This window comes from Nannobrachium achirus (assembly GCF_963921795.1).
Source record: "Nannobrachium achirus genome assembly, chromosome: 10".
Classification (NCBI taxonomy): domain Eukaryota; kingdom Metazoa; phylum Chordata; class Actinopteri; order Myctophiformes; family Myctophidae; genus Nannobrachium; species Nannobrachium achirus.
Window position 1 is genome coordinate 33,275,225 of NC_137819.1, and position 125,000 is coordinate 33,400,224.

A 125,000-nucleotide genomic window follows, 5' to 3' on the forward strand; every position below is an offset into this window, starting at 1 on the left:
GCTTGAACGCTTTGGTAAGTGTAATAATTAAATACATACAACGGTGTCGTGACAACCTGAGACTGCATTGCTAGCAGGCTAATGTCAGTAGTGATATCCTATGGTAGTGGGGTCTAATGCTGTAATGTCAGAGAAACATGTATTTATTTAACATACTCACAATGAGTTATTGGTTCTGAAGTGTTTTTGAGCACACAGTTCACATGATATCCAATCACTTGACTAGATTGATCTGATTCTGACCTCTAGTGATACAAATTCTCGGGCACTTCTAAAGTGTTCACATGAATGTGAATAACTCGTCAGTCGTCACTCGTGACTGTTGATTGGAACACAATCTGGATTTAGACCAAAAAGAGGAAGGTTTTCTTTCCTTTATTTTGCAACATGACACTGATTATTCCAGGGGTGTAATGCTACTTTCCTCTATGTCTAATAGTTTGCTTTAGTTTTATGATAATGTTTGTGTTGGGCAAGTTTACAAATGGTTAAGTTTAGGTTAATGGATATATTGGATAATGGTTGTTGTGTTTGGACATTATTAGGTTATAGACGCGTATGTTTAGGTATAGCCTAATGTTATAAATGGTTGTGTTTTTACATTAGGTTAGATTTGGTTAAGTTTAGTTACAAGTAGGCCTGTAATTTCATCATTATTTTTAGGGGCAAGGCCACTTGGCCTTTGGGGTTGTGCATTTTCTGAGGGCTCAAAGGCCAAATGCCAGGGCAGGAAGGCCATCAAATAAAACAATATTTTAGTCCATTGAAATCATTAATTGAATTTAAGGGTTTCATTTAATATGTAGAATATCTGCTGTGAAATAAATGGGTATTTACAATCTGATTGCTCAGCCCTGCACAAATTAAAGATACTGAATTGGTTTATAAATGGGGACTCAACAAAAAAGAAAGACACTGGTGTCTACATATTGACAAGACAGAGACAGAGGAGAAAGTAGCACAGTCAGCTGCTGCATGGGGCATTAAGGCCACTGTGGCCTCAGGGCATGCCATTTTTGGAGGGGCACAAGGCCAAACTGAGGGGCAACAACGGCCATGGCCTTCTTGGCCTCCCTAAAATTCCTGCCCTGGTTGCAAGGTTATATTTTACAATCACGGAGGGCAGTTACACAATGTTAGTACAGTATAGAGAGGCAGTGTAAAGCTGTAAGATAGCGGACACCGGTTTTACCTGCTGATTTTGCTACTCACTGCTCCCCAGACTGTTGGTGCCAAGGTTTCCAACATATCCCAGCAGCAACTGGGGGCGCAGACCTGATCATCTTCTATATCTATAAGAATGCATTATTCCTGTGATTGATTCAAAGGAGTAAGAGATTACACTGTCCTTGCACTGAAGGAAATTAACGAATGAATGAATTCTTTCAAGTATTTTTGTGTGGTTTTCTGTCTTTCCCAATTGACCTCGTCACCTAGAATAGATTAGAATGTACAGATGATCTATATTCTGATAGGACTCATTGCTATTGTGTTTGTTCAGTAACAGGAGAAGCCCGGCCTCTCCAGCTCTTTAGTAAACAGAAAATGCATCTTCAGGTTGGGATACCAATTTTATCCATTCAGGGGAGAAAACTCACAGGATAAACAAGTGAAATTGGAAGTGACCCCACCTGAAAATGAGAACAGGACCCGTTACTGAACAAACACACTTACTATATAGCAAAGATTACTATCAGAATATAGAGCTTTGACCTTTTATCAAAACACTTTTTGTTTTGTTAAAATATCATTTACACTACCTTTTTTAAAAGTGGTACATTGGTTGAGCTACCAGGGTGCCCCAGTAGCATCCTATCGAATAAATGATCCCTTTCTCTCTTTGCCTAAGTGAATTCTCTGTATCCGTGAGCCGGTGGACTACTGTACCTCTCTGGTAGCAACCATGGCTGAATTCTGGTTGATCTCGGCGCCGGGGGAGAAGACGTGCCAGCAGACCTGGGACAAGATGATGGTGGCCACCACGCGTACCAACAACCTCTCCACCAACAGCAAGTTCAACATCCCGGATCTCAAGGTCACCATGCTGCACTGCATGTGTTTGTGTCTGTCTATATGTCTGTATCGCAATAAATCGCAATATCGAATCGCAACAATCGTGGTATTTAACCTAGATGATAAAGTACGTACAAAATCATACCTAGCATTCAATGTTATTCTGAGGGGCAGGGTTTGAGTTGTGCTTACAAGAGCTCCGATTAGGGCTGTCGACTGAGATCAAAATGTTGCATTTCGGTCTTAGAAATTGGCTGATCATATTCCATTCAACCCTCAAGGCTGGTTGAAAAGGCTAGAAAGAATAAATACAATACAAAGTCAAACAAGAGTACTTATCAAACAAGTTTTCAGTTTGGGATGGGCTTTGGCAAACACTGCAGGTGTTGTGGTGTCAATACTTATGAGCGCTGTTTTAATTGAATTGTTCTATGTTCTGTCTGACAACAGGTTGGAACGCTAGATGTCTTGGTGGGCCTGTCTGACGAGCTGGCGAAATTGGACGGTTTTGTGGAGGGGTAAAGTGTATTTCTACAACTAGGACCAATCCCTTATTAGTATCTGATATTTGATGATTTAAATAAAAAAATATATTTATTAGGAAGTTAAATGACACTAACCTTTGTGTCCCCTGCATTTTGGCAACCACAGCAGTATGGTTTAGTCAAGTGGTGACAGCAAAGAGGCTCCCTAGTTCAGTTATGTGAGGAATGCATATCACATTCTAGCACTAGTATCATGAAGGCTGCTGCTGTCACCATGTGCCTCTTTTCCTCATCACTTGGCCATTAACCACTTCCAAGGGCGTCACAAGGGGGGGAAAGTGGGACTGAGTTACTAGGGCCCAAGGTGGAGGGGCCTGGAATTATTTTATACTTTAGCTATTGAAAAATAGCAGATCTACAAGCTAACAGCCTGGCACAGAGTGCCGTGCTGCGAGCTTTTAGATCTGCAATTTTTTTAAAGTCGTGAAAATGTGTGAAAATCTTTGAATATATGTATTTTTTTAAGCGAACATTTGTAACTCAAATTTTGCTTCTGGGGGGTCCCTGGAACTACATATTTAGAGACGGGGATCCGTGGCCAAATACATATAATTTTGGGGGTCCTTCACATGAAAACGTTTGAGCACCACTGACATAGAAACATAGGTTTTTCAAAAAACCTTAGAAGGATTTGAAATATTCAAAGACTTTCACACATTTTCATGATTTTTCAAAAACAGCAGATCTACAAGCTCACAGCGTGGCACCGAGTGCATATAGCAGGTCCACAACCTCACAATGTGTTGCATCATGACATGATGTGAGCTTGTAGATCTGACGTTATTGCTATTTCTTTTTTAAATGCGACATTCCGATAATGACGCTCAAAATAAGGAGGCCTGGTTGAAAGCGGTTAAGTCATGCCTCTTAACTATAATTATTTGGGGGCTTTCTAGTGTTGTGAAGAAGGTGGCCCAGTACATGGCTGATGTTCTGGAAGACAGCAGAGACAAAGTCCAGGAGAACCTACTGGCCAACGGAGGTAATTATATTATGAATAATAATTATATTTATTTGTGTTGGACTTTTGAGTGTGTGTGCAAAAAACAATGTTGTTAATAGAAGCCATAAAAAAACTAACACAACCAAAATAAACTAGTGACTCATAACTATAATAAAAATTCAAATAAACATTGACATTCACTCCAGTCTGCCAACGTATTCCAGCAACTGAGGGCACAGACCTGATCTTGCATCAGAATGCATGAGATCATACTGTCCTCGTTGTACTGAAGGAGATGATTGAATGTATCCTAGAATCTAGATTTGAAAGGCTACAATACATACTTTACAAGGGTCACAAGAAATATCATATGGGGTGGCAACTGAAACTGTATTTAGTTGTAATAAATTGGTTGAGCTGTGAGAAATGCTTAAAGTATTTTTGTGTGGTTTCTGTCTTTCCCAGTTGACCTGGTCACCTATGTCACCAGATTCCAGTGGGACATGGCCAAGTATCCCATCAAACAGTCCCTGAAAAACATCTCTGAGATCATTTCCAAGGTAGACTATAGTGGAATGTTAACTGGTTGAATAATCTATATGGATTTACGTACAGCCCAGGGACGTGCTGGGCCCCTGATTCAGCCCGGGAAAAAAGAGTTGTAGAGGCCCTCATTGCGCGCTACAGAGAGAGATCTCTCTCTATAGCGCTGCTGCTACTCAAAGATTTGCCATTTCAGATCATGACAAGTGACAAGCCAGTGGGCCAATTACATGAGTTATATTTCGTCGTTGTCGGGTGGAAACCTTGTATGTCCGAAACCGTTTGTTTTGTATTTATCATTTAAAAAAAATTGAACGAAGGCCGACATTTATTTATTTTTTTTCCCTAATGGCCGGCCTGGACCGGCCGGGAATGAACCAGCCGTTCGGGAGTTGTCTCGCTTTTCCCAATGGCCAGCACGTCCCTGGTATAGCCCCTCCAAAGCACGCCACTTAACAATGTGCATTACATTCACTCACTGCGGCACTGACTCACAAGGTAGAGTTGCCGTCTTGGAATCAGAAGGTTCACGGTTTGATCCCCGGCCACTCCTGTCGAAATGTCCTTGAGCAAGACAATGAAAACCTCACTGCTTCCGATGAGCAGGTCGGTGCCTTGAATGCAATTACAAAATTACAAAAAGCACTTTGGATGAATGCACCATTTACCATTGACATACTGAGGGAGGTGTGTGAAAGATATCCGATAATGACTCTGTACACACCAGCCTGCTCGTTGGGGTGCAGTCTGGAGTTCAATGTCTACTATCTTGCTCAAGGATACTTTGACATTGTGATGCCAGGGGGAACAGAGATCGAACAGGGAACCTTTTGATTCCCAGTCAACCGCATTGCCACATTATATGACATTTTAAGCTTTGAGCTAAATAGAGGTTAGTATTCTATTTCTTAGAGGTGCTTAAGTGTCCTTGCATCTCTATTTAATTCAGTATAGTGAATTCATTTGTAAAAATGTGAGAGCCGTGGGGACACATTTTAATTTAGATAACAATGGAACATTATTTCAAGTAATGATAACTTTGATATTTTATTTTAGATTTCCGGAGTTGCTCCAGAAAGTGCATTTGGCCCAGACTTTTAAAATGTTACATTATCTCAGCAGAAGATATACAACTGTATATTTCATACACTGGGAGTCTTTTGCCTGTGGAAGTGCTCTGTGGTTAGCCAACCATATTAGCCAACCCTGAGCTCTTATTGCTTGTGTTGTAGCAAGTGACTCAGATAGACAACGACCTGAAGGCAAGAGCGTCCGCCTACAACAACCTGAAGGGCAACCTGCAAAACCTGGAGAGGAAGAATGCGTGAGTAAAGATGAATTTGTTGTCCGTAGTATGAGAGTTGCTGTGGTGTTGCTTGCCTAAAGATTTTCTAGCTGACAAAGCATCGGGACACAATGTTTCATATCAACTAAGGGGGTCTTTATACCAGGACGATTGGAAACGCTGCCGGTCTCGTTTTGGGTTTATTACCCAAAAAACGTCGCGTTTACACCTGGTTGTTGGTTCGTTTTTCTGTGTTTATACGACAAGTTGACAACGCATGAATTCAAGCAAAATGTGTCATGTTCCCAGCCTACATAGGCCTATACTGTGTATTTACCCTTCAACTATAAAATATATATTGTTTTTAATGAGACATGCTTTGTAATTAGGCTATGCTCCCAAATCCATATTATTATCTTCTGTTCGCATATTCAATGAGTCCCGCAAAAGGAGGTTTTTAGCGAGGTGAAGTGAAACACCAACAAAAGTCACCTGGAAGATGAAGTTCGGAACATTTATAGCCTATGGAGCATATTTCTGGACATTATCTACGGGGATGGGCTATATAAAGTGAGTTCTGTCTTCTATCTGCAACACAGAAGTAGACCTATAACGCAACATGCTGCGAGGCAGCGAACGCAGTAGCCTACAGAGGCACATATGGGTATGGTAGTCTACCATACCTTGATTACAAGGGGAAATAATAAAATGTACTTCTTAAAATAAATTCATCATGCCTGTTGCTAAGTATTGGCAACATGACTGGTGTATTGCATGCATGCGCCTTCACACGTGCAAGACAACAGCCATGTTGCCATACCTTTGCATTTGCAGAACTGACGCTGCTGGCGGCCAGCAGCGCCGGAGGAGGAGGAGGAGGAATTTCTTTCTTTTTTTTTGTGACATTATGAGCGAGTGGCCTATTCGTGGACTCTGACTGGACAGTAAAAGTTAGGAGCGATAGGAGGACGTTTTTTTTTGTGATATGAGCAGTTTCTTTTATCTGTCTGTCTGTCTGTCAGCATATTCATTACTCGTGTGAGTAGCCTAATTGCAAAGCATCTGGATAAGTCACAATAATTACCTTGAGTGCGCTGCATCTGTGACGTGATGTAGTCCACATTTTGAAGAATTAATCCAGTTTTTAGGTAAAAACAAGGGGAATGCATTATTGCCTGGAATACCATAAATGTTACATGATAAAGTGTACAGTTTACAGCTCCTCGCTGTCAATCAGAACAGCGCACGGCTGCACTGCAAGTGGATGGATCGGCACATGAAGGCAGAGAGGGACGCACAACTATGGGCTTTAATAATCATTAAATGGTCGGTCTCTTGGAAACTCGGAAATAAATGGATTTAATAATTAGTTGGCTGAGAATGGAATACTGGTTTAAAGTAACTTTGATGAGAGGAGAGCTGTTGGTAGCCTAGTGGGCTTGCGACTCCTGTCAAACGAGCTGTATAGTAGCCAGCTGCGCTAAATACTAAATTGATCGGACCTACATAATCTTTACGTCTTTTGCTGGCAGTTGTAATTGATTGGTTTGGAGAAGGATTCCAATTGTAGGCTATAAACATTTTTAAAAGGCTTTCATATAGGCTAGCCTACTCCTGATATTTTCCAAATGAGGTTTGGGCTAATAGATCACTATGTGTTCAGTTTTGGCTATTTTCTGGGTTTTAATTAGGCCTACAACAACACAAATAATAATAATACATTTTCGGTTAGTATGACAGACTGACACTGTATGCAGCAGGGGAGGGGGAGCAGGGGGCTATGACATCATCGCACTCTCCCTCGCCGCCGATTTCCTATATTACACCGGTGCGAAACCAATGCGAAACCGCAGAAATGCACTTTCAGAGCCGTAATTCCGAAAAGTATCGGTTAGGGTCATGAAACCGCGTCTCCGTGTGTCAAAATGGCCGAATCAATAGTAAAAACTATCGTCTACAAAAAAATCGACCTCATGTAATGACCCCCTAACATACACTTGGTCATTAATCGGCCATTAAGGTTCATTCCTCCATTAACATTATGTAGTTCTTGAAAGGCCACTCAATGGCTAACCTGTAGCGCATTGGAGCCACCTTCTGTAGGTTTTGACATACTGTAACTGTCAGAAGTTTTGTCTGAAGGTGAGAATTGTGCTCTTGATTTTTTGTTTAAACCCAACTGAAAGACTGCATTGCTACCTATCGTCTTATTACGCTGTTCCTGTTTTTTCGTGAATCCGGATGCTGTATGTACTATGTATTGTTAAAAAGAAGGAAAGAAATGCAACAAATAACATTTTAGTGCTTATAATTATGTGTTTTTCTTTGGTTATTTTATTCATCATCCAAGAGGTATATTTTGTATGTCCCTGAAGTTCTGAATGTGTGTGGTATTATCATATGCACTGTAGGGGGAGCCTGCTGACCAGGAGTCTGGCTGACATAGTGAAGAAAGACGATTTTGTTCTTGACTCGGAGTACCTGATTACTATGATTGTGGTCGTCCCAAAGTAAGTGCTCCACATTGGACTCTGCAGGTCACCTTCAATCATACCTTTATTATGTTTGGCACGTTTCATATAGGAAGAAACCCCCCAATACAGTACAAAAATAACATTTAAGACATGGGTCTTCAACGTTTTCAGGCCAAGGACCCCTTAGTTGAGAGAGACAGAGATGAAGCAAGGACCCCCACAACCTTCTCATAGATTCCATATAGTTTTGTTTGACAGCCCAATCATCAGTGGATTTTGGATTGATGTCAATTTGTGTTTTCAGATATTTGACCACTTGAGCCGTCATTACCTAATAAACTTGACCTTTTAATCTGTACTTAATCTGCTCTTTTTCCTCTCTACACCAAACCTCTTTGCCGACTGTGAGGCATTGTGAGATTGTAGATCGGCTATTTTTGGCTACAGTTCTCAGAATATGGACACTAGGGTTCAAGTTGTCAATATAAAAAGGATTGAAAGATTTGGAGGACCCCCTGTAGTAACTGAGGACCCTAGGGGTCCCCGACCCCCTGTTGAAGACCCCTGATTTAAGAAATAACACACTTTTGCTGTGTAAATGATACATACACAAGAATTACAATATGAGTTGATTAAGATTCTCCAAATGTATTATTTTCTCTATAATAACAACTGACTGAAAATGTAACTACTAGACAAAGCATGAATTAGGGTAGATTGAAAACGTTATAAGGGCTGACCTGAACCTTCACACATGTCATGTCTACCTGTTGGAATAGCTTTATTTAGTGGTCAGTTATTGTGATATCAATGTAATTTCTTCCAATGTTTCTCTGTATCTAGTTCACATATTTTTCTCCATTGTGAACAGGATAGGCTACACTGACTGGCAGAAGACGTATGAAACCCTGTCTGAGATGGTGGTACCACGCTCCACAAAGTACGTTTTAGCACTTACATTCAATAGACGAGATTAGATTTCTAGGCTTGTGCCGATACACGATGATATTGTGTTTTGAGTCAATACACTATCATTGTCTATCGATCGTCTCTGCCTGGCTTATAAGCCTTATATGCCGGCTTAATACATTATAATTGCCCTCTATAACTAACATTTAACATTGAAAACACCTTAAATATTGAATTTAGCCTAGAAATAGTTAATCTTTGTGATTCGTCCATGGTGCAGCCCTATGGGAATGTATAGAATGCATGTGCTAATACCACCGTTTTAAATGTTGTTTGCACCATTTCACAATAAAGTATAAAATATATATATATATATATATATACTAATTGAAAAAGAAATCAATACAATAATCACTAAGAAAATAGTCGATAGTTGCTTCCTTAAAATGAATATTTTACTAGCTTCATGGACCAAATCTAATCTAACACTAGAATACCTTGTTTAGAGGTCCATTTCGGACCAGCTCCCTCTCTTTTTATTAATTGCAGCATCTCACTGGCAGGCACGGTGTGATGCGGTAACCTAGCAACCTTTGTTGACAGAAAATATAAGATGCCCTTCACTGAAGTGACCTGGAGAGGTGAAAATGCACATCCGCTGTACCAAAACAGAGATTGTTGCCAACGAGGATTTGTTTTGTATTATGAGACTATATATTATGTATTAAGTGCTTCCGAGCAGTTATTTTTGTTATTCAAAGATCTGCTTTTATGATAATTGGCAGACATCTTGTTTATTGAGGAGATATGGGAATCTAGACTCCTTCATGAATTGTAGTCCTATAAGTGCTATTTTCTTGCCATTTTTGGTTGATCAAAAAGGAGTGAAATTTTTATGTTTCACAATTATTTAATCATGAAATCAAGCACACACAATCGTACACAAGGGCAACGCATCTTTGCAATCATCATTAGAGGCACAATAAATACCACTTGTCCTTGCCCGTTAGAACATAATGTGCAACAAATTGTGTGCAGCAGGTTATGGGGTGTGCACAGTATAAGAGGGATTGAATGTAGGAGTTTCAGAAGTAATGTTGGAGAACCTAGATGTATCAGTGATGTCAGTCATCTCCAAATTTGGGCACTGTTTCAGCATGGGGTTGTTACCATGGCAACAGTATCAGTGACGTCAGTTATCTCCAAATTTGGGCACTGTTTGTATCGTGATTTCGTTTTATTAGTAGGACTAGACAGCGTCTAGTCGGCGCCCTGGCCAACTCGGAAACAATGTAAATAGGGGATGAATGCCCCGCCTTTTAATGCAAACCCCATTATACCTGTTGTCATAGGATCTGTTTTGACCATCTGTTTGCATGTGTCCATTTATGCCCATATATGGGGATATCTGTCTGTCTACGTCCATTTTATGTCCATATACAGTATGGAGATCTCTGTAGGACCTGTTTTGACCATCTGTTTTCCTGTGTCCATTTATGCCCATATATGGAGTTATCTGTCTGTCTGCGTACATTTTATGCCCATATATGGAGATCTCTGTAGGACCTGTATTGACCATCTGTTTGCCTGTGTCCATTTATGCTCATATATGGAGATCTCTGTACCTTTCTGTCTGCATCCATTTCATGCCCATATATGGAGATCTCTGTATCTGTTTGTCTGTGTCCCTTTATGCCCATTATGGAGATCTCTGTATCTGTCTGTGCATCCGACTGTGTTGCAGACACAGTGCTGGTTCCCCCTTTAATGCAAACCCCATTATACCTGTTGTCATAGGACCCGTTTTGACCATCTGTTTGCCTGTGTCCATTTATGCCCATATATGGAGATATCTGTATCTGTCTTTTTGCGTCCATTTTATGCCCATATATGGAGATCTTTGACCATCTGTTTTCCTGTGTCCATTTATGCTCATATATGGAGATATCCGTATCTGTCTGTCTGCATCCATTTTATGCCCATAAATGGAGATCTATGCAGACACAGTGCCGGTTCCGGAAAACCCTGATGTCAGACATCAGAATCCGAACCTGTCGTGCTGGTTCCAGAAAATCGTGTATCGGATCGGGTCGAGGCCAGGCACTGCACTACCTGCAGCGGCGTGGAACGTGCGTGCCGAATTTGAAATAGGGAATGAATGCCCCACCCTTTAATGCAAACCCCATTATACCTGTTGTCATAAGAGCCGTTTTGACCATATGTTTGCCTGTGTCCTTTTATGCCCATATAGGAACATCAGAATACGTAACCATGGCATTTTTTGTTGACTCGTGGTGTACGTGATCTCAGAGCCTTTTATGAAGTGATGTCACAATGAGTCAGCGCTTGCGCCGATTTCCTCCGGAACAGCCTGATGTCAACAATCAGCTCCGCATAAGGAGATTCCGAACGCGCCGGTTTCGGAAAACCGCGAGTCGGGTCGGGTCGAGGCCCGGCACTGCACTCCGCGCGGCGTCGGGGAACGCACGTGCCGAATCTGAAGCCGGTGGGACGAACGGTTCTCGAGATACGCGGATTACAAACAGACAGACACGCAGACAGACAGAGATTTGTCGCATTTATAGATAGATGATATACAATTTGACCAAAAGATGCGCCACCAATAAGCACGCAAAAAAACAGCCTTTTCCACTGGATGCCAAATTCACCCATAATAATTGTAATCATGCACGCCCATGCACAGATCAGCAGCCATTATGTTTTCTTCAAGTGTAAACAAATATGGCTGCCATGTTTGATCGCGATCAAGCCTAGTAGATAGAAGGAAGTTAAAACATTTTTTTTCTTTCTTTTTTTAATGCAAAAACAGCCTGAAACTCGGGCATGGCAGCGGCAAACAACGGGAATAACTCAGAAACTCAGACAATTTTTAAAGCGTGTATTACCTAGAAAAGTGCTACTGTATTTAAAGGGGCACTCCACCACTTTTCAACCTATCTTCATATAATAGGTCCTCACTAATGTTCATGATAAAATATCTAAATCTTTTTCTACCCAGTTTGGGTCTCATAGGAGAGCTGTGGGTGGGTCAAATCCTTCCTACCGGTGACATCATCAATGGGAAATGCAAGCTAATAGAAACTGCAGGCTTTCTATTCCTGAAAAAGTTGCAATGTTAAAGTGGAAGCCATTGTTCTCGTGATAATAAAAAAATATATATATTTTTTCAAAAATATATATATCTTTTTTTTTTGTCAAACGATGATGTCACCGGTAGGAAGGATTTGACAGCTCTCCTATGAGACCCAGACTGAATAGAAAAAATGTGTGCTATTTTATTATGAACATTAGTGAGGACCTATTATATGAAGACAGGTTGAAAAGTGGTGAACTACTCCTTTAAGTCAGATTTCTATTATTATCTCCAACTCTCCAACTGATGTCCTGGTGTGTCCTCCTCCATAGCCTGCTGTTTGAGGACCACGACAGTGGCCTGTTCAGTGTCACCCTCTTCAGGAAGGCCATCGACGACTTCAAACACAAAGCCAGGGAAAACAAGTAAACCAGCACGCTTTCCCTTGAGCATTCATGTGTTGATGATGTGTAGATTCCACCTCTAAAGGGATTTGTTTATGTGTTGTTTATTCATTTATTTTTTGGCTCTCTATCCCCATTCAATTACAGGCATGTTTTGGCCTAACAATTGAACCAGCCAATCATAATCATGCTTACAGCCGCTCCAGTCAGCATGATGTAGGGATCCATCTGCTTGTGCATCTCTTTACAGTGTGTGGGTGTGCGTTAGGGCATTCACGAATAGTGATTTTTAGTATTCGAATTATTCGACCTTAAAGTATTCGAATAGTCGACTATTCGACCGGACTGGACAAACTTTCAAATATTAAGTAAGCGAGAGGCGAACATTGTGAAAATAGCCGATCTACATGCTCACAACGCCTCGCGTTGAGAAGCGTTGTGAGCATGTAGATCTGCTATTTTCACAATATGTATCTGTGGAACCGACTCACATTAAATGTAATAGACTACAATTTCAAGTGCTTTTCAGGGTGCTTTTCAGGGACTTCCTATCTAGCCAAGCTTTATAAACCATGAAGAAATATATATATTTTTTAAAGACAAAACAATAATAGAAAAAATAAGCGAATATTCGACTTCGGTGAACAACGTGACTTTGATATTCGAATATTTGATGAATGCCCTAGTGTGCGTGTGTGCATGCGTGCGTGCGTGCGTGCGTGCGTGCGTGCGTGCGTGCGTGCGTCGCTTTTGAATGATGGGTGGCCTCTCTCCTGTTTGTGCCGTGTTTGCCAGGTTTACAGTGCGTGACTTTCAATACAATGAGGAGGAGATGAAGGCAGACAAAGAGGAGATGACGCGTCTGTCCACGGACAAGAAGAAACAGTTTGTATGTCTTTTCAAACCACAATGTTGGGGGGGGGGGGGGGGGTTTCACCACAAAGGAAATGTGTAATTCAGCAGACTCTATACACGGCTTTCAGTTAATGGCCCCAGATGCTGGCTGCATGAGCTCTGCATTTCAGGGGCATTTGCGCTGCGAACAGGGTTTGGGTTTGCATATTTAATTGCAACAAGTGGCTCCTCTTTCAAAAGGACTTGTATTTTATTTCCAGGGCTGGGACTTTAACAGATTAATTTCGATTAATTAAGTGGCCTTAAACACTAGGCCATCTTCGCCCTTAACTATTGAATTGTTTAGAATTTTTCTGTAATCTCACCAATAATGACATGCCCAATATAAGGACGCCAGGTTGAAAGTGGTTAACTCTTTGGCGTCATGCTCATTCAAAACGTGTCCCCTTAAAATCCAAATTTCTTTCACATAGGGGCCCTTGGTACGATGGCTGAAAGTGAACTTCAGCGAGGCCTTCATCGCATGGATCCACATCAAAGCCCTGCGAGTATTTGTGGAGTCAGTCTTAAGGTGAGGAAGACTACCTCCTACACTTGTTTGTGCAAGCTGCCAGTAGGCTACATATTATCTCCACTAATTTGTTTCCACATTCACAATATATTATATTTTGACTTACATTTTATAATGGAAGTCAATCAGGCTGGAGTCATAAGTCATAGAAAACTGATGTCACAGGCTGGTCACGTGAAGTCCCAGATCCACATTGTGGCTCCCATGTTGACCCTGAGATCCACATGATGTTGATCCACTTTCATATTCCTCGATTGTAGATATGGTCTTCCAGTCAACTTCCAGGCCATGTTGTGTCAGCCCAACAAGAAGAACATGAAGAAGTTGCGGGAGGTTCTGTATGACCTCTACAAACACCTGGACAGCAGCGCTGCCATCATCGACGTGAGTCTCCTCCTTGCACTTCTCACTTCCTCATGATGCCACTTCGTGGCTCCGTGGGCTCCCTGGCGGGTTACGGTCATCATTGGTAAAACAACGGTTGAAAATGACCAATCTATAAGCACACAATGTGATGCCACGCGTTAAAGGGGTCATGACATCAACATTTTTTTAAATGTGTGGCTTTTTTCATGTTTTCTGACCTCGATTACACCCAAAATTCTTTACATTCAACATTCAGTGTTTTTTCTGTAATCTGTAGTTTTTGGAATAATTAGGCTCAGAAAAGTGGGTTAATTTGCCTCTGGACGTACGCATCATCATCCAGGGGAGGATGTGGTTGTAGGTGAGGGTGAACGCAACAACTGAACTGGTAAATGGTAATGGTGCATTGGAACGATACAAACACAGTGGAAAGTAACATCAATGGCGATTTTCCAGAGGAAAATGAACTCACTTTTCTGAGCCTAATTATTCAAAAAACTACAGATTACAGAAAAACCACTGAATGTTGAATGTTCCGTTTTTGGGGTGTGATTGAGGTCAGGAAACATGAAAAAAGCCACAAAAATATCTCTATATATTTTTTTGATGTCACAAGACCTTTAAAGCTCATTTATCAGCTGTTTTGAAAATAGCTCAAGAAAAGGTTTGTGGTTAATTTGGTTAACCCATTCAGGCCGGGAACACATTTTGCTGTTTGGGAGGGGCTTACAGTACATGTACAGTATGTAGCAACATATTTGTTTTGTAGGCTAATTTCTGATTTAGCCCTATTTAAAATAGATCAATAGTTAATATTTTTTTGTCGTTAAATGGTTTATTGCTGTTTGGTCCGCAGGCGGCTATGGACATCCCAGGTCTGAATCTGAGCCAGCAGGAGTATTACCCCTACGTTTACTACAAGATTGACTGCAACCTGCTGGACTTCAAGCTCTAAGACACCCCTCCCCACCCCCAAACATCTGTCCTACCCACGGAAACTCACCCCCAGGCATCCATTCTACCCATGGAAACCCACTCTGTCCACCAGAGGCAGCATTCTGACACGACACAAACAAGCTACCAGCTTTCATTGTTTACATTTATTCTTTTCCTGCTTTCCGTCTCCCAATCTCTCTCTCTCTCTATCGCAGAGGTCTTCAACAGGGGGTCCGGGACCCCTAGGGGGTCCTCACAGTTACTAGAGGGGGTCCTCCAAATCTTCCAATCCTTTTTATATTTACAACTTGAACCCTATTGTCCATATTCTGAGAACTGTAGCCAAAAATAGCAGATCTACAAGCTCACAACGCTTCGCGCTGTGAGGCGTTGTGAGCTTGTAGATCTGCTATTTTCGGCAAAGAGGTTTGGTGTAGAGGGGAAAAAAGAGCAGACTAAGTACAGAGTGAAAGGTCAAGTTTATTAGATAATGACTGCTCGAGTGGTTAAATATCTGAAAACACAAATTATCACAAATCCAAAATACACTGATGATGCTGTCAAACGATGAAACTATATGGAATCTATGAAAAGGCGTTGTGGGGGTCCCTGCTTCATCTCTCTCTCAACTAAGGGGTCCTCGGCCCGAAAACGTTGAAGACCCCTGCTCTATTGCTCTCTCTCTCTCTTTCTACCTCTCTGTTCTTTGTAACATTCCTTTATACATAGTTATGGCCCATATTCATGAAGATATGGCATATGGGGAACAGAATCGCTGTTTACCGGTAGACTGAGTTCATCTTTTTCTCCCCAATTTAGTTGTTAGGCCAATTCTCCCCCCATGTGTATAGTCCCTTTCATGTCAATCCCTATAACGTTTGATCTTCTTACAACCCTGTATCTTCTCTGATGGAGTCGCCAACCACTTCTTTTCACCCGACGGCGAAGAGTTTAACTGGCAGGGCATACCATGTACACAGGAATAAACTATCCCTCGCTAGTGCAGGGACAGAGATCACCTTCCTGCTACCCATGGCTTTCCCCTTCGCCATCTGTGTTCGGCCGTAACGACCAAGCTGTGATGCACCACAGAGGATTCGGACCCCCAGTCTCCACGGTATACATTAGCTGATGTTCTACCATACTTGATACATAAGGGACCCCTGAACTGTCTCTTTTGTCTTAAAGTTCTGTGACAATGTCTCCATTTCCCGCTCACAGCATGTGGTGTAAAGGTTGTTGCGCGAGGTTGTCCCAGGTTTAAATAATTGGACAGTTTCCATAATGTTGATGTCCCAAGGGTTGTACTATGGCAACAATGGTGAATATTGGACTTCATATACACAGTAAAATCCTTAGCATTATTTTTAACCCCAGAGACGGTGAAATAACACTGAGGATTTGACTGTTTAGTTGGCTTTTACCCTTTATCTGTTCGGTTCATGTTCAGGGGAAAATGGTACAAGTATATAATATGTATGTTAATAAAGACAGTATTTATTTTAAGATTAGAAAAGCAATGGGTGGAAACGATCATTTGTTTGTTGTTTTGAAGGTGTGGTGTCCGTCTAGCTTTGTGTGGAATGTCTGTGTAGAAGTAGTAGATGTGACGAGATGCAACTGAGCTTTACTGTCATGTGAAATACAGCTCATTTTATCAAGAAGCAATATATGTTTAACTGTATGCTACCACAATTTCTGTATATTATATTTAAGAAAATAATATATCTACATGTGCAAATGCTGTATTGTCGATACAATGTCATTGAAAAATTAAAACTGTCAAAGTGAAAAACATCAAAATAAATGTGTATGTACGATCGGCCTACTGTAAATGCCCTTTCTTTGGAAGTCAAGTGTCCATGCATTTGTACTGCAGAATAAAAGTGGCTGTTGGAAACAACGTAAAGGTTGGCATTGTTTTTCATGGGCTTCTGTGAATATCATTGATGTTGTTATTGATGAGGTGGTGATCAATGTTTGATGACGCAGGTACTGGGAGCCAAGCCACTGTTTTTGACTGATTGGGTATATCCGCTAGACCAGGGTTCGGAAACCTCTTTGAAATTTGAAATTAAGTGCCATGTTTTTATTTTCTTGATGGTCAATGTGCCATGTGGGTCACTCCTAGCCTTGCTGGAGCTAGACTTCATCCCCACACATGTTAAAACCTATGGTTAAAACATGGAGGGGGGACACGCAGTTACTAGTTAGCTGCATAGTATATAGGCTGGCCCCAGGCTAGGTCACTCCAGCATGTGTTATGTGTATCATCTACCTTGAACCTTGAAGCTCTGCTTGAACACTCAGGTTTCCCCTTGGAGGTGTTGAGGCAGAGAACTAGCATTGGTCTTTGGCCATCATTCATTCTTTTGTGGCTGCTAGGTTGCCACCCTTGCAAGTGTTTATTATTATTAAATCTGTGTAACAGATTTCTTTCATCAGCTCATTTTCTTAGACGAGATTCTAGCGACCGTTGGGTACCTCTTCTGGACTGGCTATCCATGTCACATGGTACTGAGTTAAGGGCCAATCGCAGGACAGTACCCCCAGGCTATGGGGGAAATTAGCAGTGTTGGCAAAAGTACTCAAATGTTTGTTGTCCCTGCTTAGCATTGACTTAGCATTGACAACATTGTCATGATCGTAAAACTATCTAGTTTTAACGTTCAGAACGTTTTCTTTTTGGACAATAAAAACATTGACAGCCAGGGGGAAAAAAATCCATGAAGGACACGGAATGCAATCGTTCACTCGCCGTTGGAAAATTGACTTATTGGACTATTCTGGATGTGTGGCTAACGGCTAACGCTAACGCTAGCTAGCGCTAGCTGCAGGCTAACGCTAGCTAGCGCTAGCTGCAGGCTAACGCAGGCATGTTATACACAATTACTCATGGAATAAAACGGCGACCCAACTCTGTTTTTGCTCTTCTACAAGCTCACAACGCGAGGAGGTTAAGTCTGTCAGAACCGTCAGATAATCTTTCTAACTGAAGTTACACAAACACTGATTATGCTACATTTAGCACTGTTAGCCCGACCAATTTAGATAGGGCACGTAATAAATTCACTTCAACCTCGTGTTGAGCAGTTAAACCTATTTGCTACGTACGTCTACAAAAACGTTCATATTTCAAAGATAAAGTGCTTACTGAAGTCTCACAGATGTCACAGTATGGTACGCTCAAGCAGAATTACCCGTATCTTTCGTATTGCTTAATAAACAGCATTTTAATCCGATCAGACGTCATTTTCTGTTGTTTTTCAGCCATGCGACCCCATCGGTTGCGAGGTGTACTGCACTTAGATACATTAATACCTTTTTAAGGAAACAACGACCGATCGGATTAAAATGCTCCTCTTTAAATAATACGATCATTACGGGACATTCTGCTGGAGCGTACCCTATGGTGACATCCGTGAGCCTTCACTAAGCAATTTATCTTTGTAATCTGACCGTTTGTGTAGACGTACGGAGCAAATTGGTTAAACTGCTCAACAGCAGATTGTGTTGAATTCACGGTTGGCGCAGCGTAGCGTCTTTACATTTAGCCCAATAATGCTATCTACAAAGCAATAACTACAGTTTAAAACACATAAACCACTTTAGCCCTATGTTATACCAAGGCTATTTGAAAATAGCCGATCTACAAGCTCACAACGCATTGCGGTGCGACGCGTTGTGAGCTTGTAGATCTGCTATTTTCAAACATTTTGTACTTTTACTTTTGGTACTTTAAGTACATTTGGATACCAATACTTTTGTACTTTTACTCAAGTACATTTGTAATTCTGGACTTTTACTTGTAACAGAGTGATTCTACATTGCAGAATTGATACTTTTACTTAATTATAAAAATGTAGGTACTTTTTCCACCACTGTGTAAACGTTTGTGTTCTCATGCCAATAAAGCTTCTTTGAATTGAAGATTGAATTGAAGATTGCTCCCCATGTGGCGGAGTACACAATAATGGTAAATAAAGTAGCTTACTCTAAAATAATCCATCCATCCATCCATCCATCTTCAACCTCTTATCCAGCATCGGGTCACTGGGGTAACAGTTCCAACTGAGATTTCTAGAGTTCCTTAATAATAATAATTAAAATAAACAATACTAATGATTATAATTGCGACCGTCAGGTCGCCGTTACTATGAAAACCTCCACCGCCTGTCTGTCCGTCAGTCTGTCTGTCTGTCACGTCACATCACACTTTTTTGCCCCTATCCATGTGAAATTTTCCACACACAATCCTTGTCTGCCAATCCACAACCTCCACCCTTCCAGGGACCCCCGCAGCTCCAGGGACCCCCGCCAAATTTTTTAAAACACATTTTTGAATACTGCTCCTACAGTTTTTGCCCTAAAATCACACAAATTGCTACACAGTATGTCTACACTTATCTCATCGACATGGATCTGTCCCATATAGCGCCACCATCAGGTCGATTTTTAACACATTTTTGGACCTAAACCTTTTTTTTCTAATTTTTTTTTTCAAAACTTTTTTTTTACAAACTTTTTTTTACACTAAAACGAGCACACAGATTTTATATTGACTGTGTCAATTCTTGTTATTGAAAGTCCTGTTCTATTTATTTATGTATTTGTTTGTTCTTGTCCTCAGCCTATTGGCACATTGTTTTGTGCACAGTTTTATTTTTCTCTAAAGAGTTTGGTAGTCCTACATCTGTTTCACTGGTAACAGGTAATCTCGCCGAAATGAAGGTCGCCGGAAAACGTGGAAGAGTCGCCGAGGAAGGCTCACCAATTTCGGTGGAATTCTCGCCTGCCTGATTTGGAATTGTCGCCGACAGCTTTTACATGTCGCCGACAGTGTCGCCGACGTTTTTGGAATAGTCGCCTATATTTATACCATAGACAACAAGGTATAAAGGGAGTGAGTGAGTGAGTGAGTGGCAGGGGTATTCAAGTGAGTGTAGGCTACCCTACCCATATATTTATAAACCATTATAGCCTACTTAGCATTTAAAACTCTGATGCCCAAAATAGACAACAAAGGGAGGGGGTGCGGAGTGAGTGGGGTATTCAAGTGAGTGTTCATATGTCACCCATTCACACGTTACATAAGCTTATAACTGTAGCTGTACCTGTCTTCTGTTAAACATCCTGGCCCCTCAACGTGTTGCTTTAAACACATGAGCTAAATTGCGGTTATGTTGGGATAGAGGAAATCAGAGACGCAGCAGCAGCCAGCCAGCTTTGTACTGCCGGACAGTCCGGTTTTTGACCGTGCTGTCCTCCGCCCAGCGCAGCCTCTGGCCGGAGCGCCGGACACCTAATTGTCCGGCTTTCAGAGTGATTAGGCTACAGTGCGGCAAATCTCCCATTTCACTGGTATAGAAAAATAGCAGATATACAAGCTCACAGCGCAACACCGCACCGCAGCTTGTCGCGTGCTGTGTGTGTGCATTTCGTTTAGTGCTCGTTCTCAACTGCTTCACACCGAACGCTCCAGTCGCTCCTCCAACGCTTGTGGATGAAACCCGCGGCGAGTAGTTGTATGAACTGCAGGCTGCAGGCAGCTCAGATTTAGCCAATAGACGCCGAAACGAAACGTAATTTAGCCAACAATGGAGCAAGGTAGGCCTAAATTAGTTAATAAATTGATTTGAAGGAGTAGGCTATCATGCACTTGCAGCAGTGCAGCACTGTGTGTAACGGCCGGGTTGGTGTCAGCAAAGGAAGAACGCAATGCATGTTTTGACTGACAGGCAATAACCAATAACTTTACTCAATGTGCTGTTTCTATCAAGTACCCATAGCCTATATCTCCCTCTGCTATGCCAGTCATGTGGATTAGATTTCAAATGGGACAATTTAACTCAATAATAATTGCAAAAAAGATACAGTGTAGCTAGGCTCATCATAAAATAAAATAATTCATGAAGGGTCTTTGGGTGCATAAATAGAGTCTTTTAGTTTAAACCACTTTAAACCTATTTTACACTATAGGCAATAGCCAATCTACAAGCTATGAGCTTGATCTATTATTTATTTTTATTTTTCAAAGTGTACAAATTTGGAATAATATGTGGGTTCCTGGCTGGGACAAAACATTTTGAGAAGGGGGTCCGCGACTAAATAGGCCTACATATCAATTTGGGGGTCCCATACAGCGCGCCCCGGAAAAGTGTCCTCCTTTCTGAGGTCCTGCTGGTGGCCACCCTATCTCAGCATCCCATCACAGCTGCGGAAAGCGAGCCAGCCAGTGGTGTTGCCAGATTGTCATTTGCGAGAGAAACAAACAATCTGCAGATTTAATAGCAGCACGTCTGACTGCACAGATCGCTTCGTTGGGATTAAAACCGCTCGTAATCCTTCCACAGTGGTGCGGTGGTAGGCCTATACGTGGCTTTGGAAATAAACGTCATGACACTTTACCCTTTTCTATGCAAACTATAAAGTCTTCAATCAATCCATTTCATCCTCCATGACACAAACTACTCCGAGCCTATGCTCGGGCCTCCGGCTCCGACCAAGACGACACGATGAAAACAGTGTGCGTGCAGCTGTGTCAGTGTGTGCCAGGGACGTGCAGAGAATGTTAGAGAGGCAGGGGGCCAGGGGCTGACACTTCTAAAAGAGGTCAATTCTTTCAACATAAGATGTTGCATTCAAGTTCAGGACCTGCATTCAGGTATGGCACGGAAAAGGGCGTTTGCATTTCTTTCACCATAGTAAAAAACTGCATTCATGGTCTAGACTGGAGAGGGCACTTTTTACAGGTGGATAAAAGGGCAGGGGCTCAAACCCCCTTTGATGTCTAATGTGTGCACGTGTCACTATGTGCTGAGTCGCGGCTCGCAACATGATGCTGTCAGACAGTAAAATAAAACTGTGTAGATATAGGTCTAGTTTGATATAGGCCTACATTTCTGTTGATGCTTCAACCAAGGGACGAGTTTGTGATTCCCCCATATCCATGCATATAAAACACTCATGATAGCTAAGAAGTAAATTACATTTCACAGAAGATCTTTTTAATTGGCAAAAGATTTTAAGACAAGGGGTGTGTCCACATAACCTTATATAACGAAGTTGCTTTCATACTAGCTTTTTATTAGTGAACTAAAACAATATTTGACAGATATGACTAGCTTATACATTTTACTTATGAATTGGAATGTTATATTATAGCAATTGATGCAACAATGATGTGTGGAACACTAATGGAGAGACATGGCACGCATTACACGTCGTGCGTAATGCCAGCCCATTTAATTGCGTTTTGCCATTGCCATATGGACAGAGAGATTTCTCTATACGGGGCCAAGTAGAAGTAATCAAAGCCATCAGCTGTAGCCTGTAAATGATCAGTCAATCAATTAAAAGGGTACCCACGTCCGTTTAGTTTGGCAGGTCCTGTGCAGGGCTGCAGGCTGAGTTTCAATTGTTTTTTACCGTCATATCAGACAGCGATTTATCTCCGACACAAATTGCCTATAGGCCTATTGTAATATCCTACAATAATTGGCTGGGATGTAGGCCTAATATTACAATTAGTGTGATGATGTGAACTCTAAACGTTCCCCTAATGTCAGGTCTAAGTTGTGGCATTTTAGTAAATTATTTCTATTTGATACCAGTGACATGCATTTGATTTAATCGAATCTTAAAAAAAAGAAAGAAAATAATCTGCGCCTATTCTCATTTAATGTTCATACAGGCCTATGATTGTTGAATGTCCATACAAAATGCACTTTGTATGTCTATTTTGGGCATCAGAGTTTTAAATGCTAAGTAGGCTATAATGGTTTATAAATATATACCCCACTCACTCACTCACTCATTCATTCACTCACTCACTCACTCACTCACTCACTCACTCACTCCCTTTATACCTTTGTTGTCTATAATGGTTTATAAATATAGGCGACTATTCCAAACACGTCGGCGACCATTCTCGATGAGATTTCTCACTGCCTGGATGAGTTTTCTATAACGCCAGGCGACTATTCCAAACACGTCGGCGACACTTGTCGGCGACCATTCCGGGCGACCTTCATTTCGGCGACTCTACTGGTATTCGTTTCACTCATTGAATGTGTACTGGTGGGAGTGGTACAGTTGAGTGGCAGAAGCCAGAATGTAAAGAGGCTAAGTTAAGTTAGTTAGTATAGTGTCACACTGTCTCCAGCTGTAGGTTTAATGATGTTTAGGTGTTCAATATAATCCCGTAAAGGATTGGGTCTTTTTGACAAGACACAAGTATGAATTAGTTAGTTGGTTAATTAATCAATTCAGAGTATTTCTACATTGCAGTATTGATACTTTTACTCAAGTAAAGAATGTGAGTAGCCTACGTTTCCCACCATCACTGTATCAACGCGCATCACCAATCACATCCGTCACTCCGCGCTCAGTGCTGGCGTTGGATGCAAACGGCAAGCACACTGACACTGGCGTATAATGTCGGAGGAGGAGGATGCTGCCGCGGCCATGCTGCTGTCACTGTAAACGAAAACAATGTAGAAATACTGTAGAATTAATTGTGCAGGTCGGCTGACAGTGACAGTCAGTCAACACCCCATCGCGGGTCATCTATCCGATGGGTTGCGGAGGGAGCCGGGCTGACGCGATCATTGAGCCTCGGTACCACGAGAGCTGGACCAGAGAGACCGAGTCGACGTGGCTCACCAACACCGATGTAGAGACCACTCTGCCCGGGATAAACAGTAAGAGAGGAGGACGAGACTCACGTATACGGCGTCTGGTTGTCGTGGTTGAATGAAACACGATATAATCTAATAATAACGCATGCAATCATCTGCCGGATAAAGGATAGCCATGTGTTTATATTGAGGCATTATATAGACTATATCAAAATGCTATATAGGCCTATTTTTATAGTCAGGCTCAGGTGAGCCTGACTATAAAGGCGTCCCTATTTTATTTAGTCATAGCCTACTGTATTTTTTCTTTATTAAATAATTACAATTTTAAATTACACAGATGTCCATGATGCACCTACTGCATGCAGTAGGCTACAAAAAGCAACATTAAATAGCAGATCTACACAACATCGTTACTTGTTGTGAGCTTGTAGATCGTCTGTTTTTACTTGTAGACCTATTCTTATTTTATTTTTATTTTTCAAATAGAGCAATGGTCACTCACAGGCACAGCTGTGCAGTACAAGAGATAGATTTAATCTGTTAGTCTCACAGCATCCGTCTGTCTTTCAGTGAGATACATGTAGTTCCTGTGCAAATAAGCCGTAAAGCTTTCTGGGATCTCTTTTTAGTTGACCTGATTTGTGCTGTCATCAGTGTCATGAAACTGTACTTTTTCTATTGCAAACTGTTAATAAACTCTTCAACCAATCAAAAGACCATGTTGGTTTTGACTTGATGTTTCACAAACCAGGCTGTTGTAACTTGTAACAGGTCTATTGTATGTAACACCAACAGGTAAAGGTTTGGAGGGCTGTCTGAAAGAGAAGAGGATGGTGAACACAGCGACCCAGTGTGGAAAGCAGGGCCTCACTCTCACCACCACCACCACCGGATGTAACCACCAGAGAAGAGCCAGGCGTTCCTGTAATGATGTAGGTAACCAGTGAGTGGTGGAAGAAATACTTAAGTAAAAGCAGGGAGGTGCAGAGAATGTTAGAGAGGCAGGGGCTGACATTTCTAAAAGGGCCTTTTGGTGAAAATATCGTTGCGACGCGTTGTGAGCTTGGAGGTCGGCTATTTTCGGTGCTTGATACCGCACACTGAACACACTGAACTGAAAATTAGCGATAAACGGCGCGTTCGAAACGCTGCTTCGATTTTCTTCCACGCTTGAGAAGTAAACAGATGAGAGACTAGGGCCTTTAACTTTTTGGATAGGATGTTCACAAAAGGTATTACCTCCACCATCAAGGAACACTAGTTTAGTGTTCCTTGATGGTGGAGCTTCCCCCCAACCGAAAGATTGTGGATGGCTTGTGTGAGGAACCTCATCTCGGAGCTGCATAGCGGAGGGAGAGGTTCCGAAAGGAGCGTTATTAGCCCTGAGGTTTCTCAAGCTTTACTTTGGCTAGTAAACCATTATGTAGCCACTTCCACAACAAGCACCAGTACAGTGACTCAGAAAGGAGCAAATTAGTCTTCATTTATAAGCTCCTACAGTACTTCTCAAGAGTGTTTCAGTGACACACTAGTTATTGGATCCCTAGCAGGCCAGGCGGTCTCTCTGTCTAGCTCAGTGGTTCCCAAACCTTTTAGCCCGAGACCCAAAGAAGAAATTTGATGTCTATTTAGTTTTTTGATTGCACTGTCAAACCTGCATCCGAATGAAGTGTATGTGCGAATACTTCCTTTAGGGTTGGTTAATAAATCCTATACCTGTTCTACTTTCACAGCAGAGCACCCGGGACGCCAGAATAAGGAGAGCCTCGAAAGAGACCACTTCTAAGGACTCACCACCAGTCGGTGCCACCGGAGATGCCGAACCTGGAAAGGAATGTGACGAAAGATGAAGAAGAGGTTATGTGAGGAGGAGGAGGAGGAAGGATGAGGAAGGATGAAGATGGGCTCAGCAGGCGGTCCATTGGAATGTGAGATAGTGGCTCACGCACAGGTGACCTTGGGCACCTGCAGCCTCACCTTCACCCAGGATGATGCTTGCATCTCATGTTTGTGCAAAACGCATGTGTGTGGAACAGGGAATGGTTCACAGACAGTGGAGGCAGGGGATGTACATTTCCAGGGTCCCGTGTTTCCCAGTTCAATATTCTGTTAAAGCAGTGGTTCTCAACCTGTGGGCCAAATTATTGTGTGGGTCCTCAGATGTTTAGCTAAATGTTAACACTGTTTTCTCACTCAGTACATATAAGTGTATAAAGGGTATCTGTAAAGTGTCAATTTAAGGACTTTTTTAGTACCTCTGGTCAAACATTGGTCAAATGATCAAATATTACAGGCAGAAATTTTCACAATGGAATAGATCGAATGTAATGCTAACTCCTACAATTCCAAGTGCTTGCACAGGGTGGGAGGTCCCCAGTTGAAATATGATTATGTTGGGGGTTGTGGCCTGAAAAGGTTGAGAACCACTGTGTTAAAGCACCAATTCACCCATTTTCAACCCATCTTCAATTCTTCATTATGATTAATCCTCACTAATGCTTATTATAAGATGTCCCATTCATGTCTACTACTCGTTCTTGCGTCTCAGAGGAGAGGACTGCTGTGGACAGTTCAGAAACGTGCCATTGACATCAGTGGTAAGCAGTTTTATTTTTTTAATTAATGCAAGATCAATCAATGGCTTCTATTTCAGCCTGCGGGCACCTTGTGGCTCACAGCTTTGTTTGACCCTGGGATTGGACCCTGGAAACACTTGTTATAAATGTCTATAATTATAAAACCTATAACAAGGTTCAGCGAGTTCTTTAACCAGGAAATACTTTACTTAAAGTTATGGTCTATTATGCATTATAATTGCTTTAAAATGCATTGGTAAATGGTGCATTTATATAGCGCTTTTATCCAAGGCGCTTTACATAGATTGTGCATTACATTCACCCATTTACGCACACATTCATACACCGGTGGCGGAGGAAACCATGCAAGGCACCAACCTACTCACCGGGAGCAATTAGGGGTTCAGAGTCTTGCTCAAGGACTCTTCGACATTAACTCAGGGGGAGCCCGGATTCGAACTGGGAATCCTTCGGGAACCCTTCATGCTCTAATATCGGTTTCTCTACCCCTGAGCTATGCCCCCCCCCCCGCATTGTAATGCACTGATAAGGTTTCATAACATTCATTCTAAAGGTTTATAATTATGCAATAACAACTTATAACAAAGACACTTTACAACTGACTAAGTTTAGGTAGTTATAATGTGCTGTTCCGCTGAGTTTATAATGCTTTATGACCAGCACTTATAATACTTTATAAACCTTGTTACAAGTTGTTATGCATAATTATAAAGGTTTTTAATGAGTGAAGCCTTGTAAGTGCATTCATTTATAATGCATTGCAAATGTGATTATAATGCATTATAGACCAGACCTTTTCGTCAGAACTGCGGAACAAAGGACCCTTTTTCATGTTCCCACAGAGGATCCGGGAAACACAGGACCCCAGGAACATAAGACCCTCGGTACAGAGGACCGTGGGAACATAAGACCTTGGAAACTATGGGAACATTGGACCTTGGGAACATAGGACCTTAGAAACATACTGTAGGACAAGGGTCTTCAACAGGGGGTCCGGGACCCCTAGGGGGTCCTCAGAGTTACTACAGGGGGGCCTCCAAATCTTGGTGAGATAGAAACTGTTATCTCCTTTTTTATATTAACCACTTGAATCCTAGCGTCCACATCATTAGAACTTTTGCCAACAATAGCAGATCTACAAGCTCACAACGCCTCGCAGCGAGGCATTGTGAGCTTGTAGATCGGCTATTGTTTCGGCAAAGACGTTTAGCGTAGAAGAGCAGACTGGGAAAAAGAGCAGACTAAGTACAGAGTGAAATGTCAAGTTAAGTATTGACAATTCAAGTGGTTAAATACGTATCTGAAAACACTAATTGACATGAATCCAAAATACAATGATGACCATGCTGTCAAACAATGTAACTATATGGAATCTATGTTTGTGGGAGTCCCTGCTTCATCTCTCTCTCAACTAAGGGGTCCTTCCTTGGCCTGAAAACGTTGAAGACCACCTGCTGTAGGACCTATGGGAACATAGGGACAACCCTGTGGAGGGCTGGAGGCACCGTGCTGACATGGTGCAGGTGGGGAATGCATCCATTATGTTCAGTGAACCATGAGAACCTCTGCACACAATAATTTCAAATCAGCACATCACATGTTCTGTGTGTGTGTGTGTGTGTGTGTGCGTGCGCGTGTGTGCGTGCGTGTGAGGACCTTGCTCAAGCATTTGCTTCAATCCTGTGTACAAGAGTATGCCATGGTTTCCGTTGAATGACTGGAACGGAGAGGGTTGGGAGAAAAAAAGAAAAAAAAAAGCTAACCTTCCCAGATCTTACTAAACGCTGTTTGTATAATTCCAGATAAACCTGAAGTGCTGTCCCGAAAGCAAAGTGCAGGGAAAATTGTAACTTGAAGGCAGAGGGCTATTTTTACAAGCCTTTGCAAGGTAACGAAACAAGCCCGCCCGCATGTGCCTATGCACCATTTAGTTTGTAACCACTAAAATTGCAAAAAAAAGCTTTCCCTTTTTTTTTTAAAATAGCATAAATAACAAATCTACCAGCTCAGCTTGTAGATCAGATATTCAAGCTATTTTTGCGTGACACCGCCGCGAGTCAAGGTTGTTAGCGAGCCTAACTTTGTAAAGCTGTAATCCGGACATCCAGCAGATGTCCTACCTGACCACTAGATGTACATTTCTCAATAGAAGAGATCAGGGGTGTCGCACCAAATTCTGGGCCCTGGGTACAAGGATTCACTATTGGGCCCCCATGAAAGTTCTTCATGGGGGGGGGGTTTAACCCATTTAGACTGGGAACGCATTATTACGCACTATTTTGTGCTTTAACTATTGAAAAATAGCAGATATACAAGCACAGCGCGCACTGCGAGCTTGTTGTAGATCTGCTATTTTTGAAGAATCGTGAAAATTTGTCTTTGAATATTTCAAATCCTTCTAAGGTTTTTTGAAAAACCTATGTTTCTATATCAGTGGTGCTCAAACATTTTCTTATGAAGGACCCCCAAAATGATATGTATTTGGCCACGGACCCCCATCTCAAATTATTTCGTTCCAGGGACCCCCCCAGAAGCAAAATTTGAGTTACAGATGTTCGCTTAAAAAATACATATATTCAAAGAGTTACACGCATTTTCACGAGTTTAAAAAAATGGAAGATCTACAAGCTCGCAGCGCGGCAGCGGCGGCACTCGTTGCCGTGCTGTGAGCTTGTATATCTGCTATTCTTCAATAGTCAAAGTATAGAATAATTAAGGCCCCTCCACCTTGGGCCCTAGTAACTCATGCCCCTGGAAGAGAGGGTAGACCAACTACAACCACCATGGTTGTGAGAGAGTTGTATTACTCTACCATATAGATTGGTTAAAACACACAAAGACTAATGGATTGCAGCTTTAATTGTGTGCTCTTGCTTGTCTTTATTGTTGTATATTTTAGACAGTTTGTGTTGTAAGGTGTGTTACACGTGTCGCCTTGCCTTATAGTCTATAATGTTTTGTTGTGAAAAAAATGAGCCTCAAACACAGTTCCCCATGGGATCAGTGTTGCGCATAATGTTATTTTAAAAATGTAATATGTGACTTTACTTTCAATTAAAAGTTATGTTATGTTATGCTGTTAGTGTCATTTTCTGTGCCAAGTAGACTAAAGCCGCAGAATATTTGAAAAGGTATGAAAAGGTATTTTCTGGAAATCATAAACCAGAACGGATAACCCACAAGGAGTTCTCACATTTGTCCAGCAGGTGGCACTAGAAGCTAACCCAGGTCTCTTCATACAGGGAGTCTGTATTGCAGTATTGTTATTGATTACCTCCACTAAAACAAGACAGCCATTCATCAAATAGAGGATGCTCAGCTTCGTTCTAGAGACACTAATGGAAAGACCATTTGGTGGTCATGTTTTTTAAGTAAATGGAAATGTCTGAGTGACAGCACGCGTCTCAAACAGCAAGGGCGAATCATTCTTCCATGTGATAACTTAAGCAACTTAAAACTTATTTGTACTTTAATCGGTTTTTTTTTTTTTTTTTTTTTAAACTCATTGTACTTTTTGGGGGGTTTAACAAACAATTGCCCATTGAAATGGTATGTCATTTAAAATGGTATGGTGTGCACAATATGTTTTTCTTAGTTTTAGTCTAAATGATGCAAATAAATGCATTGACAAATAGGCCTAAAGGCTCTAGGCTACTAAAGGGCCTGTGAAGTGAAAATGTAGGGGCCCTAAAATTATGGGTGTCAGGCATAATCGCCTATAACATTTTCGCCAGGTCTTTTCGCGGGGCACTTTTGCCGTGGAGGAGAGTCTTTTCACCTACCTGTCTGAGCCATTTCGCCTACCCTCAATTCTGCTGTCAGACTGTCCATGTTTGCATATTATCTCTTTGTCATTTAAATATTATAGTGACTGTGACAGTGGTGTTACATGTCAAACCTACACATGGCTATCCTATGCACTCCATAGTAATCACATAAATACAGAGCTATTGGAATCAGGTGCGCCCAAATAATTAATTAATCCATGTCCCGATACTATACATTCTTTGGTGCAGTATTGAACAGTATTGTAAAATGAACAGTAGGCCTATTGTAGGCCTATATTGTTTTAACATTAGGCTATACAAAATATAGTCTATATGTAGGCTATTAGCCTATAGGTCTATATAAGATATGCTACACCTAAATAGCCTATAGAATCAACCTTGCCTGTCAACAGGCATAAAAAACTATTTTGCCATTTTTTAGGAATAAAATGTGATGTAAATAATAAATGTCAAGTAAACTGTTAGATTCACTTGACACCACTGTCGCAGTCACTATAATATTTAAATGACAAAGAGATAATTTGCAAACATGGACAGTCTGACAGCAGAATTGAGGGTAGGCGAAATGGCTCAGACAGGTAGGTGAAAAGACTCTCCTCCAAGGCGAAAATGCCAGGCGAAAGGACCAAATGCGTGTAGGCGAATATGTTATAGGCGAAAGTGCTGGTGACCAAATTATGTATTTTAAACAGTAGGTTTTTCTTTCTTTCTTTCTTTCTTTCTTTCTTTTAATGTTGATTTCTTCTTATGTCAAGTAGCCCATAGTTTAGCATCTACCATGAATTGGGATATGCTATTTATTAAGAAAAGTGCACATGTTTTCCTTGAATGAAGACCTTAAGAAAAGGGGATACGTTTTTCTTTAGCTGCATTTTGAAAACACGGCAGGCACTCAGACCAGGCGGAACACTTTGGTGGGTTGTGGCATGAGGTAATATTTTTTCTCCGTTTCAGTTGCTAATGTATTCGACATGTTTTGAAATCTACAGTGGCTGTTTAACAGGCTGTAACATAATAATAACAATAATAATAATAATTACGTAAGACAACATAAGAATACTTGTTCGTGTTATCCTTTTAACCTAAATGTCTTTCTGACAAAATAATGTAGTAGGCCTAATCAATATTCAATTCTTATTATTCGTATGGTCATTAATATTCAACCCTGCTGAGGCTCACATACCCCGATCTAAAATAATTAAAAAAAATAACTAAGCTATAATAAACATATAGGTCTCAAGCCGGGATAAACCCATGTTATGTTTATCTTTATCTGCGCCTGTGTGCGTAGGAGGAAACGCCTCCTTTTTAAATACAACTACGGCAAAAGACGTACCCAGAGCAGTATTCTAGGGCTCTGGACGTACCCTACGCATGCGTTCATAATGAACAGCCGGTGAGCAGCAATCAGTGAGCTGATGACATCCAGGCTAGACTAGTGTAGACAACACGAGTGGAACATCCTTCACCCTCTCACTCACCACCACCACTGGAACTTTACCATTGAATACCCGGTATTTTCTTCTTTAAATCCCCCAACCTCGTAGAGCTTCATAAAGGCTCATTTGTTCCCTGCGGTTGGGATGGCCAAGCGGCCAGGGACCGTTTCTCCAACCGCCATCCAGGATGATTTCGGCGTGGATTTGAATCATTCGTCCGCGGACATCATGGATCACGGCACGGCGACGGCCGATCCGGAGCTGTCGCTGGCGGAGATCCTGTCGCTGTACAGCCAGCCCATCAACGAGGAGCAGGCGTGGGCCGTGTGCTATCAGTGTTGCCGGACCTTGCAGCACAGACACCGGAGGACCACCACCAGCAGCAAGACCCCCGCCGCTGCGCACAGTGCGCAGGGCTCTGTTATTGTTGATCACCATCACCATCACGACGCGATACGGAAGATCGGGGGACCCGAGGACGTGAGGATCCGCAGAGACGGGACTTTGATAGTGCACCACCAGGACGACACAGGTAAACACCTGAATCAACCCAACAGGGCCTTATCTATTGTTGTTTACGTTTATTGGAGCGTTTGGTGGTTCCGATCGGTGTCTGTGTGCGTAGCTTCTGCGTAATCTGCGTAACGTGCGCAGTCCGCAGTCTATGGGATGCATTTATGAAGCTGTCCCTTGTGGGAAAGAGGAGAGCCGTTCTAGAAGCTGGCAAATGCGTTGACAGCTTTGATCTGCTCTCTTCGGTAGGCGACAGTGTCACTATTTGCGCGATGGAGTGTATATGGGCCTACAGCTTTATTCACGGCCTTTTATTAATGGATCATCCATTATTCTCGGTCTCCATCAATACAGTGGCCATATTGTGTTTGTCTACCTCTAAGCCATGTGGTGGATTTGTTTACTGCTATTCATTTTCATATAAAGCCTACAGTGCTACTTCTACACCGCGTAAAAATGTTTGGGGCGACAAATATATTTCTTTCATGACTACTAGTATGCTATTTAGCTAGAAGAAATAGGGGTTATCGTAATACCTATGCATTTGTGTTTGAATAGCCGTATTACAGTGGTCTGTTGGCCATTGTAAACAGTAAACCATGTGAGCAATTCAAACTGTAGGGAGTCGGCTATTGTAGACAGTAAACCATGTGAGTGATTCAAACTGTACAGGACCAGTTGGCCATTGTAAACAATAGCTTGACTGCAGGGCACCTTGCTGAAACAAAAGGATACTCCCAGTCCCAACATCCAGGTTGCAGATACCTAATGAGTATTGCATGCATCTGTCAGCTGATGCCTGCTAACTTACAGAACAGGTGGTGTTTGACTTTGACTGTTATGTAAATACAAATTAGATGTAAATCTAATACACTGGAAATTGATTTAGGCTTATGCTTACACACACACGCACACGCACACACACTCACACACTCACACACCCGTAAGGTTCAAAACACACTGGGGAACCCCATGATTATTCCACCCCTCCTCCTATGTGAAACAGAATGCATACACACAGTGGGGGATTCTGATTTGCAACAGTAAAATACCGTAGGTAGGCTATATAAAACATGGGATGTGTGAGTTTTCCCTGCTTGCTCGGAGCCCTGTGAGGTCTCGTACGTCTATTATCACTAAAAAATATATATATACCTAAATCTTGATTTTTTTTTTTTTTAAGTTGCCACTTCAAGACTAGAACCGGTAGGTCTGATGCTTTGGGTGTGAGGCATAAAGAACAAAAGTCTTTAACGCTGTATTGTACGCCCTACCTCAAACAGCTTTGGTATTTCATCAATGTGTGTGTGTGTGTGTGTGTGTGTGTGTGTGTGTGTGTAAAGTTGTGACAATATCCAGGTACTGGGGTTCACACTGTCTCTGCTCCTGCAGAGAACATGTTAGCTACCACCCTCTTCTTTAATTCCCCCCTTCACTCAGATCGTCTTCTCCAGTCAACAGTTGAATCCAAGTGTTAAGACAAGCAGTAAGGTTTGTCTTGTTTGTAAACAAACCTAAACCCCAAGAATAGTCTCTCCTGTGTTCCAGTGGAGGGGGCGTAGCACTGAACAAACCGTTAATTTTCCATATAACTGCATACAAGCCCTTGACATTAACTTTCCAGTTCTGACCATGCCAGAAACTGAACAAATTCCACCAGTTCGTCCATGGCATCCACAGCTTTGAGCGGTTTGACTCCAGCACTTGGAAATTAGAAGTCTGTGCCACTGCCCTGGCCAGTGGCCGAGGTATTTTGAGACGGCTCTGTCCCGTCCTGATTCTCATTAGGGCCGGCGATGAGAAAGACGTGAGGCCCATTAGCCGGATGCCTGCAAACTAGCTGTCCGTCTACGACTCTCAGTATCTGGGAGGCTCGTTCAGGATGTTAGCAGGACTAAATCGGTGCTTATGTAACCGAGGGGAGCTGGCTGTCAGCCATGGACTGGACAGTGCCCAGACAGCCACTATACTTAATCAGTGCTGACTAGCTGCCCGAACGTATGCCTAATTTAGCCAATATTATTACAAGGCCTTTGGCGCGACACTGTTGTGGGTTAGCTGTTGAAACAGTGTAAATTGATCTTTACTCCTTTGACTTTGATGTCCTCTTTGCGATACTGCTGTGGGATGACATAATTATATTGGTCGGCCACAACGGAATAGGTAAAACGGCGGTCTGGGAAAGGAAGGTCCCTGGTTTCCCCCCAGTGTCAGTGTCCCTGAGCAAGACACTTTAGACTTAACATCTTGCCGGCTCCCTGAGTTCTGTATTAATGGCACCTGCCCGGAATGGCCACTGCTCCTTTATAGCTAAGATGGGAAGGGTTAACAAGAATGGGACAGGGGGCGCCCGCTGGCCTACTGGTCCAGGCGGATACCACATAGGCTCTGATGCCTGACATCGTGTCGCAGGTTCGAGTCCCGATCCCGATGTACTTTTCTGCGTGTCTCTCCCCATCTCTCTCCCCATGTCCTGTCAGTCTACTGTCCTATAAATAAAGGCTTAAAAGCCCCAAAACAAATCTTTAAAGAAAAGAAAACAAGGATGGGACGGACAGTTTAAATGTAGAGGACACATTTCACCTTGTGCCAAAAGATACCTCAACCCCACCATCAAATTGATTGCTCTTTGACTCATCTCTTTGACTGTGATGCCTTCTGTTTTGTCATACAATATGGCCACTGGTGTTGGAAAAAAGTTCAGACCTTTGACTGACAGGCCCTCTGAGATATGGCAGCGATCTTACATTTAGGAGGTTCTGTTGAAGTGAGGTCACAGGTCACTAGGATTCCTACTTTTTAATGTGGTTTACCAGGACCATGGTCAGAGTTAAGCCAATCTCTGCGTATGATATGTTTAACAGGGGGAACTGGGGCATAAGACCTCAGTCAAAAGGAAGTGACAGATGCAAATTATGCATCAAAATGAATTGTTGGGTGGGATTTTATTTATGTACGCCTACTACGCCCTACCTCTCAAACAGCTTGGCCTATATTATTATTACAAGGCCTTTGGCCAGGACGACACAGGTAAACGCCAATCTCTCCCGCTGTCCTTCAGTGGGGGGCATATGAACACATGTTGATGTGTACTTAGTAATGACAACCAGGATGTTATCAATGGGATTCACACTCTGTAGTTTTGTGATCAAACCGATGCAGCGTAAAGGCTTTGCTTTGCTCAAAGTGACAATTTTCTATCTTCTGCTCAATTATCCATTCACTGCTTCTGTAGACATAATGTAGTACATTTAAACTGAAATAACACCGTGCACATGATGATCTTAAAATGTAGCCCCCCTCCCCCCACACACAAAAAAAGTGACTTTGTTTGAAATAAAAAACATTATGCATATTTAGCTAATTGAAAGACCTTGCATAAGCTATTCAGAGTTAATGCTGTGCACTAAAACATTCTGTGATTTCCCCTCTGGGACTAACAGTAGACATAGTGTTTCCAAGATGAGCAGTGGTGTGTTGCTGTTTGTGTTTTTCTTTCCCCCCTTTCAGCAAGTCATTCAAGACAGCCGAGATACAGAGCTGAGCTACACTTGGGGAAAGAGTACCTAACCTTTTCCCCATTTCAACATTACCTCTACACCAGGGGTCTTCAATGTTTTCAGGCCAAGGACCCCTTAGTTGAGAGAGAGATGAAGCAGGGACCCCCACAACATTTTCATAGATTCCATAGTTTCATTGTTTGACTGCACAATCATCAGTGTATTTCGGATTCATGACCATTTGTGTTTTCATATATTTAACCACTTGAACTGTCAATACTTAATAAACTTGACCTTTCACTCTGTAATTAGTCTACTCTTTTTCCCCTCTACACCAAAGCTCTTTGCCAAAAATAGCCGATCTACAAGCTCACAATGCCTCGCAGTGCAAGGCGTTGTGAGCTTGTAGATCAGCTATTTTTGGCTAAAGTTCTCAGAATAAGGACACCAGGGTTCAAGTGGTTATTATAAAAAAGATTTGGAGGACCCCCTATAGTAACTCTGAGGACCCCCTAGAGGTCCCGGACACCATGTTGAAGACCCTTGCTCTACACAGTAAAATCCTCAGCGTTCATTTCATTCAGATTTCAGAGACGGACTATACAATTAGAACCACATCACCTCATGGACCATAAGGATCCATTTGATTTAATGAGTTTGACTAAAGTTAATCGATTTATTGATTGTGAGAATGTCCTCGTCGTGAAATTATCCCTATTCAGAGAACAGCACATGTGGCCAAAGTCCTCTGGTCTATATTGCTGTGTCTGTACCTTCACCTCTGACGTGTCTGTTCTGCAGAAAATGTAAAGATGTCATGATGAGTCACGACTTTTGTTACATCTTATATCATAGAATTGTGCTTCCGTTTTGTTGAACGCGCAATATGCAATTTCTAAATATGTTTCTGAATATTGTGAGTAGAGGAGAATTTTAACCACATTTACCACTGGCACAGCAGATCACAAGCTCAGTGTGTGTACTAACCTCACTCCATTCCATTTTGGACCATTTTCTTCTTTTCTAATCAATGGGTCTGACATTCCTGTTGGGCACCTTTTCAAAAGTTTAGAAATGTCTCAAACTGCAAGAATAGCAGATCTAGAAGAAGCTCATAATAATGCGCATTTTGAGCTTGTATATCTGCTCTTGTATGACCCAATATTATAGGACTCGAGTAAAATCCTGAATGTTGGCACTGTTGTAGTAGTCACCACAAAAATCGATGCGGGACATTCAATGTTGTTTACATTGATTTACTGCATGATTCAAGGTTCAGGTAGGCTCCTCTGATTTGACCTTCGCATTTAATGAGGCGTTACCATGGAAACTGAAAGCGGAGATGGCTTGATGGAGATCTGATTGGTTCCTAGCCTCCCCCAGCACCAAAATGTGACACCTCAGCTCTCACTTTGCCCCAGGGGCCCTACACTCAATTTATGCTAAAGGCTTTGTTCACAGAACAATGCATTGTCTTCCGAGGTAGGAACTCAAATGTAGTAATGTGTATTTCGAATTGATCAGTCAATACTCGCACACTGTACTTTATTGAATTAAAAACCCAATTTGACAATGTTTTTAGTCATCTAATGGCTATAGAATTATACCAGTAAGACTCCCTAATCGGGAGATAAGCGACCGTAGGTGGCTTATCTCCACAAATAGGGCAAAAATTTGTTTTTCCAAAATCTTCCTGATCCATGTTGATGACATGAGTGTAGACATGCTGTGTAGTGATATTCGTGATTTTAGGGCAAAAACTGTAGGAGCAGTGTCCAAAAATGTGTTTTAAAAATCGGCCTGAAGGTGGCGCTAGAATAGGGCCATGTGAGAAATGAGGGGTGGGGTCTCCGCGTTGCCTTGGCGGACGAATAGGTACCGGCCCCGGCTCTCCCGGACGCTCCTAGCCCGAGTTACGGCATTTTATGTGCACTGCAGTGGCGGGGTCCTCCACTGGGGGCGCCACCACTTTTGCATCCGTTCTGGAGCACCAGGAGTCGGTGGTCCCCGGGAATTCCCCGTGAGCAGCCCCGTTGGGGTGGTCATTTGGTCATTTTTGCACATTTGGTCATTTTTTACATCTGGGGGTCCCCCAGGGACCTGGGGGTCCCTGGGGCTCCGGGGGTCCTTGGAGGTTGTAGTTTGGCAGGCAAGGAGTGTGTGTGTAAAATCTGGCATGGATCGGGTCAACGGGTGCGGAGATATAAGCAGGGAAAAAGTGTGACGTGTGACGGACTCACTCACAGACAGACAGCCTGTGGAGGTTTTGGTAGTAAATGCGACCTATGGTCGCAATCAACTTTGTTGTCACCTGCTGTTTGGCCACCTCCATTCCTGGCTAGCCCTTCAAATCTGGTGTTTAATATTTCATACTTGTCAACACTGTGTGAGGTTAGCCCTGAGGCTGTGTATGTGTATGGGGGGCATGTACACAGTTTCCACACAATCACTTCTGTTCATGAATGTATTCATGCTGTACATGTCTACAAATGATTCACAGTCTGTTTGCTTTATGATTTGATTTATTGCGTGTATGCATGTTAACACATTTTCTTGAATAATGAATATCCATTTAAACATACAATGCACTGATGGTGTTTTTATCTGTCTTGTCATTGCAGATAAATACAGAGCAGCCCACACGTCATTACAGGTGAGTTCTACATCCTAAAAGTGTCTCCACATTCACAATTTCAGTAAATTAGTGAAAATATTCAAGAAATGAAAAGCATTTATTATTTATTTTAATTATGATTTCTGGTGTGGTACTAGCCAATTATATTGTAATTAATTCTCAATTGTGGTTGTGTACAGATTTCAAACCGGCAAAAAGTCAGGCATTTCGTTTGGAATGTTGTAGTAAATAACCTTTTCATTGGCTTGGATTTGTCTGCTTTGAAGATCTGTTTTTTAAGTGGTGCTCTTTACTTATTTTAGTATGTTTTAGCATCAGTAGCAAGTTGGCTGATATTGGCTGATGTTTTTCCTATGCTTGCCACTAAGCTTCATACACTCATTTAGGATTTTGTGTGCAACTATAACCAGCTATTAAGGATTTTGGTTCCCCTTGTGAAGGGGAAAATATACTTGATTGACACGGACAATGTAATGCGTTCTGAGCTTTTTTTCCACCCTCTCTGATGCCGGTGTTGATGTTTACTTTGTCTAAAAGCCTGCAATTATGTGCTGTGGGTTGTTCAATCCTGAAAAGCCCATTTCACATTCTATTTCTAGCGCTAGGCCCACGTTCTTAAACCATTAGTCTGAACCAGAAGTGTTCATAGCACAAAGAGGTGGGCATACCCATGTGCCCTGCAATAGTGATTCAACAGTGAACGAAAGTATTGGTATACAAATGTACTTAAATTATCAAAAGTAAAAGTACTTATGTTATGTAAAATGTCCCTTTCGAGTTTTCAAATGTATAAAAATCTTTTGAAAATAGCAATCAAAATCTACAAAGTAACTAAAGTTTTCAAATAAATATGTAGTGGAGTAAAAGTACAATATTTGCCTCTGAGATGTAGTGGAGTAGAAGTAAAGTACAAATACCTCAATGTCATTTAAGTACAGTAGTAAAGTATTAAGTCAATTTACTTGGTTACTTTACAACACTGCTTAAACCCGGCATATCTATGCAGTTGTATGATGAATAGTGAATTAAAAAAATTGCTATAAGCTCACAACGTGTTGTGTTCTTGGCTTGTTGCTCTGCTATTTATGATTTTTCCTTTCTTTAATCTATAATTATATGGCCAATAGAAACAGCAGGTTGAAAGTGGTTAATCCTGAAGGGTGGAACACATGAAATGCACGACGTCAAGGCTAAATACAAATAATTGTATTTGAGTGCAAATCTAGGGGGTGTGTGTCTGTGTGTCTATGTCTAGTAATAACAGACATTAGTGCACAATGTCATAAAGGCCTTGGTTGTTTTCCAATAAATGCCTCTGCCTCTCCCTGAACCTAATGACTGCTTCAGGTATCAGGTGTCATTATGAAATGCTTAATGTTTTCAACCTAGTGTCTGTGTGCCAGAAATATACACAATACTGCATTAGTGGCAACACCACATGACTTCAGAGTTTCAAATGAGATGGCACAGATGGGATCGAGGCAGGGGACCTTACCGTATTTTGCATGTGTACATGGCATGCGTGCGTGATGAACGCAGTCGGATACAGCCTTTTTAAGCCATGGCTCTGAAGGAGTCTAGCTGTCTATACTATAGGAGGTTGATCCGTTTTTTCGTACCTAGTCCGGCCAAATGCTGGACTGATCAGCGCCCAATGTCTACTCTACACTGCCAATAGGCCACAGAAGTAACTGTTTTCATATGGCTTATACAGTACATTTAGCCCAAATTTGGAGTCGTACTCTACATCATGGATTGATTGTCATAATCGACTGATCTGCCACGAATGATGCTCTGACCTCCACAATGTCGAATCTGGCTTAGTACCTGTGAGTTGGGTCATTGTCATGAATCATGCACATACGCTACATAGTAAAATCCTAAGTGTAATCTCATAGAAAATTCCCCATCCACTCTCTCAACATTGGCCGCGTTTACATCCGTTCATACCCCCACCCTCTGTCGGCATCAAAGATTGTGTGTGTGACTGAATTGGTTCGGAATTCCTCCCCAGCTCAGCTGACATGCGAATGCGATCACACATCACAGCCAACACATCCGAGACCAGGCAGAGACTATCCCACACTGTCCCATGACCAGGCCGAGGCTGGTCAGCATGACACCAGCACACAAACACCCCTCCCTCTCCCAGCCCCCTTCAATGAACACACAGCCCCGTCTCCACCCCCATCTTATGGTAGACTCATCCCGTGGTCACTGATTCTGATCTCTTTGAAAGTATGCAGTGATGTATGAGGTGAATTGACATTTAACACACTCACTGACTGACATGAATGGCAGGCTATGTGTTGACACATTCCATCACTAGTGGCGCCTGTTTTTTTGTGAACAGTACAATCGTCTGCTAGTTTAACTCTGGTTTTGTAGGATTTGTCAATAGTCTTATTTGACCAAAAGGGGAAAAAAGCTATATTCATTGATAAGGTAGAATTATGATACATAATTATGGTGTATGAGGTCATATGACCATATAAGGTTATATATTATGAACTGAACTTACAGTATGTAGGAGACCACATTTTGGTCGCATACTGTAGGTTCAGGCTAAAGATTACAGGTCATAGTAACTTTGATTGTCCTGACTGTAATCATGTTTTGGTTTACAGTATGTCACTAGTGGAAAATTACCACTCACTGTCTTAACTTCCTTGTTATGATATGGGAACGAATCAATGAATCCCACGATCTTATATGTCATAAACTGTATGTCTTTATATACATGTTCTCCTCCATCTTGGAGGAGAGAGAGAATTCTCAACCTGCCGCTATGGTGGGGGGAGAGAGATTTAGAAAGCTGCCCCTATGGTAGCTCACTGTCTGTCTTCCTTGTCTGCTCTCTTAAAATACAGCAATCTAAGATTCAGTCCTTTGGTCTCTTTGTCTTATTTTAATTATGGATGTATAGATCCATACTTGTTTAACATTAATATTAATTTACATTTCATTCATCATCAGCTTTGTTTTGTTTTTGGAATGTCCAGTATATCATTTAATAGATCTCATTAATGTGTTGGAGTGCTTTCAATTATTTCCCAATAGATCTAATGAATGAGTTGGAGTGCTTTGAATTATTCCCTTAATTATGTTGTATAAAATTAGTTGATGATCAATTATAATTGATTGTCAAGATTTCCATCCTTGCATGCCCGGTGCACCTCCAATTTGTGTGATAGTCATAGTTGAATTATTACTGTGTTTCACTATTACAAAACTGAGACATAAAATCACGCTTTCACATATATATTTTCTTTATTAACTTTGCAGCCTTATATACAGTCAGATCTGTCCGAATCGCCAGCCAGACAGTTTCTCTCGTAGGCTCTTTGATTTCATGCTTAATGATTGGACCAAGAAGAGTTGACCAGCCTTTCTTTTCTTTTGAGTGTCTTGTCTGCCAGCTTTCTGTCACAGCATCATGACACTGGCATTGATTAGCAACGGCAATAATAATATCGGTGCTTGCAAAGTGGTCAGTGACCTATATATTTGATTGGATCAGTCATGACTCCAGTTACCTCTTCGTTGTTTGTCTGTCACCATGGAGACGTGCCTCTCCCACTGTAGGCAGTGAACAGATGGGTTTAGCCTAGTTGGTCTCCAGTTGAGGATTACGGTAAGCTTAATTGGAGCATCCTATTAGATGTTTCTCAGTTTGTCAGCCATGAACAAACTGTCACATCCCCTGTTATATCAACTTTCTTCTGCTTAAGCAATGAGATTACGCACAAGAGTTACTCAACTACTTTAACTCTGGCGTTCCTGTTCTGGGCATCACGACATAATAGGAGTACATAACGAGAATTCAGCAGAAATGGCTGATTTACAAGTTCACAGTGTGTCCCATTTTGAGCTTGACCAAATGCCTCAATCGATATTGTGGCGTTAATATCTAAGCTCACAATGTGAGACGTTGTAGTCTGTAGATCAGAAAATGTATATATTTATAATCTTGTAGAATAAGGCTTAAATGACAAACTAGGAAAAGACGACACATTCATATCACACTAGTACAATAACTTGTCTCATTCCACAATCTCAATATCACTATATATATTATATGAACACCATTCTTTGACTTAGATCAGCCCCTTAAAAATCATGAAAAACAAAACAAAAAAAGAAAACATGAAATGCGTGTTCCACACTCTGCATCTTGTTTTCCCAACAGGCTGCTCACATGGTGCAGTGTGTGTTCAGCCTGTGTACAGTAGTTAGCAGCTGGCTGAACAGAGGCTGCATGTGTCTGCATGTGAGGCTCCCGTGTGTGTGGGTGTGTGTGTGGGTGTGGGTGTGTGTAGCAGGCTGGGCGTCTCTTTCCCCTGCAGGCTCTGCACTCTGTCTGTTGTCTCCCTCGTCTTGAGTTTTGCTCTGGCTTGATTGTGCGCTTGATGCAGCTGCACTGTGACTGAGTAACAGTTATTGTAGTCACTACGTACCTAGTAATAGTAACTGCTGATTATGGTTGGGATTCGGGACCGGAGGAACTGGATCCAACATTGAGGAATCGGTTCCTTCACATTTGGAACCGGTTTCCAGAACCGGTTCACACTGTCTGGTTGGTTATGTGGACTTCACGTCTGCTATAGTATATAATCACAATACCGGTGGTTCTCAAACCTAAAAAAAGGAACACCATAACTCTCCAAATGGATCTGTTCCGTTTGTACACTCTCAGAGTTGCAGTCCTGTAAGGGTCCATTTAGAACCCCATATAGAGCATCGCAGTGGGTGTGGTTTACTGGTCCCATTAAAGAATCTCCCGTTCATTTCCTCATAGACTTTCATGAAAGTATTTATAACGATTATGTTAAGCCTAGAACCAAGCCATCCAGGATGGCAGTGAATCATGACCATGAAACCTTTGTTTTAATGAAAAGAACATTTTGAAAATCGCTAAACAAAGGGTATTTATTAAATGTAGTATATCAAATAATTAAATATTAAAATATGTTTTCGTATAGGATCAAAGGTTTTATGGTCATGATTCACTGCCATCCTGGATGGCTTGGTTCTAGGCTTAGCATAATTGTTATAAATATTTTTGTAAAAGTATATGGGGAAAATGAATGGGAGATTTTTTTGTGGGACCAGTAAACCACTTCCGCTGCGATGCTCTATAGGAATCGTTAAAGAATCAGACCGTTAAGAACTTATAAGAAGTAATCGTTAAGTAACCGGAATTGTTAAAATCTAAAAGGATCCCAACCCTACTGCTGATGCGGTCAGTGTGACTGAGTCACAGCCAGGTAATAGTAACTGCTGCTGCAATAGTCCTGATTTCACACTTTGCCATAAGTAGCAAGTAGACTTTTTTTTACCCAAGGAGAAATTACTTTCCACAGCACTGTATATCAGACAACAATAAATACAACATTACTAATAATGATATACAGTGACAATTATACATATTATTCAGGCCTGTTCAGACAGAAAGGCCTATTTCAGCTATGGCTCAGAGATTACGTTAGCCGGTATTTACCGGCCATTGGCCGGTTAAATGTTTAATTGGCCGGTAATTAAAAAGTCCACCGGCCACTCTATAGGCTATTTTATCATTTAATCTTATTATTCACATAATAATTTGGCTAAAGTAAAGCTACAACCATTAAAACCTATCATAATTTTAAAAGTGTATCATGTTCTGTGACATGACAGCGGAGCTCGCCGCTGCTGCTGCTTCATGCTGCGCTGTGCGCATTAGATCAGTCTATATTCGTCGTACGATGGTTACGTGCATTGAAAATATCAGAGCTTCAAGCTCACACCCCGTCGTAACGCGCGGCGCTGTGGGCTTGTACGTCTGCTATTTTAGATACGCACACGACGGCCATATGGAGAAGCACACATCACAGCTGACAGTTCAGGCAGCTTGTAAAACAATCAGCGCTATACAGCGTGGGTTTAGTGTTATGATCAGAACATAACTGGGGTTCTTCCGAGGTAATCTAGACCAAGCTGGACCCAGTAGACGACAATAAAAAAGGGACCCGAACTCTGTGGAATCACATGGATTATACAAGCACGCACATGACTTTCTGATCGCATGGATGTGATGCCATTGTGGTGGTCAAAGCAACAGAGGCAAGTCAACCTTCCGGTCTACGGACCGACAGTTTGGAATAAACTCCCACTACACCTAAGACAGGCAGCCTCTGTGGATAGCTGCCTCTGTGGATAGCTTTAAAGCACAGCTCAAGACCTATTTCTTTACTCTTGCTTTTAGCTGAATTATTTTTTATCTCTTTGATGCTATTGACGTCCACACTGTTCTGAAATTGTTCTTCAATGTTTTATGTTTTTATTGTTCTGCTTTATTGTATTCATGTGTATTTTATTTTTTCTGTTAAGTAACTGTGCTTCATTTTCTGCTCTGTAAAGCACTTTGAGCTGCATTTCATGTCATGAAAGGTGCTATACAAATAAAGCTTTATTATTATTATTATTATTCCTTGCGTCATTATAACATAACATTAACAAAACAAAACAAAGGTTGTATGTTTGCATAATAGGTTTAAGGAGACGTGATGCCAAAATCATTCACTATTATTAACTTATTAATTTGTAGGGCACTGTGTGGCAGGGCGCGCAAAAGGTTCGCTTGAGTTGCGCCCACTTTAGCCGATTAACTTTTTTTTTTTTTGGCAAGCGATACCTCTACATAAGTAGATAGTTAGGCTATTATTTTAACTCGGGAACAGATTGCAATTGCATCTGTGATAAAGAGGAAAGCTAACATAAAATGGTGTAATTATTAGTTGGGTCACCATGCACATTGCACATTAGCTCTGGTCCATAGCGTTAGTGGAGTTCTCCTCCACTAACTGCTATAGACCAGAGCTAATTGCACATACAGTATCTCAGCTGCAAACACGTATGTGACGTTCATTATAATATGGCCGATAAATTAATTGATTGGCCGGTAAAATATAATCCTGCCGGCCAAGGTGGCCGGCCCCAAAAATGCCTAGCGGAAACCCTGCTATGGCTGCTGCTGTCAGCCTTTTTCCAAAGCGTTTATCAGACTTTTCCCAAAGTGAGAGTGTGAGACCTTCTGCACTGTTTTGTACCTGTGCCTGGAGGGCATTAAGGAGGTGCTCAAGTGGATGCGTGTTCCCTAGGGCCGTAGGGTAAGGGGATTGAGTGGGTGTCGAGGCAGTGATGATGACCCTGTTGTTTAGTTCTGTGAGGTTGGGTGTTGGGAGACCAATTATCCTGGCAGCAGTGTTGTTTGACCTGGTTAGTAACTGATAGCATGTTAAAGAAGCAGGTGGTGGTCTGGTGGAGGCACCCAGGGGGCTCACCTGGTAAGGCTATACCACATAAAAGGCTATAGTCTTCCTGTAGCTGGCTTGGGTTTGAATCGGACCCCATGCTCTTAAGGGTCGATCCATACCGTTATAAGGAGCCTAACTAATTGTTAGTGTCCAGACCCAAATATGGGTTTCCATTCCCGGTTCGGGGGGGCGTCAACAGACTTTAGTCGGCTCTACGGTGCTGCCTAAATGTTGTGACCTCCCGACTTAATTTCGGTACTTAGCGGTGTCTTCTCATTCATTCAGCCCGGCTTCAAGTGCATATTCTCGGCTGTGAATCCAAGGAAACAGCGTTCGTTTCTGGGAGGGAGACACGCCGACTTCCAAATGATTGTGGACGCCGTGTATTGAGTGTTTCATAGCGAATACAGACAGCAGCTGGGTCTGAGTGATGGCAGGCAGGCGCGCGCGTGACACACACACACACACACACACACACACACACACACACACACACACACACACACAGAGAGAGAGCTTTGGTCGCTTCTCGCCGACCGTTTTAAAGAGAAAAGAAAAGCATAGACACAACTCTGCTAATGTTCCGTGTTGATAGGTTTTCCACGACGAGTTGTGACTGCGTGATGATATGCATGCAGCAAATGAGGCGGCCGCGGCACGTCTATAATGTGAGCTTGTAGATTAAATGTTGAGCGTTTGTGAGAGTGAGTGAGAGAGAGAGAAGAGACCCCGTGTCCCCGTCACTGGTGCTGCTGCCTGCTGGAGCTGCCTGCTACTTAATGGACTTCCAGTCATTCAGCTTGCAGCGCGAGGTCAGTCAGATATATATCCGCCCTGCAACTCTCATGTATCGGCCACAAACGTCGTCATGCCATGGACCTCCAATATTTACAAGCGACTAGGCACTAGCCGTTAAGAAAGTATGGATGAACTCCCCCCGAACCTAAATAATTTCGGGTCGGGGAGCACTCCCGAACCGAAATTAGTTAGGCTCCTTATAACGGTATGAAACGACCCTAACTGTGTCAAGATCTGTCATGCGCTCTCTCTCTCTCTCTCCTGCCTTTACAGTCTCACTATCACAATTAAAATACATATGACAAAAACAAATCTTAAAGCGGCAATCCAGAACTTATTTTTAACTACTTGACTTTGAACCCTGTATACTTCGGTGATCGGTGTCCCACAGGGGTCTATACGTGGCTATCTTCTTTATTCCCATTTGTCTGACTCTACACCAAATCTCTTCATCTGTCTACAAGAGGGAGGGGGGGGGGCTCTTTTGCATTTATTGATACCAGACAGTACACAGTAGAGATGGACAGGACACTGGGAGAGGGGGACGGGGAGTGACTCGCTGTTACTGTGCATTAGAGCCCCCCCAGCATTCAAATGTTTAATGAATAAACCGTATTAACCAATCTGTACGGTATGTTAATACAACTAGCCCTTACCCGTTCAAAGATATGAGCTCCAAAATGATGTGCAGTGTGTGGGTTATGGGGTGCACACAGTATATGAGGGATGGAAAGTAACTTTAACTGGTGCTTGCATGATAATATGTAGGAGCATCAATGTAAGAAACCCGTTTCGTTTAATGGCTACAGAGATACTGTCCCCCCCCCCCCCCCCAGCCCGCCCGCCCACCCGCCTGCACACACACCCGCCTGCCTGCACACACACACACACACACACACACACACACACACAGACACACACAGCTGGTTAAACATGTTGCCTCATGCTAGATGCAGAATAGATTAGCCTCAAGCTAGATGCAGAATAGATAGTAGATACACCATAAAAATGCTAATATACAGCATAGGATTTGTGAAAGTGACAAACGGGCTTCACAGTTATGTCAGGTGTGTTCATATGCTAATTGTGATGCGATTTCAGATCAATTGCTCCAGCCACTGAGGAGAAACGCTGTTTCAGACAGACAGACACTCACTCACTCACTCACTCACTCAGACAGACATTCGCAAAATTATAGTATAGATATATAACGTGTACATGTGCAGTGTTGTTGGGAGGTCATCTCCCTATTACTCTTCCATAACTTTTAGCGTCACATTGTGAGCGTGTAGATTCTGCTATTTTCTACGTGATAAGTACAAGGCCTGCCAAGTAGCACGGCACTTCGTTCCTATTGGTTGTTGTCACCATCGTTGAACGTCAGACGCGTTGAAAGCATTGTTTCACTGGAACTGGAAGCTCCAACCACTTACTCTAGAACAGGGGTCCTCAAAAGGGGGTCCGGGATCCCTAGGGGGTCCTTAGAGTTACTACAGGGGTGGCCGCCAAAAATCCTTGTGTGATAGGATCATTCTTTAAAATTAACAACTTGAACCCTCTCATCCCTATTCCGAGGAGAACTTTAGACAAAAATAGCAGATCGGCTATTTTTGGCAAATAGGTTTGTTGTAGAGGTAAAAAAGAGCAGACCAAGTACAGAGTGAAAGGTCAAGTTTACAAAACATCTACGATTTAAGTGGGTAAATGCCTGAAAATACACATTAACATGAATCCAACATGGACTGATGACAGTGCTGTCAAACGAGTCGAAGACAATCTGCAAAACGCATTTATACAATATGTAGAGGGGGTCCCTGCTTCATCTCTCTCTCAGTTGAGAGGTCCTTGGCCTGAAAACGTTGAAGACCCCTGCTCTAGAATTGAAGCGATTGGGCTACACAGTACCCTAAATAGGCTGTATTGCGTGGCTGGTATCGTTCAGTTTCGTTCCCGCCCCATGGGCACTACATAAACTTTGCTTCATTAGAAAGATCTATTGATAGTAAGTAAGAAACAAAAAGTTCTCCGCGTGTCACTTGCACAATCTTTGTCACCAGCCAGAAATGTATTTAATGGGAATAACAAAAAAACGAAAATCTTGTGCTTCTGTTTTTGCTTGTAAAATTTGATATATTGATTTTGGCAACACAAAATCTTTCTCAAATGTCATTAATACATCTACCTAACATCTGAAACAAGTATTGGAGCCTTAGTATACTCATATGCAAATTTAGATCATGTAATGTAGCAAATTTGTTAAAGGAAACGCTTCAATGTAAGTGATTGTCAGTGACTGTAATTTTGTTATAATGACAAGTAAACTTGGTGTCTATTTGGATTTCACAGCAAGAGAAACTCAATAGAATACTTATCTTCATGATTGGGTGTGTCTGGATCTTAATTTACATATTTCCAAGATGGACGCCACCCGCCACCCGAGAGCTTTACTATGACTTTTACAGTGACAGCTGGCTGTTATGACAAAAGCAATATGAACACATTTGGTCAGTTTTACCTCTATCAAGAGTTGTGGGGATGATGATGGAGAAAACATACATACAGCTAAATGTATCTTAAAGATGACATTTTTAATTCATCACATTGCTGAACCACCTACTCCCAAGTGTTTCTTGTCAGCAAGCACAGACAGACAGAAGTCCAGGTCTCCTGAGCACTGGGAAGTTGGAGATTCTAGAGACTTCATCAGATGGCTTGGCTGAAGACCTTTTACTTGTGTGGCACCTACTGTAGGTAGAATAGCTTCCAACATCACAGTTGCTGAATGCTCCTCCAGATGCCGAAGCTGGTTTACCTGGCTTTTCAGCATTCTGTGTAAACTTTCACCCACAGGCTAGCATTATTGGCTACCTTCCACTCATCCCAGCATCGCCAACTGATCCTTCTTTCCTCAGAAAAGAGATGAAACAACTCTTCACTTCATAAGTACACCATTATAACTGGAGATCAGACAGCACCAAGATGAGTTTGGCAATGTAGTCCTGTTGCTGGGAGGCTTCCACCAGGCTCACAACTACTGAACATGAAGGCTATTTGCAAGATTATCAGGGATGCAGGGGCAGATGATCTGCTTGTTGCAGCAAGTCTTTGTCGAGAAGGAACTGTCAAGAAGATGTTTGTTGAAAAGACATAATACTACCAAACTTTACATGCCCTCAAAGTCCTGTTTGAAAAAGAGATAACTGGCAGAAGATAGAAATGACGAGGCTTCCAGAGATGGCAGTCATAGGAGATCAGCTGCTGCTTTTCAGGAATCATTCAATGGGCAACCAACTGCAGTCCTCTGGGCAAACTTCCTGGAGATGTCAGATATTCTCCAAAGGTTTATCTACTACGAGCGGGAAGGTGACTGGACAGGACATCTCTGTGAATCAGCAAGAATGCTACCCTACCTCACTTTAGTAGGCCACTACAAGTACAGGCAGCAATCTTTACCTTTGTATTTGCCTTAAATGAAGACATTAACAGAAACAGCTTCAGAGGTACATGAAGCACTGATGAAGAACTATAGTTGAAGACAAGCAAACCTGTACAGTATGTCTGCAAGACTGTCTTGTACTGATTTAGTTAAGTGCCAGAACAGGTCAGAAACGGAGTGCCAGAACTGTGAGAATGTTTCAAAAGAAACAAGCTTTATGGGATGATGACTCTGATTAAGCAAGGGTCATTCATCACCATGCTGGCTTTTGGTGGAGATTTATGTTGAAATGTCTTTTTTGCCACGGACATACTAAATGAGTGGACAATAATATATACCAGAAACACATCGAAGAGCAAGCCCTGAATTACCATAACATGTGTGTAACTCTGAGAACCATTTGGTTCCATTTGTACAATCTCAGAGTTAAGGGCGTACTAGTACTGGTTGGACTCCTAATATGCCAAAATGCCACAATGTCATAGATATTCTGAAGAAAACCTGTCGACTTTGAATTCAGTAATTGGATCTAATGATCAAAAACAAGAACATTATAAGATATAAAATCAGCCACTGACACATTTTGTCCGTAGTACAGACATATTGATGACCCCTGGATGAACGTGATAGGGATGAGTAATATACGCACCATGTCAGCATGTAAAATTAGCTAAATACTTGTTTTATTTCAAGATTTGCTTATGCAATACATACATGTGGGAGGAAAAAGCTTAACATTTGCTGTATTTTGTCACAGCACAGCCTTACGTTTACTTATGCTGCCAACATTTGTATGCGTTTTTGTTTTGGTTGGGGGGGTAGACTCGCGTAGCCAGACAACTATTCCACAATCTCCGAATGCTATATGGAGTCTGGAACGGCAGCTCCCGAACAGCGAGTATCGGAAGTAGCCACTGCTGCACTGAACTGTAGTCCCATTGGAAACATAACAGAAACACAATAGCTCAGACAAAGTCATTCGAGCAGCCTATTCTTGTTATGGGTGTATAGTTTAAGAAAACGTTTGAAAACATCATGGAGGTAACACCAACAACACCAGAGAAAGACAAAATAACGCCCCCAGAAATATTGAAAGGAGACATAACGCTTCCAGTAGGACATGTTATTGCTATTGCACCAAGGGAGCGTTTGCGTCACATCTGCTTTATCTCGCACTCATCGTTTCTATTTCCGTTTGCCAGACTGTATGCCGGGAGCATTTGCCCAAATCGCGGAGGCAACAGTCTGGCCTCGCGAGACTAGTTGGGGGGTGTCTTGATGTAGCCTACAAATGACAGATGTTGGGACACTCTAAGGTACTTAAATACATATTTTATACCTGACATGACCTTTTGTGCATTTATTATAGTCTTGTCCATTTTGTTTTTTTTTCCAATTTAGGGGGGTGTGATAGCAGTTTGATTGATTTTCATCCTTTTCTGGCCAAGGTACCTTTCATTACACAGTGGCTGTGAGATGTGTTATGTATGAGACAAGCTTTTACTATGTGTATGTTTCATTTTGCTGGGTGGCAATCACATACTGTACATTGAGGCGTTTTCTATATTTGCTATATTTCACGATCTAAATTCACTTATGAGAATACAAAGGCACCAATACTTGTTTCAGATGTTAAGTAGATGTATTTATGACATTTGAGAAAGATTTTGTGTTGCCAAAATCAATATAGTACATTTTACAAGCAAAAAAAGCAGCACAAGATTTTCTTTTTTTTGTTATTCACTTTTATATACAATTCTGGCTGGTGACAAAAGTTGTGCAGGTTTCGTGCGGAGAACTTTTAACCCAAAGTCCACAGGGGTATTGTCTATGCAAAAATGCATTGAATGAGTAGTGCCCAGACGTGGGAACGAAATTAATTTTCTAAGCACTTTTCCTTATAACGCAATACCGCCTAAAAGCTGTCTTTCCACCGCACCGATTTCGCCGCGGCACAGCGTTTGAAGAAGTCGGGAAGCGTCTGCTGCCAACAAGCTGCCGCCGGGAGCTAAAAAGTGCCCCAAATGTATTAAAGGGTGGAAGATGTGTGATCGTGACCTACATTAAATTCTACACTTGATATTAGCCAAAAGGAAGAAAAGCGATGACCCACATTGTATTCTAATGCATTGGACGATTTCTTGTCATCGATGACTCCACTTTACCGTGATTGTCTGCAGACTCACTCGACTCAAATTTCCACCCCCAACTGAAACCTCTGTCTGTGCTGGGAGCACAGGAAACCCAAAGCCACAAGCAGTGATATTTAGGACTCGGATCAATGTGTTCTATCTGACTGGCTGTGCGTGTGTGTGTTCATTCATCCTTCCCCTTCTCAGATCTTATGCCAGAGATATTTAAAAAATATATATTTTTGGGGGCTTTTCTGACATATCTTTCTTATAGTGGAAAGTGGAGAAGTACAGGAAACGGGGAGAGAGATGGGGAGAGACATGCAGTAAAGATCATCGGGAATGGGATCTGAAAGTCGGGCAACATTAGAGCCTAACGGTTCTGGATTGGTATAAATGCGTCTTGTGTGCAGGGTGCCAGTATATTTTGTTCTCGGCTGTCAAAGAGGCTTTCGGATCAGATTTGTGATGCATGTGGAGTCACCGTGGGGGGTTTGACAAGACTTTGTACTCTGCCCTACAGGAATCTGGCTACTACTGTTGCATTTAACTGAGGATAACTGTTTCTGTCCCCTACGTCAGGGGTCTTCAACGTTTTCAGGCCAATGACCCCTTAGTTGAGAGAGAGATGAAGCAGGGACCCCCACAACCTTATCATTGATTCCATATAGTTTCATTGTTTGGCAGCACAATCATCAGTGTATTTTGGATTCATGTCAATCTGTGTTCTCAGATATTTATCCACTTGAACCGTCAATACTTAACACATATGGTGCCAACCCCGAGTTTCCCGAGTTTGTATTGGTACTACCGCTGTGCCAACCCCGAGTTTCCCGAGTTTGGGCCGTTTTTGAAAAAAAAAGTTTTTTTTTTTCAAAAATTTGTTTTTCAAAAAAAAAAATTGGACCTCCAGAAATGTATTAGGCATGATCGCGATCGCGAAATTGCATGTTTAACCCCCATACCAACTCATTCTTTCAAACATGGCAGCCATGTTTGTTTACATCTGAAGAAAACATAATGGCTGATAAATCATGAATGCCTGAACGGATTTCCAAGCGGATTCTTTTGTTTGAAAGCTGTGAACAGCATCTACACACGTGGTGCATCATCTAGGCATGGGCGTGCACTTTTTACACAATTGCACAATTACATGGAAGTCTATGGTAACCATGGCAACGCGAGACATTGAAGAGAAAAAATCATTGCAACATAAGTGTTAATGAACTTGACCTTTCACTCTGTACTTGTCTGCTCTTTTTACCCTCTACACCAAACTCTTTGCCGAAAATAGCCGATCTACAAGCTCACTACGCCTCTCGCTGTGAGGCGTTGTGAGCTTGTAGATCTGCTATTTTTGGCTACAGTTCTCAGAATATGGACACTAGGGTTAAAGTTGTTAATATAAAAAGGATAAGAAGATTTGGAGGACCCCCTGTAGTAACTCTGAGGACCCCCTAGGGTTCCCGGACCCCCTGTTGAAGACCCCTGCCCTTCGTGGACACCAGTCTGCTTGTGTCAACCTTTTGGAGAACGTTTCATTTCCCTGTGTTCCTAATGGGTGCTATACCACTCAACCACCAAGCCCTAAATACTTTTGGCATGCCCAAAATACGGAAGGCAGGTTGCAAGTGGTGAACTCATACAGGATGCACGATAAACAAGTAAAGTTGATACTAGAACACTATAAAATGTATTTGCTGAGGCGTTGCAATTTTATCCTTGTGGCATTTTTCCACAAGGATAAAATTGATATTAGCAATTTGTCTGTTTGGGTTCAGATAATGCAAGTTATTGCAGAGTCTAATAAACAAAGAAATAAACAAAATCAAAGCAATCAACAGTTCAATCGTTAATATAAATGTAAATGATAATTTGTTATAGTCCTAGATTTGATCAGATTTGCATGCATGCACTGCCCAATTTAATACATGTTGAACTGAAGACCTGTGGTCTAAAAGCATTCTTTCACCTGTCAGTCAGCCTTTAGCTCTCTGTGACAAAAACAAGGGCACAGAACGGCAGTGCTGGTGGTTTTGTGATTCAGATTGACATCTGTCTCACCCCCTCAGTACTGATGAGATGTATCGAGTGGGACACACAAGCCAGTGTAGCCTCTTAATTGGTCAAAATTTCAGACCAATGGCTAAAATTAGTCGCAAATGTCTTGGTATGTACAGGCAAATAACCGTGGGAGAGAGGTTTATTATTGGAGGCTGTTGTTGCACCCACTGCTGCAGTAATAGGCCCCTGCACTCGGTATCGGTTGCATAACCCGTCTGTATTTGTGTCTGGTGGATGGCTTTACCCTCCTGCTGCATCCCAAAACGCTGAGAGCTGCTTATCTGTCTGTGTTCTGACGTGAAAAAGCCCTGTTGTTGGGTTGAACCCAGAGGGTGACCACAGCTACTGCAGCCTGCTCCAAGAATGACGTCAACCCCGCCTGCATCTTGTCTATAATGTGAATAATACACAATACATTAGTAACCGTAGTAATGCTCTGAGCCACTCTCTGCTCTGTAATTCGGTTGCACAGAGCCCAAAATATGCATATATTTTAGAGCAGGGGTCTTAAACGTTTTCAGGCCAAGGACCCCTTGTTTGACAGCACAATTTTGAATCGTCAGTGTATTTTGGATTCATGTCAATTTGTGTTTTCAGATATTTAACTGTTCTGCCGCCGTTGACGGTGAGGATTGTCATTGAAAGGGTTAATACCATGGCGCCGTTGACGGTGAGGACTGTGAATCTTACTGTATATACAGTAAAGATATTATTACTTACTTAATGTCGCTCCGGTCCCGCTCGCATCGGTAATGTCGGCGATTTGTTTACAACGCACGTTGGGCGTGCACGCGAAGTGAAGCTCCTCAATGTTAAGTCAATGGAGAGGCCCATAAAGAAACTTCATTTAAACAAAATAGCCATTTTGAGACATTTTGCAGCAGATCTAAATGTAAACAAGGCACAAGGTAGGGCGCAGCCATCTTCCTCTTCTTGGCCCACACTGTCATGTGACTAGATGACGTAATCGTTGCCGTCAAGTGATAATCCAAAAAAACAAAAACAACCCCCTTCCGGCCCTTCAAAATAATAGCGGCGGCCGACGGAGGAAACGACGTGGCGCCGAGGCACCAAGCAACCTTCAGATTAAGAGGCAGTAGATGTGTTAACCACTTGAACCGTCAATACTTAACTTCTTCAGTGCCATATTTAAAGTTGGATCTCTTATATTGCCGGTTCGCCAACAAAGGGTTAAAAAAATAGTGTGCACGCTGGTGCACACATTCGTGCACAGATGTGCACGAAGATGTGCATGTGCATGCTTTTCACAGCTTTCAAACAAAAAAATCCACTTGGAAATCCGTTCAGGCATTCAGGAGAAGGCAGCCCTTATGTTTTCTTCAAATGTAAACAAACATGGCTGCCATGTTTGAAAGATGGGGTTGGTATGGGGGTTAAACATGCAATTTCGCGATCGCGATCATGGCTAGTACACTGTTGGAGGTCCAAAATTTTTTTTTTCAAATTTTTCTTTTTCAAAAAAGACGTCCAGAAGACGTCTGGCAGGGAGGTCCATAGTTAAAAAGACGTTTTTATTATAGAAAACGTATTTTTCGGCAGGGTATGAGTTAATAAACTTGACCTTTCATTCTGTACTTAGTCTGCTCTTTTTCCCCTCTACACCAAAGCTCTTTGCCGAAAATAGCCGATCTACAAGCTCACAACGGCGTTGTGAGCTTGTAGATCTGCTATTGTTGTCTAAAGTTCTCAGAATATGGACATTAGGGTTCAAGTGGTTAATATAAAAAAGGAGAAAAAAAAACTTTCTATCACTCAAAGATTTGGAGGACCCCCTGTAGTAACTCTGAGGACCCCCTAGGGATCCCGGACCCCCTGTTGAAGACCCATGTTTTAGACTAGAGGTTTAATGCAGGTATAGTATAGCTCAACACGAGGTCCTGTTAACACACGCATGCACGTCGTGCAAGGAGTGTGTGTTACTGTTGGTATCTATCTAGATTAGAAGGACACGTTGGATAACCAGTACGCCAGTATTGCAGAACAGAATTCTGTTATGGCATGTTCAACAAGATATTGGCTTTGTCTATTTACTGAGATCCAACTGATATAAATATAGATGATCATCACCAAGGGCAGACACACATACCCAGACACAAACACACTGATGATTGCAAATGATAACCATGAGAATGCAGCGTTTTGATCAACATTTAGTTAACCAATGTCTGTCATCAAGGAACTGTCCAAGTAAACAATATTATGGTCTAGGGCTGCAACTAGAGACGAATGGTGTTGGCGATGATTCTATTGATTACGGTTTAAATTAATCGAAAAATCTATTAAAAAATAATTAAACAAAATTCAAATTTAAATATCGTGTTTTTTCTTTTTACTTTGCTGTACAGTCTGTACAGAATTCTTTCCTATAGCGACATGCTCAAAATAGGGATTAGTTGAAAGTGGTTAGCTGTTGCATCCCTATTATACTTCAGTCCATGCTATTCGATGTATCGATTACTTATACAAAATGTTATGTTGGTCCTGCTGGGATTCCCCCCGACAGTGAGGGAGTTGACTGACACTACCTATTGACAGCGATAGTGGAGTGAGATGGAAAACTGGACGAGAGTAGGGGAATGACATAACCGCTGGGGACTCTTATCATCAGGTCATTTTGAGCCCAAATGGTAAGCGCTCTGATTACTTGGCTATCGGGCCACTTCAGTGGAGAGAGGGATGGCTCCGTACATTTGTTGGTATGCAGCTCTTCTGTGAACTGTCAAGGTCACTGTTTTAGTTCCTTTGCAACCGGATAAACAGTGTTTACCTTGTCTGAGTTGTACTTATTATCCCCAGCAGGGAAATTACTTTATCACGACACAGACCCAATCATAGGCAACATAATACAGAACTACTACTACGTACTATTTACTTTTTCATACCAAGCCTTTATTTGCCCTGTGCCAGTGGACTGATAAAGGATAGAGAGGGTGATGATGACTCATGTCAGCCCAATGGCCGGCGCTAGGCTATGTTAGTTGTAGATGGCTCAGCTGTGACTCAAGCTTGCTGCAACATGTTGTGAGCTTGTAGATCATGTTGTGAGCTTGTAGATCTGCTATTTTTGGTGCACGACATCTGCGTGCAACTACTGTAAATATAAGTTGGGCGTCATCCAGCCCCAGCTGGACTGCTTTCCTTTCTGTGCTGTGTGAAGAGACGAGTGCAAGGAATGATGCTCCTCATTACACACTCGCCTCATGTTCTTAAAAGTCTTAATTGTGCGGATTCAAATAAAAAGGTGTTTTTAATGTGATTTTGTCGGACAATCTGAGGCTCTATTTCTTTGGCAGAATTTTGTTTTGTAAGTTGGATTTATTACCTGAACCTTACCTTGGTTCACAAAAATGTGATACGACCTCGAGTTGTGTATTTGCGAACCTCTAATGGATAGCTTTAAGCCAGGCGGCTTTAGCTCTGACAATCAGGATTTTTCTTGAAAACACAAGAAGCCCAAATTTTGGGAGACATATTCATATTCTTCAGTGCTAAACCAAGCTTGTCCTTCTGACTCCGGTACAAACAAGGAAAAAGGTCAAAGAAGATTCTGTCGATTCTGTAAAAAACAACTTGTTTGTTTTTGAGTAGCTGCGGTAGGAAGTCGGGACTCTCGTGGCAAACGTAAGCCCTGCAGCTCTGCAGGCTCCGGACAATGATGTCAGAGCATAATGCTGCTTGCACAACAACTGCTGAGTATCATCATTGTGTGGTGTGGCGTGAGAGAATTGCTCGGAGCCCGGGTGAATGTTACTCAGGGGAAAGTCTCGCAGTAGCCAGAGCATTGGTTAGATGTCCAACGTCTGGGGCACAACTTTTGAAAAGTGATTAATGCATGGCAGAGGCGCTCTGGTGTCTCATAGAGTAAGATACCACATAAATGAGGCTATAGTCCGTCTCGCAGCTTTGGGCCCTTGACTGCACATCATCTCCCCTCTTCTCTCCTGCCTTGTCTCTGTTCACTGTCTTCATCTATCTATACATTACACAAATCTCTTGTTCGTCTCGACTGTCACATATCTGGAGAACAGTCCAACCATGTACCTTCACATATAAAGAGTGAGTGTGAAGTTTGTTGGCTCAGCGGTTCTCCACAACCAGCGTGCACCACAATTTCATGCAACGTAAATGCTAATGATAAAAATGGGTACACCGAAAATTGGGCGGAAAATAAATACATAAAACTTGTACTCTGAAACGTGCAGATGGTGGGTTTTGACCTCATGAGACACATACAGTACAGGGCTGCTTACTGCTCTGCTTCTGAACATTCCATATTATTGCATACAAAGAAGGATGAACCTCCACCTACAGTGCAAAACATTACTAATACTTAGTGTCCCAAGTTTCAGCTCATAGAGGATTTCTCTGACATGTTTTTTCCAAGTGCAAATCCTCAGCACGTGTAGATTATTTTCTTCCCATGACACCCAAATGACTCAGCTGGTTGCACTTCTTCTGAAGCGTGTGGAAATGTGGGTGCCGTTTCCTCCCGTGCAAGTCAACCCGAGGTTGGCTGAAACCTAGGTGATGGGAACACACGCTCATTAAAAGTGGTTCACCCATTCACGCCTGCACACACGGTAACACCCAGAGATGTTGTCAGCAGCAGAGCAGAAAGGGCATCACAGGGTGCAGGTTTAAGCATAGCATAGACCTGTCAGATCTCCCCACAGCATTTCACATGGATTATATTATTTGTGGCAAAGTAATCGTCAGCAAACACGTACAGTCTTAAAAACCAGTAAGACTCCCTAATCGGGAGATAAGCGACCGTAGGTCACTTATCTCCACAAATGGGGCAAAAATGTGTTTCTCCAAAATCTTCCTGAGCCATGTTCATGACATGAGTGTAGACATGCTGTGTAGTGATTTCCGTGATTTTAGGGCAAAATCTGTAGGAGCAGTGTCCAAAAATGTGTTTGTAAAAATCGGCCTGAAGGTGGCGCTATATGGGACAGATTCATGGAGCACCTGGTGGAGCTTTCTGTAGTAAGTGCGACCTACGGTCGCAAAAAGATCCGTCACCACATTAAACATTTATATTTTCAACATATTTAGATGTTCAATATGACACGTTGACAACCTTATTATAAATAAACTAAAGAGTAAAGTTTTGAAATATTTTCTTTCACAGCAGGATAGTGATCATTATTAGACTTGGAGCAATAACCCACCTATCTACCAGACTCCCTCCCTCCCCAGTCAGTTCAAAGTTTGTATCAATGTGGAATTATATGCAGGATATCATTTGAATGCACATTTGATTGGACTTAATTTAATTGACTAAATTGTTTTTGAAAGATTTTATATTAAAGGACAAATCCTCTCTCACACTTATGCTAATGACAACACTCCCCTGTGCCAATGTTTGCATCTCTGCGTAAGGTTGCCTACCCCTGTTTGTTAAAGGATGAAACGGAAGTAGGTTTTCGAGTTTTTGTTTCCAGACCTCTGAGACTTGTGACTGGAGAGGAATGAGGCTGGAGGAGGAAGCAGATGAGATTGTGATGCATAATTAGAAAGCCACGTTTTCCCCATGGACTCTTATCTGTGGCACACTTGAACACACAATATCTAGATTAAGTGTTCGTGATTCTTCACAGAATAATGTTAAATAGTAAAAGGATATTAAATGGAATTGCCTGTGCAGCCTATTTGGTCTAATTGTGTATTATGATTCTGCACAGAATATTATTAAATAAAGAACAGGAAATGAAATGTTACATAGCTTGTTAGATTTAAAGTTTATTTCAGAGTCAATAGCCTTGTTGCTCTGTACAGAATGCATAAGGATGGACAATACTATGACACGTAGCAGGCCTAATTAAAGGTAGGGTAAGGGATATTTACAGCTCTTTAGTAAACCGAGAATGCATTTTCAGATTGGGATACCAATTCTAGACAATCGGGAGAGATACCATACACTCGGATAAACAAGTGAAATATGCATGTAATGACACCAAGAAATTCAAAATGGAAAGAGGTGAAGTTGTCATACTGCATATTATCTTAGTGAGTGAGTTTACAACCATGTTATAATGTAAGAATAAAAGTTCAGGCTCCTGCACCATGACAAAGTGTGTCAGACTCAAGGTATTTTATTTATTTCTGTGAAGCTCTCAAATAACAGGCCTGGTATGAGTGACCCACTGTTGACTGACCCATTTCTTTCTTGCAGCCAGTTGAGTCAGGTTGACTTCTCTCTGACTCCATTGAGTTAAATGTCTCTTGGTGAGTGCATCTCTTGTCTCTGTGGCACATGGTGTCCGAACTAGACTTGTTTGTGCCACAGCTGTCTTCCTCGTTGGCAAATCGGATTATAGTGCAAACTGCTTTAATGATAATTGAGCAGGGTGTTGTGCTGTGTTGTGCTGTACATGCAGCTGTTGAGGTAGTGTAGCTAGCTGGTCCCCAGGCCAAATGGCTAGTGAAGAGACATCTTGAGTAGGGCCTGACCGATCATTCTGGGGCTCATTAGGCCTGTCACAATTATTATATAAAAGCCCAATAGCAATTATTTGAGATTTGTTTGTATTTATTTATTTTTGATAATCGTCATAATGTAAAATTGTTCGTAAAAAGGTTAATAGCCCATGATCTACAAGCTCAAAATGTTTAACCCATTCAGGCTGGGAATTTTTGTGTTGTACAATACATGTACAGTATGTAGCAACATATTTGTTTTTGTAATCTTTGAATAATATTCGTTTTTCAGAAAACCTATGTCAATTATGCAAGTTATTTGTCATATCTGCCCTGTGCACCTTTTTTGTTTATGAAGCCTAAAGGCCAAACAAATGTAATTTCTATTCATAATACAAACAAAATTAAATCGTTAAAGGAGTAACGATTTGTTGCATTCCTAAGAAGAAAAAAAATGATTATAGTAAATTTACCCCCATTGATTCCGGATGGGTACCCGAATGGATGTGGGTCCCCATCCGGAATCAATGGGGGTACATTTCTTGCAATAACATTTTTGTCTTAGGACTGCAACAAAAACAAAAAATATTATTGAACTCAAGTCTCCATGGCATGAGTAATCAATAGAAAAAAAATATTTTTTGGGGGTGAACTACTCCTTTAAACACAATTATTTGAGCGACAACTAATCGTCAAGTCAAGGTTTGTGACAATCGTGACAGCCCTAACGCCAATGCAGATATTGAGGAATATAGGCCGATATATCATCTGATGTTCTATTCTGTATGTGTATAAAAGCAGTTGAATATCGGCTGATAAGGAAGAATACACCACTGGCCAGTATCAGTATTGAGAAAAAGCTAAATCTATACGATATCAGTCAGGCCCTACTCCTTACTACCCATTTGACCTGGGGATAATTTCATCCAGCTGTTTTTATACAGATGAATGGAAACTGATTATGCAAAAATAAATTGCGATTAGCTGAAATAATTGTGATCAGGTGCTTGCTTAGATGTAATAAATGTGACGGGCCTGGTCAACATACAGTAGCAGGAGGCACATCACATCATCAGGTCAGCTGCAAGTCTATGCATAGCATTTCTGTCACGTCGCCCCACAGCAGCATTTCGTGACAGTGAAAACGTAAGCACTACATTCTAATGTAATTGGTTGTTATAAAAGTATTTATTGAAAGTGGATTTTCCGGTTGTCTGAGTGTTTGCCAGCATGTTTGTAGCAGCTTCCTTCTGCCTCATTCCTCCTGAGTCACAAGTCTTGATTCAAATGAGATTGTGATGCATTATTACAAAGCCAGGTCCTGAGAACGGAAGAGAGATGCACAGTATTCTGTTTTTCCAACTGTGGGAAAACCTTGGGCCGCTTTTCTAGTTTGTATTACTGTAGAAGTTGGTGGCTGTTTTGGCACTATAAAAAAAATTATTAGAATTAGAATATTTGCTAAAGCTATCCCTATCTTTCCCTTTTAATGTGTGTTTTATGTGAATCTGAGAACACTTGAGTTTTTGACATTTGTAGAATTTTGACAGCATTGTTCCCTAGTACTAGCCATGATAGTTTTCCAGTACAAACATTTGTAGTCTGGCACATTCTGTGCTAATATATGCAGTCATTCCACTAAGCCTGAAGTATATTGTGTTGTGCACCGGTGTCAGATCCAAAAATATAAAGCTCACAACGGGTTCCAGCTCAATGCGTTGTGATATACAGTATAGATAGGCTATTTTTGAAGTACAAATCGATTCCCTATTGCTGTCTCGAGTCGACTCCCGACTCCCGAGCCCACGTCTGCCTACAGATGGATTATAGGGTTATGCAATAAGTCAAACAGGATGGGATATCAATTTTAGCCCTAGTGGTGCAGGATTATCTGTCAACAAACAGAGACGGCTGATGGATGCTTATAGTGACTCCAGAAAAAGCTATTCCAACCTGTGGGAAGAATTGGGTTAGTGCCAGTGGATTGTATTCTGTAAACCCAGAATTGAGGCATTAGTTTTAAGCATGGAGCCAAATATGGGCTAATGTTTATGACTCATGGAAGGCAAGCCAAATGTTCCTCTACAGTATATAATGACATGCACAAAATAAGGGATGACATGCAGGGTTAATGTACGATGTTTTCTTTTGCTTAAAAATGTAGACCTTTGTTGGTCCCATGGGAGAAACTCAGTTTAATCTTGAGCAGCAGCTGAAGGCTGCTCAGATGATCATGATGAGTACCCGGGGGGGGAGACACTGGTCTTGCTCAGTTCTACAAGCATAATAGGTGGACCGTGAGGACACCCTCAGTGACTTTCTGATTACCACCAGACGGCTACGCTACACTCACTAAGCCAAACCCCAGTAATGGGATTTTCTGTACAAACAAAACGATGAACTGTATATTTGTCACTGGCCATAATGATTTGTTTTGATCTGCTATTAAGCCAATAGGCCCGACGTACTCAGTCAGCACCCGTCCCTCAAGCGCTCTACCCACAAAGACGACAGACCCAGCTGGCATTCCTTGGCACCTAGCTTAATTATAGCCGGCCTCGCCCATCTCCGCAAGCCTCACCCTCGCCTCACCTCTGTGTGGGTACCTCCCTTTGTAAACAACTCCCACTTCCATCCCTGGAAGCTAATGATGAACTGTTGAACGTCGTACATATTGGAACAGCCTGTTTAACCTCAGGCAGCCTGACACAATGGCTCTCACTCTCAGGGAGTACGCTCTAACAACAACAAGCACCGCCAAAACCTGTGCTAATATTTTACCCCAATAGGTCTTAAACGTGATGTATGAGGCTGTGGACCCCCATTGAAAAGATTTGTTGACATAGACCCCCATAAGGCAGAAGAGATCTTGGTTGTTAGAAATCAATTTAGTACTGTCTGCCTGGAGAGAGAGGAGAGAATAGTCATTCTTATACAGTACATTCTCTCATTGGAGTATCTTCCCCTGTAGCTGGCAAAACGTTAGTGAAATTAACCACCTAAAACAAAATTAAATGGGGCGTTTAAACTGTTCCTTATTTTGTTGGGGAACCCCTTCAAGGATGCCTGCTTCATGCTGCATAGTATAGATTATAAATATAAGGTGCACCACTTAAGGGTGTGTCGACTAATGTAAGTGCTTGCTCTCGGTCTCTGGACTTCACTAATGTTGGCAGATGGTCCTTAGACAAACACTTCAAAGACTGCTACCTTTTCATGTAAAATGAGATCTAGTCCAAGAATGGCTCCTTTTCTTATTGACCCGCAGCTTTAAATCATTTGCTCCGTCCTACAATTGTATTATCCCTAATGGGAGCCTCATCATCCTGATGTTTGCTTGCGTTGTTGTTTTGGGCACCGTGGTTCAACTTGTTCAAACTCTGGTTTGTTCGGAGCACCCAAAACTGGTCCGCCCCCCCCGACGGCCATCTCATTTGTGGGCGCAACAAGTGGCCACTTTGTAGACCTGATTGGAACGATGTGATTGAGCCTTTCGTAAAGCATATGGCACAGAGCGGAGCTCGTATCGCCACAGTGAAAGAAGTGTTTTGTACATTCCAAGAGATGAAGCACTTGTAAGATATGTTCTTTTATCCTGTGTGTGTCTTGTATGGGTGACTTTGATTGGCAATGTGTGGAAAGGCATGCTAATTACAGTGATGCTGGAAGCAGGACTGTGCCTCGCTTGGCCTCTAGCTTGAGGACATGTAATAGAATTAGTCTGTTCAAGCTACTGGGGTTGTTTTGTGGGTAATGTTGTCCATCAAACTATTGTGGACTAGGGCCTGCATCTGTATGTAAATTTGCACGGCTCGATAAACTCTAGACCGCAGGGATCTATACTAGGTACCCTCCTGTTTTCCCTCTACACCATTGTCTTCACTGAAAATGGCTGATCTACAAGCTAGGGTTTGTAGAGCAGTGAATAGAGCTGAGCTAGGGCTTCAAATCAATATGGTTGTTTAATTCAAACTTCTTCCTCAATCGCTATTAAATGAATGCCTATAAAAAACTCAACATGTTCCAAATTCCAATGTTGTTGTATTCCACCATAGTACAACAAGGTATAATACAGGGCTTAAGTGCTTATTAATACTACTTGATTTAGTCAATTATGGAAATGGAATGAAATGTCAAAACAACAAAAACGATCCTACATGAGCAGATTGCTTTAGGTTCTGTCGGAGTGAGGGCTGTGAGAACAATGCACTGGACAAACTACTGCCCACTCAGCCCTTCTGAACAGCCCTTCAAAACGCTGCAACACCAATCCAGTCATTAATCAAGTCAAGCACAGAAGAATGATCTATGGTATCCAAAACTAAATGGATGACTAGTTTACAAGTTTACCTAGTCCGCACAAGCACAAGACCAACCATGTCACTCTTAAACAAACCACAGTTTTAACCCCTCAAAATCCTATATGGTATACTTTGTTGACCTCTAGTCTTCTTACCTGACTTTTCTCAGAATGTAATGGGGGAGAATAAAAAAAAAAGTCTGATTAGACACAAAGCACTGTTTTATGCTTTGTCATACAGCGGTGTTGCACAAAAAACTGTGAAATGGCCAATCTACAAGCTCACAACTATTGATATTTTCGCTACATTTGCAAATGGATGAACTCATTGTAACGTGTATTGTATTTATAATCGATTGGATTGATTAAATGATGCACCCCTACCTTTTCTCTCTCCCGCAGGTGATCGAGTCTCTAGGCGTCATGATCTACAAGGCCCTGGACTACGGTCTGAAGGAGAACGAGGAGCGCGAGCTGAGCCCGCCCCTGGAGCGCCTCATCGACCTGATGACCAACGCCACCGAGACGGAATGCGACGACCCCTGTCCCGACGAGGGGTACGAGGCCACCGAGGAGGAGGACGACGAGGGGGAGGGAGACGAGTTGCCCGCCGTCAGCGTCCCTGGCACCGACGTCGACAGCGTCCGCACGTATCTAGACATCATGGCGGTATGTCAAGTGGCTGAAACTGGTTGCGGCTTGGGGTGATATCAAAAATGTTGTGTTGTAGTCATGCCAAAATATCGAGCTATGCAATATTTTATTGCACATTTTCAGGTTGGGATACCAATTTTGTCCATTCAGGAGAGAGGATTGATGCCCTGAGCAAGTCACTAAACACCCACTGCTCCTTATAGTTAGGAATAGGATAAATGCAGAGGAGAAATGTAATTTAAATGTACAGTACTACGGTATTATATTTAAATATAAAGTTGGGAAAATATCACAAAAAAAATCTATTATTCAATATTGGCCCAAGGCTACTTGAAATGTAAATCTAAAAACTGAGCACATTGATCAACTTTAAATTAATCATAATTAAAATTTGGATTAGCCTACGGCCCTGGAAGGAAATGGGAGCTCAGAACGTCAGGCTCGGGCTCCCTCGGTTAACCACTCATGCCCGTTTTATGCTTCCTTGTACAACTGTCACTGTCAAGGCGATAATAGCTGATGATCTAGGCTTGTCACAATACTGGATTTCTAACTTCAATACGATATTTTGAAGAAATTCCGATACTCGATACCATTTTCGATACCACGCAACCACTGCGATTTGAGTGCAAAAATGTTTATTTTTATTTAAAGAAAAATACAGAACTACTTTAGGTAGATGGTAGTGCACTTAACTCATTGACTGCCAAGGCCCGAGTTTCCCGAGTTATTACAGTAGTCCCAGGCTGCCACAGCCCGAGTTTCCCGAGTTGGAAGCCATTTTGAAAAAAAAAAAATTATAAAAAAATGTCTAAAAATGCCTCAAATGTATTGGGCATGATCGCAATTGCGAAATTGCATGTTTAGCCCCATAACAAACACATCTTTCAAAATCTCAAAAATGGCTGTTTTGTCTGACTTTGAAGGCTTCTATCTCATGAATGCCTGAACGGATTTCCAAGCGGATTTTTTAGTTTGAAAGCTGTTAAAAAGTACTACACATATGGTGCATATATGGTGCATGGGCGCGCATGATCCGTGCACTAAAAATTGATCCGTGCACTAGAAATTTAGGAACGTGGCATCCTGGTACTTGGCGGCCATCTTGAAAAGGGCATTCAATGAGTTAAAATAACCAGGAATAAGCCAAAGTAGGAAGGATGCACATAAAAGTAACGTTGGTGTTAAAGCTGTACTGTGGAAGCTGCTCAACTAGTGGTCAGTAGCGGTATTGCTTTTTTCGGCCGGAGTCGCCGCGGACCACCGGAACGGGGGTCCACGGACCACCGCGGCCGTCGCGAGCACCTCCGCCTTGCCGATACGATTCCGTAGAGCCGTCTCCCATCATTTTTAGACCAGAATTGAGGGAGTAGCAAGCAAGATTCCTTCACCAATGTAAACACAGTTGCTGAGGGAAGCTACTTCCTTTAGAGACAGCAAGACTCGCTGTGATTGGCCGGTGGTGTATGATCGGCGCTGTGATTGGCCGGTAGTGTATCATGTGGGAGATGACATCATTTTGCCGGGAAATTCTCCCCCCCTCACAACTCATAGAAAACATATAAAGAGAAGGCTTCAGAAGCTGAAAATAACAGAGTGGGTGTTCTAAAACTTTAGCGATTTAACAGTTAGGACAATTTTAAGATTTGTTTTATAAAAAAAGTTACATGGTATAACTTTAACCAATGAGAGAGGTAAAAACTGAGTATCAATATTATCGATACCATGGAAAAGTCATATTGAAAATCGATACTATATTCAAAATCGATACTTTTCGATAAATCAATATTTTTGACAACACTAAGCTGATCTACCTGTTCACAACCTCGCGATGCAATGTGTGGTCACTGGTAAGACTGTAGATCGGCTATTTTTTTAAGAAATTCAAAACTTCCACCTATAATTAAGGATGCGAATCGAGAATCGGAATGGAATCAATTCCAAGGTTATTGAGAATCAGAAATCAATAACATTGGGCGATAAGCACACATTTTCTTTTCAATTCTAGCGGGGCATAATTTAATGTCATGTCTCGAGAGATTTAGATTCAATCTCCTAAAGAAATCAAATAACTGGCTCAAACATAGGTCATTGTTGAAGTTGCAACTGTGAAGCAAAATGCACATGAGCCCTTACATGTAAATTCATGTAGTTGGCATCTATTGGAGATAGCATGCTCTATCTTTGTCTGGGAATTAAATGAACGCGATTGACACCAATTTGACAACAGCTACCAATGATAGAAAAGGGTCGATAGAGGGATTGATAAGGATCCAAATCAATAAAAATAATAATCCCCATACCTACCTATAATGACAATGATGCCCAAAATAAGGTACAACAGGTTTAAAGGGGTTAAAAACACTCACAATGGCCTTCTACACACCAAACTGAACATGTCTCTTCTGAATCATGGGACTTGTAATTCTTGCTGTGTAAACACACAGGTATTTGGGGAATAGGCTTAGGAACTCTTATGGTCTGATCCTCTCATAATGATAGTGTACCCCCCAGCGTATAGCCTGGTATGTAACACAAGCACTAAAGCCCGTTTGACTCTCTATCCTGGTTTGGTTCAGCCCCTTTAAAGAACCACAACAAACAACTGGATTCAGCGTGTATTACATGTGGGTACTTACTGTACAACACAGCCGTTTTGGATAACTGTACATTCTGGTCTTGTTCATTTCAGTCTACTCTGCTATTCTGTGACTGTCATGTTGACATAAATTTGTCTCAAGCATCCACTGACGCTTGAGGCTGAAAGAACATGCAAACACAAATGTTCTGCTGAGACCGGAATAGCGAGACGATTTTAAAATGCAGAGAGTTGCTTGTTGTTGCTGTCATGCCCATGTTGATCAGGCTGACCCATTGAGTTATGTCGCTCCTCAGCGATTACATTGTAATCACAGAGCAGGCGTAGTAGATTAAACGGCTTCAAGTCTCGTATTTTTAGCTTGTAATCTTTCTCCAGGTAGTTGAGGTATTAACACGATTGTTAACAGTACATGTAGTGGAGTCAAAGGTTATCCTAAAAGGATAACACAAACCCAGGTGGCTTGTTTCAATTGTGGTCAATTGTACTCATTGTTCATCATTATACATATTATGCACACAAATGCAATACAAAACATATTGGATTAAAACTCAGTAGAATCATAAGGTTTATTTACAGAGAAAGGTGGGGTGTAGGTGCAGTGGATTCTACTGTCTGGGTGATCAAGGAGTTAAACTATATGTTCCCTTGAATTTTGAGTACTGGAATAATTTTAGGTTAGTTTTGAGTTTGGATAAGGAGACTAGAGAAGCTTTTGTCTTTAGGTTAGGTCAATCCAGATGTTGGTGGCAGGCAGCATAGAGCAAAGTAGAATTTTACCCATGTTTATGGGTAAAATTTATAGTTTATAGTTTTTATCTTAGCTATTCTTGCTATTAGCCGTACAACAATTTGTTGCATTGCCGTTTTTGGTAATTTTGGAAAATGTTATCTTATATTGAGTTAATGACATGCCCAAAAAAAGACTCCAGGTTGAAAGTGGCTTATGTTATTTTCTGGTCCCCAATTCACTCTTGATAAAGATCTGCATACTTAGCAGGACGAATGGAAACCACCAATATTAAGCAATATAAACCTGACAGTTACCTGGTTTCACGTTACCTGTGAATTTCCCTTGAACGTCTGAGAAGGAAGACGGTAGTTTTGCTGTGTCGTAACATTCCTGTGGCGGGCCCAACCCTGGAGGAAAAGAAATGTCATTGGCCCGGTTTCGCCCCATTGTTGCTGAAGATAATATGACGGGTGCCGCCTTGTTGTTTTTGTTGTCACAGAATACCGTGAAGGTCAGGGATTAACGCGGGGGTCAGCTCGTTATCCAAAGATGATACAACTGGCCGATCCGGTTCTCCTCACCGCTGAGGAGACATAGTTTAGTTTGATGAGAAATAAATGAACTCTAAAGTGAAGGGAAGGGGAGTATTTTATGGTCCCCAGGGGAGGGAAAATTGCTTTTAAAGCCTCATCCAACTGATGCATGTTCCGATGGTTATGATGAGCACATGGGAGGGGGGACTTTTCAAAACTTAAACTAGGTGAGCAGGTGATCGAAATGCCTATTTTCTGATTCCCAGATGTCCTCCCTACCCACTGTGAAACAGTTGCATCATTAGTCACAATCAGTTAGACAAATACATATAAGTGATGTAAAACTGTGTGGTGTTTATCATGGACACGTGGAGGACACCTCCTGTAAGTCAAGAGTTTGTTGCCATGCAATTATTGTACAGTACTGGCCCTGCATAAATTATATGTTTGCGCAACAAGGCCATTAAAGATACCAGTACATAATGATGTGTAGAGTTGATCTTTGCACAATAATCTATATCATGCCCCCCTCTCCCAAACAGCTATGCTCGTCCCACCTACCCAGTCCGTCAGACGCTCCCAGCCACTACCAGGCGGTGTGCCGTGCGCTGTACGCCGAGACCAGAGAGCTCCGCACCTTCCTGGAGAAGATCAGGAGCGCCAAGGAGGTGAGAGATAGAGACGCACAAGCACTGCCACTGCCACAGCTCTGCTGTGCAGTCTAAAAATGTACCACTAAAGCCAGAATATACTCCTGTGCACGCTGAAAGTAGCCGATCTACAAGCTCACAAAATGTGTCTAATATCAAGCTGGTACATTGGGTGTTTTTGGCACGCAGCACCATCTTATGGTGATGAAGAAGAGTCAAATTCAAGCACCATACCTACCACTCTGCTGAGTTGACCAGTCATTGTCTCTGATGGCATGTTGCAGTTAAGAATTAATGTAAGGTGGAGGCAAATCTGAGCAAAACAAGCACAACCAATATTTTCCCTGATATACGTAGATCGTTTTGATGCAGCATCCAAGTCTGTCTCCCAAGCAAATATGGTAACACATATGCTGGATTAGCCTTGTTAATGATATATAGCATAATATCTCTGCTGTCTGGCCGAAACCTTAACTCCAAAATGTTGCTGGACTGATCGGTGCCAAATGTCTTGTGTATGCTCAGGCAGTTTCATATTTTTTCAAAATCTTTAACTTTAATTTCATAAAGGAAGTCAATGGGGCTCTCTGATCAGGCTGAAACTGTGCCCACATTTGTAAAGATATAAATGTGTCCTAGATGACTGACAGGAGGATCACATGAAGGCCGAGATACACATTTGTGCCACACCGTTCAAGATCTACATGATTAGATTTTTTTTAGTTTTATTTTATACTAATGAGTTCTGTGTTCAAATCCTGTTACTTTCCTTCTCATTCTTACATGATCAAATCCAGATAACCGTGACAATGAATTATACCTTGAACATTAGACTCAGTCGCAGTCCTAGACCTTATCACCCAACGTCACCATCATTAGAGCTGTTGAGTGAGATAGCAGAGCTCAGATAGCAGAGCTCAGTATGGAACAAGGTGACAGGGGAAGGTACACCACACTTGGAAAGTAGCCTACACCATAATTTCCTGAGTGTTGTTAACAACTCTTAATTTAGCTTAACTTGCAGGTCAATTTCTTTCACTTTGAGTGTGAAATGAATGCTGAGGATTTTTGCAGTGTAAATTGCAGCAAGCACAGAGTTCTTTCCCTCAGGGCTTCAGGGAATGTACTGTAGATCTAATGGCAGCATAGCAGCAGTAAACTGGTTGAACTGGGTTTGTGAGACCAGCAGGGTTCCTAAATCAGGGAAATAAAAGGCCTTGTGAATCGAATACGTCCCCAATAACTCAAAACCACGCTCGTCATTACAATGACCTAAAAGGAGAATAGCCTTCCTTCAGGGCATGGCTGGTTTCCACCAGCACATGCTCTATGGTAGTGTTTCCCAAACAATTGAAATGGGGCTTAAGTGTTTCGTTTTTTTTTTTTTTTTTTTAAGTTTGGTTCCGGGGGAGAAGGCTAATTTAGCATTTGGGGCTTGAGTTAAATAAACACACAGACGCTGCCGTATAGTCTCCCTTCTAACATATCTTTGAATTTAATTGCTGAACTAGCGACGGTCCTCCTGCTAATGAATCTGGTGTTCTAACTCTCCTGGTGGTGAATTGGTGAGTTGTGGTTTAAAGCTGTGGTGAGATCCATCTACATCTTACACGCAGTGTAAATTCAGGCCATGTCCCTTTATGACTTGAGACGGGACATGAGAAGTCCTGACATTACGCCTGCCCTCAAATAACCTTATTCTAGGATTTCTGCTTATTGTCCATGGTCCCAGCAGGGTGTTGGCATGCCAACATTCGAACCCAGTTGAATGTTATGCTACAGTACATGCCTGCCTTGTTTTCACCTCTATAGGGCCAGCTTGCGTCACACATTCCCATAATGACTTTAAAAGAAGGGCTTGGAATTTTGTGATTTCTCAAGGGCAAGGCCACTTATGCTATAGGGTTGTACATTTTTTTAGAGCACAAAGGCCACATGACATGACAGGAAGGCCATCACATAAAACTACAAGTCCACAAAAAGAATGCCTTTAATTTTGAACATTTTCAAAACAATCAGTGAAATAAATAAGCTGGTTATTTCACAAAACTAATACATTATTTTGTGAAGAAATTCTCGGGTTCCTCGGGCATGGCAGGGCCGTACATCGGGATTTTTTTCGGGCTCCTCGGCCATATTGAGTTAACAGCCAGTATTGAAATTGAAATACTCTTAAACTCCAGTATTCTTTTAAACTATTTTCCATCCACCAGAATTCCTTTTTCCTCAGAATTGATTGAATTTTCAGTTTGTATGCAGGCTGCATTCATTGTGATAGTGGATGCTTAGAACATGTGTGTCTATAGGTGCTTGCTATGCGGCTAAATCCTTTTAAACTCCCAAAGTTAAATAGCAGTGAGGATTTCATTATGCATGGCTGCTGCAGTGGAGTCACCCTTATACACTTATGTAATATATGGTTACTAAAGCCAGTGGAACCTCTTTAGACCACCATAAGGAGATTAAAATAGAGGGCAGAGGCCAACTGTACTGAATGGTGCAGTATACTCGTTAATACATAATCATATAATGTACAGTAACTAGCGTAGGATTCAGGAAATCCTGTTTACGCCACATTCCAATGTTTCCCAGTTTTACGTCATCTTTTCATCCATGTTCATGGTGTCATAGATTTTTCTCCATTTCTTTTTATAGCTTTTTTCAGCTCCTCTGTAAATAAATAGAATCCCTCCATTTAGAAGTGTGTGGGTGTCTTGGTGAGAACACATTGTGTGTTTGCCAAAGCTGTACGACGGCGTGACTGAATGGAGATAAGATGGGTGACTGGAGGCAGCACGTCATGCGCGTCATATGGGAACTGCATTGTTTAGATCAGGGGTCTAAAACAGGGGGTCCAGGACCCCTAGGGGGTCCTCAGAGTTACTACAGGGGGTCCTCCAAATCTTTGTGTGATAGAAACTTTTTTCTCCCTTTTTTTGTATTAACCACTTGAACCCTAACGTCCATATTCTGAGAGCTTTAGCCAAAAATAGCAGATCTACAAGATCACAACGGTGGCGTGAGCTTGTAGATCGCCTATTTTCAGCAAAGAGGTTTGGTGTAGAGGGGAAAAAAGAGCACACTAAGTACGGATTTGAAAGGTCGAGTTTATTAAGTATTGACGGTCATCTGATAACTCAAATTGACATGAATCCAAAATTAGTGTTGCCCGATCCCGATCACGTGATCGGATCGGCCGCCGATATGGTCATTTTTATAAGTTCGGAGATCGGGGAAAAATATCGAAAAAAAAGTTTTTATTTTTATTTATTTTTTCAAAAACAAAATTCTGGGAGTAGTGAAAGTTACAGGTAAGGTGAATGCGAAACGTAAGCTTACCATAATCACAGTAATCCTTAATCATTTTCAATCATATTCAAGGGCTTTTGGAGAAATGAGACAGACACAGAGCCCTGCAGAGGGGAGGTGATTGTGTCAGACTCTGTGTCCAGCTGGCAGCTGATGCCAATAAGTAGTAACGGGCCCCTTGTTAATGGATCAAAGGAAGGCAATTATGTCTCTCTGCACTGTCAACTAGCAGCTATAGATGCATACTTTTCAAGCAGACTGGTTAATTGGTTCTTAACTTATTTTGTTTCAACTTTAAAAATGGCCAATGTTTTACCAGTTTTTATATAGTTTGTTGATTATTTTTGATGCTGTAATGGTCTATTTTATTTTATTTTTTTGGTAGTAAACAGGTTTTAAAAGTCCTTAAATCGTGACTTCACTGCCAAATTTCAAAGGCCACACCAAAGGTCCGCTGCACAGTGCTTGAGAAACACTGCACTAGTAGGCTTATATCTGAATTGTCGCTGGAGTAGCAGGAACGCCGCCGTCGCCACCCGCAATGTGGTGGCCCTCGGCTTGGTACCCTAGACATAATTCGGCCCTTGGCGAAAACTAATTGGGGAACCCTGGCATACAACAACATTTGTGACGTGTGGCTTAGTTTGTTCAACACAGGATATTTAAATGTAATATTTTGTTTTGTTTCGTTTTGTAAAAAAAAGTAATAGAATTATGTTCTTATTGCACTATTCTGCTCTTAATTTGATTTAGTTTGCATGGTTATTTTGTGGTACACTACTCATAAGCTTTGTTTTTAATTTGTTGATTCAGTGCTGCACTAAGTGATAGAATGAATAGAATTTTTTTTTTCTTAATGCCTTGCCAAAAGATCGGATCGGGAAAGATCGGGATCGAATCGGAAGCAATAATATTTGATTGGTATCGGATCGGGAGCAAAAAAAAAAACGTGATCGGGGCATCCCTATCCAAAATACATTGATGATTGTGCTGTCAAACAATGAAACTATATGGAAGCTACGAACAGGTTGTGGGGGTCCCTGCTTCATCTCTCTCAACTAAGGGGTCCTTGGCCTAAAGACGTTGAAGACCCCTGGTTCAGATGCCAGATGTGGCTGAGCTGGTGAATCCAAACGAAACGGTGGTTTCATAGCAGAGTTGAGCTTCCGTGGCTGTGTTCAGTCTACGTGACGGAGTTACATACAGACATAAGCCTGATTAATTCTTAGTCATCTGATGTTTGTTGTCCCGCAAGCTCACAAACGCGCAATATTTTCATATGCATTTGGCAATAAACGCAACTAATTATGGGACTTATAGGAGCAGTTGGGGAAGTAGGCTTGTGTGTGACTGGATGCGTGGGCTTGGTGAGAATAGTCTGGGTGGGATAAGTGAGTCATTGCTCTTCCCCACCTCAGAAACTGACTTTGTTGTCTTTGAGCACAGCTCTTAATCTCCAATTGCAATTTAGTGGATCTTCTGACTGGATGACAATAGTGGATCTTAGTTGTGCTGTACATCTCCCAGTAACCAACAACAAGAGTGAGGTTGTACTGGGAACATGGGAAGCTCCCTGCCTGGTTTCACATGGGACACCTACTGGTTGACAAGTAGTATTGTTCATAATCGCAATATCTCCCCTGGCCAAGCGGGTATGTCGTCTGAGCGGTAGAAGCAGTGCTTGGGAGACCCTGGTTCAAATCCTGGGTAGGACATGAAACTAGCATATTGCTGTAAGAGATGCCTTGACTTGTAGTGAAGTACATTAATAGTAATGTACCTGAGTACAATTTTGTGGTACATTTACTCAACTTGAGTATTTAAAATATTTTGATACTTAGCCTATTCAAAATTGCCAGTCTACAAGCTCACAACATGTCGGAGCGTTGTGAGCTTGTAAATCTGCTATTTTCAAAAAAGATTTGTACTTTGTAGCATTGTTAGTTAGTAGAAAATCGAAGTACTTCCACCATTGAAGTATACACAGTAAACTCTGTATTAATTCCAACTTGACATTGCACAAATGTAACTAAATAGACCCAGAGGATGGATAAATTAACTGCGTAGCTGAAGAAAGAGGCAGCATGCCGCGACTCCTCAGGGCTTCCTCCTTTTTGATCTAAGGGTCTGGCGTCGATCATGTTTGATTCATCTGGCCCAAAATAACTCTGTTTGATTAGCTAGGCCTCTAGACAACATGTGTGGAATGGCGTCTGTAGCAGAAAGTGAAAACACTGCAGTATGTCCGTGGTGGCGGGGCTTCTGACGCAGTCTCTGACGGATCTGCAGTCTCGTCTTCGTCTTTCTCCTGGACTGAACCAGGGGCGTCAATTGGGTATGGCAGGGGTATGCAGCTGCCATACCCTGGGTCCAGGGGGGAAAATAAATGTTACTTTTAAATATAAATCCTTGAATGTCTCTTTGTATATCTGCGCTGGTTATTATGTTGTTAAATTACAGTAAAATAACTAGAAATGCAAAATTTAACATAATGGTCACTTTGACAAGGTATTATAATTATATTCTCCACACTTGTATTCTCCCCAGCTTGACAGAATGGTATATTACCAGGTTCCGCAGGTCAGCTGCACGGGTGCAATGCATGATTACTGTTAATTGTGGCACGTTTACTAACATGCTAAGTTTAGCTGCACTTGAAAAACCATTCCAGGCTGCCATATCCAGCCCAAGAAACTGTAGAAACCTGTGTAAAAAACTGACAAAAAGTCGGTTTTTTTCCAGACATTGTGAAAATAGCCGATCTCAGGGGTTAAAGTTCTCCGTCCTGGGGACGGATTTCCGTCTTGAGGATTCCCTAGGGGCTATTTATGAGATCAGAGAAGATTCGGAAAAAAAGCTGAACCGTCTGCGCTAATTATAATAGCATCAGTTACTACTGTGGTGCGTAGACTTGCTGGTGTGTCATGTAGTTCTAATTTAGACCAACTGCTTCCTGTAAGTAGACTTAAAAATAAAACCAGTTGACGTGACTTGACTTGACTTGATCAGATTACGCTAGGCTCTTATTTTGAAATCCGCCCTACACTGAGAGGAAATGCCTCTAGCTACTTGTTGCTGCTGTAAGCTAACTGCGACGATGCATGATGTTGGATAAACAAAACATCACTTGGATTACCCGCAATAGTTTGGCTAAAGTTCATATTTATGATAGAAAACAGTGCTCCTGTGGCTTAAACGATGTACACCGTTTGGAAGTTTGTTAAACTTTTAAACTTTTTGGACCTACGCTGAATTCCAATAGCTGGATGCTGCAAAGGAATGAGACGTCGCTCTGTCTGTAATGTATGGATGGCAGTGTCAAAAGATGAAGTCACTCGAGTTTTACATGTAAACAGCAGGTAGGCTATACTATCTAAATATGTGTTTACAGGGGGCAGCAGTAATTGACAATACGCGTTTGCTTTCTACAGTCTATATGGTTTGCTTACGTTCTCTGCATTATAAGCAACTGAACACTTGTTATGTTTGCAAATCAGAGATTCGAGGGGATTTATTTGTCACTCACAAAAGTGATCCATACAGATGCTAATGAAATACTTCGGGGTGGTGTTTCATTGGTACCGATTAGCAACGTATCATGAATGATTGGTGTTCACTGTTCATGGCAATAGGCGGAGATTTCTCCACTGCATCGCAGTGTTTCTCTCATAACATTACCCACGTGTGGCATAGGTTCAGTCAGCGACGCGTTATTTGGAATTGCACATGAGTTCTGGGCGGAGCCAGCGACAATAAGGCTCGGATGTGCTCACTGCTCAGTGCGGTCAAAAACAAATTGAGGTGGGCTTGGCTGGATGAAAAGGTTGACGGGAAAGCCATTCAGGTCCTGGTGTCACCGTGTCAAACGGCGAGAGAACCAGGAGCCTGTTTCTGTTGTATCTGTTATATGGCAGCATGGCAGCAACGATAAAAAAGACGCTTTTCAAGCGCAGGGGGGGGGGGGGGATAAATTTCCGTCTCGGGATTTTTTTTTGCTTTAACCCCTGCGATCTACATGCTCACATAGCATGTAGATCTGCTATTTTCACAATAGAACCGTGTTATCCAAAATGTAATGCCTATTTTCCATGAGGACTCCCATCTTTGCCATACCCTAGCTTTTGCTGAACTGACGCCTCTGGACTGAACTGTAAAACAATAACATGCAGTGTGATGACAGTGCTGCTAAACCTGCTGAAAGGTGGAAGGACTGGAGGTGGCTGAATACTGTATGTCTTCACGTCCATGCCCCAGTGCCTACAGTATGTTAAAGTACATACAGTACCTGTTATGTAATGCCATGTCTCTACAATGCAGCTGGCCATCAAGTGACATTTTACTCTAAAGGTCTGTACACACTGGGAGCGCTTATTTTGTGAGATAAATTCCCATTCATTTAAACTGCTCTTTGTGTTGGGGTAAACGAGCACTAGACTGAGTGACTATAACGAGGCGATGAAATGACAAAATCATTTTCGTAACAAGGTTGATTATTCTGTGCGAATACTATCATCCACCTGTACTGTATGAATGGAGCAATGGTCAAAATAAGTTTGATTACATTTAGTATGAAACATTTTTATCAGGAGACGAGTGCAACCACAGAGCAGCCTTAAGTTTACTAGATCACCGAATTGAAGAGCACCAATAGAAAGTACTAGTGCAGAGTCCAAGAGCTTCTATGTGATTGTGAATGTCACTGAGGTAATCTTACTGAAGGACTCATAAGCAGTGATCATGATGGAAAGGTCTTGTAGAAAAGTGATTCCCACATTTTGTTCATTTCAAAGACCCTCAGTTTTAATACAGTATGCATTGGGCCACAGACCCCCATGTGATATGATTTTTATCTCCTGGACCCCAACCTACACTGTAAAAATCTTCTATGTTAATTTAACTGGAGCTTACGGGGCCATTTAGTTCAATTTGTACAGTCTGAGTTACGGATCCATAAAGGGCCCATTTGGGTCCCAACTATGAATCCTTTAGCTGGGGACCCCCTGGAAACCCCCTAAAGGACCCTGACCTGGGGGTCACTGAACCCCATGTTGAGAAACGCTGTTGTTCCTGACTTGGCATGGGTTGAGGTATTTAAGCTATCTTTCTATAGCTTGGCAGAAAGACAAGACATTAAAAGCAGTCATTAGTCGGCCATTGATTTCTGCCTCCAGCCTGGGCTCAGTGATGTCCCCATCAGATCACAGGGCCAGGAGGATATCAGAAACTAAAAGCCATATCGATTGACGTTATTCACGGGATGTTTATTTTGTGCGATAATGAAATTAAAATGTGTTTCAAAATGTTGTTTGTCATGAGTACATTCACACTCAACACAAATACAACACAAATATTATGTGGTGATAAAGCAAAGCAATTTTGATTCTGAACAAGGCTGAGTTTATGAATGGGGATCAATCAAAGGGTTTACATTTCTTGACTTAACCTCTGAGTTTAATTTGATGGTTCCTGTGTGTTCGTCCTTCCTCTGCCTGTGCAGTGCAGTAGGTTCCGTTTCCCTTGTCTAACCTTCCTATCTTTCTCTGGGATGGATGGGTAGAACCTGAGGAAGATGGAAGTTCACACGAGGGGTGATCCTGTTCAAGACCTCGACGAGCTCCAGACTGCTGATTGGGTAAGAGACCTTAAGTAGTTAAGCTAAACATTAAGTAAAAAGCTTAACTGACTCCTCGATACTGGCTTCAATGTGAAATGCATCCATTTCTGTTGGTCTTCATTATCGTTTAAGCTATAAACTAGCCTTAAAGGGTCACTATCATGATTGTTAACTTTATCTCTTATTTGTTGTATATGGCTAATGGTAAATGTTGAATGATGGATGAATATGTGCCTTTATCCAAAGCACTTTACAATTTACATTACATTCACCTATTAACGCACACACACACACACACACACACACACGCACACACACACACACACACACACACACACACACACACACACACACACACATCCTGTCTGATTGGACATTGTATTGTCTAAGAAATAACAGGTTCACTTTAGCTGGCATAAAAGTTCTTGGACCTAGAACAATAGTGTGTTACAGTTAACAGTTTACAGTTTAGGCATTTAGCAGACGCTTTTAATCCAAAGCGACTTACAATAAGCAGATAAAACATCACAATAATAAACAAGATAATATGTCAGTACATCAACAGCAATATAACAAATGCAAATGGATATCTATCTAGAAAAAAACACAATATAATCAAGTTCTAAAAACCTAAAAAAAAAACGAATGCTAACTAGCTTCAATATGGTCATTGATTTTCTGTAGTGCTAAGGGTTTAGGTGGAGTCTGAAAAGGTGAGTCTTCAGTCCACGGCGAAAGCTAGCGAGTGAGTCCGTTGTTCCAAGTGCGACAGGGAGTTTATTCCACAACTTGGGAGCCAGGAGGGCAAACTGTCTCGGACGAGTGGATTTTTGCCCTGGAGTTTTTAGCGAGGGTTCTGTCAGCATCCCTGTGTTGCCTATACCTGTAGCAACCAGTGAACTGAAATGCCCATAAAAAGCTTGACCGTGTCCCTTCAAAGGTCAACAAAAACCTCCATTCTTTGGCAGCTATTTAAATGTTTCTTGTCATCTTTCAGGCGCGCTTCTGGGTGCAGGTGATGCGTGACCTGCGGGACGGCGTCAAGCTGAAGAAGGTCCAGGAGCGCCAGTACAACCCGCTGCCCATCGAGTACCAGATGTCACCTTACGAGATGCTTATGGACGACATCCGCTCTAAGCGATACAAGCTCCGCAAAGTGATGGTGAGGCTTTGCACATTAGGTCTCGTTTAGGTTCCGCTGAATTCATACCCGGTCTTGTGAAGGTGTCCTGCCCAGCTTCCCTCCCCACACAGTAGGGCATTCACGAATAGTGATTTTTAGTATTCGAATTATTCGACCTCAAAGTATTCGAATAGTCGAATATTCGACAGGACTGGCCAAACTGTCAAATATTAAGTAAGCAAGAGGCGAAGATTGTGAAAATAGCCGATCTACATGCTTGCGAGGCGTTGTGAGCATGTAGATCTGCTATTTTCACAATATTTATCTGTGGAACCGAGTCACATTAAATGTAATGACTACAATTCCAAGTGCTTGTCAGCTCACATGCACGCACTCACCACTGAAGAAAAATCTCTTCCAAATAAATCCATTTAAAATCTAATTGAAAGGGATTCATTTTCTCCAAATCCAAACACACGAGATCTTTTTGCCAGCTTATTTTCCGATCTGCGGTCACAGTGATGTTTGCCAAGCACATTGAGAAACTCATTTAAAATTCATTTAAAGTCGGTAACAGCGGTTAATGCACTTTGACATTTCAGCTCTTGTTTCTATACGCAAACAGTATGACCTGTTCAGCTGTATGTTTTCCAACTCACAATACAATTTACAATAATACAGTTTACTACTCTATAATCATGCAGATTTCTTGCAAGTTTGCTTTTCATTCATTCTAAAAACTGGCTTGGTGCTAAAATGATGGAACTTTGGTCCATCAGAAGCCCAGGTGAGTTGTGTATAAGACTACAGCAAATCTTTGTTCCATGAGTTTGTTTGGATTATGTAGTCAGGTTTATACTCCACACAGAGGCTTCCCCCCCCCCCCCCCCTCATCAGACATATTGTCTTATCGCTGTCAGGTGTAAACCTTGTATGTCCAAAATGTTACATTTTCTGAGAATGTTAAAAAAGGTTCCAATGGATCCTGGTCTGGATGGTTATTATTTAGTAACTCACAAGCTCTTACACTTTGACTTTCTCTTTAAACATTTTGAAATCGGCTATACAAGATCTACAAGCTCATAACAGCCACATTGATAGACAAGGGTGTGTCTTGCAAACTTTGGAAGCCAATCTTAGCCAATCAGGATGGAATATGAAAAATGTGAAGGATCCGTTTCGTTTAATGACTACTAGATGCTGTGTACCGATTTGCGTGATTGTGGGAGGTTGTGGATCTGCTATTTTAGTTGGTTCTGATTCTGAACATTTGTGAACTACACACTACAGTTTAGCGTGCGGTCTCATTATTCTCATCATTCTCGCCGACGCCACTCGGGACTGCACATGAGTTTGATGAGACGCCTCGTCATGGGCATCGCCATCGAGTGAGTTAACACAATCTGATTATTTATCTTTTTTGTTTCCTCCATTTTCCTCTCAAGCAGGTCAACGGAGCCATCCCTCCTAGGTTAAAGAAGAGTGCCCACGAAGTCATTCTGGAATTCATCAGATCACGGCCCCCTCTCAACCCTGTGAGTTACACAGCGCTCATTCACCCACTCACTGATCATTTGCTGGTTTAAAAGTGCTTTAGTCTTTTTGAAACTACTTGAACGTTAATTAGTTTCCATCACAAAGGGGAAACGATAGGAATTGGCTCCTGGCAATATTCATATTTATTACATGGTCCAATCACTTATTCATTCAAATGTAGCATCACAGTCTCCTCTGTGTCACTGACGCACGGTTGTCCCGTCCCGGCAGGTGTCTGCCCGTAAGCTGAAGCCCCGCGCCCCGCGCCCGGCCAGCCTCCACGAGCGTCTTCTGGAGGGCATCCATGCTGAGAGGAAGCTCAGACCCGTCTCCCCTGACACCCTCCGCAGACACCGCCTGGGTAAGACACACACACACACACACACACACACAGGCACGCGTACGTACTGTACGTATCACACACATGCATGTGTGTTTGTGTAATACAAGGTGAAGAAGGTAAAAACATCCTCACACTGGTTTAAAACTCCAGCAAAAATGTTGCCTTTAATGACTCAACGTTTCGACCGTACACATTAGATCTTCATCAGGCAAATATTTTACTGACGGACAGAGGAAACGTACAGTACAAGATATACAAAAATCAACGGCAGATGATAATATGAAGCACCGGGGAGTCGGGAGCACACCAGCTCCTTTGTGTAATAGAAACATTGACATTCAGTGTCGTTCTCTCTAAACGTCCATAACATTATTCTACGACATACAGTACTTTTGAGTTAAGTATTTACTGAACTCGGCCTTCTGAATAACACAGTAGTACAGCATTCCTTTCACATAATGAAAGGAAGCACTTTTTTTGATAATCAGCTTTGAATATGTCATGCTTTTAATTAAAATATATAATCGGCAATTCAATATTTTGCTCCCTCTAGTGTGCAATATCTGTATAAGAGACAAAAGTATCAAAATGGTGTTAATTTATCTCCTGAGTTCAATTGGCACTCTGGATATTGCTGTGCGTTTTGCATGACAGCTCCTGGACTAACACAACCCGTCACCTGCGGGGACATAACCATTAACATTTAATCATATTAAACCCCCTCCTTCCCTCCATAGCTCTGAGTCAGTCAGTCATGATTAGTCAGGGCCTTTCATGAAGTTTAAAGAGCAACCTATGCCAGGTTTTAACCTGAATCCTGTCGTTCTGTATGAGGACATGTCAGAACATGGCGTAAAATGTGAAGCGTCATCTTCTGTAGGCTGCTGGAGATATTACAGTTCCTAGACCAAGGATCTTCAACAGGGGATCCGGGACCCTAGGGGGTCCTCAGAGTTATTACAGGGGGTCCTCCAAATCGTTGATAGAAACGTATTTTTTATATCAACAACTTGAACCCTAGTGTCCATATTCTGAGAACTTTAGACAAAAATAGCCGATCTACAAGCTCACTGCGAGGCGTTGTGAGCTTGTAGATCGGCTATTTTTGCCAAAGAGGTTTGGTGTAGAGGGAGGAAAAGAGGAGACTAAATACAGAGTGAAAGGTCAAGATTATTAAGTATTGACGGTTCAAGTGGTGAAGTGGCTGAAAACACAAATTGACATGAATCCAAAATACATTGATGATTGTGCTGTCAAACAACGAAACTGTATAGAATCTACTGTATGAAAAGATTGTGGGGGTCCCTGCGGCATTTTGATGCGATATACACTTGTCTCCTCCAGTGGTGTGAAGTGATGTTCACATGTCTCCTACGGTGGTGGAAAGTAACAAAGTACATTTACTCAAGTACTGTATTTCTTAAGTAAATATTTTAGGTACTTTTACTGTACTTTGGTATTTCCATTTGTATACTACAAATGACTGAATTAGTACTGCATCCCAGAGGAAATCACAGAGTATTCCTATATTGTGGTATTGCTACACTTAAGTAAAAATAAATCTGAGTACTTCTTCCACCCTCCACTGGCCTAGACAACAAGCTCTCGAGGGACAGAACACATTTAGAAGTGATTTTCACTTGTCTTCCTCACAACAAAACAACAGGGTTCAGGGTAAAACAAAATGGGCCTATAAGAGTTTTATAGTCTGGAAGCACTTATAAGATTGCTGAAAAAAGCTCCCGTACGGGCTAATGTCTTTTATTGGATTAAACTGATTTAAGGATTAAGAAATCAAAATATCGACCTCTTGTTTCCGCCGTGATACGGTCTGTTGGCACGTTGTTGCTGTTGCTGAACGGGTCGGGTTAAGATCTGTAAACTGCATGGATATAGGTTTAGATCTGTATACTGCATGAAGATCAGAATTAGATCTGTATGCTACATGAAGATCAGAATTAGATCTGTATACTACATGGAGATCAGGCTTGGCTAATATTCTCAACTATGTAAACATGTAAGCCCTAATATACTTTGTAGTATGACAGATTTGCCTTTTGCAAATTGGGAGAGTCTGGGATTCTCTGCTAGAACTGTTGCCTCTGTGCTTTGATTCTAGATAAGCAATGGAAGATGGATGGATTTTTAGATTTGTTGGATTCTTTGCGTTAGTTTTCTTTATTTTTTATTTTTTTTAAATAATTTCCCCCAAAATCAAGACGCCAGGGTTAATGTGGTTAAATGTTAAGGTATTCATAGTTCATGATCGGCCTATTCCACAACAATGCAACCATACAGAATGGACAGGGTGTCTTTTGTCCAGGGAGTTAGGAGGGTAATATAGGTTGTTTGTTGCATAAGAAGAGTATTAGAATTCCCTGAAGAAATGCACACGGTTCTGCATTGTTCTTCAGCACACAGTTTTGTGATTGTGCAGGACATTTAAAGCTGAAGTCCGCCGGAACATAGTTTAATAAATCGAACATGTATATTGCATAATATAATACAGTGAGGTGGTCTCCCTATACTTTACAATGGCTGCGGTTACCGGTACATGGACAATATTTATTATTCATTCATGGAACCTGAATAAAAGTATATTCTGATTCAAACGGCATATACCACCCCTCCTATGAAAATTCATTCGTAATGGAATATTCGATTCCATTCTGAGGTGTTTACACGATCATTTTAGCAATAATTCTGAAATGAATACAAGTGGAATATACCTGCCCATGTAAACGCAGCCATTGAGACATTTCAACTCTAGTGTCGCATAGGACACCTGCTGGTTGACGAGTCGTATTGCCTTGAAGCTTGTACACCCAAAATATCCCCCGGCTACGCAGGGAATCCGCTTGGTTGAGCCCCAAAAAAGCTTTGAAAAGAATGATGGTAGCTTTAATAGAGGTTCTAGACATTGGCATGCAAAGAATGATTGCAGCTTTAATAGAGGTTTAGACATTGCCATCCATTGTTCTCTCCTTTTCTTTCCATTGCTTCTCTCCTTTTTTGTTTTACCACGGGCCTCTCGTTCAGTTCCGAGGCCTCTAAATGTGCCTTACAGTTTTGACTCGTCAGGTAAAATTATCCCTGCTTTTCTCATAAATGCACAGTGTACAGTGTGTGTTTGTTTCTCTGCTGGCTGTTATTTGTATTCAGTCCCTACCTGAACTGCACACCCCCCCTCGCCATAATGTTTCACTTGTTTTTGAATGTGTGTTTGACACTGGCCACTGCAGCAACACTGTCACACGCACGGAAAGGCAGGTTAACAGTACTTTAAAATGATATATTTCAGTGATAACAAGATAAGTGAGGTTTAGCAGAGTCTCTTGCTATTCTGAGCTCTTAGAGCGGCAGCTGAAATGTCCCGGGACACAGTCAAATCCTCAAATCTGTGTTTGTATCTCCAAACTCCAGAGAGTATAATAATGGAACCAAATGGGTTCATTTGGCTCCATTTCTACACTGATTCGTGTTAAATGACCAATCAGGATTTTACAAATGTAGTATCTCTGCCAGTGAGTCATGACTTGGAGCCAGTAGGGATGCATTGTCTGTCGCTACTGCCTCTGCAGTCGACCCGCTTGTCATTCTTAATCCGCTGTCACTGTGTCATATGACGGGTTACGTAACGCTCCGACCTCCCTCCTCGCGTTAACAGTCGGAGCGCCACAGAAGCAACACTGCAGCACTGAACTTACAGTAGACACCCAGAGTCACATGACCGCAGCCAATACGTTCGGAATGATGTTTTCTGCACTTTCTGTGACCCCACAATTCCCCTCTGCTTCCACTGTGTCTTGACAAACTCAACGTTTGCCAGGCTTTTCCCTGCACAAAATGTTTGTGTGTGTGTGCATGCACATGTGTGCTTAAAATACAGAATCAACCAAAGCCTCTGATTCCTGTCATGATCCCCACTGTAGGCTTAGGGCATTCTTAGATGATATCGAATATTGTCATCATTTCATGAGTGTGGGGGTCCTACTGAAGGCTGTGCTCCTCTCCACAGGTGCAGGGAAGAGCATCAGCACACCTCAGGACCTGTTCCGTGGCTCAGGTAAATACACAGCATGCGTGATGCCTCATCACACACCCTGGTGCACGTTTAATGACCTGGAACGCATCTATGTTGTCTTAGACTCGAACCGCTTTAACCATTATTTGATGCTTTAGCTACCTTCCAAGATATTTCGTTGGTGTTTCTCACACCTTTTCATGTCAAGGACTTCGAGAATTATATGTAATTGGCCGCCAAGCCCCATCTCAAAATATTATGTATCAGGGACCCCCAGAAGCAAATATTTGAGTTATAAATGTTTGCTTTAAAAGAATATATACAGTATATAGATCTTTCAAAAATAGCAGATGTGCAAGCACTCGGTGCCGCACTGTGAGCTTTTATATCTGCAATTTTATTTTAATAGCCAAAGCATAAAATAATGCTTAAAGTGGTTCCAGGTCTTGATGGTTTAATTTCACACATTTATGGGACTTGTTTTATTGTCATCTTCATTTTGTGTCACAGCATTGTGGTATTGAACTGAAGCTATGGGTCTCTGATTGGCAGTATTATGTGTCCATTTCTGGCACCGAAACATGGCATTTCGAACAGACTCATATTAATTAGATTGTTAAGCTTTTGCATACGGACCTGTAATGAGGTTTTGTACAGGGATTATGGATAACTCATACATATTCATAATCTTTTGTATCATTCATAATGCATGATAAGGTGTTTTTAAAGGGCCAGTTCACCTCTGGGACAACCAGATCTTATTTTATTGTTGTTTGGGACAAGATCAACACAATCCTGAGTAATTTTGTTTTCAATCTGTGTTTTGAGATATTTTAGTATTTCAGCATGAATGATGATGCATTTTGCATCATATGAGTCGTCATGCTGCATCATATGATGCAAAATGCATCATCATTCATGCTGAAATACTAAAATATCTCAAAACACAGATTGAACACAAAAAATTACTCAGGATTGTGTTGATCGTGTCCCAAACGACAATAAAATAAGATCTTGTTGCCCCAGAGGTGAACTGGCCCTTTAAATGACTTGATGAAAGTATCATAGTACCTCATAATTTTCTTTTGTCCATGATCATATTGTATTATAATTATCATAGTTGTAATACATTATAATAAGTTAAGTGTTATTGCGACCGTAAGTCGCAGTTTACTGTCAGAACCGGCACAGCTTGTCCATATGTATACATGTAACGCCTGACACTGTGGTTCCCCTGACACATCACTGTGACATCACAGGTGACATCACAGTGATGTCAGATACTCAGAGCAGGGATCTCCATATATGGGCATAAACAGGTGACCTCACAGTGGTGTGGCTGGTTCATACAGGTATCTCCATGTATGGGCATAAAAGGGATTGTATGTTGTGATGTCATGGGAACCATTCTATGCCCATATATGGAGATCCCTGATGTCATCAATATTAAGCCCATACCTAACAGGACTTCATATCCATATATGGGGAACTGGTCCGATATACATCACTGGCCAGACGGCCAAGACATGGCACGACCTCGCCGCTTGTCGCCCTGAGGCATCTTACTAGTTATTGTTATAACAAGTTATTAAAGATTTTTCAAAAATAGCAGATCCACAAACTTACTTTGTGCCACGCTATGAGCTTGTAGATCTATTCTTGAATAGATAAAGTATAAAATATAGTTAGTGGTTCAAATCTAAAATGACACGGATGATTTCCCGGTTTTAATGGGTTAACTGTTACAGCCCTACTTTTTTTACGTTAACCCATTTATGCCTAGGATTATTGACTGCTTTAACTATTGAAAAATAGCAGATATACAAGCTCACAGCGCGGCACCGAGTGCCGCGCTGCGAGCTTGTAGATCTGCTATTTTTGAAAAATCTTTGAAAAAAAGAAAAGTCTTTGAATATATCTATTTAAAAGCAAACATTTGTAACTCAAATATTTGCTTCTGGGGGGTCCCTGGAACAACATATTTTGAGATGGGGTCCGTGGCTAAATACCTGTAATTTTGGGGGTCCTTGACATGAAAAGCTTTGAGAACCACTGATTTAGAGGTAGGATTTAGAAGTTCGGTCAAAGATCGGGTCAAAGATATTCAAAGACTTGCACACATTTTCAAGATTTAAAAAAAATAGCAGATCTACAAGCTCGCAGCGCCGCGCTGTGAGCTTGTATATCTGCTATTTTTCTAAAGTTAAAGCATATTTATAATGGTTAAAGTGGTTAAAATCTAACGCGACTCGGGCGCGTTCCAGGTATTTGAGAGTTAACCAACCACCCCCTCTCTCTCTCCACCACAAACAGACACTCCAGACGCCCCCAGGAAGCTGGCCGGCAGCACACAATCCCTGGACACCGCGGCTCCCGGGCCGGGCGGAGCACAGCCGCTGACCCAGAGGAAGAGGCTGCTCAAAGCGCCCACGCTGGCCGAGATGGACAGCTCTGACTCAGACGTAAGACTGCACTCAATATCACAAAATAATGATGAGGGACTGTAGCAGAGATTATTATTGATTCTGTGTTTGTCACTAGGATGTCCACGATGGCTCGCCCAGATCTCCACTTAAAGCCAAAGCTCCCAGACTATGAATAATAAAGGACTAAGATGCTTTGATGCTGAATAATTTGTTTCTTTTATTTTGACTTCACAAATTGAACTTTTTGCGGTAAAGTCCAATTCTTATGTAATTGTGCGCTGGTGTGTCACATGTCGGAAATGGCCGTTCTTCCAGCTCACAATGCGTTGTCACACTGCGTTGTGAGATTTTGTCTTTGTTAAATATTAATAAAATGTTACTTGTTTTTTCAAATATAAATGACTGATATGCATGTATTGTTTGAAACCTGTTAGTGGTCCAGAGCTCAAAAGGTTGAGAATCACTGATGCAGTCTGCAACATTGTAACTATAATTAATGGCTGCCTTTCAAGAACACATTCGGGGTATAAAGTATCATACCTAGCCAAAATGGATGGATAACAGCTGCCTTGAGCATTTGGCTTACAGAGGGTAAACAAATTCATACAAATGTTGTACATGTACAGGTGCAATAACATCCTATGGATGTTATGATGTATGGATGAGAAAATAACAAATGCAACTGCATACATTAATCTGCAGTGTTACCATGCCTAACATGAACAATAATAGGACTGACACAAATAAGAGTATATATCCTGTAAACGGATAAAGTAATGAATGGCCTTTCTTTCCCTTAGACACTATCAAAGCATTACAAACAAATGGAATCTTTCTTCTGTCAAATTACTGCTGTTGGCATATCATTTTCTGTTATGATTTGGGTTAAATCCTCCCCACGTCAACAATGACAGGATGGATGCCGTTGAATGTTTTAATTGTGAAAACCTACACGCATGAGGTATCCGGTCAATGAGTTGGCCATGACTATTTATGAACTTGGGTAATTACAAATGACAAATCCACAAGCTCACAATGCAACTTAGTGTTGTATTGTGAGCTTGAAACATTTAAAGAAAACTTGGGGTTTAGAATCATGACCCAAAATGGGGAAGCCAGGTGATTACACCCCTTATGCGGTGAACAGTTAAAGTAATAAATGTATGAACCTGTTGAACTCTACATAACATGACATGTTTCAATCTGTCATGCTGAGTCAGGTGAAACGAGGGCCCCAAGCTAACACACGTGAGACGGGCTCTAAATAGCATAATGATAACGGCGTGACCTAAAACTTGTACTAACATTAACAGAACTTATCTATAGCTGCATCAACACAAGGTAATGCAATACTTGCTCTTGATTCATATACATATCATTTCTATGTAAAATGAGTGTCTTGGAACTCTGTTAATTTGACCATTTACCCGGTTTGTTGACTATGGCAGTGGTTCTCAACCTTTTCTGGATCAGGGCCTGAGCTTGAAAATCTGAGTGGCCCACCCATCTGACCACTCAACACGGCAGCCTGGACTTTTGATAGCCCATCAAATAAATGGGTGGGCTTGTTTACTTGTGTTCCGGCATGGATCAATGGAACTAATGTTTACATTTATCGGTATGATGAAAACGCATTTCTAAGTTGTAATTCATTATATGAATTTTATAATCATTAAAATCGTAATGTTTTGCAAAGGAGTTGGGAGCGCCATTTGCAATATCCTCACGACCCACAGGTTGAGAATCACTGGACTAGGGTTCATGCCGTTTACTCAGATCCTGCACTTTGGCGTCGAGTGTGTCTGCCTCGATTGTTAACACTGGCTCATGTCTTCCACATGTTAGGAAGACACCACTCAGAGCAGCTCCAGTGCAAACACATCCATGGTGGAGGACACATCACCTGAGTCTGTCATTGGCAGAAAAGGTAAGAACTGAACACTACCATGAGGAGCATTAAGGCTTAAGGTTAATACTGTACCCCCTCAACCCATCCAAACATAACCTCATTAAGGCCTATGTTAACACTGTACCCACTCAACCCATCCAAACATAACCTCATTAAGGCCTATGTTAACACTGTACCCCCTCAACCCATCCAAACATAACCTCATTAAGGCCTATGTTAACACTGTACCCCCTCAACCCATCCAAACATAACCTCATGTCTTGACTAGACCGACCGATGCCACATTTTTGGGTCCTAGACATTTTGACAGATATTTTTGAAAAAGGTCAATCTTGTCTTGGAAACTTGTCTTTTAAGCAAAAACAAATACATTAAAAATACAACTTTTTAATGGATAGCAAATTGTTTCATAAAATAAAATAAAAGGTTTTTCTCAATAAATGGAATGGATTTGATAAAGCTCTGATGACAGTTGATCTGGTAAAGTGGGGAGTGGTATAAACTCGTCCCAATCATAAGAATGGTCCAATCATAACATAACATATCATTATTTAACCATCTTATTCAATAGATTACAAAAATGGCATTTCCGTTATCTATGCCAGTGGTTCTCAACCTGTGGGTTGGGACCCCCAGGGGGTTCCCAGATGATTAGCTTGATGTGCAATATTGTTTTCTCACTCAACAGTAAACAAACCAACATAACGTTTGCGTGTATAGAGGGTATCTGCACATTTCTAAAGTGACAATTTAAGGATTTTTTAATACCTCTAAAATGACAAATTATAGCCAACATTGGCCAAATTAGAGGAAGAAATTGTGAAAATAGCCGATCTACATGCATGTAGATCGTCTATTTTCACAATAGAACCGTAATACAAAGTGTAATGCCTCAACTGTTAGTCCTCATCAGGGTGGGGGGGGGGGTCATTTTAGGGGTCGCGGCCTGAAAAGGTTGAGAACCACTCCACTAGCAGAGCCTGGCCAGAGCCTTTTGTGGCGGTTCGGGACAACGTCTATCCGACAGACTCGGGCACGGCTCTGCCTGTGGTGGTGTGGAACGCGTGTGGCGAATTTTAAGTTGGTGGGTGGAACGGTTGGTGAGATACATACATACATACATACATCATGCGTACATACATGCCATCAAAATGTCAAATAACGACTGACTGATGCATCAAAATCGTCTCTAGTATTGACGTAAAAATCTGCTCAGAGTCCACTCCCTATTTGTCTTTCCACATCTTTCTCATGTTTTGTCCCCGTGTTTCCAGGTCGACCGAACTTCCTGCCCGTCTCCTCCACCCCGGAGCCGGTGGAGCGCCATGCCCATCAGAGGAGGCACTCCATCGAGAAGGAAGCTCCCACCAGCGTGCGTCCTTTTCTGCCTCCTTCCAAACAGAGCTCCAAGTCTCTGGTAAGTCAGCCAGTCAGCCACAAGCAGTCTGAAACGTCTAATTTACCAATTGCTGGACTGCAGCCAAAATCATAGGAAACTGTCTGAAAAGTTTTGGGGTGCCAGGTTCAGAGTGGTTAATGGGATTTTTACCCTTTCAAATATGCACACTACATGTTTTCTTCCTCATAATGTTTATCCCCTGTGACGGCATCTGCAGGCAGCAACGTTAAACAATGAGGCCTTTGTCCCCAAGCCTGTCTCATATTCCCCATTAACAATGTTTTCAATGACTGGCTATCCGGCTCCTCCAAATACTTTCTTTTTTTTTTACATTAAAGCTGCAACAGGCGGAACCCACCAACAAGGTAACCTGGCCATTGTGTATCATCTGTTGGTCATCATCATTCACTCTCATCGTGCAATAGAAAAACCTGAAACACACGAATGATTGTCTAGAGTCTGACCAATGCCAGTGCATTGTCCAGCTGTCGGGATGTCCAGACACAATCTACTGTTCAGTTGTTGCATTTAGATGACATTGCATGAACGTCACGCTCAATTATCATCAATTATCATTTCAACAACTGACTAGATTGAGTTTGGGGGTGCGTGGTGTTATTTGGTTAAAGGGTAGTCTCGCGTAGCCAGATCTTTCCCATTTTGTTGAATGCAGAAGTCACACAACACATTACACAGGTTAGAGGGGATGTTGGCAATTTTGAACTTTCTCACCGCAATGTGTCGCCGTCACTGCTATTTTATTTATGTTGATTTCACTGACCAGACCTTTTTAAAGGTCTTATGACCCTTTTTTCCCCATGTTTCCTGGCCTCAATTACACACAAAAAACTGACCTTTCAACATTCAGTGGTTTTTCTGTAATCTGTAGTTATTTGAATAATTAGGCTCAGAAAGGTGAGTTAATTTGTCTTGGACGTACGCATCATAATCCAGGGGATGGTGTGGTTGTAGGTGAGGGTGTATCGCCTTTGCTGTTATTTTACATTGTGTTTGCATCGGTCCAGTGAACCATTTACCATTCACCACTTTTGGTTGATTGAGGTCAGGAAACATGAAAAAAAAAATATATATATATATCAGATTGTTGCAACAGGTTTTATTCCTGTCTGACTGTATTGTAAATCTCCTATTGGTCAGGTGCAAGTGGTCAGCAGTGATCAAGGCGGGGTATGTCATTATTGATTATGTCACTGAGTTGCAACTAACACTCCTGACCCCTACCCAACCACACCCCCCATCATTCACCCTTCAAGCCTTGAATCTCTCATACTAATATGGTGCGGGGAATCAGGTTATTTTCTTTAATTGTTTCAATTTGTTGTCTAAAACAGTGTTTCTCAAACTTTCAATTTCAAGGTCTCCCCGGGCCTTAGGGTTACCCGTTAGGGTTCATTTGGTTCCATTTGTACACTGTCAGAGGTACAGACTTGTATGGGTCAATTTAGACCCCCATAAAGGAACCCACGGTCCCTGGAATCCACTTTAAGAACCACTGGTCTAAATAACATCCAGAGGCATTAGACCTGATTTAAACTGAGTTGCACATGGGTGTCATGTCACCCACCTGAAAACGGACGATCTACAAGCTCACATTGCGTTTTTGGTGCGTGACACCATGTGCAACTAAATATAAATTAGTTATTTAGACCTATACAGCATTTATATCTATGCATCATTTATTGATGTAAAACCTTAAGATAAAACACTATACAAGCATTGAGGCTTGCTTACATACCAGACAGTTAAAGAAAAGTGGAATTTCAATGGTTTTGGTTATGTATTCAGTCACACCACTTCCACAATCTGTCTCTAATGTTCCTCCGTTATCAAGCCACCAGTGAACTGGTGACTGAGTTAGCATTCCTCTGCCCTTGTGTGATTGAAACAAAGATACTTTACTGTAGTATAAATATTTGTGTTTTATTAAATTAGAGTGCGCAAACCATACCAAGTTGCTTTTTTTAGTTTGATGGTTTTACTTAAGTTTCCGTTAACATTCTTTTTCTGTTTGAGTAAATTAGAATAGCCTTGAGTGGAGCTCTGTCTCACATCACTTTCATCACTGCCTCATGACTTGGTCTCCTGACTAGATTGAGTTTGGGGGTGCGTGGTGTTATTTGGTAAAGGGTAGTCTTGCGTAGCCAGACGCCGCTGTCAGATCTTTCCCACTGATACTTCTGATGTCTAAATTCAATGTAGTTGCTAGAACAGCGACAAGAACGACCCCTACGCTTGCTGCTTTGAAAACAGTGAGCGAGACAGTGAAAACATCACTGTCCCAATATGCAGGACCCTGAAATCTTTGCATTGGCTCTGGGAAGCTGGTATTGTTTACGTTTCTGAATTCAGTTTTAGCTCATTTACTGGATTTAGATGTCACCAGACGTACAGCGTCAGTAGGCTAGGGCAGGGGTTTTCAACCTGTGGGTCGGGACCCCAGGGGTGGTCCCCAAATTATTTGGGGGGGGTCCCCAGATGATTAACTCAATGTGCAACATTGTTTTCTCACTCAACAGTAAACACACCAGCATAAAGTTTGAGTGTATAGAGGGTATCTGCTTATTTCTAAAGTGATAATTTGGGGGCTTTTTAATACAAAAATAAATAAATTACAACTTAAATATTGGTCAGATTGTCAAATATTAGGGCCAGAAATTGTGGCGCCTCGCAAGGCGTTGTGAGCATGTACTAGATCGGCTTCACAATAGAACCGTGTTATACAAAATGTATTGTCTCAACTCTTAGTGCTCGTCAGGATGGGGGTCCCCAGTTAAAATATGATTATTTTTGGGGTCGCGGCCTGAAAAGGTTGAGAACCACACGGCTAGGGGACCTCTGGCTACAGGAGACTACTTAAGGTTACTTTCTCAGCATCGTGGTGTCATTTTCATTCTCGCCTTCATTCACATGGTGTCACCATCATCTCTTCAACATGATCGCCTCACCACTGCGTGTCGCATCACCTTGGGATACGGGGAGCCATCCCTGCCTGCATAGGGGCAGTGTTGTTGACCTGCCGTGTGTCCTTGTCCTTCCCTCTAGGAGGAGTTCTGCTACCCGGTGGAGTGCCTGGCGCTGACGGTGGACGAGGTCATGCACATCAGGCAGGTGCTGGTCAAAGCAGAGCTGGAGAAGTTCCAGCAGTACAAGGACATCTACACTGCCCTCAAGAAAGGAAAGGTACAGTGTTTTATTTTTCCCCCATATTTATTTTAGCAGGGAAAACCCTGTACAGCAGAATGGGTGTTAATCGATCTCTGAAGGTGTCCAGTGCCAGAATGAATACTCATACTGCATTTAGCTGTGTTGCATCGTATGGTATCTGTTTGAGTCACGAAAATGTGAAGAATTCGTTTTATCTCTGGTGAGAAGGCATCCGACTACCACATACTTGGAATATAACGTTTAATTCATGCTCCGCTGTATGTGGGCTGTTGCATGCCAAGAATAGACGATCTATAAGCTTACAATTAATTGCACTGTGAACTTGTACATTAGATGGCCTATTTTAGGCATGACTCAACATGTTAGTTTTCCCTTTGTCTCCACTCTCTAGCTTTGCTTTTCATGCCGGACCAAGAAGTTCTCCTTATTCACCTGGGCCTACATCTGCCAATTCTGCAAACGGTAAATCAGATCAAACTGTTAACATCACTGTTTATACTGTACAAAAAATCCAACAATGGGATAACAAACCCTGCTTTTCTCTCTTCTCCAGGCCTGTGTGCTCACAGTGCTGTAAAAAGGTAAGCAGCTCTCATTACCCAAACAAAGCACGCAAAGTGTTGCTAAAGCTGCTTCTATTAGGCCATAGACACTTATAGACATATACAGTATGGTGGTCCAAGGGTGAACTTGCGACCTACATTAATTCATAATTCCTTCCTCAGATGCGGCTCCCATCAAAGCCCTATTGCAACTTGCCCATCTACTCCCTGGGTCCCAGCGCCATGTCGAAGGAGGAAGAGGGCACGTCCTCGGCCAGCGCCCAGGCAGACAAGACGCCCTTTGGGTCCGGACCCAACAGACACAGCCTGCGTAAATCCGTCTCAAAGTACGGGCCTGTAGAATTGGTCTTACCCATTTTGCAGAATGAGAGCCATAATATCTAGGATGATGTACTGTATTTTATTTTATTTTTTTAATTTTAACAACATTTTTATTCAGTTTGACACAAAAATCACAGGGTCAACAGTTGAAATATCACATTTTAGTCCATTTTAAATGCTCGTGGTGTCATTTTGTTGGGTTCCATATTCAGTCCATTTCTCCCATTTCTCAAGGAACAGTTCCTCTTGTATCCTGAGTTTGCTGATGTACTGTCTTAAACGCTTATTTTCCGGACACGACAGACACAGCCTGCTTAAATCCGTGTCCAAGTATGGGCCTGTAGAATTGGTCTTTTTTTTTTCTAACTAAACATTTTGCAGAATGAGAGCCATAATATCTAGGCTGATGTCCTGTCTTAAACGCTTATTTCTCTCCCCTCTCAGACTGTCAAAGCACAGTGGAGGGACCGAGGGCCGGTCCCGGGACGAGCAGGAGCTGCCCAAGGAGCTGACGGAGGACTGGGCCACCATGGAGGTGTGTGTGGACTGCAAGAAGTTCATCACCGAGATCATCTCGTCCAGCAAGCGGAGCCTGTCGGTGGCCAGCAAGCGTGCGCGCCTCAACCGCAAGACGCAGTCCTTCTACCTGGCCTCGTCCTCTTCCTCCAACTCCATCAACTTCAAGCCGTCGGAGCGCACCATCAACGAGGTGTAGAAAGTACCATTCCCTCTTTTCGTCATTTCCCCACACCGACCTCCTCAAAGGACGAGGCGCGCGGGGCAGACTTTGTAAGAAACTCAAAAAGAATCTGTTCTTTTGTTGTTTTTTTGTTTAATTCTTTTTTAGATGGACAGTTTTTCTAAAAGTTCACTGCAGTGTCTCGGACTGGTAACTTATTTAATAAACAGCCCCCTTTACACCAAAGTAGTATTAACCCTCCCTTCTCAGGAAAAGTAGACCTGCTCTGTTCGCGATGATCATGAAGACCAGCCACGTTTCACGTGTCACAAACTCGTCTTGCTGGAAACTCTTTGGCGGCCGATTGAAAAGTTTTACGGCCCCATTTCTTTCTGCAGGTGGCAGTAAAATCCTGTGTGTAACGGTATAAAAAGTGTAAATGAACATGCAGGATTTTACTTTGTGTAATAATTCAGGGCGATGTTAGCAGGATGACATGCCAAGCATGCGAATGTATATTTGACACGTTTTCTTTGCGCGGTGACTTTGTAAATACTGGAGGCAGAAGTTCCCCATCCAGATCCCTACGCTGTAAACACAGTTTTCCCCGTTCCTGTTTACTACTGCTAGCACTCAGGAAGAATGAACCGATTGTCTGTTTGACAGAAATGCACTGTAGATCCTACTAAGTCAGGTCTGCTGGGATGGATTCATCTCTGCCTCATATCGCTGCCCTTTCTAATTTAACATATTGCCAAAATATCACTCATCTTTTCAGACATTTAGAGATGAATGTTGACGTGAGGAGCTGGGGAGCCAGAGTGGTGCCAGTGTTTTTGTCGGGTGGGTTTTAGCCACTTGGTCATTGATGTACATTAAATTCTGTGCCTGGTGCCAAAATAGTTCCCTCCTCCCCAAAACACACAGCCAAGTCCTGAATGTTAACACTGTCTGAAAGTGTAAAAATGTGCAGACAGGGTCCATTTTTAGACTTTCACAATGAATGCTACTCTCAGGGTCTTGTGCTGTGCCCGCCTGTGTAATTATGGATGTATTGTACATTGTAAATAGTTAGCGTGAAGATTGAGCTGGGACATTAACAGGTGGCTCAGTTACTCATCGTTTCCCCACAATGCTTTGTTCTAAGCTGAGCAACGGAAGCACAGAATTGTAGGGTTTTGAGTGTGTACATGCTGTATATCTAAAATCCTTCTAAATCATAATATTCCAAAACTTTACACGACACACAAATAATGAAACGTTACCCTTCTAGTATGTGTAAGAAAATCCATGCTTTTGGATTTTTGTCTGTACACAGAAGTATAATTTATCCATGTTTATTTTATTTTATTTCCAAAAGAGTGAGCAGTAGGAGTGTCATGTCCTGACGCACTCCTAGTTCTCTTAATCTCTTATTAGTATTATATATATTCTAATGTTATGGTTTGTCTAATATAAAAGGTTTTTATTTTACTTTTGTATGTGTACAATGGTCTTTTGATTCATAGAACTCAAATAGCACTTTTATTGGACCAATGTATTGTTTCGTTTCCGTCTTAATTATTTTTGTCTGTCTTGTTCACCTTTTTGGTGTTTTTTTTTCTTCCACAGTGCCATTTCCCGGGGTTCTTTAAGGGTGAACATTTAAGTGAATGATTGAGTTTGTTGGTGTCTGGCCAGAGAGAACTAAAATCCACCCCACTCAACTGAATGTATAGGCTATTTAGTTTAATTTTAAACTGTGTTCTGACATTGGAATGCCTATAGTTTTACATTTGTTTTCAAATGATCTTACATACATACATGATCTTTCACACCTGCCTGTACTTTCATATGCAGTAATGTTTTGTGACCTTGTTACCAGCGAGGCAAAGACAAATAAGCTTGTTAAAGTGATGTCATGCTACTGTCAAATGGTATCTACAGTATGACCACATTTTTAACCCTCAGAAAGGAATGAATGATGCGCATGCTGTATTGTGATTTCCTTTTTTTTAATGAAATTCTAATAAAAAAAAGATAGACTAAGATTTGGCTCCAGTATTATTTGCTCTGTGTTGTATTGTTTGCCCTAACAATTCTATACATGTGATTGTAAGAGCAAAATATACTGCTCAAAGAAATGAAGGGAACAAAATGTTGCCTTAATTTATTTGAATTTATTTGAGTATAGTATACTGTAGTACTGCTCAAAGAATTAAGGGAACATTTTGTTCCCTTCATTTCTTTGAGCAGTGTACTTTAGCTGATATGGGGAGGGGACCTCCAGTGGTTCCAGTTAAATCTTGAATGTCATTTTCTTGCATCATTTGGCTATATTTTGGTGTGGTATTTCTAATTGTGTAATTGAATTAATGGAACAATCAATTATCGACTGTCTCTTAATTGCATTGTAGCAGTAGGTCTAGATAGTGTTTTTTGTTTAAAAAAACATTAGTATAATGGTAAAATTGTGTTGGGCTCATTGAACAAAAGCTGTCACACTTGGAATACTCTATATTGGATTGTCTGTTTTCTGTCAACACTAGCACCACATTCACGTCAATCCTGTATTTGAAGGATCTGATGACCTAGGTATACAGTATATGTATTCCCTATAGGTGTACAGTATAGGTTAACTCCTAGAGGTCCTATACTGTCTGTCTATACATGTATTTATAGGGTTGTTGTACTCGAGTCATAAACACATTACCAATCAACAGCTGGGGCCATAACATGTACAGTTTTATTCCTTTACATGTTTGGAATGGAAAAGTAATCTAATTAACCAATAATACCGGTGGCGAGTTACATACTGTGGTAGAACCGTTCTACTGTCTACCCGTCTACTGGTTGTAGTGTACCAGACCAGTGGAGTATAAAATGACCCCCAACTCCCATCACCATCCAAGGGGAGGAGGAGATGGACATCTACAAGTTCCTAGGAGTAACCTATAGTACAAATGAACAATAAACACACTCTCTCTCTCTCACACACACACACACTCTGGGCCTATATACATGGATATTATGCATGTCAGGATAAATGGTTTATTTGGAGAGGTTCCCAAATGCCCACAAGGTGGCAATATTGTACAGATAATGGGCACTAAGGATGTTTTGGTGTAACGTTAGAGGGATAATAGCCTTTTGAGATTGCAGATATGTCTCCATAATGCACAGAATAAACTCAATTGATTGCCTGATAGTGATTGATTTAAACATGGCATATGCATGACTATTAGAACAATATGACTCAACTCTGTGAAGGCTCCTTCCCTCAAGTCCTGCATGTGCCTCCCTTGTTGAGAAACAATGGTTTAGTTCAGGACACACACTGGTCAAGGAAATGCTGCAGTTCTTCGACCACAATATGTGAGTATATTCTCAATCACAAGTTGAACATGTACAGGAGCTGTCACCTGAATAATCATTCGTAGGCCTTCAGCAGTTCTGTCATTATGCAGTTATAGCAATACAGATAGGCTATTATGGTAAAACACAATGTTTCATATATCAGGCCTAATTTGTTTATTAAAGATGGTGCCTATTTTTTTTTTTACTGTAGGACAAAATAGGCTACTCTGACCTTGCTTACAAGTTAGCCTATGTGAGGGTGTGCCTGGCTATATCAGTCTACATGGCTGGCTAGCGGCTGCACATCCGTTAACCCCTGACCCCTCTGTGTTCTGGTTTTGTTGGGAAGAACTCGGACCACAGGTAACTGCTGGTTGCCCTTTTACTGTTAGTGGTTTGGTGGCACTGTACAATCAGAAAAAAAAATACACACAGCACTGTGAGTATACAGTCCTCCAAGTACACAGGTTCAGCAACACACAGAAACCCTCCTCTCAGTGAATCCTGCATGTACAAAAAAGACAGGAAAATAAAACTATAACAGTAACCTTGTTACATATGCTTAGTTACTTTTTATATTTGCTATTATGGGGAATTTGAAAAAAGAGAAAAAGAAAACCAAATAGGCCTAATAGATCCATTAATGTTCTGCTGCAATATAAAAACATTTGTTAGAGTCAAAACTTGGTCTATTATTAAAATGTATTAGAGGAAAAGAAAATAGGAAATTGTTGTCTCTTGTTTGTGAAAGATCCAAGGATTGTTGCAGCATTCCAGTTGGTTGGTGTCTGTGTGTAGTGTCTGTGTGGTGACCACACAGACAGAAACGCACGCACGCACGCACGCACGCACGCACGCACGCACGCACGCACGCACGCACGCACGCACGCACGCACGCACGCACGCACGCACGCACGCACGCACGCACGCACGCACGCACGCACACACACACACACACACACACACACACACACACACACACACACACACACACACACACACACACACAGTGTCTATTGGCTATGTGTACAAACATCTTTGTGGGATTCAACGGTGTTCAAATACTGTAGCAACTCCATCAAGTCCATAATGCAACAGTGAAGACCAATATACAGTAGGACAAGAGGGATCTTGGACAAAGTGACATTTAAATATTATTTAGAAACATAGTAGGCCTTATACAGTATTGTAATTTGTCTTTTGATGTTTACATATATGTCTGGCAAGCCTTTGGTGTCGTATTGATTCATTTTAATTAGTAGGTTAACTTGTCACCCCTGAACTTGGGGCAGACATCATCACCTGCTCTTGCCTGTCAAACTCCCTGACAAACTCCTTACAAACAGCCGACTCACACAAACCCATTTCAAAGATGTCGACTGTGTGCGAGTCAGCCATAGAATAAGGACCATGTAAGGAGTGACCATCTGTTGTTAGCTCTGTGTGCACATCTCCTGCCAGTATAAATTGGTGTTGGGGGTGCTGGGGGAAGCTCTGGAGGGAGACGCAAGTCTCTCTCTGCTGTGTTGAGGTCTACAAAAAAGTGTGAAGTTTGATTCCTGACATCAAAAGCTGCCATTACAGCCAGTCACATCAAAGAAGGTGGAGGTACAATGGAGGGGTCAGGGAGGAGAGGCCGTAGGAGACAGGAGGTGAGCATGGAGCACGTCATTGAAGGAGCAGACATTCTCAGAGACCAAGGTTCCAGCTCACAGGAGGCTACAGGAGATCTAGGTACACAGTATGCACACTTGCAGTGTTTCTCTCTCTTCTCACACCATTAGCCTACTACAGCAGGTTGCTGTCAGCGTACCATGTTAATGTTTGATTGTTTGTTTTTGGATGGAATCCAAACAGGCCCAAACAAGAAACAACTTATATTTTTAGTTTTTATTGTTATGATATTTCCATTTTTGTAAATAGAAATAGCAGTCGAATTCTCCTCTCTTGTTTATAGGTATAAAACTAAAATGAGGAAGAAATAGCCCAGTATCTGGCTTAAAGTCCTGTTCGCAATTTGGTGTTAGGGGAGTTTCTCACCTGAACTGAGTCAGTGGGTCCCTAGACATGAAAAATCACTGAGGTGCTCGTCCGCCATAGTGCCAGGAATGGCGCAATGGCCAAATCAAATATGGCTGCCATCGGCTATGATGAAAATCCAACTTTTCTGTTTCTGGGTGTATATGCACATGTAATACCTCTATTTGGACTAATTGTGGTGTGGGGAATTCATTTCTGATATTGTTTTGACCATTTTGGGTGATTTGGACCTCAAAAGGTTATGGTCAAGGTCATTTTGCTATTCCGAAGACCGTGGGCCATAACTTGGCCATTGTTAGGAGTAAATACAGGTGCAGTAGGTCTAAATCAACTAATGCTGACATGTATAATTCATTTCTGACATTGTTTTGACCATTAAGGATCATCTTGTCTTTGAAATATCAATGTCAATGCCATTTTTCAAAAACGATTTTGTTCATTACTTGCACTTTTATAGTATTTTTTGTAAGTTTGTCACTATTTTATAGTAAGTTTGTTTTGTTTATAACAAAAGACATACTAGTGAGAAATACAACAAGTAAACATTCACATTTAACTTTAAAGGGGGGTTTTAAATGGGTGTTTAAATGAGCAAATAAGACTATTTACGAATAAAAGTGACAAATAAAATCACACAACAAAAGCACACACAAAATTAAATAACAATTTCCCTCAAAGTGCACCATATTGTGATTGTGTGCATCCAAGTTAGTATGATGTGTTTTTACAGGATGGATTTGCCATTGTTCCATGGCAAAATATGATGCACCGATATCCATCAGCAAGGCAGCCATATCCTCGAGAGTCGAAGTGTTCCTTGCATCCATCCATGTTCCATTGGTTCTAGTCTTTCCTCAGGTTCCTTGGCTGTTGCAAGCAGGTGGCAAGACATGCACTAGAATGGTGCCTTGTTGGTATCAGCAGTTGTACTTCTCTGCTACCAATGCTGTGTCTTGTTCTGTCAAGGTCTTTGCCTCTCCAAAGTGTGTTAGATATTGTATTTGGTCAGAAGCCATAGCTGCATGCTTAGTGCCCACCTGGCCCATGCAGTCATCTCCAGTTTCCAAGGCATATGTCCCCTGATCACTGTCTTGGCTAGTGGTGCTCCAAGATGAGAGACTGCTTGATGCTGTAGAAGCATGTGCCGCTGCACACCTAGTGCCATACTGCTACCAGATCTACTTAATCCCCAGTGCTTGGAAGTATCACTACGACAACTCTCTGGGGTCCACTCATAATCCTGGCGACCCATTATTCCCTCCATTAGGTTACGGTTATGGGTAGGTTTAGTTATAATAGGGCCAGTTGACTCCACAATCCACATGTACCAGCAGCTTGGTGACAGCCTCCTCAATCTAGTTCAATCTTTGGGATCTCTTCACCTCCAGCCCTTTTTGCAGGGAGCCACTCATCATCATCAGAGATAACAGACGCACCCATCCCTCATCAACTTTACAAATTCTGGGTGTCTGAGGAGAACACACAGCTCTCCAGCTGTGTGTTCGGAATATGGTGTCCATTCAAGCTTGTGGCGATGTAGGTAGAACGGCTGCCTTGGAATCTGGAGGTTCCAGGGTCGATTTCTGGCTCCTCCTGCTTATTTGTCGAAGTGTCCTTAAGCAAGACACTGAACCCCTAACTGCTCCCGGTGAGCACCTTGCATGGTTTCATGGTGTGAATGTATGTGTGAATGTGTGTGTTAATGGGCAAATGTGAAATACATTGTACAGTGCTTTGGAGAAGAGCGCTATATACTGTAAATGCAGTCCATTTACCATTATCAGCTCTGTTGTCTCTGTTGATGATTTCGCTAGTGGAGAAGAGATCCCAGACATTTTGAATAGGATTGAGGAGGCTGACACCTGGTGCATGTTCAGCCTCCATTATAACTAAGCCTGTCCCTAACCTTCACTAACCTAATGGTCAGAATAATGAGATGTCGGAAATATGAGCGGACCCCAGAGAGTTGTTGTCTCCTTCACATTACTGCTATATTACACCCCATATTTCCAAGCACTGGGGATGAAGGAGATCTGGCAGCAGTATGGCTCTGGTGAGACTCACTTCTACTGCATCAAGCAGTCTGATCTTGGAGCACCACTAGCCAAGACAGTGATCAAGGCACATATGCCTTGGAGACAGGAGATGACTGCATGGGCCAGGTGAGGATTAAACATGTAGTTATGGCTTCTGACAATATCTAACAAACTTTGGAGAGGCAAAGACCTTGACAGAACAAGACACAGTATTGGTAGCAGAGAAGTACAACTGCTGATACCAACAAGGCACCTTTCTAGCGTGTTTCTTGCCACCTGCTTGCAACAGCCAAGGAACCTGAGGAAAGACTAGAACCAATGGAACATGGAACATGGCATGACATAAAGGCTTATCCTGTTGTCCAGGACAAGTGCCCATACTATGGAGTGGAGGGAGCAAGGGGGTCATTAGCCGTCCTTTTGTTATTATTTCAATGTATGACATTTTTATCCGGACAAGTGACTTTTGTCCCCGGACAAGTGAATGGGAAATATACTTGTCCAAAGGACAACTGCCTCAAAAAGTCAATGTCAAGCTCTGATGGATGGAAGGAGCACTTTGACTTTTGTACACTCCTGCCATGTCTGAAGCAAGACACTCGACACTGATGGAGTTCTGTGCATCATATTTTGCCATGGAACAATGACAAATCCATCCTGTAAAAACACCTCATACTAACTTGCATGCACACAATCACAATATGGTGCACTTTGAGGTAAATTGTTATTTAATGTTGTGTGTGATTTTGTTGTGTAATTTTATTTGTCACTTTTATTCGTAAATAGTCTTATCTGCTCATTTAAACACCCATTTAAAACCCCCCTTTAAAGTTAAATGTGGATGTTTACTTGTTGTATTTCTCACTAGTATGTATTTTGTTATAAACAAAACAAACTTACTATAAAATAGTAACAAACTTACAAAAAATACTATAAAAGTGCAAGTAATGAACAAAATAGTTTTTGGAAAATGGCATTGACATTGATATTTCAAAGACAAGATGATCCTTAATGGTCAAAACAATGTCAGAAATGAATTATACATGTCAGCATTAGTTGATTTAGACCTACTGCACCTGTTTTTACTCCTAACAATGGCCAAGTTATGGCCCACGGTCTTCGGAATAGCAAAATGACCTTGACCATGACCTTTTGAGGTCCAAATCAACCAAAATGGTCAAAACAATATCAGAAATGAATTCCCCATACCCCAATTAGTCCAAATGGAGATATTACATGTGCATATACAGAAAAGTTGGATTTTCATCATAGCCGATGGCAGCCATATTTGATTTGGCCATTGCGCCATTCCTGGCACTATGGCGGACGAGCACCTCAGTGATTTTTCATGTCTAGGGACCCACTGACTCAGTTCAGGTGAGAAACTCCCCTAACACCAAATTGCGAACAGGACTTTAAGCCAGATACTGTATTAAAAGGAAGAAAGGCAGTGAGGAAGAAATTATATGACTGCATATGTATTCATTACCATCAATGATAATGCTTATACAATACAGTAAGATCTCTGACTCGTGGCAGAACTATCGTATGTACCACTGACATGAGTATTATTGTACATAAATACAGAATACTCTAAAAACTGCTGGGTCAAAAACAACTCAACTTGGGTTATTTTTGATCCAACTCACGGGTCAAATAGGGACCGATGCCCAGTTTGGTTATTTTAACACAAGAAATTTGGTTATGAATTTTGACCCATAATTTGGGTCAAATAAATAACCAAATTATTTGTTTAAAATGACCCAAGATTGTAGTCAATATAACCCAAGTTTTGGGTTGAGTGGGCTAAATGAATACAACCTACATATGCATGGTCTGGAGAATGACAATGCCAATATTATCTGACATTAACATAATATCAGAAATGTTTCAGGGTTTCTTCACAGATGATTTGTTCAAAGTCTAGTAATATCAACATAAAAGTGCATGATTAAATATATATGCAACAATGTTGATAATACTATAATCAGAATAGTTTAGAGAAGAAAAACAAAATAATCTCACAATTACCATGAGGGTTCTTCTCTTTCAGACCAGTTGGGGGAGGGAGCTCAACCCTAAGCTAGCAGCCAAACACTTACGGTTAGGGTTTAGGCTCAAATACTGACAAATCAAATTCAGACATATGACAGTCAGCTTGCCGAGGCAGACACATGGATATGACATATTTAGCATTTTTAGCTCCCAACAGCTTAGAAAATGTATCTGGAAACCTAGACAAATGCTTTTCCCAGCATGCTTTGCAAACAGGTTTATGGTGCCTGTCCCCTGATTGGCCCAAAGCTAGACCACTGACCCAAGTATATGGGTTACCACTAACCCCAAAAACGGGTCACCCCCAGATAAATATTACCTAACTCGAACAACCCTGGAATTGGGTCAAAATAATATCCCAATAACTCAAGGAAGGGTTGTGTCTCTGAGAAATGACCCCGAAATTTGACCTAACACAAATGACCCATGATTTGGGTCAAGAAATGACCCATGAGTTTTTAGTGCAGAAACAAGAAAACTGGATTATACTGGAGAAAACATTCAGGAAGTTTGTTTCCATTGAGTCTAACATTTAGTTTTTAGTGTTATATTTTTAGTTTGGATGGGTTCATACAGGAGGGTGGCGAGTCTAATATCAAAATATTATAACTTAAAAACTGTTTGTCAAAAGGCAAAGTAGTAGTAAAATAATCCTTTAATGGTACACTTTTCACTTTGTGTTCTTTGAAATGAAACATTGATGCTGATCATGTTGAAGTTGAACTCTATTGTACTAAAAATCCTCCAGTTGTCCAGAGAGCCATCGTCATTGAGAGAGCCATCGTCAGTGCGAGTGCAGTGTGTCTTTTGCTGCTGTTTCTTCTACTAGAAGTGAGAACCACAGACATGGTCATGCACTGTGAGTATGGTCATATACAGTCATGTGCATACAGTATATAGGACCTAACGACTTCAAACTCGGCGCTCACAGCATTGTTCAGAACTGCTGATCCAACCAATATGCTCATGTGGACATTCCAATAATATGGGCATAAACTGATGACATCAGGGATCTCCATATATGGGCAACAAAGGGACAAGGACTATGGACTAACAGAACAGAAATCTCGATGTATGGGAATGAAAGGGACACAGGTAAACAGAAAGAAACGGACATCTCCTTATTGTACAGTATATGGCCATAACAGGTACACAGACATATTGGGTGGATCGGCGGTGCAATCCTCTACTTCTCTACTCTAGTATAACCTATTTTACCCTCCACTACGTTCCCTTTTTTATTTGATTGATTGACTAACTAATTGACTGATTGATTGATTATTAACGCAATGAAAAATCTGTTTGGTATTTAGTCAAGTCATGTCCCAGCGTGTGGCAGAGGTTTTGAAAAGAAATGTTGGAGGAAAGTCGAGAACAATGTCTTTGGACAGTAAAGAAGAACAGGAACAGGTTAGTGTGTGTGTGTGTGTGTGTGTGTGTGTGTGTGTGTGTGTGTGTGTGTGTGTGTGTGTGTGTGTGTGTGTGTGTGTGTGTGTGTGTGTGTGTGTGTTTGCATGTGTGCGTGCGTATATGTGTGTGCGTCTGTTTCCATCTTCTACATAAATGCATGTGATGTACTTCTGTGATTATAATGAAAACTGAAATGTTTTATAGAAAAGTAATTCATATTCAACCTTGTACAAATGATCAGGAATTCATCAGAGGATTCAAACTTGGCGGGTTTGGTCTTGGTATGGTCTGACAAGGACTGAAGGAAAGGGAATGGAACACCAATAAGGTCAGTATTTCTATTGTAATTCTATCAAAGTCACTGTATGTGTATGTGTGTGTGTGTGTGGCTGAGTGGATGTGGTTAAAAATACATAACAGCGTTTTACTCTGCAGGTTCTGGTGCCCTGGAAAGCCTTGTAATGGTGAAGAGAGGAACTGTGTTGCATACCACTATACAGTGATGGAGGATGAGATAACTGGTCATGTTCTAGTCAAAGTTTTGGAGAGTCAGACTATAATGGATTTGCGAGTTTCTGTTAACTTCTTTGAACTGCAGTTTAGTGTTCTGCTTTATGATGTTAAACAGTAGTAATAGTGAAAACGAGAAAAACTTGACAGATGTACAAAATTGTTGTGGCCATAATTATAATAAATATAAATGTTCTGGTTATAACCAGGGACAATGTCATATATTTGTCAGTGAGGACATATTTAATAATGTTTTTTTTTATTTATTTTTTATCCCAAGATTTTGTAACCCATTTTTTTCACCCAGTGCCAATTGCCTAAGATATGTAATCCTGGGCTCTGCTCTCCCTCTGCCGCGCCTGTGGAGACAACGTACTGACCTCTTGCTTACTTCAATGCATGAGTAGTCCAAGTTGTTTCTTTTCACCTGGGATTTCCCCGGTATGGACGTAGCGCGTGGAAGGAACACGTCATTCCAACCAGTTCCTTTCCCCTCCATCAGGCGACGCGGCTGGCCAAGGGGAGGTATTATTGAGACCAGGATTACTACATGTTTTTGTGAGGGCATCTACCCTAGGAGACACAGGGAGAACATGCAAACTCCACAGAGAAAGGCCCTTTCGCCAACCCCACCTAGGGTGTGGGCGCTGATGACGTGGAGGAGAGAACACGCCTCCAGCGCCCACAGCGTCCCCCGGCGGGAATCGAACCCAGGACCTTCTAGCTGTGAGGTGAAGCGCTACCGTGCCTTCCCAATAATTTAATGTTAAAACACATAATATACACATAGTATATTGCTGCAAACAATATGACAGTATTCACTTATATTCACTTAAATCGCAACAAGGACACCCAGGGTTGAGTTGTGTGTCACTTCCGATCCACATTTTGGTCCCTGTTGTGACATACTTTTTAACCCAAAACCAGTGATTTCCAAATGCCCCTCCTGTTTCCGTTTAAAGGGAAATTGAGCCCTAGTTTGTTTTCCTGATTAGAGGTCAGACGTCAGAGTCAGTAACAACTTCTTCTTTATTTAAAGAAGAAGCAGGGTCTTGTTTCTTGCTTCTTCTTTATTTAAATCTAGTCATGTACCATGCAGTTCGGCAGTGCGAATTCTTTTTATTATTGTTTGCCTATGCACCTGCTCTTAAAGCTTTTATTCTAGTTGTGCGAAAGTTTTTCTAAAGAATATCATTTGAACTAAAATGATAATTAAAGTGACATATGATTACTATTACAATACAATGATTAACAATGAATGAAATACAATTAATAAAATATAGTAACTATACTGTGCAATTGTACATGTGTGAACAGGTTAATGCAATGCACATTGTAAAGTGCTTCGGAGAAAGGCACTATACAGGCAGAATTTACCATTAAAATGAAGCTTGGACTAACAAGAATATATTAAAAGCTCAAAGATGGTAATACGTTTGCATTGTTTTGTCTTATTAAATGTGATGAAGTTTTAAGGTTTCCAAATATTTCTGCTCAAGCGACACTTTGAAAATTATTGCGCAACTTTAGGCTCTAGTTAATTCCGTACATTGTGCAACTTCATTTACAATTAACACATTGTTTTGTGCTATTTTTGTACTGGAAAAACATTTCAACATGGAACTTATGGGGAAATTGACAACTTCTGTAACTTTGTACTTTTTTTTATCTTTGTTGTCATCTGTTTCCTCCCACAGAGAGAAAAACACAAGTATATATAGTGTTAAAAGATTAGGTAGTTTCATAAGCCTGTGAAGTACGACCATGCTGGGCCCTTTTAGTTTGTATAATTTATATAGACAAGACTCAACTGTGATATGACTGATAATAACTTTAACCATTATTTTATGCTTTAACTACTGACAAATAGTTAAAGCATAAAATAAGCACTCTGTGCCACACTGTGAGCTTGTATATCTGCTATTTTTCAATAGCTCAAGTATAAAATAATTCCAGGTCATTTCCAGTGGGCCCCTGTTAGAATGAACGCAAGGATTGAACAGTATATCTTAACAGGCATTGGGAAAGCATCTGTGTCATTTTAGATTTATTTGGCTATTTAAAAAAATAGCACATAAGCTTGTAGCGTGGCACGGTAGATCTACAATTAATTACTTTTAATCGTGAAAATATGTGCAAATCAATTGAACATTTTTAACTCAAAGCTTTGCTTCTGGGCCTGGGGGTCCCTAGACCAAAATAATTTGAGATGGGGGTCCACATTGAACTTAATGGGTTCAATGTGTTGTACAGAACCTTTCAGTGAATCAGTATTAATTACTCCTGCACACATTTACTAAAATAGAATGTGGAATAATGTAGGCCCTACAGCAGCTTGGTTTCAAGACATGAAACCATGCCATGTAGATGGCCTTCCTGTTTGGTTCATTGATGTCATAAGAAAATGTGTGGCTGAAAGGCACTTTTTTAGTCGATTTGTAAAGTCTGTGTGTGTGTGTGTGTGTGTGTGTGTGCGTGCGTGCGTGCGTGCGTGCGTGCGTGCGTGCGTGCGTGCGTGTGCGTGTGCATGTGTTTGTGTGCATGTGCTGCCAGTGCTGCCCTCTATCAAGTGGGCTTAAAGCGGCAATCCAGAAATTATTTGAATGATTAAAACGTTATTTTAACCACTCACTATGTCACTAGTACATCTGCAGGGCTTGCAGTTGTCCATTGAGAGGTTTAGACCCTGCGGTACATTTAAAGCTTGATAAACAGTACTGCCTGAAGCTCATGATGTAAGTGCTCCCTGGCCAAGTGGGGTTAGAAAAATATACATATTGTATATTGGCCTGGGCTGGTGCAGGAGATTTGGTATCTCAGGGCTCCCATTCTCTCGAGACAGTGTCTGTTGCTGGAAGAGGGACAACCCGAGCGGGCGTTCCCTTTTCTTTGACGATGGCTAGCCAGATTGCAGGGCTCCTGGATAGGTAGGACATGAAAGTTATGGATTGGAGCTTTAAGCATTAGGCCTACAATACATCTACTTCAGACAGACTGTCAGAGGTAGTGACAACAGTATATGACTCAATTCTGCATCCATAAAAATATTGAAGGCGCTCCTTCCCTCCAGCCCTGTGGCCTGTGCCTCCCTTGTTACAAATGGTTTAGTTCACAACACACACTGGCCAGGGAAATTAGAATTTATCTGCAGTTTTTGCACAATATGTGAATATATTCTCATATGGTTTTCAAAAGATGGACCGCAATCACAACTTGAACATCTCTTGAGTTGTGGAGATGTCACTGGATAACAATCATCCATAGACCTTCGTCAGCGTATATTCTCAGATGCACATCAGGCCAAAAGTAAAAGAGGAAAAGAAAAGAGGAAATTGTGGTCCCTTTTGTTTGTGAAAGATCCAAGGATGGTTGCAGGGGTTGCAGGTTTCTGGTTAGTTGGTTGAGGTACCACAGTAAAGAGTCTATTGGCTCCAAAAGTGTGTCCAAAGCTACTGCTTGTGGGGTTCAACAGTGTTAAAGTCAGACTAGAACAGATAACAACTCAGAGCCCATAACGCAACCGTGAAGACAAATATAGGACAACACGGATCTTGGACAAAGTGAGTCATAGATTTAAACATAATTTAGAAACATAGTAGCCTATATATTGTTATTTTATGTAATTCATAATATACATTGTTAACATATACTTCTGAACTAATTAACTTGAGTTATCTTTTGTCTTTTGATTTCTACACATGTTAATGGCAAGCCAGTAACATCAAAGTGGGTTGAGGTACAATGGAGGGGTCAGGGAGGAGAGGCAGGAGGAGACAGGAGGTGAGCGTGGAGTTGGAGCACGTCACTGAAGGAATAGACAGAGACCAAGGCTCCGGAGGAGCTGCAGGAGATCTAGGTACGTACGCTGTACACTTGCAGTGTTTCTCTCTCTTCTCATTACTACAGCAGCGGTCCATGTCAAGTTTGATAGATTGTTCTTTGGGTCTAACAGGCAGAAACAAGAAAACAACTTCTATTTTAGTTTTTATTGTTTTGGTTTTTCCATTTTTGTGTTTTTTGTTACAAAACCGCTAAATGGAAATTCTCTAAACCAAAATAGACAGTTGACAGAAACTAGAATACTGGAGAAACATTCTGGAAGTTTGTTTTCATTGAGTCTAACATTTAATTTGAGTTTTGAGTGTTACATTTTAGGTAGCGAGTCTAATGAATAAACACACAACTTAAAAACTGGGTTGCACACAAAAGCCAGTGTAGACATAAAAATGACCCCAGAAGTGTTTTAAAGTAAATAACCCTTTAACTGTATACTTTTCACTCTGTGTTCTTTGAAATGAAACATTGAAGCTGATCATAATGAAGTTGAACTCTATTTTACAAAAGCTCCTACAGTTGTCCAGAGAGTCATCGTCATTGAGAGAGCCATCGTCAGTGCGAGTGCAGTGTGTCTTTTGCTGCTGTTTCTTCTGCTAGCAGTGAGAACTACAGACATGGTCATGCACTGTGAGTATGGTCAAATGACAATTTCATGCAGAGGAAACAACAAAATGAAATGTGTGTCTCACAAGTAGAAGGAAACTACCATGCTTTGATAGTGTGTGGGTTCCCTAGTACTTGATCACATGTTGAGGCCCTACAGTGCCGAACCAGAACTTTCCAGAACCAAGAACTTTCAAGAACCTGTGAAGTTCGGGAACCAACTTCTGCTTAAGTTCCCATGTAACGGCCGCCCGCTGGCCTACTGGTCCAGGCGCATACCACTTGGCATTGCTACATAAGCATGGATGCCTGGCAACGTCGCCGGTTCGATTCCCGATCCGGACGGCCTTTGCAGCGCGTCACTCCCCATCTCTCCCCTTATTTCCTGTCAGTCTACTGTCCTATCAAAAAAGGCATAAAAGCCCCAAAAAACTAATCTTTAAAAAAAAAAAAAAAAAAAATCATATAACCAGACCCAACTGGGAAGGTCCAGAAAAAAACAGAATAACAACAGACCAGGAGACTCTAATTCTGAAGCCAGGCCGGCGTAATGGAAACAAAACCAGAACCAAAAGAAGGGTTAGGTTCAGGTTCTGGAAAGTTCTCGTTCCACCTTGTAGTGGAAAGAAAACACACCTAATCGGGAACATTGAACTTTCCTACACTTTTACTACAGTAGCAACAACTGTGTTTATCATAATCTTTTGGTCCTTTGCAGATAATTCTGTCAATGACAACGTGACCCTGGAGAGAAATGAGTTACAGGACATCAACAACAAGCTGATCCTTGAGAACAATGTGTTGAATATGACATATAACAACCTGGTCCTGGAGATAAATCAGTTACAGAGTGAAGTAAACCAACTAAAGAGAAAGACAGCAGGTGAGCTTTCAGCAGGTGAGCTATCAAAATTAAACCTCACTGGTTAAAGGACAACTTTGTTTTTTTACTACAAGGGTTCATAATATCAAACATATAATTTTCGAGATGTCTGAGTGAGTGTCTGTCTGTCTGTCTGTCTGTCTGTCTGTCTGAAACAGCGTTTCTCCTCAGTGGCTGGAGCAATTGATCTGAAATCGCATCACCATTAGCATATGAACACACCTGACGTAACTGTGAAGCCCGTTTGTCACTTTCACAAATCATATGCCGTTTATTAGCATTTTTATGGTGTATCTACTATCTATTCTGCATCTAGCATGAGGCATATCTATTCTGCATCTAGCATGAGGCAACATGTTTAACCAGCTCTGTGTGTGTGTGTGTGTGTGTGTGTGTGTGTGTGTGTGTGTGTGTGTGTGTGTGTGTGTGTGTGTGTGTGTGTGTGTGTGTGTGTGTGTGTGCGCGTGTGTGTGTGTGTGTGTGTGTGTGTGTGTGTGTGTGTGTGTGTGCAGGCAGGCAGGCGGGTGTGTGTGCAGGCGGGCGGGCGGGCGGGGGCGGGTGGGGTTGGGGGGGGGGGGGGGGTGGGGGTGATGGTGGGGTGGAACACAGTATCTGATCTCTGTAGCCATTAAACAAAACGGGTATTTCTTACATTGATGCTCCTACATATTATCATGCAAGCACCAGTTAAAGTTACTTTCCATCCCTCATCCCTCATCCCACATCCCATAACCCACACACTGCACATCATTTCGGAGCTCATATCTTTGAACGGGTAAGGGCTAGTAGATTGTAATTAGAGAAAAGAAAAGATGAGTGTTCAAATGTTTTCATTTACTGCTTTCTATTGTTTTAGCGATTTTAGTATTTTGATTTCAGTGGGTGGGGGCATGCATACAAGTGGCTAAATACATATTTAGCCACTTTGGATGCAAATCAAAATCCTTAAAATCACTAAAATGATAGAAAGAATTAAAGCAAGGTGTGACCGTGTTCAACGATTAAGTCACTTTTAGGTGCATGTCCGTGTCCACACATCCCTCCTCCTCCTATGAGACACAGGCAGACGAGTATATTATCATGAGCATTAGTGAGGACCAAATAAGATAAGTTGATCTCACTTAAAGTTGTCCTTTAAGTGAGATGCAGAAACAAATACATACATAACAGGATCCACTACATTCCCAACTACTAGTTTTATTGATTGATTATTAGTGCATTAAAAATCCATCAGTAAAACACCTGTTGTGTGTGTTTAGTCAAGTTGTGTCCCAGTGGATGGCAGAAGTTTGGAGACAGCTGCTACTACAGATCTACTGAAAAGAGAAGTTGGGAGGAAAGTCGAAAACAATGTCAGAGTACAGGAGCAGATCTGGTGATCATTAACAGTGAAGAAGAACAGGTTAGTGTGTGTGTGCGTGCGTGTGTGTGTGTTCCACATAGATATATGTGCATGTGATGTAATTCTGTGATTATATTGAAAACCTTAATTACTAGATCAATTATATTATTATTCTATCATGTACACATTAACAGGAATTCATCAGAGGATTCCAACCTGGAGGTACATGGTCTTTTATTGGTCTGAAAAGGACTGAGGGAAGATGGATTTGGGTGGATGGAACCCCGCTGAAAACAAGGTACTGTCCCTTGTTCTATTGTAATTCTACCAAAGTCACTGTGGATGTGGTTTGATTGAGAGAGAGAGAGAGAGAGAGAGAGAGAGAGAGAGAGAGAGAGAGAGAGAGAGAGAGAGAGAGAGAGAGAGAATGTGAGAGAGTGTGAGAGAATATTATGCAAAACATAAAATAACAGTTAAAAATACATTATACCGTTTACTCTGCAGCTACTGGCGCCCTAGATACCCTCTCAATGATCAAGTGAAGAACTGTGTCGCATTCCACTACAGTTCTGGAGGATGGGATAATTGGTCATGTACCAGTCAACGTGTTGGAGACTACTGGATTTGTGAGACTGATGCTTCTGTTAACTGAAACTGCAGATTAGTGTTCTGCTTTGTGAAGTTAAACATGCAGTAGTAATGGAGAAAATTAGGAAAAAACTCAAACATTGAATTAACTTTGAGAAATGATGTTTCTCTTAACTTTATCGATGAAACTGCAGCAGTGTTCTGCTTTGTGGAGTTACAGTAATTATTATTAGTAAAAATGAGGAAAACACAAATATTTTATTAATGTTGTACTCATATTGTCACATTAATACAAATCACCAACTATTATGGCTATGTAGTTATTAATCTTTCTTTAAGAACATAGTTAAGTGTAGTTATAATGCAATTAAAAGTGAAATAAAGCATATAAAAAGCATACATTCATAGCATTGGACAGGAATATTTGCTAGATGTGTTGTCTTATCAATATAGTTTAAAAGCTACAGTACATAAAAGTGTTTATGTACACATTTGTAAATGGAAGCATGTAGCCAATATCTGTTACCTAACCCTAAAGACTATGTTTTTTAAAATAAATAATGAAATAAAGTCTTAATAACTTGATGAATACAAAAATATTTTGAAAATAGTCTATCTATACAAGCTCACAATAAATCGCATTGTGACACATAGTGAGCTTGTAGATCTGCTATTTTCAAAAGATTCTTTTGAAAACGTGTGAAATGGGACACTCTGCACAATGAGTAGGCTACTTCCTACTTTTGGCACTTTAAGTACATTTTTATATCAATACTTTTGTACTTTTACTCAAGGTATTCAAATTGTTCTGTCAATGTGTTAACCCAACCCATAGTTTGAGAACAGTGGGCAGTAGAATAGATGAAAGGAAGTATTGTGTTTAAAAAAGAAAAAGAAAAACCATCGTCCACATACTACCCATGTTTTCAATATCTGTTAAATTTAGTTTGGGCTGTTTGGGCCTTTGAGGCGCTGCGATACCATATGTGGACTCTATATAGCCGGGCAGATAACAGAAATAATCGTTCACTTGCGGATACAAGCACCAAAATTGGCACACATACTCCTTAGGGATTGCTCTTTTCATAAAACCATCTGGCCAAATCAAATTTCAAGATGGCGGCCATTTTTCAAGATGGCCGCCATAAAATACCATAGACCTGTCCTATTTGAATGATCTTGGTGTCAAATCATACATTTTTCACTATGTAGAATCCAAATTTGGACCCATGGACTTACTCACTGGCTTCCTTGTACCATATATCAGTCCCGGAATCCTAATATTCTGCTAAATTAGAGGTTTGTGTTATGTCTGACTCGGATAAAATGGGTGGTAGTGTATATCTTAGTATTGTTAGAGGTTTATAGTGTGTATGTGTGTGTGTGTGTGTGTGTGTGTGTGTGTGTGTGTGTGTGTGTGTGGGGGGGGGGGGTAATGTAGTAATGTAGTAACTCAACAGAGCGGATTTCAATGCACAGCGGCTGACGCGGCTAAAATGCATGGTAGATATAATAGCGCCGTGGGATCACTCTTTGTCTAGTCTCTATTCTTCGACCTTTTCGACTTGGGTAACCCTGCCAGGAGTACAGGAGTACAAGACTCCTGCCGACATAGCTCTGGGGGTCATGGAGACACGCAAACTGCCTCACCACGATAAGGTGATGATCCCGTCGAGGCAGGAGGTAGTTTTTTTTTTGTCTTTTCTTTTTTTTTTCTTTTTTTTCTAGGGCCTAGGCAGTATAGTACAATAGTATAGTAGGCCTATACTACAACGCTTCTAAACCTCGCACCTGCAGCTGCACAGTGCCGTGCAGGTCAGACCAAAGTGGTAGCATTTGCATCGACTGCAGCATTCCAACTTGCATCCACACTTGGTCAGCTGCTGGCAACTCTCTGCAATGGGTGGGAGCTCAGTCCAATCAATCTGCCACAGATCTCCTTTCTTGGTCCAGCCCCAGTTGTCAGGAGTCTGCATTTCTGGTTGACATACTGTTGACTGACTCCAGATGCAGGCCGCTTGATAGGAAGCGCGCTTCACATGTTGCTTCAGTGCTGCTTGCGTTGGAGGAATGGCTTCGTATGGCCTCTGCTTCCGAGCAAACAAGTCCAACCTCGCATCATTGACACCTTCAGCTGTGCTGGATCGGTCGTACATCATGACCACAAACTTCTCCAAGGTTTTCAGGTCTTCATCATCCACTACAGGTGGGTAATGGCTGAGTTTGCTGAAGACACCAGAAGCCTCATCACAAACATTCCAGGTTTGCCACGCAGACTTCTTCCCCTTTACGCGGAATGCTGAAACAACATCGCAGCCAGTGAAGGCATGGAAGAAGAGCATCCCTTTGCTCTTTTCTGCAAGAGTGCAACACAGGTCATGAACAGAATCCACTTTAAGTTCTGTCTTTGGCCAAAGGCAACCCACTGCCCAGCCCTGAGGCTCATAGGGCAGGAGTCTATGTCCTGTTTCTGTGAGGCTGCTTGATGTACATTAAGTACCCCTAGTGGACATGATAATAGTTTGTCACAGGGACATACCCCAATCCAGCCTTTGATGCTGAGGTCATAGATTCAAGATGTATGACAAGGTCCATATATGGAGTTCCCTGATGTCTTCAATATTAAGCCCATATCTAACAAGACTTCATATGGGAATGCCCATATATGGAGGACACATTGGCCACATACCACACTAACAGAATCCATATATGGCCAAGACAGATGGCCAAGACAGCCCATATCTGTGTGACCGGTTCTACAGACAGGGATCTCCATGTATGGGCATAAAAGGGTATGTTGTCAGTTGTCATGGACATCATAGTACTTTCACATAACAAATAACTGAGTAAGCATGTTTGGGCTCTCACAGCATATCTCCATATACAGTACATGGACCTCCATATATGGGTACCAGGGGGTCTCCATATATGGGTAAACAGCCGTTTGGATGGCCCCCTGTAGTAACGCTGAGGACACCTGGGGGTCCCGGACCCTGTGGAAGACCCCTGGTATTAGCTACAGAGCCCAGGTACAGGTACAAAAGCTTTTATGCTTCAAGTATGATCTAATTGTTCTGGAGCAGGAGCAGAGCAAGGACTGTACTGAGATAGGCTCAGGGGTCATTCCGGGGGTCCCAGGTGAGGAGAGACCCCCACCAAAAGTCATAAAGGTTATTCTGGCTGCTTCAAAAGTGCAATATATGAACTTAGAATGTTTTAAAACCTTCAAAACAACTCTAATATTATGAGAATTGGACATTAACTGGCTGACATACTGTTCTGCGAGGTCCTAACATAGATGACCCCCCAGAAAGGGGGCTGGGGTCAGGAAAATCTGACACCCATCATTTTCTGACAGTTTGGTCCCTATAAATGCCAAAGCAGTAAAAAAATACATTTTAGCAAAGAAATCCTTAGAAGTACACTTCTTATCACACTAGGTAGTAACTCCGAGGACCCCCAGGGGTCCCGAAGCCCCTGTGGAAGACCCCTGGTATTTGTTACTACTTTTTTTTTGTTTTCAGAAAAAAAGTTTATGCTTCAATTATGATCTAATATGACATTGTTCTGGAGCAGGAGCAGAGCGAGTACTGAGATAGGCTCAGGGGTCCATCTGGGGGGGTCCCAGGTGAGGAAATACCCCAACCAAAAGTCAGAAAGCTTATTCTGGCTGCTTCAAAAGTGTAATAAATGAACTCAGAATGTTTTAAAACCTACAAAACAACCCTAATATTAAGAAAATTGGACATTAACTGGCTGGCGTACTGTTCTGGCATGCAGGTCCCAAACTAGATGACCCCCAGAAAGGGGGTGGGGGTCCGGAAAAGTTGACACCCATCATTTTCTCATAGTTTGGACTCTATAGAACCAGGATCTGCAAAAAGATCAATTTTAGCACAAAAATCCTACGGGAGCTGTTTTTTGGACGCATCGCACCACACTATTAGCAGAATAGTAAGATTCCGGGACTGATATATGGTACAAGGAAGCCATTGAGTAAGTCCATGGGTCCAAATTTGGATTCTACATAGTGATAAATGTATGATTTGACACCAAGATTATTCAAATAGGACAAGTCTATGGGATTTTATTGCGGAATGCAAGATTACTGTATATTCAATGGCGGCCATCATGAAAATTGGCCGCCATCTTGATTTTTTTTTGGCCAGATGGTTTTCTGAAAAGAGCAATGCCTAAGGAGTATGTGTGCCAATTTTGGTGCTTGTATCCGCAAGTGAACGATTCACCTGTAATATGCACTTTATCTGCCTCGCTAATAGTCAAAAAAGGGTTGAGTGAGTGCTCTTAAAGCCCGTATCAGAGTGTACGGTGGAGAGCTATCCACCGGTGGAAAGCTTTCCACCTCAAGTCAGAAAATAAGTGCAGGCCATCATAGTACGCCACGGTGGAGTCCTATTCACCGTGACTGACTAGTCTAGATTGACCAATCAGTGAACGGGGTGTAGAGCCTGTCTGTCTGATAGTAAAAACAGAGAGATGTGTTGGGACTCGCGGTGGAAAGCTCTCCACCGCGAGGAATGATGTAACGTTGTAGTTTCATGACTCAAAAAGACTACACCGCGGTGTAAAGCCTTCCACCGCGGACCCGACTATGATACGGGCTTAAGAGTCTTCAAAGTGTTCTTACTGATCCTGTACAAAGTCATTTTGTCACTGCAAGTTTAATTTGCTTCTAGTTCTAATTTGGTCTTTTGAAAGAAGGGTCTCCTCCTGTTCTAGATAAGAGGTGGCTTCTCAACCGTGGTTAGCCTATAATGACCTCTAGTGGTTCCAGTAAAAAATGCTTCTATGTTTGAATTTCTAGAGGTCCTGATATAGCCTAGACTTTATGCAAAAAACAATTGAGGAGGGACACCACTGTACATTGTACAATGCAAAAGAATAGTTTGAATGCAAGTATGTGTATATGTAATGTATTTATGCATACTGTATGTGCGATATGTAGTGTTCTGCTTTATGAAGTTAAACAGCAGAGTAATAGTGAAAATAACTTAATTGTGGGAGCCTACAGAAGTACTAACAGTTGTGGCCATAATTACCATAAACCATAATATAAACCGACAAATGTTATGGCAGGGACAATGTCATGGACAATGTCATTCCTTTTGCATTTTAATGTTAAAACACATACCGGTTCTCCAGTAGTATACTTGATAGATCTGGGAAAACGATTTATGGATATATCAGCATCAAGTCATATTTTAGCATTCTGGGCCTGTAACAGTTTGCTTCCCCAGTCGGTCCTGACCTGTGAACTGTTACTATATCATGACACTATCAAACAAACATTGGGAGCACACCAGTATTGACTTTTGTAAGTAAATACTGTATAAAGACTCTTAGCCACAATGCAGGTTTTATTTAAATAGAAACCAACCTTTTGACCTGTCAAGGTCTTTTCAGGGAATGATTGCGACTGAAGGTCGCAGTTTAAACGTCACAGCTTGTCCGTGTCCGTGTAGACGTGTCATGTACACATTTTTACGGTCTATGGGTTTGCCGGAATTGACGCTCTGACATCATGCTCTGATGTCACTATACCGGTATGTTATGTCAGGGGAACCATTCTACCAGGCTTCACTGTGATGTCACACTAACAGAATCCCTTTTATGCCCATATATGGAGTTCCCTGATGTCATCAGTATTAATTATGCCCTGTTAGAGACATCCCTGTGATGCCAGGGGGAACAAATCCCTTTTATGCCCATATATGGAGATATGGAGATCCCTGTGATGCCAGGGGAACACGTCCCTTTTATGCCCAGTATACAGATGGAGATCCCAGATAACCTGATGTCCACATCACTGTGGCGCGACCTCGCCCTTTAGGGAGAAGTCGCTTGTCGCCCTGAGGCGTCTTACTAGTAGCTTGACTACCTAGCTTGAAACTAACACATATCTCTGTTTACTTATGTGGAAATAAGAAAAAAGTGCACTGCAGTACACCGTGCTGATGTCATCACTGTGTACAGTACAAACCCCACAACAATCCTCCAGTTCTGGGCAACACAGAAGGGGGGGGGGGGGGGGGGGGGGGTTCTTATTTCCACACAACAACTCAAAGATATTAAAGGGGAAAACCACCCATTTTCAATATTTTAATATACCTTAGAGGAGTTGTGTGGAAATAAAAAATAATTTCCCCCTCTTCTGTGTTGCCTATAACTGGAGGATTGATTTTGGGGTTTGTATTGTAAAGTACAATGGTGTGGTGTCATCACATTGTGATTTGCAATACAAACCCCAAAATCAATCCTCCAGTTCTAGGCAACACAGAAGAGGGGGAACTTTTTTTTTTTTTCCACACAACTCCTCTAAGGTATATTAATGACATACAGTAGTTCAATATTGAAAATGGGTGGTTCTCCCCTTTAAGTTATATGTAAAAAAAAAAATCATTTTAGACCTAAGGCCGATTTTAAAAATGCCCTCTAAAGCCTGACCTAAAAAAATTCAAAACAATTTGCTGACAAAGAAAACATTCAATAATGTCACTCAAGGATGTCGGGGTCATTGAGCCGCATAGCAGTATTTTGTTGTCTCGTCAATGCAGGGCAGGGTACCAAAGTATTTAATCAGGTCTGTAATCAAGCACAGCTGATGGCCGAGGCAAACAGTATTTCGACTGTGTTTCATGTGAGCTGTGATTTGTATTGTTGTGGAATTCTGGATCAATCATTAATTAGTCTCACGTAGCCAGACAACTATTCCACAATCTCTGAATGCTATATGGAGTCTTGAACTACAGCTCCTGAACGGTGAGTAACGGAAGTAGTCACTGCTTTACAGAACTGTAGTCCCATTGGATTGATTGATTGATTGAAGAATTTATTAGAAGTTTGCAATAGAAAAAAGTACAGTTTCATGACAGTACAAATCACTGGTACAAGGTCAACTAAAAGGAGATCCTAGAAAGCCGAGGCTTATTTCCACAGGAACCACACTTTAAGTATCTCATATAACATTGAAAGACAGACGGATAGAACATAGTACTTTATCTAGGATAATATCAGTTTCAAAAGCATAACATCAAATACAAAAGGCAGAATACAAAGAAAAAGGGGGGGGGGGGAGCATGGGGGCTTAGTCTATTTACAAGTCACGGGTAGCTGCTGTCTGAAGGTGACTTTTCATACCAATTTTGAAGGAGGCTAGGGATTTGCTCTCCTTTAGGGCTTGTGGAAGGGCGTTCCACATGTTGATGGTATAGCAGGAGAACGAGTTAGCGCCTTGTTTAGTGTTAAATCTACGCTGATGATGATTAGTGGAGCTGCCTCTGGTGTTATGATCGTGAACATCCTTGACCTTTAAGAAGTAGTTTGTCAGGTACATGGGAATCTTGGAGGTGTAGTGTATCTTGTACACCAGGCCCATTGCAAGATGCTGTACTCTGTCAGCTACTTTGAGCCACCCCACGCTTTCGTGGTGATGCTCGGTAAGGTGGGTCAGAGGAGGGAGACCAAGCACAACCCTAATTAGTTTGTTTTGGGCTGTTTGGAGCTTTAGCTTTAAGGCAGCTGGGGCGTCGCGATACCAGACAAGGACTCCGTAATCAATGAGGGGCCCAATAAGAGCACCTCCTAGTGTCTTTCGGGATTTAATATTGATCAGTGGGGCAACTCTTTGCAAGAAGCGAATTCGTTGATTGACCTTATTGATTACCTTGGTGGTCATTTTTTCACTGGATAGGTTAGCCTCCAGGATGCAACCCAGGTAGCAGATGTGGTTTTTTCTTTCTATCACAGTGTCACCTACTTTAATCACAGTCTCCTGGAAACATAACAGAAGCACACTAGCACAGACAAAGTCATTCGAGCGGCATATTCTTGTTATGCCTGTATAGTTTAAGAAAACATTTGAAAACATCATGTAAGGAACACCAACAACACCAGAGAAAGCCCCAAAAGATATTGAAAGAAAAAGACATACTGCTTCCAGTAGGACTTGTTGTCGCTACTGCACCAAGGTAGCAGGTGCGTCACATCCTACTCATGATCAGACTTCCATTACTCCAGTCCAGTCTAGACAGGAGCATTTGCAAATTGTGGGAGACAACAGTCTGGCAACTCGAGAATCATTAATCGATGAGGCGATTAGGAGACTATAGCTATCAGGCCTGGTGGAGACATTTAGACTCTTAAAGGGCCAGTTCACCTCTGGTGCAACCAGATCTTATTTTATTGTTGTTTGGGACACGATCAACACAATTATTTATTTTTTGTGTTCAATCTGTGTTTTGAGATATTTTTGTATTTCAGCATGAATGATGATGCATTTTGCATATGATGCAGCATGATGACTCATATGATGCAAAATGCATCATCATTCATGCTGAAATACCAAAATATCTCACAGATTGAACACAAAACATAACTCAGGATTGTGTTGATTGTGTCCCAAACAACAATAAAACAAGATCTGGTTGCCCCAGAGGTGAACTGGCCCTTTAAGCCCCTTTTCGACTGCAGCTTTAGCACCACACTACACCGCACCACATAAAAATATCTACATTTTCCATTACACAAAAGTACCCCATCAGTAAGAAACAAATTGACCCTTTTAACTGTGATTATTATAACACATATACATCTGTATTACAACTATCCTAATTATAATACACTACCAGTAAGACTCCCTAATCGGGAGATAAGCGACCGTCAGGTCGCATACACAAACTTTAGAAGGCAATGGTAGGCAATCAGGAGGGAATATGAGAAATGGGGCAGATCCATGTTGATAACATGACTTTAGACATACTGTGTACTGCTTTGTGTGATTTTAGGGCAAACTATGTAGGAGCAGTGTCCAAAAATATGTTTTGCAAAAATCAGCCTGATGGTGGCGCTAGATGGGACAGATGCATGTTGATGACATGACTGTAGAGATACTGTGTACCACTTTGCATGATTTTAGGGCAAAATCTGTAGGAGCAGTGTCCAAAAATGTGTTTTGCAAGAATCGGCCTCATGGTGGTGCTAGAAGAGGGCCATGTGAGAAATGGTGGTGGAGGTTGTTGTTTGGCAGACAAGGAGTGTGTGAGCAAAGTTTGGCATGGATTGGGGCAACGGTGGCGGAGATATGTGTAGGGGGAAAGTGTGGCGTGACGGACAGACAGACAGACAGACAGACAGACAGACAGACAGACAGCCGGTGGAGGTTTTGATAGTAACTGCGACCTGACGGTCACAATAATGGATTATAACTGTGATTATAATACATAAAGTATTAATGTATTACTATGATAACTATAATACACTATAATAGATTATAATAGTGGTTATAACACAATAGAATCTATTATCATGTATTACAACTATATCCTGGTGGTCTAAATGAAAAGTCAGTGAGTGCTTGGCCCTGTTTGGCCTATAGCTCAGACCTACTCTGGATTGGATACTTTTTAGTACCACGTTTAGTACCACTTTCACACCACCCTACCCAGGTCCTTGTAGTGGAAAACCTGGCACAATTGGGCGGTGTGGAGTGGTGTGGTGTTGGGCCATATCAGTGTAAAAGGGGCTTTACTAAGCTATTAAATATCTTAATGTATTGTATAAGTATTATCATTGATATCATATAATTTCTTCCTCAGTATGCGTTGACTGTTTATTTTGCCTCATTTATTTATTTGTTAAACTCAACCGACGACATTCAGTCTTATTGAATGAGCACACATTTTAACATCAATCCTGGCCGCCGGCATTCACAACACGTAGTGCCACAGTATGGGGCTGTTAAGTCTGACATCATTTTGTAGGCAGAGGAGAACTTTTGGGGCCAAAAGGCCCCAGCGCCCGAGAATCTTTTTACTATTTTTACTATTTACTAATTTTTCTTCTCTTTGTTGTTAAAAGGAAAGTGGTAGAATTATACTTTAGTCGTTATTTTTGTCTTGGATCTGTTGAAATAGCGAGGGACAGATATTGACAATACATCTGCTTAGAGGTCTGACTACAAAATGATGTTACGGCTTAAAAGCCCCATAGGACTTTGACTCTACGAGGACAACTGACAGAAACAATAATCAATATATCTGCACTACCCCCCGTCCCTGCCCCCAATTGCCCTGGTCCAGACCATTGCTAGAGAATATTCCCGCTCAGCTCCATCTGATAAAGACAAGACAATATACAGTAGTACCAGGGAAACAAAATACATTTAGTCAAATTTGTTCCTTGCAGACTGCAGTATCACAGAGTGACTCTCTGTTTCAGAA

General features: G+C 41.6%; 3 protein-coding genes across 3 annotated transcripts in view; all 3 read left to right on the forward strand.

The window, feature by feature from the left end:
* LOC308292535 (V-type proton ATPase subunit C 1-A-like) overlaps positions 1 to 15,274 on the forward strand; it is a 15,399-nt gene extending 125 nt beyond the window's left edge. Inside the window, exons 1-13 of the mRNA XM_080734897.1 lie at positions 1 to 14; positions 1,850 to 2,035; positions 2,464 to 2,531; positions 3,455 to 3,540; positions 3,967 to 4,061; positions 5,277 to 5,368; positions 7,741 to 7,839; positions 8,675 to 8,743; positions 12,139 to 12,231; positions 13,006 to 13,099; positions 13,539 to 13,636; positions 13,897 to 14,020; positions 14,859 to 15,274. The exon at positions 1 to 14 is cut by the window's left edge and continues 125 nt beyond it. Of these exons, the coding sequence (XP_080591023.1) occupies positions 1,904 to 2,035; positions 2,464 to 2,531; positions 3,455 to 3,540; positions 3,967 to 4,061; positions 5,277 to 5,368; positions 7,741 to 7,839; positions 8,675 to 8,743; positions 12,139 to 12,231; positions 13,006 to 13,099; positions 13,539 to 13,636; positions 13,897 to 14,020; positions 14,859 to 14,957 (1,149 nt within the window). The 5' untranslated portion in view covers positions 1 to 14; positions 1,850 to 1,903 and the 3' untranslated portion in view covers positions 14,958 to 15,274. The remainder of the gene's footprint in view (positions 15 to 1,849; positions 2,036 to 2,463; positions 2,532 to 3,454; positions 3,541 to 3,966; positions 4,062 to 5,276; positions 5,369 to 7,740; positions 7,840 to 8,674; positions 8,744 to 12,138; positions 12,232 to 13,005; positions 13,100 to 13,538; positions 13,637 to 13,896; positions 14,021 to 14,858) is intronic.
* An 8,239-nt stretch (positions 15,275 to 23,513) lies between these two features.
* LOC308292971 (uncharacterized protein) lies at positions 23,514 to 31,365 on the forward strand (the record flags this gene model as incomplete). The annotated part of the gene is made up of 3 exons (XM_080735397.1): positions 23,514 to 23,640; positions 24,376 to 24,523; positions 31,257 to 31,365. 3 exons carry the CDS (start codon positions 23,514 to 23,516, stop codon positions 31,363 to 31,365), a joined length of 384 nt encoding a protein of 127 aa, XP_080591523.1.
* Positions 31,366 to 31,548: 183 nt separating this feature from the next.
* LOC308292972 (protein spire homolog 1-like) lies at positions 31,549 to 96,158 on the forward strand (the record flags this gene model as incomplete). Its single annotated transcript, XM_080735398.1, has 19 exons — positions 31,549 to 31,936; positions 32,059 to 32,162; positions 42,242 to 42,322; positions 64,924 to 65,190; positions 69,583 to 69,708; positions 78,557 to 78,631; positions 79,611 to 79,775; positions 81,185 to 81,271; positions 81,504 to 81,633; positions 84,655 to 84,696; positions 85,634 to 85,681; positions 87,953 to 88,101; positions 89,911 to 89,992; positions 91,249 to 91,391; positions 94,437 to 94,574; positions 94,951 to 95,021; positions 95,113 to 95,140; positions 95,285 to 95,448; positions 95,888 to 96,158. The coding sequence occupies 19 exons, from the start codon at positions 31,549 to 31,551 to the stop codon at positions 96,156 to 96,158; spliced, it is 2,559 nt and encodes an 852-aa protein (XP_080591524.1).
* Between the last annotated feature and the right edge of the window lie 28,842 nt (positions 96,159 to 125,000).